Below are 144,179 nucleotides of genomic sequence, written 5' to 3'. Positions count from 1 at the left end.
TGGCAACAGAGAGCCAAAAGTATTGATAATGTCTTTCCTCGTCAATGCTTTGCAAAGGTTGGACAAGAGTCTTGTATTCTCCATCGTCCCCTCTTGTAGGTTTTCAGTTTTTTCTCCTCCTGAGTAATAAGAGCAGTTCAAGCTCTGGCTAGCTAGCTTTCATAAACAGGCATATGACACCAGGTCCCGAAGTTCAAATGTCGTTGCTAGCTAGAGTCAAAAAGAGTGCCTCGAGGGGCCTCCCGGGTGGCCCCTCGAGGCACTCTTTTTGTGGTTAAGGGCGCTGTACTGTAGTGCCAGCTGCGCCACCAGAGACTCTGGGTTCACGCCCAGGCTCTGTCGTATTGGCCGCGACCGGGAGGTCCGTGGGGGCGACGCACAATTGGCCTAGCGTCGTCCGGGTTAGGGAAGGTTTGGCCGGTGGTAGGGAAATCCTTGCCTCATCGCGCACCAGCGACTCCTGTGGGGGGCCTGGCGCAGTGCGTGCTAACCGAGGTTGCCAGGTGCATGGTGTTTCCTCCGACACATTGGTGCGGCTGGTTTCCGGGTTGGATGACGCTGTGTTAAGAAGCAGTGTGGCTTGGTTGGGTTGTGTATCGGAGGACGCATGACTTTCAACCTTCGTCTCTCTCCCGAGCCCGTACGGGAGTTGTAGCGATGAGACAAGATAGTAGCTACTAAAACAATTGGATATCACGAAATTGGGGAGAAAAAGGGGTAAAATTAAAAAATAAAAATATTTATTTTTATTTTTAAATGAGTGCCTCGGCCACTCTTGCTTGGTAAGCTACTCTGGCTTACCCCAAGCCCCCTAGTGGATATACACTACACAAGGCAGACTTCTTCTCTGGGTGTAACGCGGCAAAAATAGTCTACGCACGTAAACCATATAGCCTTTAGACTTCATTGCATCGCACACACTTCACACTGCACACAGGAAGAGGGGCCCCACCCTCCCTGCACACAGGAAGAGGGGCCCCACCCTCCCTCTCTCATCCCTCGCTTATTCACTCACTGCTCAGGAAAGGGCTTGATTTGAGAGTTGCAGCTGCACTCGCTTCACCCAAACACAGAAAGAGAGAGGGAGAGACCCTCAAACTCAGACACATGCATAATCACTAACAGGAACAAGTAAACAAGAAAGCAGGCCAGTAAGCAAGCAGAAACACACACATGCAATCACACGTCGCTCAATAAATTGCTACTGATTGCTTTGAGAGGCGAAGGCCCGAGGCCCAGCAGTTAATTAAGGAAATTGGGGAATAGGGGGGTAAATAAATGCCACTGAGATTTTGAAACTATCACTGAGGAAACAAATGAACAACAAACAAACAATAGAAACGCAGTGTAAATACAGATGATACATACTAATAGCAGACAGACAGATCACAGATCTTGCCATGAAATTATGGTGAGCCTTTGCAGGGAGGCTGAAAAGCGACTGATACCACAAAGAATGAAAAAAAGCCACACAAGATAACTTATCTACAGAAAGATAATACTCGAAACTCGCCTGATCTGATTATTTCTTTGTACAGTTCCCTTTTGAGCATTATACTCTTTGAGCATATTGGCTATGGTTGTCCCTGATGGGTAACGATATAGGCCACAAGCAGGGTTGGGTAGGTTACTTTTGTCATGCCTTGGTCTTAGTATTTTGTGTTTTCTTTATTATTTGTTCAGGCCAGGGTGTGACATGGGTTTATTGTGTTGTCGTATTGGGTTTTTTGTAGGCATTGGGATTGTGGCTGATTAGGGGTGTGTCTAGCATAGGCTTGGCTGCCTGAGGCGGTTCTCAATCAGAGTCAGGTGATTCTCGTTGTCTCTGATTGGGAACCATATTTAGGTAGCCTGGGTTTTACTGTGTATTTTGTGGGTGATTGTTCCTGTCTTAGTGTTTTGTATTTCACCAGATAGGCTGTTTCGGTTTTCATTATTTCATTTCGTTAGTTTTGTAGTTTCCGTACGTATAGGTTTTCCTTCATTAAAATATATCATGAATCATCATCACGCTGCATTTTGGTCCGATCCTTGTTCTACCTCTTCGTCAGAGGAGGAGATAGAAGAGAGCCGTTACAACTTTCTAAATGTAATCTGTTACAGTTACTAGTTACCTGCCCAAAATTGTAATCAGTAATGGAACTTTTTGATTACACAAGCTCAATAACTTAATCTTTCGTTCAGTTGCTTTTGGATTACCTAAAAGAAGACAAAAAAGGTTCCAACAAACACATTTGGTGTGTCATCATAGTTGTCTCTGGCTTGTGGTCAGACTCACTCAGGTAGAACAAACTTAAACTTGCACCTTTTTCCAATACAATATAGAATGTAATTGAGGAAAGAGAAAGGTGTCATAATGTATTTCTTCAAACATCCTTTCTGAAAAGTATCTGTAATCCAACTACAATATTTTCACTGGTAATGAAACTAATTACAGATACAGTTTTTGTTGTTGTTGTCAGATTACATGTAACTGATTACATGAAATCAATTACTCCCCAACCCTGGCCAGAAGATAGTTTAAAAAATGCTGTCATTTTGTAAAAAAAACAAATTCAGATAGCTGTGTGTGTCTGTGTGTGTCTGCGTGTGTGTGTGTGTGTGTCTGCGTGTCTGTGTGTGTCTGTGTGTGTGTGTGTGTGTGTGTGTGTGTGTGTGTGTGTGTGTGTGTGTGTGTGTGTGTGTGTGTGTGTGTGTGTGTGTGTGTGTGTGTGTGTGTGTGTGTGTGTGTGTGTGTGCAAGTGACTGAGAGGGCACTTGTTTTAGAGGGCGCAGTGCAGTGGCCACAGACCTATTCTGGTCTCTATTCCACAGAGCCTAGTGTCCACCGACACAATGAGTCTGGACTCTGAAGGTCAGCTGCTGTGAATGGCCGAGGTCATCAATGGCCCCTTAATGAAATAACAATAGCAGGAATGTCCAGAATGTCCCTGGAGAGCGTACGCCCAGCCAGCTCGTATAGTCTACTGAACATGCTATCTCTGAATGTTGCCAATGCTTTCTGTGATGCGTGGGTAGAGTAGCATCAAGGAAGCTTGGTCAAGACAATAGTTAGATGTCAGCCTATATGCTGGATTTCATGGTGTCTGAATTGATTTTCATGCTAACCTGAAAAGAATCAATTGCACAATTGCTGCTATACAAAACTATTGGTCAGAATAAGTGTTTGGTTAAATGTTTTTTTATTATGTGTTATAACCTGTAATACAACCCTGAAATACTTACGAGCAATAGACACTGATGTTTGTACAATGCCTTTGAAAATGATAAGTATAATTCCACAATAGCAGTCCATTGAGCATGTTAAGACCAGACAGATACATACGAGCTGAGTCATCCGAACACATGAGTTTGCTTTTAAAAGACAGGTCTGGACGTGCAAAATACCCATTTTGTCCTGATATTTGCTCTGGCTGCCCACCTCTGGAAGTGTTCCGGAACAATCAAGTGCAACGTGTCTCCTGTAATGTTTCCATTTTTATGTTGTGAGAGGATAGCCTAAATATCCTATAATTCACATTCTATACTATGTGTAAAACCGTGCAGGGGTGGGCAACTCCAGTCCTCGAGGGCCTGATAGGTGTCACACTTTTTCGCCATCCTTAGCCATTACAGCTGATTAATCAAATTGCATTCTAAACTGAAGATCATGATTAGGTGATTATTGAAGTTAGGTGTGTTAGCTGGGGCAGGGGCAAAACTGTGACACCAATCCGGCCCTCGAGGACTGCAATTGTCCACCCCTGTAAGAGCATATAGTCACAGGGCTCCATAATAACATTTTCAGTTGGTGACAGGGCTAGCTTTCAGTAGCACAGTGAGTTGGCAAGCTGGCCCAGTGGAATGCGGAAGTACCGCATGCATAGATGCTATCTGAAATACTCTAAGAAAATAGGAGATGCTAATCTGGTTAGCATCAGCTATAATGCCAATTAGAATGCTACGGGCCAATCTTTCCCAATTGAAAGCAGTTCAGCCAAGCCTGAATTAAAGCAATATTGATACAACATAGTTACATTTTGGGAGGTATTATAACTGTATTATAACTCCCTTCAAAATGTTGTGAATGATATATATTCATGTCATTACACTCAAAAGTGACTTCGTCTTCAACCTGTGAATACTAGCGATGCTAATAGCACAACCTGCACAGGAAATTTATATTTTTAAGGAGTATGCAGTAGCTTGGTAACGATACTGTTGTATCGGACATATCAAATAACATTCCCAGCTAATGAGAAAACAGTCATGGTATTTAGTTTGAGAGAATGAACAAGATTTAACAAGGCAACCATGGGGCTAATTTGAATGGTCTCCAATGCCATATTTTGAGGGATTTTTACATCCGTACACTAGTACAACCCATGTGACCACAGTGAAACGTCACTCCGTGATAAGGTATAGTTCCTCATGGAATAAAGTTTCACTGTGGCAGGGGAGGCTCCTCAGAGGAGGAAGGAGAAGATCATCCTCCTCAGTGAATTTCATGATAGAACATTTAAAACCTTAAAAAAGTTATCCTTTTTAGATAGAATTACACTAAATATAATCACGTCACCAAATTATTGATTAAAACACACTATTTTGCAAAGCCTCAACAGCATTCTGTAGGGTAGCACCATGGTGTAGCCGGAGGACAGCTAGCTTCCATCCTCCTCTGAGTATATTGACTTGAATACAAAACAAAAAAGAGCTCTGATAGGTTGGAGGACATCCTCCGGAAGTTGTCATAATTGCTGTGTAAGTCTATGAAGGGTGGTGAGAAACATGAGCCTCCTAGGTTTTGTATTGAAGTCAATGTACCCAGAGGAGGACAGACGCTAGCTGGCTACACCATGGTGCCACTCTACAGAGTGCTGCTGTGATATGAATATATTTAGTATAGTTTTATCTAAAAATAATAACTTCTTTAATGTTTCACTATTTATATTTTTATTAAATTCACAGAGGATGGTCCTCCCCTTCCTTCTCTGAGGAGCCTCCACTGGTGGATGGATGGCAACTTTGTTGTGAAACAGAAGGAGAGATGCTGCTTATAAACATAGCAAGGTGACTGGGGACAATTGTATGATTAAACAGTACAAATACGACCTACGCAGATCGGTCAAGATGGCGAAACAAGTATAGGGACAAAGTGGAGCAATTCAGCGGGTTGGACACGAGGCGTATGTGGCAGGGGCTTCTAACGATCATGGATTACAAAAAGAAACCAGTCATGTCGCAGACACCAATGCCGCCCTAGAGGACATGCTTATCACTTTTTTCTCATGCTCCGAGTATAACGACGACTCTGAGCTACCAAGGAGAGCCCTTGAGGACAACGAGGGTTACGTGCTTATGGTTTCCATGGAGAACGTATGTAAGTCCTTCAAACGTGTTAACCCTTGCCGGCCCAGACAGCAACCTAGCTGCAGACCAGCAGACATTTTCTCTCTCTAACTCAAGTCATTATCCCCACTTGCTTCAAGATGTCCACTATCATCCCCGTGCCCAAGAAAGGGAAAGTAACTGAACTGAAAGACTACCGACCTGTAGAACTAATTTCCGTCATCATGAAGTGTTTTGAGAGGCTAGTCAAAGACCACATAACTTCCTCCCTCCCAGACACACTCAACCCTCTCCAATTCGCTTACCACCTGACAGATCCACAGACGACGCAATCGCCATTGTACTGCTCACTGCCCACACTCACCTGGACAAAAGGAATGCAGATGTGAGGATGCTGTTCAGTGACTACAGCCCGGCCTTCCATACCATAGTGCCCTCTAAGCTCACCACAAAGCTCATGGCCCTGGGTCTGAACACCTCCCTATGCAACTGGGTCCTGGACTTCCTGACGGGCAGCCCCCAGGTGGTGAAGGTAGGGACCACTAAATCAAATGTATTTATATAGCCCTTCGTACATCAGCTGATATCTCAAAGTGCTGTACAGAAACCCAGCCTAAAACCCCAAACAGCAAGCAATGCAGGTGTAGAAACACGGTGGCTCCCTAGAAAGGCCAAAACCTAGGATGAAACCTAGAGAGGAATCAAGCTATGTGGGGTGGCCAGTCCTATTCTGGCTGTGCCACTACCTCCTCCACACTGAACCTCAACACGGGGGCCCCACAAGGGTGAGTTCTCAGTCCCCTTCTGTACTCCCTGTATACCAACGACTGCGTGGCCTCACACAGGTCCAACTCCATCATCAAGTTCGCTGACGACACGACAGTAGTAGGCCTGATTACCAACAATGACAAGACGCACTACAGAGAGGAGGTAGGCACTCTGACGGCATGGTGCTAGGTAAACAACCTCTCCCTCAACTTCAGCAAATCAAAGGAGCTGATTGCGGACTTCAGGAGTAACCAGACTGGGCATGCTACCATCTTCATCAACCGGGCCACCATTGAGACTGTCAAAAACGTCAAGTTCCTCGGCGTACACATCTCCAAGGAACAGAAATGGTCAAACCACACAGACACCGTTGTGAACAAGGCACGCCAGTGACACTTCAACGTCAGGAGGCGGAAGAAATTTGCCCTGACGCTGAGGGCCCTCAGTGTTCTACAGTAGCACCATCAAGAGCATACTGTAAGATTGCATCACAGCCTGGTACGGAAACTCCACCACTGCCGCCCGCAAGGTGCTACAGAAGATGGTACGCTCAGCCAAATGTACAGTACCATTGGGTGCACACTGCCTACCCGCCAGGACACCTATAACACCAGGTTTCGCAGGATGGCCAAGAGAATCATCAGGGACCTCATCCACCTGAGCCACTGCCTGTTCTCCTGGCCTCCATCACCCCTCCCCCACTCCCCCTGCTGCTCCCCCCATGGACATTTTATTTATTGTTTTTGTTTTTCTTATTCTAACTCCGCATCATTTGGAAGGGCTTGTAAAGCAAGCGTTTCACTGTAAGATCTACACTTGTTGTATTCAGTGCCTGTGACAAATAACATTTGATTTCACATTCAAACTTAATAAATAACCAGTCCTTAGCTAGCTAGTTGTTCCAAACTACATCTGTTCTGAAACTATGTCAAGATGACACATATGTTCCCAAAACACTGAAAGTGTCCAGTTGTGCAGAGGATTCTACAATGTTCATTTTAGTTTGCAAAAAAACATTCACCTGATGTTACAAGAACATTCTCAGAAAACATTTAGTCTGTTCTTTAAAGTTTCCCAGAACGTTTCTTTAGGTTATGGGAACATCGTGGGGACATGACAAGACATGTGCTGACATTCAAATTGTGTTTGTATCAGGGAGCAAAAGACATTCCTATGATGTTGCAAGAATGATGACAGAACAGCCTTACTAAGTTCTTTAAAAGTTCCCAAAACATTTAATTAGGTTGTGGTAGTTGTTCCCAAAACACAAAATATGCTCAGTTGTGATGACATTGATACAATGTTTAACATAGGTTGCACAGGACATTCCTAGAATATTGTTAGAATGTTGACAGAACACCAGGTCTAAGTTCTTTAAAGGTTCCCAGAACATTTCATTAAGTTATTGGAGTTGTCTGAGATGTTGCAAGAATATTCTTGTGATTTTCACATAGGTTGCACAGGACATTCCCTTTATGTTGTAAGAATGAAATAAGTTGTTCTTTTATGACATGTATAGCATATTTGTTTTAGGTTGAACATAATATTCCATTGATGTTCACGCAATATACATGTTACCTTGCAGTTACTCATTCACACACAACCATATTTTTTTTTACACTTCATACGTTGACAATCTGCACATGTGGGGTTAAACCTTCAATGTTTGGTTCCCAAGCAAGGTCTTTTACCTTAGCCAATGTTATGGGAATGTTCTCGGTTTACTGGGTTTCCTTTTATTGGAGAACTTGTTCGTTGCAGCCTCCCACAAGATCTTCACCCCCTCCCCCGGATGCAGACACATTACTTTATATGAAAAAATACAAGTATGAAATAACAGAAATCAGAATAGAGTATGTAATGAATCAGTAATTTAAAGAAAGATAACTGAAAGCCAACACTTCATTCAGTGCATTCGACAAACTCACCAAAGATGGCATCCATCCTAACATTGTCAAGCTGCGGTGCCGGTGGGAAGTCAACATTTGCATTTGACTGTGATGACTTTGACACAAGCCCAGATAGTGACGACCGTAGCTAACGTGGCCAATTGATTCCCTCCCACTTGATTTCATTTAGAGTAGGATAGCAGCCTTTCTTTTTTTTAACTTTCTACTGCAGGTCCTCAAATATCGCATATGTGATGACGCATTACGTAACTAAGTAGATCGGTATTATAATGCAGTTAAAAATATGCAATGAAGTCATTCTTTATAGCAGTGTGTTTGTCTAGAAGTTGAATGTGGTGGGCCGTAGCAAGCTATCTGCTTTAGATTTCGACATGATCGATCTCTGTCATGGGAAGAGGAGCTGGTTTTATATATTGTGTACATTTATTTCTTCTAAACACATTTCTGTTTTTTGGCAATGTCCGACAAACTGCTATCAGTTATTTGTAATCTAATTATTCAGTTATAGAAACGTGATACCATCAATGCAAGCTGTAAAATGACTCCCAACTTAGAACACAGCAACCTTAGCGATGTGCAGTGCCTTCAGAAATGTATTCACAACCCTTGAACTTTTCCACATTTTGTTGTATTACAGCCTGAATTTAAAATGGATAAAATTGCAACTTTGTGTGACTGGCCTACACACAATACTCCACAATGTCAAAATAGTTTATATATATATTTTTAAATGTGCTTAACAAGTCACATAATAAGTTGCATGGACTTATTAATAGTGTTCACCATGATTTTTGAATGACTACCTCATCTCTGTACCCCCACACATACAATTATCTGTAAGGTCTCTCAGTCGAGTAGTGAATTTCAAACACAGATTCAACCACGAAGACCAGAGAGGATTTCCAATGCCTCGCAAAGAAAGATATCTATTGGTAGATGGGTAAACATCAAAAAAGCAAACATTGAATATCCCTTTGAGCATGGTGAAGTTATTAATTACACTTTGGATGTTGTATCAATACACCCAGTCACTACAAAGACACCGCCGTCCTTCCTAACTCAGTTGCTGGAGAGGAAGAAAACCACTCAGGGATTTCACCATGAGGCCAATGGTGGCATTAAAACAACATTGTAGTTACTCCGCAATACTAACCCGAAAAGAAGGAAGCCAGTAGAGAATAAATATATTTCAAAACATGCATTCTGTTTGCAATAAGGCACCAAAGTAAAACTGCAAAAAATGTGGCAAAGAAATGAACTTCATGTTCTGAATACAAAGCATTATGTTTGGGGCAACACATCACAGAGTACCATTCTTCATATTTTCAAGCATGGTGGTGGTTGCATCATGTCATGATTGTTATCGGCAAGGACTATGGAGTTTTTTTAGGATAAAAAGAAACGGAATTGTCCCGGATCCCTCCGGAACTTTCATTGCGCACACCTGTCCCCTATTCCCACTGGTTAGTATTTGTATATATGTGCCCTTTGGATTCCATTGGGGGGGTCGATTATTGTTACAATGTCCATTGGTGCGTGTGAGTACCTGTGCTATGTGTTTTGGGCTTTCATGCCCTTGTGGATTGCGCAGATGATTATGGGTCTCGTCCCATGTGTTAATCATTCTGCGTGTGTGTAATTTATTCGAGGTACTCATCGCTCTTTTGCTTGGGTTTCAACCCTGTGTTTTTGTTACGTGTTTGTTTGGTCTTCGTCCCCTTTGCCTTTACATGGCACGCCATAATAAAAAACGATTACGCATTCCTGCGTCTGTCTCCCGATCCTTCATGCCAACGTAACAGGATAATCGACCATTAAGGGAGACAGCGAGAATGGTCCGTCCGACGATGCTGCGACTGGTCCGCAACTTCGGCAGCAGCAATGAGCCCGTCCGACGACGCAACTTCGGCAACTGCATCGGGTCTTGATCGACCAGCACTGTGTTCCTGTGATCGTCTTCGAGGCAGGCGTCGTCCCACTGCTGGGAGCACATTGTGGGGGGGGGTGGGGGGGTGATGGGGGGGGGGGGGGGATGTCACGGATCCCTCCGGTACTGTTTCTCATTCCGTGCACCAGTTTCAGGAGGTCTACATCACCGGCCTCTAGGAACTGAACTGTGTCATGATGCTCACCTGGTCCCCATATTCTCCCCTGATTAGTAACTGTATAAGTGTGGCCTTTGTTCACCGTTGTCTTGTTGATTATTGGTCCAATGTCTGTTGTGCCTGTGAGTACCTGTGCCTTGTTGTTTTGGCTTTCGTGCCACTTGTATTGCGCAGATGATTACGGGTCTCGTCCCATGTGGTATCATTGTGCGCTTGTGTATTTATTCAAGGTACTCCTCGCTATTTTGTTTGGGTCTCAACCCTGTGTTTTGTATATGTTTTGTATGTTTGGTCTTCGTCCCTGTGCCTTTACATGGCACGCTGTAATTTGGGTCAATAAAAAAAAACGGTTACGCATTCCTGCGCCTGTCTCCCGATCCCTTTATACCAACGGGACAGGAATACAACTATGCACAGGCAAACTACCTAAGGAAAACCTAGTTGCTCAGCTGCTGGGTCAATTTACCAACCCAATTTGCTGGGTTTATGTCACAACCCAACACACTGGGATTTTTTAACCCAGTAATATAGTCTAATTTCCCCAGCAGTTGGGTCAATCCCTCAACCCAAGGTGCTGGGTTGAATTAACCAAATTCTGTGTTTGTCCAATATTGACCCAGCGCCGGGTTGTCGAAATGACCCAAATTGGGTTATTTTTAACCGAGCATTTTTTAGAGTAACAAAATATATATATTTTTAATAATATGAATTGTTATATTAGGCATAACTCAATTTTGACCTTTTCAGTAATTCTTTTCAGTATCCTAATTTTGTTTTGTTTTGATTGTTTCAGTGCATGCGTTCAACAAGCTTTGGATGAAGGAATTGGCCGCCATCTTCGAAGTTCTCTCAAAAAGACAATAGTTCTGAAATGGGTTTGATTTAGTTTTTGTTGTTGAATCATTCATATTTTGTTAATTCTCTTTTAAACTTCCATTGGTTAATCTATTGCTCAATTATCACTTGGCACATGTAAATCATTCTGTTGTTGTCCCTTTAAACATCCTAAGGTCAACATCCCCATAGTGTTCACACTTCTCTCATGTAAATGTTGTAGTTACATTTACTTGTCTTTGCTATTTTCTTGATTATCATGCTAATGATTTCAAGTTGTATAAAATGTATGTTGTAGTAAATATATACAGTATATTTACTATATTTAGTATGTTAAGTTTTTAAAATTTTAAGTAAGTTAATTTAAAGTTATGTGATTCGGTTTATTTACATGTATTTCAATGTTATTTAACACGCAGTAACGAAAAACCTGATCTAATTTGCACATTCATACTGAGTTCGTAGGAAACAAAATGTTCGCCACAAGTTTCCCAAAATTGTTTGCCAGAAGTTCACAAGTTACCCCAACAGTTTGCAGCAAAACTAATTTGCATGTGAAAATATGAGTTTTCCGCAAATTTGTTTGCCAGAAGCCATTTGTTTTGGTAAGGGTGTACCGTACTAAGTAAAGCAGTACGTACGTGGGAAAAAAATTACACACAGTTCAGACTAATGTGACACAATGCGACGCCGAACGTGTTGTCTGTTGGGCAACAGGGTACAGGAGGTGAACACCAGACAACACGTGGTCCTGCATGCTCCACAACACGTGGTCCTGCATGGCTCCAAGCACTCAGTCCACCTTGCCTGTCCTCAGGGTCCCATGCCATAACCACTTTCTACCCCCTTCTTCCCTCCATCCTTCTTCTGCTTCAATGCACTCCATGTTTATATGACTGCATTGCTTCATTTCACCGGACCCCCTACCCCCCTTCACATGCACAACCCCCCTCAGCAGCAGGTTAAAGAGCCTCCCTCGGTGACTTCATTACCATGACAAACCAGAGAAAAAGAGAGAGAGAGAAAAAGGCAGAGAGAGGGAAAAGTAAATGAGAGAATGGCACCTCCTTCCTTTGACCTCTGGTCGCAGCTGAGTGTTTGGATTGTCCCTCCTCTCTTACTGTCCCTGATAGAGTATTCCTGAACCTCCATTGGTCAGCACATTTATGAATTGTTGTGCGTCAAGAAATGTAACTGCGTGTATTTAGATACGCTCTGAACAAATCATTTTATTGGAACGGGAGTATATCAGTGCTTTTCATCTACAAGGATGATCAAGAGAAGGACAGATTCATGTTAGGAAAGACAAAATGTTTTTTAAGGAATTGATGAATGTGCATCATTTTCATTAAAAAAGAACGAGACAAGGAAGCATGGTGCACTGGGTTTATAGACTGAGCTATTAGGTAGGAATGCTCACATTTGCTTTTCCGTCTGCGGCCAACTGTTGGGCTTAGGTCACTAAGCCCCCCAAAAATGTATTGATTAGATGTCATATGGGCGGACAACTGTCAAAGTGTCACACAGGCACAGCAGGTTGAGATAACTAAGGGGAAAGGTCAAAAGGTCAAGCCCCGGTGACTGTGACTCCCCATTTCCCATTGCCATCACACACACACACACACACACACAATGGGTACATTTGGACAGCTGGCAGATGAACACATTTTCAAATGGCAACGTCTGTCTGTAACAGCAATTCATTCTCTCTCATCACTGTCCATATATCATGCCATTGCCACCAACATGGTCATTAAAAAGTCCCATTCCCTGTTAACTGTCCGCCGCGAGACTCAGTCAACTAACTGAAATACGGGCCAAGGTCCCTCAACCATGGGAGTAATCACATTCTTATCATCGTAAAGGGAATGACGACACTGTAAGGAGTGAGCGCACACGCTGCCTGCCATATGCTCCCGCTACACAGTTATAGCGTACACACTCAGAAGATAAGAGTCTGTGCATGTGTGTGGAATATGGTGTCCGTATTAGGACCGCTTCTACCTTGGGATACGATCTCATTAGGAGTGAAAATCATGAGGATGATGTCCCTGACCTGGTGTGCACCACATACACACAAGATCTCAGTAGAAGCAATGTTAGTGATTTTGAAAATTGCCTGTTGTTTGCAGTATGATTTGGCAGATGAGTTGGTTATTTACCAGCTGTGCCCCCCAATATGACCCATGAGGGGTATGTACTGAAGTGGGTGCAGTCTTTCAAATACAGAGTACAGAATACTCTCCACTTTTATACTATTAGTCCAAACAGATGTTTACAAACAGTACACCAGAATTATCTATTTTAGGATAATCCCCCCCCGTGTTAGTCCCCAGTGGTTTAGACCGGACTCTTAAAGAGATCCCAATCCCCAATGCAATCCCTTTGTTAGAGATTCTCATTATTCGCCTATCAATGGATTAGCCCCACCTTCCAGCCAGCACTGCAGAGGGGGAGGATGAGGAGAGAAGAGGATTGGGGAGTGTTAAGAGCTATAGGTTATAAGCAATGGAAATAGAGCTAACCGTTGCCCTTACTTTACCTATAAACTCAGTACTGTCCTTGAACCTATTAATGGAATAAATACTGTATCAAATATGAGAGCAAGAAGAACGCTGTAAGCCTAGTATTCTGTTTTCAGTAGATACAGACAGTCAATTGGGCCTGTCCAACAACCACTGGTGCAGTGTTGGCTGCTAAAATTAGTTTACAGAATGTTCCGTCACTCAGAGTAAATAAAAACCTTTGAAAAGGCCCCACTATCAACCAACCATCTTAAATTCAATTTCCTATCCGCTTTTCTGTAAATTAGTTTTCTGTCCCACATCAGATTGGACACAATCATGTTACGCAGAGAAACTCAAGATAATTCCCATACAATCCTACAGGAATTACTTCTGACGACAACAAACCATGTTTTATCTCATTAGATGGACATGCTTAATACCACTGAGGTACAAAGCCTGCTACAGCAGCGACTCAAGGGCTTCTTCTAACTTTGCATTCAAGTGTCCTATGAGGAATGCCTTTGAGATGACAGCTGCAGTCCCCTAAAATGATAAGACATTATAAAGGGATTATTCATGCTTATACCAAGTCTTACACACACTATGAAAGGTTTTACTGAAATCAATATTGGAAAGTAGCAGACAAAGTTTGCCTGCTGACAACTTGGTCCAAGGACACAGCAGCGAACACCTGGCTTGATTTACTGTTTATTTTTATAAAAAAATATATCTGACCTTTATTTAACTAGGCAAGTCAGTTAAGAACAAATTCCTATTTTCAATGACGGCCTAGGAACAGTGGGTTAACTGCCTTGTTCAGGGGGAGATCGACAGATTTTTACCTTGTCAGCTCGGGGATTCGATCTTCCAACCTTTCAGTTACTAGTCCAACACTCAATGTACAGTATATCGCCACAGAGAGAGATCAGTGCTGATACTCACAAGTCTAGTGAGGTGTTCTGCTATCAGTTCAGGGCTCTGGTCATGGTAGAAAATACTCTCACGAATAAGGGCTGCTTGTTCTTCTCCTTCTCGGAAGAACAGGAGGCAGAATTCACCTCTTGTGCAGTCTGTGGTGTAATAGCAAGTTGAAAACAGAATATTGTCTGCCCTACATATACAAACAAACAGCATTAGGATATCTTAAAGAATTCTGGAAATATAGAACTGTATGCTCAGATACCATAGGAGGAAGTATCAACTATGAATATTTATGCTGAACTTTTTTGTTCAATACACAATTTTCCAAGTCAAATTTAATCTCATTCAGTGCTGTGTGGTCCTGCCTGACAAAAATACATAAAGTTACATGTTTTTTTTTTTAAATATTGTGGCTATTGTAATCGACTCGAAGGAAAACCAGTGGGCTCAGACATCAAAATTAATTTTTGGGGGGTCCAAGGTTCCGTGAAGGATTTTGTATCTTTAGCCCTTAGTCCTGCAATTAAGTCAGGGGAACCAACTAGATTTGACTCAAATCCAATATTGAGTCCAAATTCCAATATGGCCACCACATTACTATTAAATGGTGGTTTAATCACCTGTATATATACACACATTTTAAATTCAGAGACATTTCTCAGATTTGTGTACTGCACATATGTACTGTACGCAAGATTACTTTTGTGTAAAAAAGTATGGACATTAATATGGAGTTGGTCGTCCCTTTGCTGCTATAACAGCCTCCACTCTTCTCGGAAGCCCTCGCTTCATACTCCTCGCCAAACGCACTGGCTACAGGTTATCTACAAGTCTCTGCTAGGTAAAACCCTGCCTTATCTCAGCTCGCTGGTCACCATAGCAGCACCCATTCATAGCATGCACTCCAGCAGGTATATCTCACTGGTTACCCCCAAAGCCAATTCCTCCTTTGGTCGTCTTTCCTTCCAGTTCTCTGCTGCCAATGACTGGAACGAACTGCAAAAATCTCTGAAGCTGGAGACTCATATCTGCCTCACTAGCTTTAAGCACCAGCTGTCAGAGCAGCTCACAGATCACTGCACCTGTACATAGCCCATCTGTAAACAGCCCATCTATCTACCTACCTCATCCCCATACTGTATTTATTTATTTATCTTGCACCTTTGCACCCCAGTATCTCTACTTGCACATTCACCTTCTGCACATCTACCATTCCAGTGTTTAATTGCTATATTGTAATTACTTCACCACCATGGCCTATTTATTGCCTTAACTTACCTCATCTGCACACACTGTATATAGACTTTTTGTTTTCTTTTGTTCTACTGTATTATTGACTGTATGTTTTATTTATTTCATGTGTAACTCTTTGTTGATGTATGTGTCGAATTGGCTATGCTTTATCTTGGCCAGGTCACAGTTGCAAATGAGAATTTGTTCTCAACTAGCCTACCTGGTTACATAAAGGTTAAATAAATAAACAAAATAAATAGATGTTGGAGCATTGCTGCAGGGACTTGCTGCCATTCAGCCACAAGAGGTGGGGCACTGATGTTGGGCGATAAGGCCTGGCTCCCAGTAGATATTCCACTTCATCCCAAAGGTGCTCGATGGGGTTGAGGTCAGGGCTCTGTGCAGGCCAGTCAAATTCTTTCACACCGATCTCAACAAACCATTTCTGTATGGACCTCGCTTTGTATATGGGGCTGTCGTGACATGACCATAATTAATCTGATAACTGTTATTTATTTGATCAACTATGTTTAATTGTTACTTGATTCAATGAATCATATAACAATTAACTCATTGGGAATTTGGGGCACCACAAGAAAAGTTGTTTAACGAGTTACTATCTCCCGACTTAAACTCTAAAGATATATAGATATCTCTTACATCAATAACAGTCACTTGTTAATCATTAATACCTCAGTCTCATTCTGAACATTGCATATTCCTTGATACAGTGCCTTGCGAAAGTATTCAGCCCCCTTGAACTTTGCAACCTTTTGCCACATTTCAGGCTTCAAACATAAAGATATAAAACTGTATTTTTTTGTGAAGAATCAACAACAAGTGGGACACAATCATGAAGTGGAACGACATTTACTGGATATTTCAAACTTTTTAAACAAATCAAAAACTGAAAAATTGGGTGTGCAAAATTATTCAAATGCAATAACTTCAAAACAATCTACTTCTGTCTATTTGTGTTAGTTAGGAATAGAGAACACTTGAAGTAACCCAGAATTTAGGTTATTGAGTGCTGAACAGAGGAATGCTCTATCCTTTGTTAGGTCTGGTGATTGGGAAGAGGATGAAGATATTTTGGTATTTTATTAGGATCCCGATTAGCTATTGCAAAAGCAGCAGATACTCTTCCTGGGGTCCACACAAATCATGAAACATGACATATTAAAGAACATTAATAGACAAGAACAGCTCAAGGACAGAACTACATAAAAGATATTTTTTAAAGGCACACGTAGCCGACAAATCAACACACACACAAACTATCTAAATCAAATAGGGGAGAGGTGTGCCGTGAGGTTTTGAGCAATATGAGATGGAACTGAGTTCCATGCAATAATGGCTCTATATAATACTGTACACTTTCTTGAATTTGCTCTGGATTTGGGGACTGTGAAAAGTCCCCTGGTGGCATGTCTGGTAGGGTAAGTGTGTGTTTCAGAGCTGTGTTTAAGTTGACTATGCAAACAATTTGGGATGAATGTTTCTTATAAAAAGAAGACGTGATGCAGTCAGTCTCTCCTCAACTCTTAGCCAAGAGAGACTAGCATCCATAGTATTTATATTTGCCCTCTGATTACAATGAAGAGAAAGACGTGATACTCTATTCTGGGTCAGCTGCAGCTTAACTAGGTCTTTCCCTGCAGCACTCAACCACACGACTGGACAATAATCAAGATAAGACAAAATTAGAGGCTGCAGGACTTGCTTTTTGGAGTGTAGTGTCAAAAAAAGCAGAGCATCTCTTTATCACGTACAGACCTCTCCCCATCATCTCACATAAAACATCTCCAATCCAAAGTTAAATCTAGAATTGGCTTCCTATTTCGCAACAAAGCATCCTTCACTCATGCTGCCAAACATACCCTCGTAAAACTGACCATCTTACCGACCCTCGACTTCGGCGATGTCATTTATAAAATAGCCTCCAACACTCTACTCAACAAATTGGATGCAGTCTATCACAGTGCCATCTGTTTTGTCACCAAAGCCCCATATACTACCCACCACTGCAACCTGTACGCTCTCGTTGGCTGGCCCTCGCTTCATACTCGTCGCCAAACCCACTGGCTCCAGGTCATCTACAAGACCCTGCTAGGTAAAGTCCCGCCTTATCTCTGCTCGCTGGTCACCATAGCTGCACCCACCCGTAGCACGCGTTCCAGCAGGTATATCTCACTTGTCACCCACAAAGCCAATTCCTCCTTTGGCCTCCTCTCCTTCCAGTTCTCTGCTGCCAATGACTGGAACGAACTACAAAAATCTCTGAAACTGGAAACACTCATCTCCCTCACTAGCTTTAAGCACCAGCTGTCAGAGTAGCTCACAGATCACTGCACCTGTACATAGCCCATCTATAAATAGCCCAAACAACTACCTCTTCCCCTACTGTATTTATTTATTTAGCTCCTTTGCACCCCATTATTTCTACTTTGCACACTCATCTACTGTCAAATCTACCATTCCAGTGTTTTAATTGCTATATTGTATTTACTTCCCCACCATGGCCTATTTATTGCCTTTTACCTCCCTTATCTCACCTTATTTGCTCACATTGTATATAGACTTATTTTTCTACTGTATTATTGACTGTATTTGTTTTACTCCATGTGTAACTCTGTGTTGTTATATGTGTCGAACTGCTTTACTTTATCTTGGCCAGGTCGCAGTTGTAAATGAGAACTTGTTCTCAACTTGCCTACCTGGTTAAATAAAGGTGAAATAAAATAAAAACAAAATAAAATCTTTTCAACTATTGAATCTATATGTTTTGACCATGACAGTTTTCAATCTAAGGTAATGCCAAGTATTTTAGTCTCCTCAACTTGTTCATCAGCCATACCATTCATCACCAGATTCAGCTGAGGTCTAGAACTTAGGGAATGCAATGCTCTTAGTTTTAGAGATGTCCAGGACCAGTAATAAACTGGTCCTGAACATTACCCATTCCAAAACAGACTGCAACTCTTGGTGATGGAAAATCCTTCACATGGGAAACTGTCCAACATCATCAGGACATCTCGGACTTGGCTCCTCAAGCCTCTACTTAGAACTTGGCTCCCATTGAGGTACAATAGAACACTGGAAATTAAAGGGACACTATCTGTATAGAGAGCATAATTTATAACTCTTATATTGGTCATCATCAGTCATTGACTGAGAACACTTTGTTTACTCAAAAAATTATGTTGGTTTGTATTACTAAAATGGTTATTCACCTGACTCGAAACATGATGTAAACCCTAGCAACAAACCCTAGAGACACTATTGACCTGGACCTATCAGAGAACAGAGGCACACATTTTAATTGTGCAATAACTTCTCAAATATACTCTGTGCAGTCCTTATCTGCAGAACACTATTAGGTGACATTGTAAAAAAAAAAATCAGTGCTTATTGGGTTTGAGAATAGCCTAATTAGAATAGCCTCATTAGAAGTGTTTGCCGAAGGCAAGAACAAGTATTGGAATCCAACAGCGAGGACAGGAGTCCCTGCCCATCTTTCGAAAGCACCTAAAACCCTACCTCTTCAAAGAGAATCTTAAATAATAACCCTCCTCACCTCGACCCACCCCCCCCAAAAACGACTTCCTTCCTACACTTGAACTTGACTTCCCCCCTTTCTAGCTCTGACTTTGCTGATATTACTTAATTGAGGAAAGGTGTACTTACTATGCCTGTGATATATGGTTGTCTCATTTAGCATCATGTAAATGTATTTTTTTAAATTTGTAACTAATTTCTCTGGGTGTTTTTAATCATGTACCCATGTGCCCTTATGTGCTACATGCAATAGCAAAAGGGTAAAACACTCATAAAGAGAAGAATAGAAAGGAGAGGAAATAAACATTTATCTAAATAAAAAAGACAATACTGATATGCCTTTGTGGGTATTATTCATACATTAAAGTGAACCAAGCCCAATCCCTAAATGATTTTAATATCCCTTATGACTCAGTGTTTGAGTAGACGTATACTTCACTAGCCCTCTAATATTTCCATCACTTATTGTAGTTATGAAAATAATTGACTTCATTGTCCCATCTCACCAATTGCATATAGGACCAGAGAATAATTACACAACTAAATGAATGAAACACACACACACACACACACACACACACACAGTGTGTGTAGCCATATGGCCTGGGATAACAGGAAGGCCCAAACACTTGTCTCCAAGGTGATGTCAACAGTATAATAACAGATGGGGAAGCATGTGTGGAATTTTACAGTGTGGGCACCACTGATTCACTTCTTCCACCAGACTGTGTGTTTGGATCTCTCTCTATCTCTGTGTGTGTGTGTGTGTGTGTGTGTGTGTGTGTGTGTGTGTGTGTGTGTGTATATAAGATTGAGTGAGCAGGGGCGTGTGTACACTCATACATACACAAATATGATCCTCTTTCCTTCTATTGATCTTTCAGCTTATGACAGCATTTGGGTCTTTCTATAAACTAGGGTATCAGTGACTGTTTGGAGCTGTTACACAGTCAATAATACCCAGCTTTTTCTTCACGTGAATACATTAAGATATAAAACGGGGAACTTAAAATCAGTTGATAGTTGATTAGGTACACCACCCCGTTCACAAAAATAGTTTGCTCCTACAGACAGTGAGTAACGTGGCCATGGCTTGCTATATAAAGCGGGCAGATGGGCAGAGGCATTCAGTTACTGTTCGAACAAACGTTAGAATGGGCAAAACCAGTGACCTAAGAGACTGAGCGTGGTATGACCACCGGTGCCAGGTGAGCCGGTCCCAGTATCTCAGAAACACCCTGGCTCCTGGGGTCGTCCGGAGTCCATGGATCCATCCTGTCTGGTGCCAACGGTAACACATGAGCCAAGTCATAGAATATGGAAGTGATCACACATCACAGGAGCTACCTATCAATCTATACTGAACAAATATATAAAACGCATGTAAAGTGTTGGCCCCATGTTTCATGAGCTGAAATAAAAGATCCTAGTAATTGTCCATATGCACAAAAAGCTGATTTCTCTCAAATTCTGTGCACAAATTTGTTTACATCCCTGTTAGTGAGCAGTTCTTCTTTACCAAGATAATCCATCCACCTGAATGTGCAGTTTTGTCACACAACACAATGCTGACTGCAGGAATGTTCACCAGAGCTGTTGGGGTTTAATTGAATGTCCATTTCTCTACCATAAGCTGCCTCAAACATCATTTACGATCATTTGGAAGTACGTGTAACCGGCCTCTCAAATGCAGACCACGTGTAACGACGCCAGCCCAGGACCTCCACCACCTGCAGGATCATCTGAGACCAGCCAACCGAACAGCTGACGAGTCTGTGGGTTTGCACAACCCGAAGAAACCGTCTCAGGGAAGCTCATCTGCATGCTTGTCGTCTTCACCAGGATCTTGACCTGACTGCTGTTTGGTGTCGTAACCGACTTCAGTTGGCAAATGCTCACCTTTGATGGACACTGGCACGCTGGAGAAGTGTACTCTTCACGGATGAATCCCGGTTTGATGGCAGACAGCGTGTATAGCGTGTGGGCAAGTGGTTTGCTGATGTAAACATCGTGAACAGAGTGCCACATGGTGGCGGTGGGGTTATGGTACGGGCAGACATAAGCTACTGACAGGACAACGAACACAATTGCATTTTATGGATGGCAATTTGAATGCTCAGAGATACCGTGAGGAGATCCTGAGGCCCAATGTCGTACCATTCATCTGCCGCCATCACCATGTTTCAGCATAATAATGCACCGCCCCGTGTGGATAAGGGTCTGTACACAATTACTGGAAGCTGAAAATGTCTTTGTTCTTCTATGGCCTGCATACTCACCCATTGAGCAAGTTTGGGATGCTCGGGGTTGATGTTGACGACAGCATGTCCCAGTTCCCACCAATATCTAGCAACTTCACACAGCCATTGAAGAGTGGAACAACATTCCACAGGTCACAATCAACAGCCTGATCAACTCTATGCAAAAGAGATGTGTCGCGCTGCATGAGTCAAATGGTGGTCACACCAGATACTGACTGGTTTTCTGATCCACACCCCTACCTTTTTTTAAAAGTATCTGTGACCAACAGATACATACAGTATCTGTATTCCCAGTCATGTGAAATCCATAGATTAGGGCCTTATTCATTGATTTAAAATGGACAGAATCCCTTATATGAAATGTTCAGTATAATTCATGAGTAGAATCAAAACCTGTTTAAACCCTTTGTCATATTTGGAATTTTTCATAGATTTTACAAAAATTGTGATAAAACTACCTTTCTTTCCTTACATTTATAATACTGTTTGTTGTTATATCATATACTAAGCGTTTAAGAAATGAATTACACATTGAACTTGATTCTGTAAAATTCCTGGATATTGCTGTCGGACACTTTTTTTGTATGGGGGATCTCAGAAGTGCACTGTAACCTCGTAACATTTTGTACCTCCCTGTGTTAGTGTGAAAACAGCTTTGATGGGCACACACATGTCGAAAATAATGCATGCGATTGCAAAATCAAATGCATTTAACAGAAAGAGTAACTTTAACATCATTACAGAGCCACAAAAAAGTATGTGAACCCTTTGGAAGACCTGGACTTCTGCATAAATTGGTCATACAATTTGATCTGATCTTCATCTAGGTCACAACAATAGAGAAACAGTCTGCTTAAACTAACAACACAATTATACGTTCCCATATGTCTTTATTTAACACACCGCGCAAACATTCACAGTACAGGGCGGGGAAAGTATGTGAACCCTTGGATTTAATAACTGGTTGACCCTCCTTTGACAGCAATAACCTCAACCAAACGCTTCCTGTAGTTGCGGATCAGACCTGCACAACGGTCAGGAGGAAATTTAGAAAATTCCTCTTTACAAAACTGTTTCAGTTCAGCAATATTCTGGGGATGTCTGGTGTGAACTACTCTCGAGGTCATGCCACAGCATCTCAATCGGGCTGAGGTTAGGACTCTCCAGAAGGCGTATTTTCTTATTTTGAAGCCATTCTGTTGTTGATTTACTTCTCTGTTTTGGGTCAATGTCCTGCTGCATCACCCAACTTCTGTTGAGCTTCAATTGGCGGACAGATAGCCTTACATTCTCCTGCAAAATGTGTTAATAAACATGGGAATTAATTTTTCCGGCGATGATAGCAAGCTGCCCAGGCCCTGAGGCAGCAAAGCAGCCCCAAACCATGATGCTCCCTTCACCATACTTTACAGTTGGGATGAGGTTTTGATGTTGGTGTGCTGTGACTTTTTTTCTCCACACATAGGGTTGTGTGTTCCTTTCAAACAACACAACTTTAGTTTCATCTGTCCACAGAATATTTTGCCAGTAGCACTATGGAACATCCAGATGCTCTTTTGCGAACTTCAGATGTGCAGAATTTTTTTTTTTAAAGACAGCAGTGGCTTCTTCCGTGGTGTCCTCCTATGAACACCATTCTTGTTTAGGGTTTTACTTATTGTAGACTCATCAACAGATTTATGTAAGTCTTTAGCTGATACTCTAGGATTCTTCTTAACCTCATTGAGCATTCTCCTCTTGCAGTTATCTTTGCAGGATGGCCACTCATACGGAGAGTAGCAACAGTGCTCAACTTTCTCCATTTATAGACAATTTGTCTTACCGTGGACTGATGAACATCAAGGCTTTTAGAGATACTTTTGTAACCCTTTCCAGCTTTATGTAAGTCAACAATTCTTCATCTTGGGTCTTCTGAGATCTCTTTTGTTTGAGGCATGGTTCACATCAGGCAATGATTCTTGTGAATAGCAAACTCAAATTTTGTGAGTGTTTTTTAACAGGGCAGGGCAGCTCTAACCAACATCTCCAATCTTGTCTCAATGATTATACTCCAGGTTAGCTGACACCTGACTCCAATTAGCTTTTGGAGAAGTCATTATTTTTCCCCAACCTACACTGTGAATGTTTAAATGATGCATTCAATATAGAGAAGAAAAGTATAATAATTTGTGTGTTAGTTTAAGCAGCTTGTGATTGTCTGCTGTGACTTAGATGAAGCTCAGATCTAAATCCAGATAATTCCAAAGGGTTCACATATTTGTCTTCCCACTGTATGCAAAATAGTTGTTTGTGCATTTGATGTTTAGTGTGAGGGGGACATTATCGCGCTACATCATCCGATTCAGGATTTGTTTTGTTTAATGACAGTCAAGCGATAAAGAGCTCCTGTTATATCGCATGTGATTGAACAACAGCCAAAGTGCAGGAATTACTGTTGATCTCGAGCAGTGACAGAACATGTCTGTGTCCATGTTGTTACGGCGGTCAAGATAATTAGCCTACTCCGTGGACAACATTAAGTCAGGATTCCTGAGATAAGAATACAGTCCGTGTACGTTTTGATCGTTTGTTTTCCCCGAGTTAAAATGGAGCAATCGGGAATGTGAAAACGGTCAATTGTTTCGTTTTAAAATTGAAAAAACATTTCAAATGACTTTTGCGCCTCCCGAGTGGTGCAGTGGTCTAAGGCACTGCATCGCAGTAATAGCTGTGCCGCTAGAGATTCTGGGTTCAAGCCCAGGCTCTGTTGCAGCCGGCCGCGACCGGGAGACCAATGGGGCGGCGCACAATTGGCCCAGCGTCGTCTGGGTTAGAGGAGGGTTTGGCCGGCAGGGATGTCCTTGTCCCATCGCACACTAGCGACTCCTGTGGAGGGCCGGGCGCAGTGCACGCTGACAAGGTCACCAGGTGTACGGTGTTTCCTCCGAAACGTTGGTGCGGCTGGCTTCCGGGTTAAGCGGGCATTGTGTCAAGAAGCAGTGCGGCTTGGTTGGGTTTTGTTTCGGAGGACGCACGGCTCTCGACCTTAGCCTCTCCCGAGTCTGTACGGGAGTTGCAGCGATAAGACAATTGGATACCACGAAATCAGGAATTTTAAGCAGGGCTATACATTATAGAGAAGTTGACTAAAGCACAAACAGACCTGACTACTAGGCATGACAAAGAAACATGCAGTGTCCATGTTTCATGTGACATTTTGAATGACATGTAGATGTTTTGTTGTTGCTAGGTGGCGTTAGTAATTATGCCTACCAAGACTTTTATTCCTGTAACTACAAATGTGAAACAGAGAAAAATCATATTTAAACATATGACATTTTTAACATGAACATTGGCCCCTTTATTTATCGAAAGACCCATATACACCTATTACAGACACCACCAGTATGTGGTATACACCTATTACAGACACCACCAGTATGTGGTATACACCACTATTCCCACTTATTTAAATGACCAATCACCAGAACATATTCTCGCAAAAGTGTATATTTACCATCAATAACATAACTTTTCTTCAAGTCCTAGGCCCTGCGAAGAGCTCAGAAATGGTGTACATTAAAGAGGTACATTTTGTTTTATACTACACACCAAACTAACAAATGAATGTGAAGTATCATGGAGGCACGGAGTGTCTATTGAGGTAAAAATATGACAGCTGTTGGCCCTAAATATCCCCCCTCTTCCCTCTGAATATCAGGGAATTGTCAATGGTTTAGAACCCCATTTCAACCAATCAGATTGCAGATTTCTCCGAACCCGTTTTACAAGTACAGTTATTCACAATAAGAAATGACAGAAAAACATATCCTTTACTGTTCATCCATCTTTCTGTAACCATTTCAGTTTCAATATAACATCTTTGGGGAAATACTAAGGTAGGTCCCAATTTTTATGACATGATTATCTTGTTCTCAGAAAACTGTACATGCGCACACACACTGACACACACACACTAATTCCTGTATCTTAACTATGAGACAAATTCACAGACTCAGTAAATTTGTACCATGTTGTGTTTATAGGACCAGCCTATTAGTGGAACACGTAATGACCCATCAGAGAATGGTGTCCTCGTCCTCTTCAGAGTGTGTGCTGAGCTGAGATTTGAGCTGTGACTTCCTCTGTGTTGTGATGGCCGCCCAGACACGACACAGCATCCCTCCTCTGTGGAGAAACAGTAAAAGTAAAAAATACAACCATTACAGTACAGACCCTTTGTGTGTGTGGGTGGGTGTCACATCCATACACCCTCCTACTGCACAGAACCCTAGTCACACATTGACACATCTCAGCGATTCACAGTACTTTCACAGTCCTTTGAATAACGACATAACCATCCAAACAGAAAACAATGGGTTTTCCTCATTAGCGTAGATCAGTTTCCTGTTTCTGCTTTAAGGATGTGCGAACATGATTGGAGGAGGAAGTTCACCTTATGGCACAGTACATCAAGTCATCCCTGCAGGCCATGGTGAGGAGACAGTCCAAGGTGAACTCGTGAGAGAGTAACTACAAACAAAAGCACAGCGTGAATTCTACTTACCCAACATCAGTGAGAACAAGCCTCACGCAAACACGGACTGAAACCGAGCTACATTACTTCCTATTTTTTCAGATTTTTCGTGGTATAGACTTTTGTGATTTGTCATATTATTATAATGTGAATAAGGCTCTTTTCACCAATTAGATGGTTTATTCCATGCATGTAGTTACCCATAAATCAATAGCCACACCATATTTTGATAACCAATCCCACATCATTAAATCACAAAGTCGTTTTTGAAGTTCCTTACCTTGTCTATGGTGTCCTGATCTACTGGGATAGCCTTCAGCCAGCAAACCAAGGACTTGACTTCTGGGTTCAAACTTATCTGCAGGGACAACTCTGTATCTACAGGAGGATGAGAAGACAGTTTCTAATCATTATTATGACTGACACATCTGGTTCCAAGTCTCGAATCTCAGCGGCAATGAGCGACACGCCTTAAACTCAAACCAGTAGAGCAGAAATCCACTGTCTGAGGGTGAGGTGTGGAGAGAGATCTAGAAACACAGGGTGTGAATCACAAAGCCTACAAACTGTCTCAATGGCATTCCATCTCTCCATTTTTAGGAACATTAGAGTAGGCAGGCCGTAACTTGTGGGGCCACTGTCATACCACAAGCTTCAACCTCCAGTGTCTACATGTATACAAAAAACACACAGGATTTTAACGCCCGATATTCATTATTTATTAGGCAAAGAGTGCTCGGCCTTGCTACATACTAAGGTGTGGCAGAGTGACAGAATTTGGCTCACTAAGGTACTTCAACCAAACTTACAATGTTTACCAACACACTAGCCTTAAATGGGCTGACATTAGCAACAGTCAGACTGCTTTGGGACGGAGTGGGATCTGAAAACATTACCTGTGGGTTCTGATGTGTTCCTGGTAGTGTCGATCTGATCCTGTCTCCTCTGAACAGAGTTCCTCAGTAGCTCCTGGTATTCCCGCTCTTTCTCACTCAGCTGAGTCAGCAGTCTGAAACACACAATTAGTCATTATGGACCAGGCCTGAAGTAACAGTACATTTTCCTATTTACACACGTCACTTCACTGTCCATGTTGTAACTGGTTGCAATGTAATCCTTGGTTGTGTGCTGGCACTTTTCACTGAATCTGTAGGAATGACTATTTTCTTTACATTTTAAAGCCCATTATACTAAAGTTGAAATGAAAGGAAACCCCAGGTTAAAAGGTGGAATAAAGAATAACATGACAATACAAATGCATTTTTTTTGTCATGCAAATAAAGCAATGTAATATAAACAGCTAAGTAAATGGCACTGAACCTGCGAGTCTCTAGCCGTAGATCTGTCAGTTCCTGACTGAGGGGACAGTTAGTGTTGTACTGGAGGCCATTGGGTAAGCAGGGGCTTTCTGAAACCTCCTCTATGGTCTCGGTGTCGGCTGGCGCCGCCACCTGGTCATCTGAGAAGACTGCAGGCAAAAGCTTTACTAGCTCACTGGGCCGCTGCCCTCTCTCTGGGCTACTTTCCTCCGTCTCAAAGGAAGACTGCAGCTGGAGCTTGAGCTCTGAAAGACATTGAGGTGTGTGTGTGAGCAAGAGTGTGAGTGTGGGCGGGGATTTGGGAGGTGGTGAAGTCTTTGAATGGCGGGGATGGACTCAAATCCAAATCCCAGAGTCATATCATGAAATTGAACAGGAGTTCTATGAGGAATTTCTATGTCCAATACAATGGATAGAAGTTGAGATGGAATTAGGCCTGACTCTGCTGGTTCTTACCTGGTAATAGTACAGTGATGGCGTCCTGCACGGCCTGCCTCAGCAGGTTATCCAGAGCAAACATCCAGTGAGGTTTCACCTGCTGCTGCCTCAATACCCTTTTCACCTGCACACACACACACAGACACACACACAAGGGAGTGAGAAGAACGGATTAGCACAATACTATTGGGTGTGATGCATGGCCTGTGGTAAAACTCCTGGCTATTTACACATATACGACTCCCCCTGTTCAATCCCACGTCCACCCTGGCCTTGTGATTACTATCTGTCTAATACTTGAGGAACCGTGTGTGAAATCTATGGCCAATCCATGACAGTAAGCAATCTTTTACGTGCCAGGGAGAAATGGAAACTGGCAGGGCTACTGTCCTCAAGGACTGGCGATGCAACTCCTGGGTAATGTTCATTAAGTACCACTTGAAAAAGAACAGGGAGGGACTACTCCAATAAGATGTTTTGTAATATTTTCCGTTGCATACCCAAATGAACACAACGGTGACCTCCAGTGACCTACCGCATCCTGGAAGCTGAAGAGCACAGCTCGCAGGTTTTTGAGGGGTACTGCGGTAGCAAGCAGTGTGGAGCGCAACTTCACCAATCTGTTGGTCAGGTGCCTTCTGTCTGGAGAGCGGATGTTCTCCCGCAGGCAGCCAATCAGCTCAGAGATGTGCTCGGAGGTCACAGACCCAACGTCTGTTTGCTTAGAGGCAAGGAGAGAGGAAACATTCTAAAATAATTATAGGCAAAGAAACCTACAAGTGTAAAATGTAGACATAAACACTCATTCTTTCACACCTAACATGTACAGCAGACTCCTGATAAGGGTAAACTCAGATTAAGTGCCTTGTGGCCCTGTGTAGCTCAGTTGGTAGAGCATGGTGCTTGTAACACCAGGGTAGTGGGTTCACTTTCCCGGGACCAACCATACGTAAAATTCTGCTAAGTGACATTTATTATTATTATATTATTTCACCATACATTGTCTTTAATTGCTCTGGATATATTCATGTTCCGATCGGTTGAGTGCATGCCCTCATAACCATCCTAAGCCATTGCATTTATCAGGAGTTGACTGTATTAGGGATAGATCCTTCTCAAGGCCCATATAAAAAAAATGTCAAAGAGTAGAAGTACCGATCTAAGATCAGGTCCATCCGGTCTTATTCATTATGATCTAAAAGGTCAAACAGATCAGCACACCTACTCTGACACATACAGCCCAAGATCTTTCTCTCTCTCTCTCTACCTGAGGTAGTGTGTTCTGGATGTTGTGCACTACGTCGGTGATGTACTCAGTGAGGATCCTGTGCAGTGTGGCCCTCCTCTCGCTGTCCTTCCTCAGTAGGAACAGGCCCAGGTTCTCCCCTGACGTGGCTGGACTAGCCGTCGTGTCCACAGCACTGGGCTCCTCTGACACCCTGGCCACCACAAGGTGGAGACGAGATACACCAATGTCACATAGATAAAACAATCTGCCATACAAATATGGTCTTTGGCAATATTTAGCATGGGCTCCATCTCAATTGCTTGAAAATCTGACCTCTCCTCTACTCCTCCCCTCGGTCTGCAGCGATTGGAAAATAAGACAATATGGTGGAAGCTCATCATGGAGCAGTTGGATTTTTCAGACAATATAGAAAAAGACATGGTCTATCTTGACATGATCTATTGCATTAACAGTAAGGCAATGATCTACAATGAAGTTGTTTCACAAATCGGATGTAATCGAATGCGGAACCAGAGGGTATAGGATGTTTTGACCTACGGCAGGAAGCCTCTGGTGCTGGGTGGGCTCTTTTTAATGTCCATTCCTCTGAGGGGGGAGATGGTCCTCCGGAGGTCCCAGGAGCACGACAGGTCCATCGTGTCTGTATCTGTCACAGGTATAGACACTGGGACAGACATACTGCGCTGGTAGTTGTCACCTACAGGACACAAAGCAGGGCAGAGTCATTACCCCAGTAATGGTGACGGAATGGCGATGAGCATAGCCTTTCTCAATTAGGAAGACTATGCACAGACAAGGGCAATAATAATTAATATTTCAGACAATTATGAAAATAATGAGTGTGGTGATAGAAATTAGGATCACTTTTGTATTTTTGAAAGACAAGGAGAGCGAGATTGTATGTATGTATATATATATATATATATATATACATACATACATACACACACTGCTCAAAAAAATAAAGGGATCACTAAAATAATACATCCTAGATCTGAATGAATGAAATATTCTTATTAAATACTTTTTTCTTCACATAGTTGAATGTGCTGACAACAAAATCACACAAAAATTATCAATGGAAATCAAATGTATCAACCCATGGAGGGTCTGGATTTGGAGTCACACTCAAAATTAAAGTGGAAAACCACACTATAGGCTGATCCAACTTTGATGTAATGTCCTTAAAACAAGTCAAAATGAGGCTCAGTAGTGTGTGGCCTCCACGTGCCTGTATGACCTCCCTACAACGCCTGGGCATGCACCTGCTGAGGTGGCGGACGGTCTCCTGAGGGATCTCCTCCCAGACCTGGACTAAAGCATCTGCCAACTCCTGGACAGTCTGTGGTGCAACGTGGCGTTGGTGGATGGAGCGAGACATGATGTCCCAGATGTGCTCAATTGGATTCAGGTCTGGGGAACGGGCGGGCCAGTCCATAGCATCAATGCCTTCCTCTTGCAGGAACTGCTGACACACTCCAGCCACATGAGGTCTAGCATTGTCTTGCATTAGGAGGAACCCAGGGCCAACCGCACCAGCATATGGTCTCACAAGAGGTCTGAGGATCTCATCTCGGTACCTAATGGCAGTCAGGCTACCTCTGGCGAGCACACGGAGGGCTGTGCGGCCCCCCAACGAAATGCCACCCACACCATGACTGACCCACCGCCAAACCGGTCATGCTGGAGGATGTTGCAGGCAGCAGAACGTTCTCCACGGCGTCTCCAGACTGTCACATGTGCTCAGTGTGAACCTGCTTTCATCGGTGAAGAGCTCAGGGCGCCAGTAGCGAATTTGCCAATCTTGGTGTTCTCTGGCAAATGAAAAACGTCCTGCACGGTGTTGGGCTGTGAGCACAACCCCCACCTGTGGACGTCGGGCCCTCATACCACCCTCATGGAGTCTGTTTCTGACCGTTTGAGCAGACACATGCACATTTGTGGCCTGCTGGAGGTTATTTTGCAGGGCTCTGGCAGTGCTCCTCCTGCTCCTCCTTGCACAAAGGTGGAGGTAGCGGTCCTGCTGCTGGGTTGTTGCCCTCCTACGGCCTCCTCCACGTCGCCTGATCTACTGGCCTGTCTCCTGGTAGCGCCTCCCTGCTCTGGACACTACGCTGACAGACACAGCAAACCTTCTTGCCACAGCTCGCATTGATGTGCCATCCTGGATGAGCTGCACTACCTGAGCCACTTGTGTGAGTTGTAGACTCCATCTCATGCTACCACCAGAGCGAAAGCACCGCCAGCATTCAAAAGTGACCAAAACATCAGCCAGGAAGCATAGGAACTGAGAAGTGGTCTGTGGTCCCCACCTGCAGAACCACTCCTTTATTGGGGGTGTCTTGCTAATTGCCTATAATTTCCACCTGTTGTCTATTCCATTTGCACAACAGCATGTGAAATTTATTGTCAATCAGTGTTGCTTCTTAAGTGGACAGTTTGCTTTCACAGAAGTGTGATTGACTTGGAGTTACATTGTGTTGTTTAAGTGTTCCCTTTATTTTTGAGCAGTAATATATATATTATAATTATAATATATATATACACACATTATATATATATATATATATACATACATATATATACATATATATACACATACATACATACATACATACATACATATATATATACACATACATACATACACACACACACACACACACACACACACACACACACACACACACACACACACACACACACAGCTCAAAAAAATAAAGGGAATCGATAGATCGATAGGAGTCACAAGACCAGACTCTGGCACTGATGATGACTATAAAAATGATGACACTAACTATGACGATGAAAATAAAGCTACTTATGATTATGACGATAACAATGATGACGACTCACCAGCATCCGTAGGCAGTGTCTCAGGCTCTGGCTTGGCCTTCCTCCGGGAGGTGGTCTTGAGGAAGGAGTCCTTGAGCAGCTCAGAGGCCGTGGCCCTGTTGTCTGGGTCCGGTGTGAAGCAGCTCATGATGCAGACTTTGGCCTCACCTGACATACACTCCGGCACCTCCGGGTGGATCTTGAACATACCAACCTAGAGGGAGACGGGAACAGAGTACGTACTCTTCAGGGTTGTGTTCAGTAGGGCACGCAAGGTAAAACGTTTTGCAACGGAAACTGACAGTTTCTTATTGGACAAGTTCAGGTAGTCCCTCCCTGTTTTAGTATATCTTCAGTTAGATGCTTTCTGAACACAACCCTGGATACAGCTGGTAAAATTCTGTACTGTCCATTATTCACCAGGTACTAACAAGGTATAGTATCTTGAGTTTGTAATAACATACTCATTGTCAAACCTTTAGGTTTTGAAGAAAAAGAAACGCACACCTATTTAAGCGAGGCGCTGGCTAGCGGAGTAGAAAACTTGAAAATAAACGAGAGCCGCACACTCTAGGAGCTCAGGTGCAAATATTTAATTACCAACGTTTCGACAGCCAAGCTGTCTTCATCGGGGTGTAATCACAAACACTGCGGGATGACTCGTTTATAGTGTCAAAAGACACAGGTGTCTGTAATCATGGTCAAGAGTGGCCTAATATCATAGGTTAATTATCAAATATTAAAATAGCATACAAAGAACAGCATACAAACAACAAATGGATAGCATACGATCATAAATTCATTTTCGACTACACAAGCTGTTAATGATGATGGCATATTCAATGAACTGATGAAAACTAACCAAGCGCTCCAGGACAAGTTGTCTTACAGAAATAAAGGAACTTTAAAACAAGAAATTCAACCAAGACAAAAAAGACAGCGCCTCATCGGCTTCCAGTGGTAGATTTTTATTCAACGAGAGATTGGACGGACGTAAGGGCGGAGGTGGCCGCAGGCACGCGCATCGACGAGATGTCGCACCCGACGGGATAAGAAGAAACGACTATCAGAGGCAGAGGAGACCGTTCACACGGTGCCAGAACCCACGGGACTGAGTGTCTTTCATTTATCAAGCGAGATATTGAGCCCTGCCCATGTCTCTTTGCTTAATAAAGGGTTATCTTTTGTGCCTACAACGCAGTGCAACGATTTTGATGTTAAGGTAGACATGTTTAAGTCTTTTAGAAACATCTGTTTAAGGGAATACTTTAGCTCCCCTAATTCTGACACTTCTATTGAACCAGTAGGTTGCTTTCCTGCACATACTCCGACTCCTTTTAGAAGCAAGAGTTATCTTATACCTCCAGCCAATCGCAATCACTCTATCGAGACATATTGCAGACTTGTGGAAAAAGATGTTGGACATCTCCTTAAGAATAAAGGGGTCCAAATCTTTCCATAATTTCCCTAAGGATGAAAAACAAGCTTTGCTTGATTTACAATCCGATACGTCAGTCCTTATTCGTCCCGCTGATAAGGGTGGGTCGGTTGTACTCATGGATAGGACAGTTTATGTAAATGAGTGTCAGACAGCTGCTTGGCAACACCTTTTACAAGAAACTCAGAAGTGACCCCACTTCCCAATACTATCTTTACTTTCCTAGATGGGTATTTAAGTTCTGGTCAGATAACAAAAAAAGAACATGACTTCTTGGCTATTCAACACCCTAAAATTGCCACTTTCTACACTTTGCCGAAATTACACAAGAATGTTACAACCTCCAGGACGCCCTATTGTAGCAGGCATTGATGCAGTAACGGCCCCTCTATCTACTTCTGTTGACTTTTTTATTAGACCACTCGCAGAACAGCTCCCCTCATGTGTAAAGGACACCAGCAGTATGATCTCTATCATTGAATCTCTTGATCCTCTCCCTGAGAATACCTTGTTAGTTACTTTTGATGTTGAGTCATTATACACAAATATTCCACACGAGGGCGGTATTGAAGCCATGGAACATTTTCTTCTGCAACGTGACCCTAATGAACAACCTTCAAGTGCATGCATTATAACATTGGCTGAAATAGTACTCACACATAACTATTTCATGTTTCTAAATTATTTCTTTATTCAGACGAAGGGTACTGCTATGGGATCCCCCATGGCTCCTAACTATGCTAATTTGTATGTGGGTTACATGGAGAGTCTATTTTCAATCCTCTCAAAAATGTTTTCTTGCCTCACATCATTTGGAAACGGTATATTGCTGATATTTTTGTTCTATGGAGGGGTGATGCAAAACAGCTCCAGGCGTTCCATGCTTTTCTTAACCCCTGATCATTAGAAATTTACTATGCAATCTGATACACGTCAAATCAGTTTTCTTGATCTTCTGATCTTGTGTGAAGATAATGTTCTATACACTGATCTTTACTGGAAGCCTACTGATCGTAACAGTTTGTTGAGGGCTGATAGTTGTTACCCACTTCCCTTGAAAAATAGTTTGCCCTACAGCCAATTCTGTTGAATCCAAAGAATTTGCAAAATACAATCAGGTTTCGACAGAAATATGGCTGAGACGCAAAGAAAGTTCAAGGAGAGGGGCTACAAAAATGATCAGATTAATATTGCCATTGAGAAAATTAAAAAAAAATACATGACCTTTTTCAGGGTCAGTCTCGCAAAAAGACGTATTCTTGTGTTCTAACTACCCGCTATTCAAAGCGTTCTGAACAAATTAAGCTAATCGTTCAAACATTGGCACATTATAAAATCCGATGAAAGTCTCGGTAATGTGTTTTCGGACCTTCCCTTGGTCGTATTCTCGCGGGGCAGAAATCTCAGAGACCAATTGGTACACTCCGATTTACCACCACAAGATATTCCTGAACAACGTACATTTGCGCCCCTACTGGATGGAAATTACAAATGTAATGGCTGTATGCAATGGCACTTATAAATGTAGATCCTTCAAACACCCACAAACAGGGAAATCGATCCCAATCAAAGGTGTTATTACGTGCTCCACTAAGGCAGTTATTTATCTTAGAACTTGTCCTTTTGGTAAAAATTGTGGGTTAAACAAAGCGTGAATTAAAAGTACGTATCTCAGAGCATTGTAGCACCATTAGGTGCAAAAACTTGACTTACCCAGTTGCGGCCCACTTTTTGGAGGCAGGCCACTCGATATCGTCTCTGCGTTATATTGTCATCGAACATGTCACCCTCCCTAGGAGAGGGGGTGACCTGAACGAGAGGCTGCCTGGATCTTTAACTTAAAGACCCTTGCTCCCTTCGGTCTCAACGTAGACTTTGATCTGAAGCCGTGATTGTGACTTTGCCATTGTAATTGTTTGTAAGCTTGTGTAGTCTAAAATGAATCTATGATTGTATGCTCTCCATTTGTTTTTTGTATGCTGTTCTTTGTATGCCATTTTAATACTTGAGAATTAACCAATGATATTAGGCCACTCTTGGCCATGATTACAGACACCAGTGTGTCTTTTGACACTACATAAACGAGTCATCCCGCATTGTTTGTGATTACACCCTGATGAAGACAGCTTGGCTGTCGAAACGTTGGTAATTACATTTTTTGCATCTGAGCTCCTAGAGTGTGCGGCTCTCTTTTATTGTCTAAGAGAAAGATTACCTTGAACATGGCTGCCTGTGGGCTGCCCAGCTCGTGGAAGGGTGGTTTCCCCGTGGCCATCTCTATGATGGTACAGCCCAAGGACCAGATGTCTGCAGGCTTCCCATAACCCCGCGGGCCCTGGTCGATGATCTCTGGAGCCATGTACTGCAGGGTCCCTAAGAACACCACACAGAGACATTTAGACACCCGCCTACACAAACATGTAGACAACACATGTAAATAATATTCATACCAACAAAGTCAAATATAAATGTTAATATGCAAAAAGCATGGCCACATACCCAACCACACTCATACACAAGCATCAAACATACACCCACACACACCTGTAAAGGTCTCTGTGCAGGGGTTGATTCCCGCCAGTCGTTTCGAGGTGCCAAAGTCAGAGATCTTGAGAACACCACTGTAGGTGTTAATCAACACGTTGTCACCCTGTGAGAAAATGACTTGTTTCTTACACCAGATACTCTTTCCCCACAACACATTGTGACACATTAGTAGTTGAGTTAAGCAACATACACCAGGTTCATGCTCAGTAGGCCACAACGTAGCAAAGCGTTTTGAAAAGGAAAACAAAAAGGAGCGTTTCTTAAGTCCAGGAAATGCCTTCCTGTTTCACTCCATTTTCCGCCGTTTAGTACCGAATGAACACAACTATTAACTCTGACCGTGAGAATTTAAATCCACTGTGGCATTGGTACTTTAAAAAAAATAAAAAATAAAAAAATATTTTTATTTAGCAACAAACCTCACCTTGATGTCTCTGTGGACTATCTGGTTGTCATGGAGATACTTAAGCCCTTCCAGGATCTGCCTGGTGTAGAAAATGACAGTGGCCTCGTTGTCTTTCAGGGGTCCCCATTTGGAACGCAGGAGAGAGGACAAGCTTCCTACATGGGAGAGATGACATTGGAATGGGTTACGGTTAGATATGTAAGGGATTCTATTTAGGATTTGCAACACCTGTGGGCCTCGTTTCCCAGTTGCGATGTAACTTAAGCATTACGATGACGTACCAGATGCATCATTATATACACGAGCCAACTTGTTTCCCGAAGAACCACCCAGTGAGAACGTTCGCTTAGTGCCTTGTTATACCATGTGTCAACACTGTTAGGATCAGATATCTCCATTCAAATCTGAACATTAAAATGATTCCACAATACTGACCAAGGATCAGCCCATAGAGAGTTAATAGCCTATTTTCAGACATAGGTGGTACTGAGGCAGCTTTATTATGCTTACCCAATAACAATGCACTACATCACAGATTGGGCACATCGTTGACCACGTTGTCACACGTCATGAAAAACTTGGTCGAATAGCCTAGTCGAAAAATAGAACTCAATTGATGGAAATAGCCTACACAGACCCATGTAGGCTAAGCATCTTTTAATGCAGTCATCTTGGTTTTCATTCGAAGCATAATTGTATTCTTTACTTGTTTGTAACAATTTCAAACACTTTAGCAACTTTGTATTTGTAGTCAACTTAGTTCTGAAGGTAACGGTAGTCAAAGTCAGACAGAAAAAAAAATCAAGATGTTTATGCTGTTTAGCGAAAACCTGTGAATAAAGTGAGGCGAAAGGGCAAAAGAAATGCATATAATGATGCACTTTGGCTGCGCTATGAGTGGTCTGGATCACTAGATGTGCCACATTACCAACGAAGGAACTGGGAATCACCTCGGCTACTAAAGAAGGTTCTAACGATGATCTTAACGTTATGAACGCTCTGGGAAACAAGGCCCCGAATATTCACAATGATAAAATGTCAGAAGCTGAAATAAAACATTACTTTTTAAAGTATTTTCACTTTTTTTTTTAACACTGGTACATCAGTGACTTGATTGCATTGTGAAATCCATTTTTCTCAATCACTGTGATACTGGAAACACCCACACTTCCTGTGTCATATTCTGCCTGCATCTATAGCACTGAATTAGAAACACATGCACACATTCAGACACACACACACACCAAAAAGACCTCCAGACTTCCTGGAAACATTCTTGCACTGGCTCTATGCACACTCACTGGACTCTACCCCCACACTCAAGCATACTACACTGCCACGCCAACACACACACTATTCTGTTTATTATCTATCCTGATTGCCTAGTCACTTCTACCCTTACCTGCATGTACATATTACCTAAATTAACACAACTACCTCGTACCCCTGCACATTGACTCAGTACCGGTACTCCTTGTATATAGCCTCGTTATTTTATTGTGTTAACATTTCCCTTTTTTGCTATTTAGTTGTAATTTTTGTATTATTATTTTTTAACTCTGCATTGTTGGGAAAATGTTTCTAAGTCTACACCTATTGTATTCGGCCTGATTGAAACATGGTTTAAGCCTGATGAAATTACTGTGTTAAATGAGGCCTCACCTCCTGGTTACACTAGTAACCATATTCCCCGCGCATCCCGCAAAGGCGGAGGTGTTGCTAACATTTACGATAGCAAATTTCAATATACCAAAAAAAAAACGACTGCGTTTTCATCTTTTGAGCTTCTAGTCATGAAATCTATGCAGCCTACTCCATCATGTTTTATAGCTACTGTTTACAGTTCTCCTGGGCCATATACAGCATTCCTCACTGAGTTCCCTGAATTCTTATCGGACCTTATAGTCATGGCAGACAATATTTAAATTTTTGGTGACTTTAATATTCACGTGGAAAAGTCCACAGACCCATTCTAAAAGGCTTTCCATCATCGACTCAGTGGGATTTGTCCAACATGTCTCCGGACCTACTCACTACCATACTCATACTCTAGACCTAGTTTTGTCCCGTGGAATAAATGTTGTGGATCTTAATGTTTTTCCTCATAATCCTGGACTATCGGACCACCATTTTATTACGTTTGCAATTGCAACAAATAATCTGCTCAGACCTGAACCAAGGATCATCAAAAGCCGTGCTATAAATTCTCAGACAACCCAAAGATTCCTAGATGCCCTTCCAGACTCTATCCACCTACCCAAGGACGTCAGAGTACAGAAATCAGTTAACCACCTAACTGAGGAACTCAATTTAACTTTCTGTAATACCATAGATGCAGTCGCACCCCTAAAAACAAAAACATTTGTCATAAGAAACTAGCTCCCTGGTGTACAGAAAATACCCGAGCTCTGAATCAAGCTTCAAGAAGTTTGGAACGAAAATGACGTCACACCAAACTGGAAGTCTTCCGACTAGCTTGGAAAGACAGTACCGTGCAGTATCGAAGAGCCCTCACTGCTGCTCGTTCATCCTATTTTTCCAACTTAATTGAGGAAAATAAGAATAATCCTAAATGTATTTTTTGATACTGTCGCAAAGCTAACTGAAAAGCAGCATTCCCCAAGAGAGGATGGCTTTCACTTCAGCAGTCATAAATTCATGAACTTCTTTGATGAAAAGATCATGATCATTAGAAAGCAAATCACAGACTCCTCTTTAAATCTACGTATTTCTCCAAAGCTCAGTTGTACTGAGTCTGCACAACTCTGCCAGGACCTAGGATCAAGGGAGACACTCAAGTTTTTTAATACTATATCTCTTGACACATTGATGAAAATAATCATGGCCTCTAAACCTTCAAGCTGCGTACGGGACCCTATTCCAACTAAACTACTGAAAGAGCTGCATCCTGTGCTTGGCCCTCCTATGTTGAACATAATAAACAATGTGTACCAAACTCACTAAAAGTGGCAGTAATAAAGCCAGTCTTGAAAAGGCCAAACCTTGACCCAGAAAATATAAAAAAACTAATCGGCCTATATCGAATCTCCCATTCCTCTCTAAATTTTTGGAAAAGGCTGTTGCGAAGCAACTCACTGCCTTCCTGAAGACAAACAATGTAAACAAAACGCTTCAGTCTGGTTTTAGACCCCATCATAGCACCGAGACTGCACTTGTGAATGTGGTAATGGACCTATTAATGGCGTCAGACCGAGGCTCTGCATCTGTCCTCGTGCTCCAGGTCCTTAGTGCTGCTTTTGATACCATCGATCACCACATTCTTTTGGAGAGATTGGAAACCCAAATTGGTCTACACGGACAAGTTCTGGCCTGGTTTAGATCTTATCTGTCAGAAAGATATCAGTTTGTCTCTGAGGATGGTTTGTCCTCTGACAAATCAACTGTTAATGTTGGTGTTCCTCAAGGCTCCGTTTTAGGACCACTATTGTTTTCACTATATATTTTACCTCTGGGTGATGTCATTCAGAAACATAAAAGGTTAACTTTCACTGCTATGCGGACAACACACAGCTTAAGATTTTGATGAAACATGGTGAAGCCCCAAAATTGCCCTCACTGGAAGTCTGTGTTTCAGACATAAGGAAGTGGATGGTGGCAAATGTTATACTTTTAAACTCAGACAAAACAAAGATGGTAGTTCTATGTCCCAAGAAATAAAAAGATTTTCTGTTGAATCTGACAAGTAATATTGATGGTTGTACTGTCATCTCAAATAAAACTGTGAAGGTCCTCAGCGTTACTCTGGACCCTAATCGCTCTTTTTGACGAACATATCAAGACTGTTTCAAGGACATATTTTTTCCATCTACGTAACATTGCAAAAATCAGAAACTTAATTATTATTAATTATAAATTATGCAGAAAAATGAATCCATGCTTTTGTCACTCCTAGGTTAGACTACTGCAATACTTTCCGGCTACCCGGATAAAGCACTAAATAAACTTCAGTTAGTGCTAAACACGGTTGCTAGAATCTTGACTAGAACCCCAAAATGTTATCATATTACTCCAGTGCTAGCCTCTCTACACTGGCTTCCTGTTAAGGCAAGGGCTGATTTCAAGGTTTTACTGCTAACCGACAAAGCATGGGGCGGCAGGGTAGTGGTTAGAGCGTTGTACTAGTAACTGGAAGGTTGCAAGTTCAAACCCCCAAGCTGACAAGGTACAACTCTGTCGTTCTGCCCCTGAACAGGCAGTTAACCCACTGTTCCTAGGCCGTCATTGAAAATAAGAATTTGTTCTTAACCGACTTGCCTAGTTAAATAAAGGTAAAATAAAAATAAAAAATTACATGGGCTCGCTCCTACCCATCTTTACGATTTTGTCTTGCCATACATACCTACACGTACGCTACGGTCACAAGATGCAGGCCTCCTCACTGTCCCTAGAATTTCTAAGCAAACAGTTGGAGGCAGGTCTTTCTCCTATAGAGCTCAATTTTTATGGAATGGTCTACCTAACCATGCGAGAGATGCAGAATCGGTCTCAACCTTCAAGTCTTTATTGAAGACTCATCTCCTCAGTCGGTCCTATGTAGACTGGCCCAGGAGTGTGAAGGTGAACAGAAAGGCACTGGAGCAACGAACCACCCTTGCCGTCTCTGCCTGGCCGGTTCCCCTCTCTCCACCGGGATTCTCTGCCTCTAACCCTATTACAGGGGCTGAGTCACTGGCTTACTGGTGCTCTTCCATGCCGTCCCTAGGAGGGGTGTGTCACTTGAGTGGGTTGAGTCACTGATGTGATCTCCTGTACGGGTAGTAAGTTGGTGGTTGAAGATATCCCTCTAGTGATGTGGGGGCTGTGCTTTGGCAAACGTGGTTGGGGTTATAACCTTCCTGTTTGGCCCTGTCCGGGGGTATCGTCGGACGGGGCCACATTGTCTCCCGACCCCTCCTGTCTCAGCCTCCAGTATTTATGTTGCAATAGTTTGTGTCAGGGGGCTAGGGTCAGTCTGTTATATCGGGAGTATTTCTCCTGTCAAATCCGGTGTCTTGTGTGAATTAAAGTATGCTCCCTCTAATTCGCTCTCTCGCTGAAGACCTGAGCCCTAGGACCATGCCTTAGGACTACCTGGCCTGATGACACCTTGCTGGCCCCTGTCCACCTGGTCGTGCTGCTGCTCCAGTTTCAACTGTTTTACCTGCGGCAATGGAACCCTGACCTGTTCACCGGGCGTGCTACCTGTCCCAGACCTGCTGTTTTCAACTCTCTAGAGACAGCAGGAACGGTAGAGATACTCTGAATGATCGGCTATGAAAAGCCAACTGACATTTACTCCTGAGATGCTGACCTGTTGCACCCTCTACAACCACTGTGATTATTATTATTTGACCCTGCTGATCATTATGAACATTTGAACATCTTGGCCATGTTCTGTTATAATCTCCACCCGGCACAGCCAGAAGAAGACTGACCACTCCTCATAGCGTGGTTCCTCTAAGTTTCTTCCTAGGTTCTTGCCTTTCTGGGGAGTTTTTTCTAGCCACCGTGCTTCTACACCTGCATTGCTTGCTGTTTTAGGCTGGGTTTCTGTACAGCACTTTGTGACATCAGCTGATGTAAGAAGGCCTTTATAAATACATTTAATTGATTGATGTGACAGTTTCATAATTAGGGGAGCAGAGAAAGATGAGCAAGACTGGAAGTATTGATGAGAGAATGAGTGAATACAGTATCAGTGTGTGAGTGGTGGAGAGAGACTGAAAGAAGGAGAATGAGTAGAGAGGCACAACAACAACCGAGAAGTGAAGACTGAAACCATTAGCTGTATGGCAGTTTAAAAAGGTAAAGCAGGACAAGATTACCAAAACTTCCGTCAGTGAGAGAATGAATGAATACTGTACATACCAAGTGAAGGAATGATAGAAAGACTTGTCTAAAGACTACACATTTGTAGTAGAGAGGCGCAAAAGTTGAAATTAGAAACAGTGAATGAACGAACTGGTTCTTTGTGACCTGGTTTATGGGACCATAGAAACAGAATGAGATTTAATATAGAATGAAACAGATTCTATTTCTATGCACTGTACCTCCAGGAACCTCCTCCATAAAGATCTTGATGAAGCCGTCCTGACTCATAGAGCCCAGGTACTGAACGATGTTCCTGTGCTTCAGCCTCTTGTGCAGAGCCATCTCCTCATGCAGAGGCTGGGAGTAACTGAGATTCACACACAGATGGGGGGAGAACCAACAGTTAGCATTGGCACTAGATTAGCATAGCATTAGCAAATGGGACAGTGTTCATCTGCCGTTATAACAACATTGCTACAAAACATAAACAATGTTAGTGCTGGCTGTGCCGTCATTGAGAAACAACATAAAATTCACTCCAATATTGCAGTTGCGCTGACATGGTGTAGCTGTGACCTTCGCGTACTGTATGAATTTGATGAGAGATTTACAAGCATCCGTCATGTGCTGCTTTAACCTATGTGGCCATTAGTTCTGCAGAGGAACTAAGTACTAACATTTCTTGAACTATGGGGCTCAGCTCTTAGTCGAGGTCGAAGGCTCGTAAACAAGGAATGGGGAAATCTAAATAGACATCCCATCTCTTCAGGGAGTAGATTCCAGTGTAGCTATGGGGACACTGGGCAAACATGACATTTGGCATGCTGAGGAAAACATCTGCGCATTCATTATTCTCATCATTAATCGTGAACCGTTTCACTCACATTGTATAATATATTACACATATTAGGCTAAAATAATCATTCGGATTTATGGTATCATGTGCAAAGAAAAGCAGCCTGGTCCCAGATCTGTTTGTGCTGTCGTGTCAACAAGTATGGTCATTGTTTGACAATACAGCAAAACAGAACTGGGACCAGGCAAAAAAAAAGGGGAAATGTAGCCTGGTCCCAGAACTGTTTGTGTTGTTGTGCTGTCGTGTCAACAAGTATGGTCATTGTTTGACAATACAGCTAAAACAGATCTGGGACCAGGCGAAAAAAGAAAAAGGGGAAATGTGTTTTCCATACGTGCTGTCTTTCTCTGGGATCTCCTTGATGGCGATGCGGACTTGGTTGCTCAGGTCCCTCCCAGCATACACCACGCCATAGGTTCCTTTACCCAGAACCACCTTGTCTCTGTTTTCGCTGGTCTCATAGATAAACTGCAAGCCGTAAGGGAGGTTTAATTCAACAGGATGACGGGTGTGAAACTAAATGTGCGTGTGTGTGTGTGTTTCATAAAAAAATGTGTCTAAGAGAGTGTGTGGGTTAGAAATAGTGTAAAGAATTTCACAAGCAACCACACAAGAAAAGCTTGAGTGAGAGCACAAAGCAATGGAAAGGGATGTATATTTAGAAACCTTCTGCTGCTCTGAACTGCAGTGAACTGAAATACTATTTGAAATGATTTCAAATAGTATTTGAACCCAGGTTTGCTGGAGTGACATGCTGGACTGAATCCAATGTTCTGTGAATACCAGGAACTTAACACACACACAAATGAGGGGTCGGGAATACGGTAACCATAGCACTACTTGGGCGACGGTTAAGGGAAACTTTTCGCCTATTGACCCCATCATGACAGGGCTTGTTTGTGTACTGGTAGGTTAGAAGGGGGAGGGTGTCAAAAGAAAAGCAGCCTCGAGAGGGAGGATTCTACGGCCCTATCGCAAGTTGTGTCTCCACAACTCCTTTCTCCTCACCTCCTTTTCAACCGCATTTTAGGAGAAGATCCTATGTCTCACCCCTCGAACCCTTCTTTCCAATGCATTTGCAGGAGGAGGAAAGAGGAGAGGAAATATGATTTGAGAAAGAACCTAGCTGACCTCCAGTAATCCTCCAGTGAGCTCGCTGGAGTACTCCACTGGGGCTTCTGCCTGGGTTAGAAGAGAATTGACCATCTCACAGAACCTGATGGAGAAACAGCACACACAAGAAACTAAATCAAGTGGAAAAGACTGTTCAAATACATGTGAGCATGTCACATATCAGTCAGTCATATATTCATAGACCTCACAGGCAAATCATAGATAAGACCTGCAGAAACGTACACAAACAAATTCAGTACGTGGCACTGTTATCAATGTCATGAAGTATTAAAGGGGACCTTTCGATTGCCTGTTATTCACCTTTCACTGATTCCACAAACACTACTATGAAAACCACTTCCTACTTCCTTCCTTCTCAGAAAGTCTTGGATAACACCTGGGATTTACTGTATCCCAATACACAACACCTAGCTAATACTGTACTGTATAAGCACACAATGTAAAATGCACAACCCTATCAATTCACACCAAAAGGGGAGAGAGAAGCAGGCTCTATTTTCACTAGGCCAGAGTAAAATAAACATTAACAGTTGTCATGTCAACACAATCAAATCATGTGATAATGGTTGAAAGAACAGGCCCAATCTGTATGTAGGTTTTGTGTGGAGAATGTGGGGAATGAATCAATGGTTGATATGGTTGGTTGTTACACCCCTTTCTGCTAGACAGCTGGGCTAAAGGCTGCCTTTTGGTGTGCGTTTGTGCGTGCGTGCGTGCGTGCCTATGTACACGTGTGTTTGTACGTGTGTGGGACTCACCCCTTACAGTGCAGCTCGCTGGGAAAGCAGAGTTGGAAGTCATCCGAGTTCTCCAGGACATACAGGAAGCAGCTACGCTCGTCAAACTTGGAAACACTGTGCAGGTCAAAAGGTTAAAGAGGGACATTAAGAGCTACACAACACTTCAAAACAGCGGCGCCACAATGAAATAACAAGTATTCTCAAAATACCAACGCAGGCAAACAAAGGAATATGAATAAAGACAAGGAAAGCCAACAATGGCACATTCAATATGTGTCTCTCCAATTCAGAGAAGGACGGTTTCTTTCCATCTCGTATAGATTGAAATACTGATACGTCTGAAGCCACCAGGTGACAGTAGGGCTGGGCGATATATATCGTGTGACGATAGACGTTTTTTTATCATTTCATATTATGCTCTAGCGTTTACTTCGTTGTGTAGCAAATCACACAAGGCAATATTTTTCATCAAACGTGTCGTGTGGAAGGAAATTTGCAACACAAACAAACATGGAGGGGAGTGAACGTGACACAGAGCACGGAGACACGGAGTTCGTACCTAAAAGAGGGGCTACTTCGGTCGCATGGACGTAGTTTGGGTATGAAAAGTCTGGTACGGACTAGAAAACCGTCCTCTGCAAAATATGCCGCAGGCCGGTCCCGACGACAGGCTCAAACACCACTAACCTCTAACCACCTGCGTAAGAATCATGTGAAACAGTGCGGAAAGAGTCTACCGATGAGACCCAGAAAAGTACAGTCAAGTGCTCAAACAAACCCCCGACTCAGACATTGCAAGAGGCTTTTGCCTGCGGCACACCATATGGTAAAGAACCACGAAGATGGAAGGAGATAACAGCTGCCGTTACAACTTACATCTGCAAAGACACGGCCCAAATTTACACGGTCGAGAAACGGGGGTTTCGTGAGTTGGTGCTAACGCTCGACCCAAGGTACCAAATGCAAATTGATATGTGACACGTATTAATGCCAAAATTAACATGCAAAACGGGCAAGACCCTAAAAATATTTATTATATATTTTAGGCCTATATTTATTTTGTTTGCAACATCAGTTGAAGTGTTTTCTATTTACCTTTTTAGATTTTATACATTCATATTTTGTTACATGTTTAATTGCACAAAGGTTCTAAATAAAAGGAGAAATAATCAAACATGAGTAAGTACCTTTTATTTGTTGGGTATAATTCTAAATGTAATAAGAAATAGGCCTTTACATGTAGTCATTTTATATCAACTATTTATTCATTGAATTGACAGAAAATGTGCTATATCGTGATATGTATCGTTATCTGGATATGAAATGACCTATATCGGGATATGAGATTTTGGCCATAATCGCCCAGCCCTGGGTGACAGTGTTGCAAATATAAACTGAAAGAAAATAAATCTATCGCCCTGGAGGCAGTTCGGTAGGCAAAACAAGGGTAAAGTACACAGTGACCTCCACAGCCAAATAGACACGGACACAGACACACACACACATCCAGTCAAAGTCTTTGAAAACAACACAGACAAAAACACCCTGATGGCCAGTGGCCAAGTCCACCAGACAGATAGTGTTTAGACTCAGTAGACCGCAACCTGGCTTCAAATACTATTTGAAATCCTTTCAAATACTTTAGCTGGGCTTGATTGAGCTTGGAACCAACAGAGTAGTCGCAAACCTGCAAACTCCACCCATCTGGAACTCCCGGCAGGCTAAAGGAAACGCTGAAATAGTTCAAAAAGTATTTGAGCCTAGGTCTGGTAGACTAGCCCTGGTGATGTGTATGGGCTGCAGGCGTGAACATGTCACACCCACACATCACAGAGCCAGGAACTCAGCCCAGAAATATTAGCGCACTCTGTACTGTCTGTTACCGTACCTCACTCCCCGGATTTGCGAGGCTGGGAAAGTCCACTGGGCTTTCTGGCCTTTCTATGGAAGGGAAGACATGGCAAACTGTCAAAATGCTGACTCAACAGTCTAAACACACACACAAAGTGTGCACTCGCCTGCACACACACGCGGGTGGCACACATCCTCATTAGGCGATTATAGGCATGTCTTCTTTCCCGTCACTGACGTGGTGCCGTTTTGAAAACACTCCACGCCTATTCTGGTTAAACACACCATTCCTGACCTACCATTTTCTATGTCTTAACAGGTTGAAAACTGTAGACCTGTACAGTATAACTCAGTAGTTCAATATCTACAAGGCGGTAGAGGGGTCTGTTCACCTGGTCCCAGATCTGCTTGTCCTGTATAGCCAACTCTTACGGTCATGCCGAACATGGTCTGTACCTTCAGGGGTGTGATGTGGTTGAGACGAACCGTGCAGCTGTCATCCTCCTCACTCACACACACTATAGTGGGCTGGAGCACTTTGGTCTGCTCCAGGATCAGAACCTGAGGAACGGCAATGGTTAATGGCAATAACAGTTTTTGGCATTAAAAAGGTTACTTTTCCAAATACTTTTGCTACTGTACATTGTCAACATGACAAACTCTCCCAGCAGGGTGACACCAAGTGCCAACATCATTAGCAATTATCTGACCATGACCGTGCAGTTAAATGAATGTAAAAGCAAATATTTTTTACTGCACTGCATTTGAATGCCCAGAACTGTTATATACTAGGCAGAGAGAATCTATTGAGGTCTCACAAAGCAATGTGGGTTTGAGGAACTGGGAGTACTTGGAGCGGTAGTGTCTGACAGAGTGACATGGAAACATGCCGCTATGCTCTAACTAAATAAAGCTGAATGTACTGGGAGCTGTGGTGAGGACTTACTGGGCAGCGGTCAGTGGAAACAGTGGGCTTACAGGCTTGCAGCAACAGCTCCATCCAGAAGTCCACAGTCTCCTGTTTAGACGGTTTCACCTCCGGGGGCTTGGTGAACTGATGGTACAAGATGAACGTCTCCATGATCGAGCCCACATACCTCAAAAGAAAGATGCGAATAAGTATTTGAAAATCAAAATCAAAGTTCAAAACTTTGACCTTAAGAGGTCATACCAAACTTTTGCTTAGGAGAAAGGTGTCCCCTAAATGGCCAGGATCTTTAACATTAAAGGTCCAGCATCGTCAAAATCATGTTTTTCATCAAATGGATGATATTTAGATGAAACCAAATCAAAGTAGGAAAAATGACAGTTGCTGGTACATTGATCAAGTCTGATCATAAAGTTTACTGGTCCCCTCCCCCCGTGTCAAACACTTGAATTCAGGTGGCGGGATAATTTAGGGTTTCATGTGACATCACATAAAGCCCTCAATTTAATACACCAATGGTAACGTCTTATTCTCTTGCCTAATTTAAATAAGTACCGACTCGTAACCATCAGCATAGAAGGTGTGGTTTACATAGCTAGCTAGTCTACTGGTGATAAAATTAGACTGCAAGGTGACATCAAATTACAGGTTTCTCCTATTCATCTATGCAAAGATAATTTTAGGTTCCCCCTTTCATCTGTGTCTGGTGTTTGGTAGTTACTGGCTAGCTAGTTCTTCAGCCAGCATGGAACAAAAGGGGGGGGTTGTTCAAAACTCAGACGCAGTTGTCATGTCAACATTAGAGTGTTGGACTAGTAACCGGAAGGTTGCAAGATCGAATCCCCGAACTGACAAGGAAAAATCTGTTGTTCTGCCCCTGAACAAGGCAGTTAAGAACAAATGCGTATTTTGTGGGTTAACTGACTTGCCTAGTTAAATAAAGGTAAAATAAAAAAATCTGTCAGTTCTGCTGCAAAAAGCAACAGAAGACACATGCAAATGCCAAATGGGAGATCCTGACATCATTGATAGTCATGGTTTATGAATATGGTCTGGCAGTCAACATAAAAACACACACACACACACACACACACACACACATATATATATACATACACACATATATACACACACACACATATATACAAACACACACACACACACATACAGTTGAAGTCAGAAGTTTAAATGCACTTAGGTTGGAGTCATTAAAACTCATTTTCAAATACTCCACACATTTATTGTTAACAAACTATAGTTTTGCCAAGTCGGATAGGACATCTACTTTGTGCATGACAAGTAATTTTTCCAACAATTGTTTACAGACAGATTATTTAATTTATAACTCACTGTATCACAATTCCAGTGGGTCAGAAGTTTACATATACTAAGTTGACTGTTCCAGAAAATTAAGTCATGGCTTTAGAAGCTTCTGATAGGCTAATTGACATCATTTGAGTCAATTGGAGGTGTACCTGTGGATGTATTTCAAGGCCTACCTTCAAACTCAGTACCTCATTGCTTGACATGGAAAAATCAAAAGTCAGCCAAGACCTCAGAAAAAAAAATAGACTTCCACAAGTCCGGTTCATCCTTGGGAGCAATTTCCAAACGCCTGACGGTACCACGACCATCTGTACAAACAATAGTACGCAAGTATAAACACCATGGGACCACGCAGCCATCATACAGCTCAGGAAGAAGATACTGAAGGAAACAGGCACAAAAGTATCTATATCCACAGTAAAACGAGTCCTATATCGACATAACCTGAAAGGCCGCTCAGCAAGGAAGAAGCAACTGCTCCAAAACCGCCATATAAAAAGCCAGACTACGGTTTGCAACTGCACATGGGGACAAAGATTGTATTCTTTGGAGAAATGTCCTCTGGTCTGATGAAACAAAAATAGAACTGTTTGGCCATAATGACCATTGTTATGTTTGGAGGATAAAGGGGGAGGCTTGCAAGCTGAAGAACACCATCCCAAACGTGAAGCACAAGGGTGGCAGCATCATGTTGTGGGGGTGCTTTGCTGCAGGAGGGACTGGTGCACTTCACACAATAGATGGCATCATGAGGCTGGAAAATGATGTGGTTATATTGAAGCAACATCTCAAGACATCAGTCAGGAAGTTAAAGCTTGGTCACAAATGGGTCTTCCAAGTGGACAATGACCCCAAGTATACTTCCAAAGTTGTGGCAAAATGGCTTAAGGACAACAAAGTCAAGGTATTGGAGTGGCCATCACAAAACCCTGACCTCAATCCTATAGAAAATTTGTTGGCAGAACTGAAAAAGCATGTGTGGGCAAGGAGGCCTACAAACCTGACTCAGTTACACCAGCTCTGTCAGGAGGAATGGGCCAAAATTCACCCAACTTATTGTGGAAAGCTTGTGGAAGTCTATCCAAAACGTTTGACCCAAGTTAAATAATTTAAAGGCAATGCTACCAAATACTAATTTAGTGTATGTAAACTTCTGGCCCACTGGGAATGTGATAAAAGAAATAAAATAATAAATAAATAATTCTCTCTACTATTATTCTGACATTTCACATTCATAAAATAAAGTGGTGATCCTAACTGACCTAAAACAGGGATTTTTTTACTTATAAATTAATAAATGTCAGGAATTGTGAAAAACTGAGTTTAAATGTATTTGGCTAAGGTGTATGTAAACTTCCGACTTCAACTGAATATATTTTATGAGGCATACCCAGACCTCACCCTGTCCAGTTTCAACTGAAATTGTCCAAGATGAACTAGCTACAAGATGAACTAGCTAGCTAACTTCATGATCTCACTGCAACACTGCTCATTACATCCAAATTGCTTGTCATAAGTATTTCAAAGAACTGTCAGTCAAGGCGAGCTCCCCCCACTCAGCCTATTAACTCCCCGCCCACTCAGCCTGTCTTTTCAGTCTTTACTGATAGTTAGACATGAGAGAAGAAGTGCATTTCCTCAAATTTGGAGCATTTTTAAAATCGGGAAAATATATAAAGGCTATTTTCCATTTAATCCAGATGACTGTACTTGCCCTTTAACAGGATATTTTGAAATGTGGCCCCTCATCCTGGTTTCTAATCATCTCAATCTCAAAAAGCAGGTTCATAAAACATCAGTGTTATTGAGGAATCTGTTAGAATGATATGCTCATATATTTCACATCAAGAATGCCTGCCTGGTCCCAGATCTGTTTGTGCTGTCTTGAATGTTTGCAGTGACAATGACCATAGGATCTAACAAGATGAACTGTGACTCCTCTCACCACATGGGTGCATTGAGCCGGTAGAGTTTCTCTGAAGCCTCGATGACCTTCCTGTGTTCGTTGGCCAGGATGCTGGCTCCCAGGTAGAAGCCTACGTCCCAGTAGTCCTGCATCTTCTCCAAGCTGCCCTTCCTCCCCAGCAAGCTGCTCAGGGTCACGCCTGGAAACACACACAACAAACACACACGGGCGCAGACAGACACAGAGGTTGGATAGTGAGAATATTAAATTTTTTTCCCTCAGGCTAACAGTATGGCATCGAAATGTAACGAAAGAAGACATGACATGGCACAGAAGCCCAAAAAGAATAACAGTGATATGCATTAATAAATAATGTAGGGGTGTAATTATTTAGTGTCCTTATGCAGACTGTTAGTAATGATGATAGTGATTGGCAGGGAGTAGGACTGCACCAACAATTAGCCCACATTCACTGTGGTTGATTACCGGCATGGATAAAAAACATAACAAGGCAATTGTAGTTTACTTAAGCAATTATACAAAACAAAACATGAACACACTAGTTCACTTTGACAGGCTACTGATTCAGGGCAGTAGAGTGTCGGTGAGAACAATGTACCTATCTTGCGCAGCTCGATGGAGGTGTCAAATTCGTGGCCGGCAGCCATCAAGAGGACAACGTTGTTGATGCCAGAGTGAAGGGTTTGCTCTGTCTCGAAGGCTTTGCCGTACCTGGGGGAGAATCCGTGAAGGGAGATTCAAATGGATTAATTAATAAACATATATTGCTGCCTAGTCAATGAGCTGACCTAAGCAATGTTTTGCTTAATAACAGCGTATCATATAGGATCAGGTGTGTCAGATGTCATAAGCCTGACACAAGGCGTCATGACTGTTTATGCCATCTGCCATTTCTTAATTCTAACAGTGTTATGCAGCCTTTATGACAGAGGACTCAAGTAAAGTGTAACTGAAAAGGATGGAGGGAACTCAAAGGAATAACAGAACATAGACTGATGTCGAGCCCTAGTAAGGAGGACTTGACTGGAGTGAGTGAAGGGATGCTGTGTGTACGGGGTGGATATTAGGACGACCGACAAGTCCGAGTGGCTTTGATACCAACTCCAAGGCTGTACTAATATGGACACCGTAATGGAAGGTCTCACCAGTAGCAGGCCTGGTCTCGACTGCGATGGTCTTTAAAGCCTGAGCTCATGAACATGTCTTTGTAGATACGGCCACAGAGGCAGTGCACGTCCGACGCCACCCGGTCACCTGACTCCACAATGGGCAGAATCACCTCCAGGGCCTTGGCACGGTCACCTGGACGATTCCTCCTGAAGGTCGAGGATTAGGAAACATTATGACAGATGGAATCCTCAGAATGAACAGCCTGTGTCGTGCTGAAAGTTAGTGTCGGGTAAATTTTTGAAGAAAATCTGTGTGCTTGCTTCAGTCATCTAAAATAATAAAGATAGGGGAAAAACAGTACGGTGCTTTCAGCAAGCCCCCTAATTAAGTGTTAAAATGGGGGTTGGATCCAAACCCATTTAGTGTCGTATACACATTATTTCCTTTTATGATATCATGTGAAAGACTATCGTCAAACAGAATATGTGAGCAATACACAAGTGGAGGAACAATGGTACCTGTTTAAAGCAAATATGTAGTGAAAATTGATATTCTGCTGGGAAGCCACCAAGCACGTGGGTAAGTTGTTCAGGCTCTCTACCAGTTTGATAATGGCATCGTAGTCCTGAAGTCAGAAAGAGGACTGGATTAGAGCAAACCCTTTATCAACATTACAATGACACCTCTGATTTCAAAGCATTATAAATTAGGCATAGCTGCAGACACCTTTAATATTTTTAAATAGACATACAAAGTGAAGATCCTCCCTCAAATTGATTTACTTTAACCCCTGCAGTACTTGTTATACATGCATGTAGGGTTGGGGGATGTCAACCTTTGTTCAAACATGATTAAGAAGCCGTGACAAATGGTGATATAAAATGAATATGCCCCTTTATTTGCCAAGCCGAAAATATACACAGCACCAATCAAAAGTTTGGACACAACTATTCATTCAAGGGTTTTTCTTTATTTCTACATTGTAGAATAATATAAGACATCCACACTGTGAAATAAAACATATGGAATCATGTAGTAACCAAAAAGGTGTTAAACAAATCAAAATATATTTTAGATTCTTCAAAGTAGCCACCCTTTGCCTTGATGACAGCTTTGCACTCTTGGCATTCTCTCAACCAGCTTCACCTGGAATGCTTTTCCAAAAGTCTTGAAGGAGTTCCCACATATGCTGAGCACTTGTTGGCTGCTTTTCCTTCACTCTGCGATCCAACTCATCCCAAACCCTCTCAAATGGGTTGAGCTCGGGTGATTGTGGAGGCCAGGTCATCTAGCACTCCATCACTCTCCTTCTTGGTCAAATAGCCCTTAGAGTCTGGAGTTGTGTTGGGTCATTGTCCTGTAGAAAAACAAATGATGGTCCCACTAAGCGCAAAGCAGATGGGATGGCGCATCACTACAAAATGCTGTGGTAGCCATGCTGGTTAAGTGTGCCTTGAATTCTAAATAAATCACTGACAGTGTCACCAACAAAGCACCATCACACCTTCTCCTCCATTCTTCACTGTGGTAACCATACATGCAGAGATCATCCGTTCACCTACTCTTTGTCTCAAAGAACCAAAAATCTTAAATTCAACCTCATCAGACCAAAGGACAGATTTCCACCGGTCTAATGTCCATTGCTCGTGTTTCTTGGCCCAAGCAAGTCTATTCTTCTTATTGATGTCCTTTAGTTGTGGTTTCTTTGCAGCTTGAAGGCCTGATTCACACCGTCTCCACTGAACAGTTGATGTTGAGATGAGTCTGTTACTTGAACTCTGTGAAGCATTTATTTGGGCTGCAATTTCTGAGGCTGGTAACTTTAATGAACTTATCCTCTGCAGCAGAGTTAACTCTGGGTCTTCCTTTCCTGTGGCGGTCCTCATGAGAGTCAGTTTCATCATAGCGCTTGATGGTTTTTGAGACTGCACTTGAAGGAACTTTAAAAATTCTTGAAATTTTCCAGATTGACTGACATTAATGTCTTATTCTCTGTCAATTCTCTTTGCTTATTTGAACTGTTCTTGCCATAATATGGACTTGGTCTAGCCCCTATTTGGTGATATCTTCTGTATGCTAACCCTACCTTGTCACAACACAACTGATTGATGCAAACGCATTAAGGAGGAAAGAAATTCCACAAATGAACTTTTAACAAGGCACACCTGTTAATTGAAATGCATTCCAGATGACTACCTCATGAAGCTGGTTGAGAGAATGACAAGAGTGTACAAAGCTGTCATCAAGGCAAAGGAAGGCTACTTTGAAGAGTCTCAAATATAAAATATATTTTGATTTGTTTAACACTTTTTTGGTTACTACATGATTCCATATGTGTTTTGACAGGTACTGTATATTTGTTTACATTTAGAATAGTACATACAGTTAAAAAAATGGTAAAACATATTTTAGTAGGCTATTCCTCTCTGTTGGAGCTGTGGCATAAAATAAGTGTGTGTCTGTGTGTGCCAACATATATTATGGGTTGTAAATCATGAAGGGTCCAGCTGCAGAGCACGCAACTCTGCTGTCCCCAGAACTGGATAATTATTCAATGATTTGCATTTTTGCCTAATCTTCCTCTCTTATTAGGCCTAGGCTTCTTTCTATATGTTGAAGGTAGGTTCTGTACATTGCTAATAATAGGCCTATTTTATTTTTGTATTTTTATTTTACCTTTATTTAACTAGGCAAGTCAGTTAAGAACTAATTCTTATTTTCAATGATCAGTGGGTAGAAGGGGGGGCAGAATGAAAGACTTGTACCTTGTCAGCTCAGGGGTTTGAACTTGCAACCTTCCGGTTACTAGTCCAATGCTCTAACCACTAGGCTACCCTGCCTACTCCACACATGATTTCTTTCATAAGCTTTGCTCAGCTGTAAGTTTCCTTTTAACTTCTCATTAGAATTTTCACATCAAACTATTGTTTGCACAATTTCACTTCTTGTTGCCTGTAATATTTGCCATTCAAAATAAATGTTGTAGAAAATCACCTATAGATTCTGACTTTCACAATTGTTCCTATTTGAAAGCTGTAACTTTAGGACATTAAAACACTTTATTAGAACAGCCTACTTGGGAAATATCTTTTATAACTTTAACTGGTCTTAATGCTTTTGATAGGCTATTTTAATTAGTAGGATTTGGCTTTTGGCCGTTTGGTTCGCAACGGCAAGTAGGAGGGATGAATAACTTATTTTAGACTAAGGTTTGTTGAAACTACTAATTCTATTAGTCTATCTTGCTCTTGTATGAGCTACCTCTCATTGTTACCTTATGACTATCATGTTAAGTTATTAAAAAACAACTTGAAACTGTCTGTGAAGTCTGTTAAATAAATGTATTGTTTGATCAGGAAGTAGTACAGCGGGAGGAGGCGGGAGAAAGCCAACATGCATAAAAACAGATGTCATATTCAAGTCAAATGGAGCGAAAATACAACATTTGGATTTTAAAATAATTAGACACTGCATTGTCCCCTATAAAAAATAATGTATAGGCTTCGGCTATATGCTCATTGAGAAAGAAAAAATATATGTTTCTGAAAGGACATTCTGCGCTGCTTTGGTGAAAATCTACATTGTTCTTTTGCATTCTGTAACTTCTTTGTAACATATTTATTGAAATAGGTTATGCAGGCTATAGCAAAGAAATAGCCCACTCGGCATGGCCCTGCTGTGGGCTGCCCAGTCCGCTCTTTTCTGCGGAGCCAATCATGTTGAAACAGGCTATACATTGTCTGTCACAGCACGATGTCATCACCATCAGCGATAGCTGTCAATCGTCTTCGATATCCGATACTATCGTAATATCACCCAACCCTAAAAGTTCTTGCCTACAACTGAAACCCCTGATAAGATGACTTTATTTTTTACTTAGAATGAATGACCTTGGAGGGCTGCTATCTAATCATTGTTAGCATTCAATCCCCTTTAAATATTGGTATTTGTGTTCACAGAGAAAGAGCATTAATGTTTCAATGAAGGTAGTCAACCAAACACAGGCAACCATCATGCAGACTGTAGATCCGCCACACTAACACACAGGTTTTAAAGGTAGATTTGGCGATGCATGAAGTAAACTGCAGAGTTGGGCCAATTTCCACACCAACTAAAAGTATGATGCACGGCTCAGCTATTTTGGTACCGCAGCTATAACATTGCAGCAGTTACTCTGTGAGTGAACTGTCTTGCGTCCCGCTTATCTGCAATATGTGTGGTTCACTCTTCTGCTCGTGGTAACTTCATATCGCCGATTCTCTGTTTAAAACACCACAAAGGCATTCCACAGTCATAAAAGTGAGCCCATGCCAAAAATAATCTACTGCCCAAACACAACAGCCACCATAAAATAAACAAGGGCAGTCTTGACACTGGCAAACACAGAACCACTTAGGTCGTGTTCATTAGGCACCAAATGGTAGGGACTACCTGGACTTGTCCGATAAGAAGAGCTCGTTTTCATTTTCTATTACACAATGCTTTGCTACGGTGTAACCTAATGAACATGATTCAGGTCCCTGTCCCTCGCTCCCATAGCTAAGCCCACCTGGACATCCCGGTACGACAGCAGTAGGTTCATGATGATGTCTGGGCTGAGCAGCTCCACCGTGTCAAGGCGCTTCTGGATGCGACCCAGCTCCAGACTCAAGTCCTGGCCACTGAAGCGCTCCCGAGCCGTGCGGATCTCGTGCCGGATGGACTCCCGGAAGTACTCACTAATAAGAGAGTCAGTTTTACCCTTACGCAAGGAACTTAACCCCTGAAAATGCTTGTGATCCAGGGGCATATATTGTATATAGCACAAATGACTGATAATAGCTCATGTCTAACTGAAAGACATTTGCAGTTGGGCAGTCTAGACATTTCCAAGCTTAACCATGTACTTTATTTGCTGCTACTCTCCCACCCAACCAAGCTATCGAACCAAGCAGATGGGTTGAGCAAAAAAACGAAGTGAAAGACACAACGTGGGAGTCACAAGGGAATATTTAGACATGCAGAGTGGGAGGCATGACAGGCTGACCTGGCATGAACGTGCACATTGTCCAGCAGTTGGATGAGCCTCTCTACCAGTGGGGTAAGGAGGGGTTCCAGTTGGAAGCTTGGCTGCATCAGTTCTTTGATGCCGTTTACGAGGGCCGCGTCGCAGGCAAACACCTTGCCCTGTGGCAACACTACATACGGGATGAACGTGTAGCTCCCACACTGCTCCTGAGGGAAGACACACATATATGGGCATTAGCATACGAGCTCTCACTCACAAGCGTTACCTATATGCAACATACATAAACATTATGACCAAATCCCAGCACACGATTAGCAAACAGAAACATATACAATATTCACCTTGGAACCACTGTATTAACGTGTGTTAAAATATTAGGAAATGTTTTTTTGCTTAATCCCATCTCTGCAGAAGCTGTATAAATATAAATGAGGTGATGTTCCATTGTCATGTGCCTGCTTGAGGACTTATGACAATGGAGTACTCATCTTGCTACCTTATCCATTCCAGAGTGGTATCATGCTCTAACAGTGGTGCTGCTTTAAACACACATATCTACTAAACACACACATCCGCTTGATAGGCCTAAGGAAATCCATTGCCCTATAAACCTATAAAAGATTGCAATTCAACCTTTGTTCAACAATCCATAGAAAACAACCTTAGGATCAACCTAGATCAGGAAAATCAGGGCTATAAAAAGTCACAAATCCTTATTAAAAAAAAAAAAAAGTACAGCAGTAGATATTGGCAATATTATGCAACTGGTGGTGTGATTGTTGTGGCAATGGAAGGGACATCTTTATGGCACTGTAGCCTACTTCTTCCAAAATGTCACACCTTAAAATCTGTTTACAACCCAATTTCCCCCCAAAGTGAGCTGGCAAAAGGCTCACTTGGTCCCTTCGTCAATCATGTAATAATTGTAAACTCTCACGATGCCCTGCGTGTACCTTGAGTGCTTGCAGGTCACTGTCCTGCTTGTAACAATACAGGATGATGTTATTGGTCATGCTGAAGCTCTCTCTTACGCCCAGGTGATAGAACAGTGACTGCTGGCAGCAAGTGTCACTAATTTCCACCACTGCCACATCTGTCAAAAGAGAAGGGTCAAATTGGGTGTCGAAATTCGAAAACACCCGTGCAGCCCCGGTACACACTTAAAATACCTGTGTGTGCAGAACACACACTAACTTTTTGGCCAACAACAATTTAGAAGAATGAAGTAGTGTGGTGTGGCAAATGCCTTGCTGACAGTCGACATGACTATACTTGCCTGCATTGTAGAATATATCAAGAATGTCAGTCGTCCCAAGCGATATCCTCTCGAAAGGAATTGTTTTGAACACCGCGTGCGTGTCCGCGCAGGCTTCTTTCACAGACATCAGTGACAGGTTCCCTTCTGTCTGTGGCAGGGATGCATCCTCAACGACAATGTATACAACAGCAACAGCCCTAGTCCGGCTCCGGGGTGAAATAATGTGCTTATTCAAGGTGCTGAGATCAATAGCCAAAGGGTCCTGCCATAAACTTCCAGCTGATACCCAAACAGGATCCTTTCTCTTGACCTCGTGCAGGCTCATACGCCTGCGTTCGGTGGTATACATTTTCCCAAATATTCAAGGACGCATATTCCAGTGTGTCATAGACAGTGCAGCTCTGTTCCTGTAAATCCCCCAGGTGCGTCTCATCTCCAGTGACATTCCGCGAACAGTTCCCTACACGCTTTCAACCCCTCCCATATCCCCCGCTGCGAACTCGCCCAACGTCCACACGCAAACTTCAAACACATGACAAGTTACAATATGGAAATAAACAAACGTCTTTCTCATTGGTGTAGCAAGTGTTCATGTGCACCTGAACATCGCATCCACTTTGGTATTTTATTAGGATCCCCATTAGCTGTTGCAAAAGCAGCAGCTACTCTTCCTGGGGTCCACACAAAACATAATGCAGAACATCAATAGACAAGAACAGCTCAAGGACAGAACTACATAAAACATTTTTAAAAGGCATATATATATGTAGCCTACATATCAATGCATACACACAAACTATCTACCGGTAGGTCAAATTAACTGTTGGGTTTACAGAGGCTCCTCTATGACCTCTGCTGGCGTAGCCAGAAAATCGTTTGGTGGGCCTGCAGAAATGTTGCTATTGAGATACATTTGTCGTTTTATTGCTAATCTCATGCTATTCTACACATTTTGCTATGATGCTGATAGAAAATATTTATATTTTAAAGCTCATTTCCTTTTATTCTACACATTTTGCAGAGGGAGAAAGAAGTGTGTTTATTTCCATATTGTAATGTGTCGTGTTTTTTAGTTTGCGTGTCTCAGAGCTCCATGTCTTATCTGTCAAGTCCGTGCATAATGGGAGCACTGGCCACTCCATAAGTGATACTTTTGCCACCTTTAGGCCTGTAGAACTATTGTTATTAAACATCTATGGCCTGGTATACCCCAACCTGCTATAGCTGGTTTAGTAGGGTAGGACTGGTTAAGGCTTAAGTTTTCAATTTAGATTGAACTCTGTATTTTGAGAGTCTGTTCATTTTGTAAATGTGTAGATTATGTAAATATTAATTCATTGGATTCCATCATTCACTGGGAACCACCTTTCACTGTGAAAAAAAACGGGACACCATGTTGCACTTGATCCTGCTTCTTACTGCCTATAAGGCTGCTTCAACATTAAGTCTATGACAGCATCAGAGAAAATTCGGCATTTTTCAAGCTCATTTCCTGCAATTCTACACATTTTGGAATGGGGCAGAGACTTTTTGTTGTTGCAGCTTTAACGCTAATATCCTGCAATTCTACACATTTTGCCATGAGGCAGAAAACCAGAACTGTGTTATGTCCAAACACATTTCAAGGGGAATACAAGAAGTATTGATGGAGTACTATGGGAGCCTCCAAGACCCATGTTACCCAGGGTTAAGAACATACATTGTAGAAAAGGCGCTAGGCTTTGTTATATTTGTTCTTAATATCGACATTAATAGTAGAATGATAGTGTTTCGCTATATTCTTTCCCCAAAAATGTATCAGGTCCACACAAAATTGCATTCAAGGGTAGAGCTTTCTTATTGGTCAACAAAAGACGACCATATCGTGGTCAAATTGACTGAGTTTCCTTTTGCTTCAGTACAGGTTAGCTGACGTCACAAAAACGGTGCGCAAGCTTAAAGGGCAGCAGGCCGTGTGTTATGGTTCTGGATGGCCAGATAGCTAGCAACAATGACAAGAAACTGACATGTGGTGAATCCTTAATGGCTCGTTTCAGCTCAGTTGATCTTGTTCTTAATACCATGTCTTATTTGAAAGGTGTTTTGACTGATGTCACATCTATGATAATATGTCCCCCAAAAATGCTATCTAACCAACAACCTAAGGACGTATTTGAGAAAGAAACAAGTGCTCATTGTGCAACTTTGTGTTTTCAATAAACATTGGAGATGGACTATGTTGACAAATGCCGTCAAAAATCTATGCCAACCCCGTGTTTTGCCCCATAGTTGCGCACTTGTTGGTTTTGTTGCTAAACAATCAATCCCTTCTATATCCCCAAAGTAAGATTCCACAGCCACAAAGTCAAAATTGGCTACAAAAAATAAAATAAAAATAGGTTAGGGTTTTAATTTAAGGTTAGCATTGCGGTTGTTAGGGTTAAATTAAAATGTTAAGAGAAATTGTAGAAAAGGGTGGAGATTGTGACTTTGTGGTTATAGAAACGAGTGAGACCAATTGACTGGGGCCAGCAAATATTGTCAAATTGACTGAGGCCAGCAAATCTCGTCGTGAAATTGACTGGGGCTGTGCGATTTCTACATGTTTGACATTTGCTGGCCCCAGTCAATTTGACAAGAGACCATTTGTCTTTTGTTGACCAATAAGGCTGCACCATTAGAATTAAGTTGTGTGGGCCCCCAATAACATTTTTGGGAAAATGTATCACTATATATATTAAGGTTTCATGAAATTACAATGCAAAAATGTTACATCTAGTTAAAAAAATAAATATTACATTGTATTGCATTACACCCTCTAAACTTATTCGATAGATACCAGTCTTTGGCTAAAATATGTTCAATATGTTGTGGTTAGCAATATTCATGTATTTTTCATCTGGCAGTACCTCTGTGGCCCACACTTTGAGAACCGCCAGGGATATTCAACTCTTAACCTACGAGTCCGGAGCCCGCTGGTTGTTCTACCTGATAATTAAATTGCACACATTTGGTGTCCCAGGTCTAAATCAGTACCTGAAAAAAAAAACTGTAACTGGCTTTGAGGTCCAGAGTTAAGGTTGAGGGGTCTACGTGATACTATTACTGCTGATATGACAGAACGTTACACAAAGCAGAGGGGCATAGGACTGCAGGCGAGGCTAATAAACCTGAAATAACAGTGGTTATCAGAACTTTGGGTACAGTAGTCTGTAGAGCTTGCGAAATTTACCTCTGGTTTATAACTTGATGTGGCTTACCGTGTGGTTATGATGGTTTACTTGAACATACAACCATCAAAGTTATGGCGAACAAATATCAACAAAACTAAGAGTCTTTCACAACCTTTATGTACAATACAAAACATCTAAAATTGAACTACAATGGGGTTCAAAAAAGTAAAAAACAAAATTGTCTTTGTAGTGGGAATAGTCATGCTGTACGATCTTTCTCCAGAAACCTCCATAGCCTACAGTCAATTCGGTAGTAAAGATGGGTAAATGAGAATACACTGCGACACACACATTTTTTCCTACGTCACAAGCAGCACACATTTAAAGCAGATACATACACGCGTATGCTTTCTTCACTCCTTGTTGCAACGCTCAAACCCAAATACAGTACACTATATGATGAATCCAGCATTCACATTCAATACATCCAGTGTATTTACAGTTAAGGTCTGGACATAGGCTAGCCTTCAGCAATATACTCATTTGTATTCAATGTTCTATTCCAAAAATATAATAACAAAATAATTTTTTGTAAAGTAACTTCTGTCTGGCATTGAGCACTTGTGTTGAACGTAAGCAGTCAGATATATGGGGGGGGTAAAATCAACCACACTACTGATCTTAAGCTAATGTCCTGAGAATAGAGTACTGAGACCTGTTACTGCAGGTTAAAGCAGGTTTTTATGACCGCCAAAGAGACCACAGAGTTCTCCTACCCCTCTTTTTATTTGTTCCGTTAACCCTGAAAGCTGCTTAACCCAACACACCATCTATGCAGTTCATTGTTCCATCCGTGTTAAGGAGATGGCCAACAGGTGGTAGGCATCAGTGAACATTATTTTCCAACAATACACTTGACTGGATAATCCGTGGCCCTGTCAGAATAGTTGAAAGAACGCACATTTCCTTCCTTGTTTCCCTGAGGTAAGCACATATTTACTAAGCAAAATCCTACTATTTTCAACAATCCAACCAATTAAGCTCTGTAATTACTTCAAAAAGGAAAGTAGGACGGAAGCACGCATGTCACAACTATTTCGAAAAGGCTCAGAGGTCTTGCATTCACGCGTCCAGGCCCTCGTCATCTTCCTCCGCCCTGGCGTCCACCTCGGCTGTGTCGGAGAACTCATGTAGCAGGACGTACTCTCGGCTACTGAAGCCAAACTTGAGCACGTCCTTCTCCTTGAGCTCGTAGTACCGCTGCGCCTCGATGCGCTGGTTGTTCAGGTAGGTGCCATTGCCCGAACCTAGGTCAATGATGTAGGGCTTCACCCGCCGCCCACCAGTTCCATCCGAACGCGTGAACTCCACCAGCCTGGAAATCAGCAGCAGAAAGAACTACATTACCCAGAGGTTGAAAGTGTCCCGACCTAGAGATTGAAATCACATAAACTCAACAGAACTACATTAACCAGATGTCATGAGTGTCAGACCTCAACAAAATGTAGGGAAATTATGTAAGTGGGAAAATAGCATAATTTCAAAATAGAGACCATTTTCAAAGGATTAGCAGACTAATGTCATCCCGAGGGCCTGATTTGAACAAACAAGTGATTGTCAGATCTCACCTATACTGGAACACAGCGTGCTGTTTGGAGCAGGATGGGTGGTCGATGGGAATATCAGCAATCTTCCTCTGCCGCCCCATCAGGTATGCACTCTGCCTGTGGACGTACATGACAGGGAGCTGCTCATCGTTCTTGAAGGGGTACAGTCGCCACCTGCGCTTGGGGATGCGAGCCTCGGGGGGCTCGTTGTACTTGATCACTTCCCCCCTGAACGTGTTGGTATCTTCTGTGAGCGCACCGGAAAGTTCAAAGTTGGGCTTCTCTTTATCGCCTGGGGGGCTGTCTTTTCCCTCGCCACCCTCTTGGGTACCTTGTCCGAAAGCTTGTCCCCCGTCATCGTTCTCCTCAAACCGGTGCCGGTTGTCCCGTCGTTGATTGTCGTGCTGCTGTCTCTCTGCCTGCTGCTCCTGGAAGGAGCGGGATTCTCGCTCTCTGGGCCTGTCTCCACCTCCACCCCGCTCTCTCTCTCCTCGTTTTCTCTCCCTGGGTCTGTCAGACTCTCTGGGTCCGTCAGCCTGTTCCCACCTACTTCGCCGCACTGGTGGCTCCGAGGGCTCTGGCTTGTCGTTGCGGTCGCGCCTTCTATGGTCATCGGCACCTCGGTCAGCACCGCGGTGGTCACCCTGCTCCTGTTGGGGAGACAGTGAGACAGGAATATTAGCCTAATTCCAGAGTCAAGCACCGGGACAAAATTAGTTGGTAAAGTGTTTTTATTTAAAGAACATATTTGCTGCATTGAACGTTTTACATTAATGCATTTCCCCAATTGCTACATTTACTCATAAAGTAGTGACAGAATCACCCGCTTTATTTTCACATCGGCACCGCGGGGAGGGCTTCGGCTCCTGCCGGTGTTTTTGGGCGATCTGTCTCGTCTTCCCAACGCCCTTCTACCTGGCGAATGACCTTTTGCCCTGGGTGGCGATCTAGTCAATCAAATCAACAAGGAAAGGCTTTAAAAACCAATAGTTAATTTAACACCAAGGCTAGCTAGCTACAACGGACAGCTCCTATTGTATTCTTCTCTGAGCGACATCTGACAAATAATTTGGAATACGGGGTTCGACATATAGGATGGCCGCTGGTCTAGGGAGTCAATCATCCGTGTCAGTGGCCTGCTTGAGCCAGAGAAAAGTAAAGATTGTAATAATACAATTTTCAATCTGGAATATAGATTTGATGAAAAACAGAAATTCCCAAAGCTGTTACTTCTTTATGCACATTATTTACAACACGCACCGCACACATAGCCGTTGAGAAAAATATAATCTGTCGGGCAGCAAGAGGATGCATCTCTCAACTGGTTGTTGAATAGAGCAGCTCACAGAAGACATTTCAACTTATGCTAACTACCAGTAAAAGCTAAGGCAACAATGGGTATGCAAACCGGGTATTTAAAAAGTCTGGTCCGAAGTCATGGTTAAATCTTTGATGCGCAATTCAGTCATCAGGCTCTGTTTGAATGAACATTTCTAAATACTTTCCTAAAAAACCTTCCCAATTTGTTTTGCAAACTCTGGCATCATAATTAGGCTACATGGTACACTATAGAAACACCATTAGCCAAACTGTCTCTTGCTAGGTGCGCAAACATCACATTTTTTCCTGACCTCAAACGTGGTCTCCTGATGTGGTTTAAGCAGTTTGGGACTTAGAACATCACATTTATATCGTTTTCTATATATAAAAAGTGTGATTTTGAGGGTGAAACCCAGACAAAAATAGGAAAACCCAGAAACTGAGAAAATGGACTTTAGCAAAATATAACTGATTTTATAGGGTCTTTATAGAGTACTGCTGACTGTTAAAAATCACAAATAACACCCTTTGATATTACGTTAAGGTTTTATAAACAATCAATGTAAATATTATAATGTCAAGTTACGATGCAATTATTAGTGTGTGGAGGGTAAGTTATTATAGGTTACTTGCTCAGCCTGCAAAATATGTATACAAGCAACTGATATTTAAATTATGCGCGCATTATATTTTTCCTGTGAGATCTTGGCCCGGTACAGTGTATCATTTCTTCCATTTGGGCCAGTGGCTTTCAGTTGGCACTGGGCCGGTGTGTCACCGGCAAATTGACCATTTATAGCTAGTCTGATTAATCCGGCTGTAATATAGAATTGGTATATACAGCCTGACACTAATGACTGCAAAATCATGTAAATGTTCCTTAAAAAATGTCCTTAAAACGAACCATATACCTACCGGCTCTCTAAAAAGTTGGGTAAACAATACTTTCCTGTGGATATTTTCTCAAATTTGGAGAAGATGAAGGACAAACCACTCAGACAACCAGTAATGTTTAAATGTGATTTTATTCAACATTCTGGAGGCATGAGTTTCGGGCTGCGTCCCAATTATCGGTGTATTACTGTCTGATTAATCAGACTTAACACATACAAGGCCCTCCCTCATTCTCCGTTGGGCAAATCCAACCATGACTCCCTTCTCCTGCTTCCTGCTAACAAACCAAAGCTCAAAACAGGAAGTACCAGTGATGTGCTCAATGTGGAGGTGGTCGGAAGCAGACGCGAGGCTACAAGACTGTTTTGCTAGTACAGACACTCGTGATGTGGCAGGGCCTGCAGATGATACGGGATTAAAGGGAAACCCAGAGTTGCCCAGCGATGCAGAACTCCTAAACAAGCTAAATGCCTTTCATGCTCGCTTCAAGGAACACTGTGCCTTGCTTGAAAGCCCATTTTTTCAGACGACTGATATTCAATTTGCATACCGCCCCAACAGATAATGCAATTTCAATTGCACTTCACAATGCCCTCTCCCACTTGGAGTGTGCAAGAATGCTTTTCAGTGCAAGAATGCTTTTCAGACTACATCTCAGCGTTCAACACCATAGTCCCCTCCAAGATCATCACCAAGCTAGGGGACCCAGTGACTGAACCCCCCAACTCTGCAACTGGATCCTGGGTAGGCAACAACAACTGCCACGCTGACCATCAACACAGGTGCCACTCAGGGGTGTTCGCTTAGTCCCCTCCTGTACTCCCTGTTCACCTACGCAGCTGCACGACTGCAACACCATCAAGTTTGCTGACAACATGACACTCGTAGGCCTGATCACCGACACCGATGAGTAAGCCTACAGGGAGGTTGATAGAGTGACACACAGACAATACAAACTGCACACACTTTTACACTCATCATTTGCTGCTGCTCCTCTTTATTTTACTCATCTATCCTGATGCCTCGCGACTTCACCGTCTTCATGTGCATATCTACCTCAAATAACTCGTACCTATGCACATTGACCTGGTACTTGCTGTATATACTGTCAAATCAAATACAATGTTATGTCACATGTGCCGAATAATAGACCTTACCGTGAAATGCTTAATTACAAGCCCTTAACCAACAATGCAGTTAATAAAATATTTGTAAACTAAATATATAAAAAAATATTTTTATTAACAAAATCAAACGAGGCCTTATACAGGGGGTACTGGTACCGAGTCAATGTGCAGAGGTACAGGTTACGGTAGCGCCATTCTTGTGTAGTTTATTCCTCGTTACCATTTTATTTTTTAAACTCTGCATAATTGGGAAGGGCTCGTAAGCAAGCATTTCACGGTAAAGCCTCCAGTGTGTGACAATTATATTTTAATTCTAGCTAGCTATCACTGTTTCCAGTCAACTAACATTAAATGAGCTAGCTAATTGAGGGAAAACTGGCGGCATTCAGTCATTTACTTTGCCCACTACCACCTCATAAGAACTAGGTACAATCATGACACCGTGTTAACGTTTAGAAACGTCAATAAATCATCACTTCCATAAGTATTTCAAGACATAGGGAACTTATCAGCAAGAAATTCAAAAAAACCCACTCAATAACAGTTTTGCAGATCCATTCAGCTATGGTGGCCTCCACCAGATGAAACTATGCTTACACAGGTGTTGGGCTGGAGCATGCTAGCTAGATAGCCAATTAGCACAGGTGGTCGGTCGCTCCTAGCTAGATAGCCAATTAGCACAGGTGGTCGGTCGCCTCGTCTTCAGAAACAAGCGCTTTAACGTGGAGACATGTCAGTGTGGGAACACTGCGTGTATCAATTTATCCTTTTGTTTTTTGAAAAGTATTATTTATATGAAAAATATGCTTCCAGCGACGCGTGTTAATGTTCAGATTGAGCGTCGGTGCTCATAACAAAACTCCCCGTACAGAAGACGCCGTTGTTCAATGACTTGTGTAATGTAATGGAACAAGAGTCGTGACCAAGGGCTAATTGAGGGTTAACGTTACACGACTAAAGCATAACAATAACGCCTAGTAAGCTAACTAAATCGTTAGCTTAGTGGCTAGCTAGTTGCTATTATTGAAATTGTGTAACATCATAGCCTTGCAACCCTACGGTGTAATTTGTGTTCGCTAACTACAATACTATACACCCATGAAATCAGGCTACCTGCTCGTTCGTCTCCTCTGCGGCGGTGGGCTTGGGCTGCCGTTGGACCCCGAACTCGAGCGGCGTGATCTCTGGGGCCTAGCAGGGCTGAGTTTCTCTTGTTTGATTTTCGGTTTTGAGTCCCGCACCGGGGATTCCACTCTTTTATGCCGTCTCTCTTTATCCATTATGAAACTTAACCAATAGTTGTAAATCGACTAAATAAAGGTCATCGCGAATACATATGTATAAAAAGTGAACAACAAACTCCACTGCAAACGCTGAGAAAGTTCTCTATTGTGCGCAAGGAAACGCTTTTCCGCTTCCGGCAGAACGCTTTAAATATTTTTCACCGTGACTATGGACTAGTTCACTTTTGTTCCGTTGTAATATTGCAGACATATTCTATCATCTTTTCAATAAGGTCATACACCTACACAATGTTATACTTAAATGTATGTACTTAATTTTCCTTCCCCATTTCATAGCGTCAAAGGCTTGAAACAACTCTGAATCATGCCTTCGAGCAGCTCGGATAGGTTAGTGAGTAGCGCATGGAATTAAGTTGCCATGGTAAAAATAAACAATTAAACGTCTTCAATTCACATTTCAACAACACACATTCCTTGAGACATTACCTGCTACAACAAAACACTTTATGTGTAGTGTAATCAAAGTATCACAATGATTCCTCCGGCTGATTCTCTGCTGAAATATGACAACCCAGTCTTGGTGAGCAGAAACACAGAAAAGAAGTCTCCAAAGGTAGGATAACGTTATCAAAACACGTTTTTAATGCTGGCTGCTAACGTTAGTTACAGTAGCTAAATGTATCCATACAGTGGTATCTAACATACATTATGTCCACTGTCATTATTTTGAAATCAATGGCATGCCAATGTTCCTAGTGAGCTGTGAGAGATGTCAATCAATTACTTATTTTTTCAACAAATTGGCTGAAAATTGATGTTCTTCTAATCAAAATCGTGTACTGCAAATTCAGGCACGACCCCTGAAAGTGGCTCCACAACAGCCTGCCATGACTGGCCCTGTGCCACCTCCACCCAAACCCAAGACCCCCTCAGCCGATACCAGCAAACAGCAAACCGAGGAGATCCTCAATGCCATCCTACCACCCAGGTATGACATGACACGGACACATCTTTACTGATAACACCCTTCTCCCTATTTTTTACTCTTAGGGAAATTAACCAATATTCCCGGCTTCGCAAACCTGAAATTTGGCAACCCTGTGTTAATCTCAGCTCTACCACTGTTACAGGGAATGGATGGAGACCAACCAGCTGTGGGTGCAGCAGGTGTCCAGCACGCCGTGTACCCGCATGGACGTGGTGCACCTACAGGAGCAGCTGGATCTGAAGCTGCAGCAGAGACAGGCCAGGGAGACGGGCATCTGCCCAGTCCGCAGGGAGCTCTACTCCCAGTGCTTCGGTAAGGAGAGAGGGGGAAGCAAGATGAGATGCATGGATGGTAGTAATAGTAGAAAAGTGTGTTGGATACAAATCCTAAAAGCTGGGCCAGTTTCCAAGAGGACCAAGATTAGGCTAGACTCAAGCTGGTTCTGAACTAAAAAGCAATTTCACTGGGTTTATTCTGTGTCTGGGAAACTGGTCCTAAAGAATGTTGCACTGTGAGTTTGTGTTTAAAACTCTAAGCCATTGATTGCCTGTAGATGAGTTGATCAGACAGGTAACCATCAACTGTGCTGAGAGAGGACTGCTGTTGTTGCGTGTGCGAGACGAAATCCGCATGACCATTGCTGCTTACCAGACACTGTACGAGAGCAGTGTGGCCTTTGGCATGAGAAAAGCCCTGCAGGCTGAGCAGGGCAAGTCTGACATGGAGAAGAGGGTAAGGAAATGGGTCACACACAAACATTTTACACTTTTCTAAAAATAAATTAGCATTTTCCAACCTTTGCATCATTGTAGATTGACCTTTACATTTAGAATGCTTGACCTGTCTGCAGTGTCACTGGAAAACCTTTCAAGCAACCAAGCTAGTGTAGACCAGCAGAGGGAGCCATCTTCCTAGCCCTCATGGCTGCATTTACACAGGCAGCCCAATTCTGATCTTTTTCCCACTAATTGAGTCTTTTGATCAATCACAATCTTTTCACAGATCTTTTTCAGAGTTGATCTGATTGGTTTTAAAGATCAAATTATTGAAAATAAATATCAGAATTAGGCTGCCTGTCTAAACCCAGCCCCCCCCAAAAAAAAGACGTCAGAGAACGCTCCGCTTTTACCACAGATAAAGCTAAAGATAGTGAATGAGGAGAAACAATCCAAGTGAATGGACTGCTGCACCATTGAATGATTAAAAACCTTTATTACCCCAAAGTGAATTTGATTTGCATCTACTTGTGTAGATCTCCGATTTGGAGAACGAGAAGCGGGACCTGGAGAGACAGGTTAATGAGCAGAAGGCAAAGTGTGAGGCCATTGAGAAGAGAGAGACTGAGAGACGGCAGGTAGAGGAGAAGAAACACACAGAGGAGATTCAGTTCCTGAAGAGAACCAACCAGCAGCTCAAGGTAAAGGCGCTCAGTCATCATCATTGTGTGGTCTTGCCAACTCCTATGGGCATTGTCGCGCCAAATAAGGAAGGCAGGATTTTTCTAACTCATAGAAAGTCTTTGAAATGAAATCGATCAATTGATGTCAGTTGAAATATACTTCACAAAAATATACATGCATCATCAAATGTTGGTACCAGCTGAAATTATCCCAGAAACTTTCCACATGCACAAAAAGCTTATTTCTCTCAAATGTACACAAATTTGTTTACATCCCTGTTAGTGACCATTTCTTCTTTGCCAAGATAATCCATGCACCTGACAGGTGTGGCATATCAAGAAGCTGATTAAACAGCATGATCATTGCACAGGTGCACCTTGTGTTGGGGACAATAAAAGACCACACGCTCCCTCAACATTTTTGAGGGAGCATGCAATTGGCATGCTGACTGCAGAGCTGTTGCCAGAGAATTTAATGTATATTTCTCTACCATAAGCCACCTCCAACAATTTAGAGAATTTGGCAGTACGTCCAACCGGCCTCAACCGCAGACCATGTGTAACCACGCCAGCCCAGGACCTCCACATCCAGCTTCTTCACCTGCGGGATCTTCTGAATCCAGCAAACCGGACAGCTGATGAAACTGGGTTTGCACAACTTTAGAATTTCTGCAGTCAGCTTATCTGCGTGCTCGTTGTCTTCACCAGGGTCTTGACCTGACTGCAGTTCAGCGTCGTAACGAACTTCAGTGGGCAAATGCTCACCTTTGATGGCCCCTGGCACGCTGATGAAGGGTGCACTTCACAGATGAATCCCAGTTTCAAACTGTACCACAGGCATTGAAGAGTGGGACAACATTCCACAGGCCACAATCAACAGCCTGATCAACTCTACGCAAAGGAGAATTCGTGCTGCATTAAGGCCAATGGTGGTCACACCAGATACTGACTGGTTTTCTGATCCATGCCCCTACCTTTAAAAAAAATAATACCATATGTGACCAACTGATGCATATGTTATCCCAGTCATGTGAAATCCATAGATTAGGGCCTAATGAATTTATTTAAATTGACTGATTTCCTTATATGAACTATAACTCAGTAAATATTTGAAATGGTTGAATATTGCATTTATACTTTTGTTCAGTGTCTTCGGAAAGTATTCAGAACCCTTGACTTTTTCCACATTTTGTTAGGTTACAGCCTCATTCTAAAATCGTTTTTTTCCCCCTCAATCTACACACAATATCCCATAATGACAAAGCAAAAAAACAGGTTTTTAGAAATGTTTGCTAATTTATATTTTAAAAAAATGACATTTACTTAAGTATTCAGACCCTTTACGCAGTACATTGTTGAAGCACCTTTGGCAGCGATTACAGCCTAAAGTCTTCTTGGGTATGACGCTACAAGCTAGGCACATCGGTATTTGGGGAGTCTCTCCCATTCTTCTCTGCAGATTCTGTCAGGTTGGATGGGGAGCGTTGCTGCACATCTATTTTCAGGACTCCAGCGATGTTCGATCGGCTGGGCCACTCAATTGAGACTTGTTTGGCATTCGCCAAACCCAGGTTTGTCTGAAGTGTGATTCATCACTCCAGAGAACGCATTTCCACTGCTTGAGTCCAATGGCGGCGAGCTTTACACCACTCCAGCCGATGCTGCTCGGCCATGGAAAACCCATTTCATGAAGCTCCCGTTGAACAGTTTCTTGGTGCTGACGTTGCTTCCAGAGGCAATTTGGAACTCTGTAGGGAGTCAATTTGACAAATTGACTTCTTGGAAAGGTGGTATCCTATGACAGTGCCACGTTGAAAGTCACTGAGCTCTTCAGTAAGGACTTTCTACTGCCAATGTTTGTGTATTGCATGGCTGTGTACTCAAATGTATACACCTGCCAGCAACAGGTGTGGCTGAAATAGCCAAATACAAAAGTATATGGACATCCCGTCAAATTGGTGTATGTATATTTGAGATATTTTTAACATTTACATTTCTTATCCTTTACAGGCCCAGCTGGAGGGGATCATTGCCCCAAAAAAGTGACTCCTCCATTCCACAAGTGATCTATGTCCAGTAGATTTCAGATGGTCCAACACAGCATTATGTAATAGAAGTCTACTTCATAACCATAAAGCCTTGCTTTACTATAGCAGAATAAAATTTAAAAATGAAATAATTTGTTCACATTCTTTATTTTATGGTATGACATGTATATTTGGATAAACATTTTCACTTGATGTTTTTTTCCTCAAAGTGCAATACATAACCTGGATGCCAGTGTTTCTGCTCTCTAGCCAACTCCTTATGGAATTGTCATGCCAAATTTGACAGTTAGCAAAATAAAGAAAACAGACTGGCACCCAGGCTATGCAGTACAAGTGTACCTTTTAGGGGGGATGACAGACCCATCCTTTCACTTCTCAGTGAAGCTCCATATGAGTTTAAGTAATCGTTTGACGAAAGTGATCAGTCACTTCGCTGAAGGTCACTCAGGACCAGGTTAATGCATCAAGCGATTCACTTGATTAAGAGGTTCATCAAAACCTAATTCACTCAATGCCCCTTCCCCAAATCACTTTACATCAAGATACCAAGGGTAGGTACCAAGACACCTTAAAACAATTCATTACAATGACAGGGTCATTAAAATAAATATTTATTAGAAATGTCCCAGTTTGGTCTCTTGGACCCCAGACTAGCGCTTCAATCTCTTGGCTTTCTTGCCCTCGCTGGGCACCGTAGGCATCTTTCTGTTCTTGTTCTTGACGTTGTGTGTTTCGTAATAGCGCATTCCAACTTTCTTCACCTTCTGAGCACGATCCGCTGCTCTCCTCTGCAAGAGGGGAGGGGGGGGAGACAAATGAGGGAGATAAGCCTGAGGAAGAACAGTGCCTTTCTTCATTCCATTAACAATAGCGGTAGGGGAGCGGCCATCCATCGGAGGCGTCCAGTCTAGATAGATAGGCCTGTTTGATGTCAAACAGCTGGGTAAGTGAACACACAGTACCTGCTTGGATGTTAGATTTCTGTTTGGACGCGTGAGCTCTTCTGCCTCATCAGTTTTCCTCTTCTTGCCAACCTGTGTTACAGCTGAGGAACAAAAGGTTGGCCAGTAAGTGGATGACCCGTAGGCATGGAATTCCTAAAACACTTAATAGGACATTCCCATTCTATTTATATGGTTTGATTGCTTGTTTGGTTTCAGTTTGACAGTGGTCTTTGGCCAAATACCTACTCTAATTATACATTTTATCTGCTGCTATCCATGAAGACTTGTATAAAGTCTGTACTTTGTGTAAAGGAAAGTGCATATTTTGCTAGAAGGCCCTTGTATTCTTTGATGGAATACATTTGCCGGGTTAAAAGAAAATAAATCCCATGACTGAAACTTAAGTTGATCTCAGATCAAACGTCTGCGGAGGGAAGTGAACCTCCCCTTTCATGTTAAAAAATAAATAATAATCATGACCATTATACTTTTAGGGAAAGAGGATAATTTTGTACATGTATTAAACTGCAAGTTTGACCAATTCCAGTCCTTTTCAATTGGAAAAAGAATCCATATGACAGAAATCTGTGACAACTTTAACCCCTGCATTTGGGATGTCAGGTAAGCCCAGAAAGGAAAATCACTAATAAGTTGAAATGAAGTTGCTACCTTTAGGTTGAGGTTTATTCGCCGCCTGCTTCACTTTCATGTCTGTGAGCACTTTGTCAGATAGTGCCTTCGGAATCCTGAACAAAAAAAGAACAGTAGAAAGAGTCGTCACATATAACCTCATTACTCCCTGCACATCCAGACAGTTTAGTCCAGTTGGAATTCGCTGAGCCGACAATGGAAAGCAAATTGGCCGCAGACGACTCTTATTTGACGTTGTTGAGTGAGGGCGTGAGCTGAAGTTCACCAGCGAGAGAGACAGTTGGTGAGTCCGCGGAACATGACATAAATGGTGATGGAAAACCCCATCTATCAGACAGAACGGTATGAGCAGCTGCCAATCCCCAGGTGCCTGGACAGTGAAAAACGAGGCATGTTTCACCTCAAAGGACCTAGGCACCCTTCATCTCTCTATGGCTTCGTCCCAAATGGCATCCTATTTCCTACATGGAGCACTACTTTTGTAGTTCACTATATAGGGAATAGGGTGCCACTTGGGACAGAGCTATGCCGGTCTTTTGGACAAGAATTGGGGTTGATGTGGGTTTATTAGAAAATAATAAAGCACATCTTCAGAACAAGACTGAAATGATAAGTGGTGGCGAGAACGGAGAAGACAAACCGGATGGCGGAGAAGCGCTTGAGTCTGGCCCGGTCCAGGAACTGCTTGTACTTTGCAATCTTCCCATCCAGCTCGCAGATAGTCTCACGCAAACTCTTTTTTTTCCTCCACCTTGGCAGGCTGACCGGCTGGGGTGGTGGCGGCACACTCAGCATCTCCAGCTGCTGTCTCCCCATCCCCCTTCTCTTCATCTCCATTTTCCTCTTCCTCATCCACGTCCGAGCCAGACAGGTCCGAGAAAACGAGGTAGTCGGTCTGCACGGGTGCCAGGTCTTCATCGTTGAACTCGGGCGCCACATTGATCTTGCCGAAGTTCTGCCGGACGTTGGAGAGAATCTTCTGCACCTGCTCATGTTTGTGTTTCTGCTGCTGCTGGGCCTCCTGCTCGGCCGACACTGCAGCCACCACCTCCCCGCTCTGCTCCTCTGTTGCACCTTCTTCCTGTACACGCTCTGTAGCTTCTGGTGCCCCCTCCACTGGTAGTACATCCTTGCCCTGAAAACAACACACCAGTCAGTACAACTTTCATAATCATGGCTAGGTTCCGATTCTCCTGAAGTGTGCACTTGCACACTCATTCGACATGGATTTAAAAATGATGGAAACTCACTCCAGCCAATGCTTACACCAATCCAATGGGGAGAGTGCAAGTGCACACTTCAGGAGAAAGGTAGAGAATCGGGATGCATGCAGACCATGTGTACATTTCAGATTGAGTGGACAATATTGCCCACCTGCCATCTTGTTGCTCACCTGAGAGGACCACAACAGAAATAAGACATTGGGTTTTAGCCTCAATCATTTTAATGTATGCATTGTTGTCCCTGGCTGGAAGCAGCTTTATATATTTTTACATGTCAAATAAAGCAAATGTAAAAAAACAACTTGAGCAAAGAAAGTCAATGTGACCATGCTTGCACTCTTGTCCAATCTTGGCAAGGCCTGTGATGATATTTTACATTTAGCCAGAGGGTGGCAGACTATAACCAGAATATGTGCTAACATTGCTGTTGAGAATGTCTCTATATTTTCGTCTGCGAGGGAGAGGGTTTTACTCCAGCTGTTCGTCCACCCCTCACCTCATGCTCTCCCTCACAGCCAGGGGGTTTTACGAAGAAGGGGATGCGTCCTCTCTGCCAGTCATTCAGCACCATTTTGGAGACACAGGGAAGGTCTGGCTCACCCCCCTGCAACAGATCATGCATTAGGGAAACATGAGAAGAAAATAAAGTAGGAATAAATGGAGCGTCCTTACATAGACTTTATGTGCCACTTGGGATTGATGGGTTCCAAATAAGCTTAGTAAGCTTTAGGGTCAAGTGTAGAATTTCAGACGGATCAAAAAAAATGGCCCATACAAAAACAGAGTGTATGTTTGGGAAGATCATTTTTTACCACTGACCTACAGCTTGTCAAATACACAAAGGATAAATCCTAAATATAACACACCTTTCAGGACTAAAGTATATTGTGACATTCAAATTCCCTTAACCACAAAGAGTTATAAAGATAATTCAGACAGATGAAAGATGGTCAGAAATTAAGACAAGCAGCCCAGGCTATGTAGCCTGGTGGTCTCAGATCTGTGCCGTCTTGCCAATCCCTATGGTCATTAGCATGCCAAACAACAACCATAAGAGTTGGCTATGAAGCACAAACAGATCTGGGGCGACCAACAGCCTACAGACAATTACCATGTACTGTGACTTCAGCCCCCATTGATACACTCCAGGGTTATGTTAATTAACTACCAAACGAGACAACTGACTGCGACAGGGAGGGACTATCCGGTCGTGTCCAATAAGAAACACTTTTTGTTTTCAGTTCAAATGTTTTCCCTACAGTGTGCTTGAATTAATATGACACAAGCCCTGACCTTAAGGAGTTTGCCCATGCGCATCGCCAGTTTCTCCAGGAAGTCCTCTGGGGAGCGCCAGGTGGGGATGCGGTACGTCTTCTGGATGTACTCTGGTTTGGCCCGCTCTAGCACTGCCGGGATATGCTCCTCCGGGTTACGGATCTTCTCCACTTGCACCTGGGAAACAACACAGTGAAGCATACAATGATACAATTGTTAGGTTATAAATGCTACAGGTTTAGACATGGAAGTACATAAAAAAACTATCAGTGAGAAAGTTAAGACGCACAAATATTATACCCCCAAGACATGCTAACCTCTCACCATTACAATAACAGGGTAGGATAGCATTTTTGTGAGGGGGTGATATTTGTTCATCTAACTTTCTCACCCTTCATTATTCACTATTCATTCAGGACTTTCTGTAATCATGGTACCATCAATATTAATATACAAGTGTTTGGAAACATTCTATTCACCATGAAAATCACTCCAAAATGATACATTATTTACCTTTCATTTCTATTGGGCACAAAAGGATCTGAAACGCAACTAAAACAAACAGAAAATGCATCCAACAAGTTTGGCATCACAAGCTTGATGAAATCATTGCATGCTGGAAATATGGGACCCGTCGCCAGGTGCACAGCGTTTCCTCTGACACATTGGTGCAGCTGGCTTCCGGGTTGGATGCGCGCTGTGTTAAGAAGCAGTGTGGCTTGGTTGGGTTGTGTTTTGGAGGACGCATGGCTTTCGACCTTTGTCTCTCCCGAGCCCGTACAGGAGTTGTTGCGATGAGACAAGATAGTAACAACTGGATACCACGAAATTGGGGAGAAAAGGGGGTTAAAAAAATTATATTAAAAAAATTAAATAAAAAAGCTGACCATCTGCACTTAAACCATTTCAAATCCAAATTGCTTGAGTAAAGAGCCAAAACTATTTCCCACTGTCAAATAAAATAATACAAATGGAGAAAAATAATAACATACCACTCCTTTCAACACGATGTCGCTCTCGCTGTCTTCAGAGGGGTAAACTACACCAGGGCAGTCGATGAGGAAGATGCGTCGCATCAGGGTGATGTACTGCTACACCTGGAAGAAGAGACCGGGCCCAAGATCAGCTAAGTCACAGGGTCTAATGACTTTCTACTCAGAACCTATTCACAAGAACTCACCGGTTTGGGACAATTACATTTAATTTGATAATGTAGCAGAAATGAAGACCCTACTGCATAAACAAACAAAACAGATCTTAATCTACTATCCCCCATAGTACAAAAGTTGAACTATTGTATTCTGCCATTAGTGGGAAAATACCATTATCCAAAAGGGACCACAAATGAATTATGCATTTAATGCTTTTTTTTATAAAAGGTGCATTTTTAATGGTGAAAATTCCCTTCCTCAAACTTGAAACTTCGTTCCACAGCTGCACCATCGAGAGCATCCTGACTGGTTGCATCACCGCCTGGTATGGCAACTGCTTGGCATCTGATCGTAAGGCACTACAGAGGGTAGTGAGTACGGCCCAGTACATCACTGGGGCCAAGCTTCCTGCCATCCAGGACCTATTTAATAGGCGGTGAAGTAGAAAGCCCAAAATATTGTCAGAGACTCCAGTCACCCAAGTCATAGACTGTTTTCTCTGTTACCACACGGCAAGCGGTACCAGAGCGCCAAGTCTAGGACCAAAAGGCTCCTTAACAGCTTCTACCCCCAAGCCATAAGTCTGCTGAACAATTAATCAAATGGCTATCAGACTATTTACATTGACCCCCCATTTGTTTTGTACACTGCTGCTACTAGCTTTTTATTATCTATACATAGTCACTTCACCCCTTCCTACATATACAAATTACCTCGATTAACCTGTACCCCCACACACTGACTCAGTACCGGTACTGTTATTGTGTTACTTTATTTGATAAATATTTTCTTAACCAACAGTGCAGTTCAAGAAGAGTCAAGGACTTGTAAGGAAGCATTTCACAGTAAGGTCTACACTTGTATTTCGCGCATGTGACAAATAAAGTTTGATTTGAGTATGATTTAAAGTCGCAAAAAAAGGCATGCATTGTTTCTTGCCTTACACTGGGCATCATTCACAAGTGATGGGCTAATATTGTAACTCAAACCATTCTTGATTTAAATATTCTTTACATATACTAACTAAAATCTGAAATTTATTTTGATTTACAATGTACCATTACCACGCACCTGTCTCGAAACAGGGTGGGGGGGGGGGGAATGCATGTAATCTACGCTGAAATATCAAATGGAGGATGCTTTTCCAGTGGTTCATTTTCATGCCCACCAGATAGGCTGTACTCCTGTTGCAAAGACAAGCAATGTGCTTATTACTGGGAAAGTTGAGATATAAATATAGTAGACCTAGCCTTTAGAAAGCTGATGGCTTCTATTAAAAATAAGAGGATCCATCACTCTGTTTTCCCACACAATTGCATTGCCTATAGAAATGTTGCAGAACATGAGCTCTCATGAAGTGTTTCATTATATTTTTGATGACATTTGCACTGTCAGAGTGATTAAAAGGACAGAGTGCTGAGTACCTGGCAGTTAACGAGTTTGGTAGGCTACTAATGATCATCAGCCACATCAGAGCTTGGAGAAGCCTAATTAGCATGACTAAACGGTCACAAAGAATTTGACTACCTTCAAGGCTCGTGACCGCTGGTGTGGCGGTAACACGGTCACCGTAACAGCCCTAATCAGGTCTACCACCGTCGTGTCGTCGGCAAACTTAATGTGTTGAAGTCGTGCGTGGCTAGGCAGTTGTGTGTGATTTGGGAGTACGGGAGGGGACTAAGCACGCACCCAGAGGGGCCCCCATGTTGAGGGTCAGTGAGGCAGATGGGGCAGTTATTTCTTACATTGGTACCCCAGGTCCAGTCTCTTGACAACAAGGTTGATGAAATCCGAGCAAGGGTAGCATTCCAGAGGGACATCAGAGACTGTAACGTTCTTTGCTTCACGGAAACATGGCTCACTGGAGAGACGCTATCGGAGTTGGTGCAGCCAGCTGGTTTCTCCACGCATCGCGCCGACAGAAACAAACATCTTTCTGGTAAGAAGAGGGGCGGGGGCGTATGCTTCATGTTAACGAGACGTGGTGTGGCCACAACAACATACAGAAACTCAAGTCCTTCTGTTCACCTGATTTAGAATTCCTCACAATCAAATGTCGACCACATTATCTACCAAGGGAATTCTCTTTGATTATAATCACAGCCGTATATATTCCCCCCCAAGCAGACACACCGATGGCTCTGAACAAACTTTTTGACTCTTTGCAAACTGGAATCCATATATCCTGCTGCTGCATTCATTGTAGCTGGGGATTTTAACAAGGCTAATCTGAAAACAAGACTCCCTAAATTGTATCAGCATATCGATTGCGCAACCAGGGCTGGAAAAACCTTGGATCATTGCTATTCTAACTTCCGCAACGCATATAAGGCCTTGCCCCGCTTTCCTTTCGGAAAAGCTGACCACGACTCCATTTTGTTGATCCCTGCCTACAGACAGAAACTAAAACAAGAAGCTCCCGCGCTGAGGTCTGTTCAACGCTGGTCCGACCAATCTGATTCCACACTCCAAAACAACATTGACGAATACGCTGATTCGGTGAGCGAGTTCATTAGAACGTGCGTTGAAGATGTCGTTCCCATAGCAACGATTAAAACATTCCCAAACCAGAAACCGTGGATTGATGGCAGCATTCGCGTGAAACTGAAAGCGCGAACCACTGCTTTTAATCAGGGCAAGGTGACCGGAAACATGACCGAATACAAACAGTGTAGCTATTCCCTCCGCAAGGCAATCAAACAAGCTAAGCGTCAGTATAGAGACAAAGTAGAATCTCAATTCAACGGCTCAGACACAAGAGGTATGTGGCAGGGTCTACAGTCACGGATTACAAAAAGAAAACCAGCCCCGTCACGGACCAGGATGTCTTGCTCCCAGGCAGACTAAATAACTTTTTTGCCCGCTTTGAGGACAATACAGTGCCACTGACACGGCCCGCAACCAAAACAGGCGGATTCTCCTTCACTACAGCCGATGTGAGGAAAACATTTAAACGTGTCAACCCTCGCACGGCTGCAGGCCCAGACGACATCCCCAGCCGCGCCCTCAGAGCATGCGCAGACCAGCTGGCTGGTGTGTTTACAGACATATTCAATCAATCCCTATCCCGGTCTGTTGTTCCCACATGCTTCAAGAGGGCCACCTTTGTTCCTGTTCCCAAGAAAGCTAAGGTAACTGAGCTAAACGACTACCGCCCCGTAGCACTCACTTCCGTCATCATGAAGTGCTTTGAGAGACTAGTCATGGACCATATCACCTCCACCCTACCTGACACCCTAGACCCACTCCAATTTGCTTACCGTCCAAATAGGTCCACAGACGATGCAATCTCAACCACACTGCACACTGCCCTAACCCATCTGGACAAGAGGAATACCTATGTGAGAATGCTGTTCATCGACTACAGCTCAGCATTTAACACCATAGTGCCCTCCAAGCTCGTCATCAAGCTCGAGACCCTGGGTCTCGACCCCGCCCTGTGCAACTGGGTACTGGACTTCCTGACGGGCCGCCCCCAGGTGGTGAGGGTGGGCAACAACATATCCACCCCGCTGATCCTCAACACTGGGGCCCCACAAGGGTGCGTTCTGAGCCCTCTCCAGTACTCCCTGTTCACCCACGACTGCGTGGCCACGCACGCCTCCAACTCAATCATCAAGTTTGCGGACGACACAACAGTGGTAGGCTTGATTACCAACAACGACGAGACGGCCTACAGGGAGGAGGTGAGGGCCCTCGGAGTGTGGTGTCAGGAAAATAACCTCACACTCAACGTCAACAAAACTAAGGAGATGATTGTGGACTTCAGGAAACAGCAGAGGGAACACCCCCCTATCCACATCGATGGAACAGTAGTGGAGAGGGTAGTAAGTTTTAAGTTCCTCGGCATACACATCACAGACAAACTGAATTGGTCCACCCACACAGACAGCGTGGTGAAGAAGGCGCAGCAGCGCCTCTTCAACCTCAGGAGTCTGAAGAAATTCGGCTTTTCACCAAAAGCACTCAAACTTCTACAGATGCACAATCGAGAGCATCCTATCGGGCTGTATCACCGCCTGGTACGGCAACTGCTCCGCCCACAACCGTAAGGCTCTCCAGAGGGTAGTGAGGTCTGCACAACGCATCACCGGGGGAAAACTACCTGCCCTCCAGGACACCTACACCACCCGAGCCACTGCCTGTTCACCCCGCTATCATCCAGAAGGCGAGGTCAGTACAGGTGCATCAAAGTGGGGACTGAGAGACTGAAAAACAGCTTCTATCTCAAGGCCATCAGACTGTTAAACAGCCACCACTAACATTGAGTGGCTGCTGCAAACACACTGACTCAACTCCAGCCACTTTAATAATGGGAATTGATGGGAAATGTAATATATATCACTAGCCACTTTAAACAATGCTACCTAATATAATGTTTACATACCCTACATTATTCATCTCATATGTATATGTATATACTGTACTCTAGATCATCTACTGCATCTTTATGTAATACATGTATCACTAGCCACTTTAACTATGCCACTTTGTTTACATACTCATCTCATATGTATATACTGTACTCAATACCATCTACTGTATCTTGCCTATGCCGCTCTGTACCATCACTCATTCATATATCCTTATGTACATATTCTTTATCCCCTTACACTGTGTATAAGACAGTAGTTTTGGAATTGTTAGTTAGATTACTTGTTGGTTATTACTGCATTGTCGGAACTAGAAGCACAAGCATTTCGCTACACTCGCATTAACATCTGCTAACCATGTGTATGTGACAAATAAAATTTTATTTGATTTGATTTGATCAGGATATTATTTAGGTTGTTTATCTACTTGCCCAGAGTCAGACGAACTCATGATTACCATTTTTATATATCTCTGTGTGCAGTTGAGATTGAAGTTAGCTTAGCGCAATTGCTGGAAATCTTCCAGGACAGTAGCCAGCTCCTCTCAAAAGCAGGGGAATAAACCTAACTACACCAAAACTGGGTGGTTGGTCATTTATAGTCTTACAAATCTATACATAATCAATATTTTATACATTTGTTAATTTCAATGATCATCAATCAAACAAAACTAGATTCTATCCACTGCCTCATTCTCTGACCAGTTGTGCCATAGAGATTTAGAGATAGCAATGTTGTATCGGTCTCAATGGCTCTGCCCGTGTGCTTAGACACTATAAATAGGACAGATAAAACATTACTAGCTCTATAAATCTCTATGCAACAGGGAAATAATGAGGAAGTGAATAGAATCTCAGATCTTATGAATATCAGTTGAAATTAACTAGATTGGTTTATCAATGCTAGTTAAAACCTCTTGAAGCTAGGGGGCACTATTTTTATGTTTGGAAAAATAACGTTCCCAAAGTAAACGGCCTATTTCTCAGGACCAGATGCTAGAATATGCATATAATTGACAGATTAGGATAGAAAACTCTAAAGTTTCCAAAACTGCCAAATATTGTATGCGAGTATAACAGAACTGATATTGCAGGCGAGAAACCCTGAGGAAAATCCAATCAGGAAGTGCCTCTTATTTTGAAACCCTTCTGTTCTTATGCATCCCTATTTCCCATTTAAAGGGATATCAACCAGATTCCTTTTTCTATGGCTTCCCTAAGGTGTCAACAGCCTTTAGACATAGTTTCAGGCTTTTATTTTAAAGAATGAGCGTGAACGACCACATTGCGTAAGTGGATAGGTGGGGGCTCTCAGAGTGAGTTGTGCGCAAGAGACCATTGTTACTCCCGGTCCTAGTGAAAAGCCAACTGTCCCGGTTGATATATTATCGAATAGATATTTGAAAAACACCCTGAGGATTGATTATAAAAAAAAAACTTTTGACATGTTTCTGTTGACATTATGGATATAATTTGGAATTTTTGTCTGCATTGTCGTGACCGCTCTTTCCGGTGGATTCCTGGGCATAACGCACCAAACTAACGGAGGTATTTGGATATATATAAAAAAATATGGAACAAAAGGAACATTTGTTGTCTAACTGGGAGTCTCGTGAGTGAAAACATCTGAAGATCAAAGGTAAACGATTCATTTGATTGCTTTTCTGATTTTCGTGACCGAGCTACTTGATGCCTAGTGTACATAATGTTATGCTATGGATAAACTTACACAAACGCTTGTATTGCTTTCGCTGTGAAGCATAATTTCAAAATCTGAGACGACAGGTGGATTAACAAAAGGCTAAGCTGTGTTTTGCAATATTGCACTTGTGATTTCATGAATATGAATATTTTCTAGTAATATTATTTGACTGTGGCGCTATGCTATTCAGAGTTGCTGATGACAATTATACCGGATCCAGGATGGGTGGTTTAGAGAGGTTAAGGATACTTTAGTTATCACGTTTCACATTGAATTTATAAAAACTACAAAATGGTAAGACCTGTTTTTAATTTTAAAAATTGGTGCCACTGCACACAAGCTTGTTAGCTAGCTCTGGTCTAGCTTTCAAAATCCAGGCGGCATTATCTGTAATATACTAGAAACAGTGTCATGACTAAGGGCTGACTCTGGTCAAACTTTAGTTAAGCCAAATCTCTGAAATTCAAAGACATTAAAGTAGGTATAATTCTGTAGGCCTAATTCAGATAATGCATGTCATAAGAACAAGATGCCCAGTGCTCTCGTCACCCACAACATTTCAGACCCTACACTACACTTATTAGGCAAGTGAGTATTCTGATCTTAGCATTATTTCTATGCACATTTTCCAACTCCAAACCATATAAACTTGAATGCTAATTGGATTTAAAATCATTTTCAGGTGATGTGTGTGTAATGGGTGTGGTGAATAACACATATCAAGGTGTGCATAATTATTAGGCAGCTTCATTTACCTCAGGTAAAATGGGCCAAAAAATAGATTTAACTGACAATGAAAAGTCAAACATTTTAAAATTCCTTTCAGACGGATGCAACACTCTTGAAATAGCTAAACTATTGAAGGGTGACCACCGGACAATCAAACGTTTTGTTGCGAATAGTCAAAACGCACGGAGAAGAAAAGACGCAAATGAACTGCAAAACACTTGAGAAGAATTGAACGTCAAGCTACCAGGAACCCATTATCCTCCAGTGCCACCATATTCCAGAACTGAGATGAATTAAACGTCAAGCTACCAGGAACCCATTATCCTCCAGTGCCACCATATTCCAGAACTGAGATGAATTAAACGTCAAGCTACCAGGAACCCATTATCCTCCAGTGCCACCATATTCCAGAACTGAGATGAATTAAACGTCAAGCTACCAGGAACCCATTTATCCTCCAGTGCCACCATATTCCAGAACTGAGATTAATTAAACGTCAAGCTACCAGGAACCCATTATCCTCCAGTGCCACCATATTCCAGAACTGAGATTAAATTAAACGTCAAGCTACCAGGAACCCATTATCCTCCAGTGCCACCATATTCCAGAACTGAGAAGAATTAAACGTCAAGCTACCAGGAACCCATTATCCTCCAGTGCCACCATATTCCAGAACTGAGATTAATTAAACGTCAAGCTACCAGGAACCCATTATCCTCCAGTGCCACCATATTCCAGAACTGAGATTAATTAAACGTCAAGCTACCAGGAACCCATTATCCTCCAGTGCCACCATATTCCAGAACTGAGAAGAATTAAACGTCAAGCTACCAGGAACCCATTATCCTCCAGTGCCACCATATTCCAGAACTGAGATTAATTAAACGTCAAGCTACCAGGAACCCATTATCCTCCAGTGCCACCATATTCCAGAACTGAGATTAATTAAACGTCAAGCTACCAGGAACCCATTATCCTCCAGTGCCACCATATTCCAGAACTGAGAAGAATTAAACGTCAAGCTACCAGGAACCTATTATCCTCCAGTGCCACCATATTCCAGAACTGCAACCTACCTGGAGTGTCCAGAAGTACATGGTGTCAAGTGCTCAGACACATGGCCAAGAAGGCTGAAACACCACCACCACTGAATAAGATTCACAAGTTCAAGCGTCAAGATTGAAAAATCTGTCTTATGGTATTTTTATTTTTTTTGCCCAAAGGTTTTATGGACAGATGAAATGAGAGTGACTCTTGATGGACCAGATGGATGGGCCCGATGGGCCCATTACTGGATCAGTAATGGACACAGGGCACCACTTTGAGTCAGGCGCCAGCAAGGTGGAGGAGGTGTACTGGTATAGGCTGCTATCATTAAGGATGAGGTAGTTGGACCTTTTCAGGTTGAAGATGGACTGAAACTCAACTCCCAAACCTACTGCCAGTTTCTGGAAGATTCTTTCTTCAAGCAGTGGTACAGGAAGAAGTCCTCAGCATTCAAGAAGGCCATGATCTTCATGTAGGACAATGCTCCATCACATGCATCACAAGTACTCCACTGCTTGGCTAGCCAGCAAGGGCCTCAAAGATGCCCGAATAATGACCTGGCCCCCGTCCTCACCTGACTTAAATCCTATTGAGAATTTCTGGGCCCTTCTCAAACCCGAGGGAAGACAATACACCTCTTTGAACAGCATTTGGGAGACTGTGGTTGCTGCTTCAGCAAAAGTTGATTGTGAACAGACAGACTATGGCTGGAAGGCTCATAGCAGTTCTTGAATATTTTTTGAAGGCCAACATTTTTATTTAATTGTCATTTTGTGTTACTTATCTGTTACACTTACTCTAAAAATGTAGTATAAACAAGTGAGTTGGGGAAAATTATTTTTGTAATATAGTTGCCTAATAATTGTGCACACATATTCCCCTAAGAAAGACAAAACTCACTTTTCCTTTGTTAAACACTCAGGTAAATTACAGTTGATTGACTGAAACCATTGTTTGATCAACAATAAAATGAATCCTGAGGAATACAATGCCTAATAATTGTGCACGCAGTGTACACTTACTTGTCTGTCCAATGCATGTACATAGCTTGCCCTCTCCATAGCAAGCGGCTCTACCCATTGGTGAAGTAATTTAACGTTGAGGTAAATTTTTAAAAGTATTGATATCAGAGGTTTCAAAAGGAACACAAAATAACGGACGAAACTGGAAAATGATTTCAGTTCCAACCCCTGGTAAGACGGTCTCCTGCTTTTGAGAGGAGCTGGCTACTGTACTGAGAATCACATTGCTTTTCTCTTCTGCCTGAAAACCAATACTCATATCCCCATTTGGACGAAGGAAGGAAACATTTAACAAGCTTTTTTATATATATATTTTTTTAACACAGAAACAAATGCATTGCACATCCATTCAAACAACCAGGGCGTGAGAGAGTTAGAGACAGGAGGGCCAGCCTAATGCTGAACAACCTTGTTTGGCCAAAGACAGGCAGACAGACGCGAGCAGCCTCTGGCGAGAGCCACCTTGCATTGGGCGATAAACTCTCGCTGGTTACGCGCCGATCTGATAGATCCCAAAGAGGAGGGAAAAAAACAAACTTGGATCTCGTTTGCACGCTCACAGCTCTGGCAACAGACGGCCAACTCCGATAGTATCATCCTCAGTGGGGTTTCCAGACCTCCAGATCCACCGTTTGGTTCCAAACAGGATGAACAGGTCCAGCGAGAGGAAATGAAGGATGAGGGTTATTGTTTCTTGTTTTTTTGGCCACGTCTCTGCCAGGTATCAGACGTGTATAATCGAGGCGGAGGGTTTAAATACATATACTTCAGCGCATCGTTGGGAAGTTACTTAGGATATGAGTTGCACACTGATACAGAAAATGTAGCCTGCAACATTCTATTCTGTGCTCTCTTAGCAATCAAGGGAATTGCGTGAGATCGTCCCCGTCCCCCCGTCACCCCCCCCGCATTGGCCATTATTGAGATTACATGGACGTATGTACATAGCTCATCATGACACCCCAGGTATCAATATGGGCTTATGTTCAAGTGTTTTTATTTAAAAAAAGGTATTTTTGAGGGGAACGATACCGTACCTTGGTCTCACCGGCGATGGGTGCCACGTTGCAGACCTTCTTGGAGCGTAGCGTGTTGATGACAGAGCTCTTTCCCACGTTGGGGTAGCCGATGAACCCAACGCTGATCTGCTTCTTGTCTGTGTGGAGCTGAAGAGGCAAAACAAGTTAAAATAGCAGTTTCCTGAAAACCAGTCTATACTTAACCTGTCTTCAATTCCGGACAGCAACAACTCCAGACCACACTTTGATGTAGGCCAAAACCAATAAAACATGTGACCATGTAATCTAAAAAAGCTTGTTTTCACCAGCAAAAAATAGCTACTGGAAGCAGATAAGTCTACACCATGGATCAAAAATCTGTCAAAACCAAGAGGTAGGTATAAATATTAGTCTCCTCTGAGCATCCAAGGCCCTGTTTTATGGCCCGTGCGTACCAAAAATAGCTCGGCAGCAGATGTGAGGACCCCGTGCGGAGCCGTATGCTCATAAGGGTGGTTAGAGTCGGGTGCCATAACAAAAGCTGGCCATTTGTACCAACTTCTGCTCCTTAGGGACCTACTTTTGACCAAATGGGGAGTGTAGTTCGGTCCGTGTGGAGTTGGGAACTCGTGTGTGTGTGTGTGTGTGTGTGTGTGTGTGTGTGTGTGTGTGTGAGAAGGTGGTGCGCCTACCTTGCCAAACTGCCTGAGGAGTTGGATGAGGGAGCCCTTGCCGAACGAGTTGGTGAGGCTGGCATGAAAGGCCAGGGTGGGGTACTCGGCGGAGAGCACGGCTACCCAGCGTTTCTGGTTCGAAGACAACAAAACAGACAGACCTATGTTAGACAGACATGGACATACATTTACTCTATGTGAAATGTTAGTTTGCACAGCACGTGTGTCAGTATGAAAGGAAAGTAAGTCGATAGTAGTCTACAAAGCAGGTGAATATCAAACATCCTGCAAGTATGCACAATTCAGTTGGCCATTGAACAATTCAATTTATGTCTAGAAATGTATAATTTACTCTAGGGGTTGGGCAGCATCTTCTCCAATGCTGATGGAGTAAATAATATACTTTTGAGCGGGAATGAGGTGCGGTTACACAAGATTAGCACTGGAGAATAACCCATTTAACACAAGGCACAAACCATGTGTCATTTCAATGTAAGGCTGACATTCCTTCATAATGTGTGCTGAACAGTGCATCTCTAGTGTATTCCACTGGCACGACAGCAAAATCCTGCAGCACATCATGAAAACAGTTGGCGCGGACACCATCCTTCCTGCTTTGGTGACCGCCGAATCCACACACACACACACGTTATTTGAGGTCACAAGCTATCCTACGTCAAGGTAGAGCAAGCATGATACGGGATTGTGAAAAAAAGAAAAGTTGTGGATAACTACTTCCATAAAACTGCTGAGAACATCAACTCACTCCAGAAAACAATTGACATGGAAGGCATTGCCAGTCTTGATCATATATTAGTCTTTTGATCAAACACTACTGAGCCAAACCAAACTGAGCTGGTTTATTTTCCATCCGCCATAGTTGCTGCAACCGTGTTGAAAAAGACAATGTGAAAAGAAACAGACAGCTCAGTACAGTTTGGGTCGGGAATATAGCGTGAACGGGGTACATGTGTCGGCTTGGCCAGAGGTGTGGACTCGAGTCACATGACTTGGACTCGAGACGGACCCAAATCACAATGATGACTTGAGACGCGACTTGATAGAAACTAAAACATGAGACTTGGGAGCCCTAAGACTCTGGACTCAATTTAGACTTGGAAATTATCTGGACAGGTTGTCACTACTCACCATGCAGCATCGCACTTGAAATAAAACTGATTGGCTAGTGAAACGCACACTCGGCCCTCTGATTGGACCAACAAGCTGACAATCAACACAGGTCGGGTGGGGGCGGAGCATCAAGCAACAATTACTAGCATAGCTGGTCTTACGGTATGTCAAAATTGCTTGGAATTGATAAGAGTTACGAACCTTGCATTAGGAATTTGTTGCTAAATGAATTATTACATAATCAAAATAATGAAAAGGGCTGTCAATATCTTGCCAAGGTATCTCTGCGCATTCAAATTGCCATCAATAAAATGCAATGGTGTTCGTTGTTCGTAGGGTTGCAAAGGGTCAAAAACTTTCTGGGAAATTTCTGGAATTTTTCCATGGGAAGTTAAGTTGGGGAATTTTGCTTAAATTCATCAACAACAAAAAAGTTACAGTGAACATTTTTTTTGTGGGATACACAAGGCAATTATAGGTCTTGTGGTATATTTTGGTTAAACTATCCCCAATTCAATGGAATTACAACCCTCTGCATGCACAGTGAATTCTTCCATCATAGTTGCAGTGCACTCTTCCATCACATATACAGCTGATTCTCAAGATCTTGCACACTAATGAGATGCTATTGAGCCCACACTACTACACTGTCTGAGCCAAGGACAATATGCTTTCTGGTAAGTTTTGATTACAATACTGGGTGGGGTGAATATATTTTATGACATAGATGATTTTTTTGCTAAGTAGTAGATTGTAACCTATAGCAAGGTGTGTTTAATTTCTAACTTGTTTACAATTTCTGCTAGATAGTTTTTTCTAGAAGACAAAGAAACGCACACGTATTTAGGCGGTGCTGGCTAGCGGAGTAGAACTTGAAAATAAAGGAGAGCCGCACACTCTAGGAGCTCAGATGCAAAAATGTCATATCCACTGTTTCGACAGCCAAGCTGTCTTCATCAGGGTATAATCATAAACACTGCGGGATGACTTGTTTATATAGTGTCAAAAGACACAGGTGTCTGTAATCATGGCCAAGAGTGGCCTAATATCATTGGTTAATTCTCAAATATTAAAATGGCATACAAAGAACAGCATACAAAAAAACAAATGGAGAGCATACGATCATAGATTCATTTTAGACTACACAAGCTTACAAACAATTACAATGGCAAAGTCACAATCACGGCTTCAGATCAAAGTCTACGTTGAGACCGAAGGGAGCAAGGGTCTTTAAGTTAAAGATCCAGGCAGCCTCTCGTTCAGGTCACCCCCTCTCCTAGGGAGGGTGACATGTTCGATGACAATATAACGCAGAGACGATATCGAGTGGCCTGCCTCCAAAAAGTGGGCCGCAACTGGGTAAGTCAAGTTTTTGCACCTAATGGTGCTACAATGCTCTGAGATACGTACTTTTAATTCACGCTTTGTTTAACCCACAATTTTTACCAAAAGGACAAGTTCTAAGATAAATAACTGCCTTAGTGGAGCACGTAATAACACCTTTGATTGGGATCGATTTCCCTGTTTGTGGGTGTTTGAAGGATCTACATTTATAAGTGCCATTGCATTGAGCACAGCCATTACACTTGTAATTTCCATCCAGTAGGGGCGCAAATGGACGTTGTTCAGGAATATCTTGTGGTGGTAAATCAGAGTGTAACAATTGGTTTCTGCCCCGCGAGAATACGACCAAGGGAAGGTCCGAAAACACATTACCAAGACTATCATCAGATTTTAGAATGTGCCAATGTTTATGAACGATTCCCTTAATTTGTTCAGAGCGCTTTGAATAGCGGGTTATTTCAGCTCATGAAACATGGGACCAACACTTTACATGTTGCATTGTTATTTTTGTCAGTGTAATACGCATACACGATAATGATTACCCCCCCCCTACACGTGCATTTGTCTCAGGATAGAGTAAAGGGATCTCTTACCGTGACCCAGGTAGGGATAAGGTCACACTTATTGAGCACGAAGATCAGATGCTTCCACGGCATCTCCTTCCTCATGTAGGTCTCGATGCTCTGCGAGCGCGTACCCATGGGGTCGCGGGCATCCAGCACCTGTATGATGACGTCTGACGAGTCTATCACCTGTGGGTTAAGGAGTGATATTGAGAGAGGAAGGCAGAGTCAGGGTTTGGGCATAACCAGGAGTGAGAGAGTTCGTAGCTGAGCTAAACTCATCTCGAATCACTATATTTCAGAAAAAAAAATTCAGTGAAGTAAAAGCGCAAGCATGACTGTCACTGTGGTCCATTTTTCCTCTATGGCAGTGACTGAGGCTGCATGACTGCAAAGCCTAGTCAGACTGGCCTGCTTGCTCACGTATCCAACCCCATCACTGCCTGCACACCCCAGCTCGCCATCACGACTAAATAACATTTTAAAACTGATAGAGGTGCACAGAAAGAATGGAGAGAGAAAAGCAGCTGTGTAGACTAATGGCTTGTTAGGGATGCGGAGAGCTGCTCACAGCCGTCACACGTGATATTATTGGATGACGCATTCTGCTATGACATATCGGACATCACGTTCTGACCTTTGATATTCTATTTGTAGGAAGCGTAGGGATGCATTCTGTAATTCATTTCGATATGAGAAACATAGCGGCAAGTTTGCATCCCTGATACCTGCACCGTATGCAGTTTCTATTAGGAAATATCAAGGTGAACTAAAATAAACATTCCTAGATCAGATAGAAAGATGCTGTACCTTGTAGAGTTCTCCCCAAATCCTCTTCGACTGGCCCTTCTTGAAGATCTCCTCACGAGCCTCCCTCTCTGTGTGTAGATAACATACAGTGCAACAGGTGCCACACCCAAACAATAACCACAGACTGGAACTGCTCATGTGGTCCAACATACAGTCTAAAGCTAGGCTATATTATCAAAACAAAGAAAATGGAGTATCAATCATGGAATTGGGGTAGTAGTAAATAGAAAACGGATAGTAGTTATTGGTATACCTGAAAAAGCCCAGTACGTTTGGAAGGCATTGTCACTGTCAGTCAAAGTGACATCAGTGACAGTAGCCAGTGACAGAATTAACACGCGCAAACTGCACTCACCTGACCCCATCGTCCTCTGTGACCAAGTCGCGGTCCTTCTCAGTCCTGTAGGTCTGTACCGAGACCTCAGCCGGTTCTGCCAGGTCCTTCATGTCTCCCACCATCAGGTTGGGTCGTTTACGCTGCGCCTTGGGCCCGAACGTGGTCTCAAAGCCCTCGGTGTCCAGGATGTGTACCTTAGAGTTCTGCAGAAGATGGTGGCCAAGGGGAGGAGACGGGGAGAGATAATTTAGACAAAATTGTTTGACAGACTGCACTGGTTAGATAACAGGAGGAGAAACAGGGGCTTTTGCAATCTATTTGAGAGGCCATTCTATCACAGCTGCTTCCTGAGAGAAGCAGCAGGAGGGACACATTAGGAAGACAGACAGGGGGAAGACTTGACGATAGATGTGAAAGATGGATGTGGAAATGTGGGACGATAGATGCGATTATGTCTGTGCTGTACTCTCTTATTATGGTCCTCAAATGGGTGTCTGAGCTCTATAACCATAAGCGTCCTCAAAATGTCTGCAAGTTGTTCAGCTGCCTTACAGACAAACCACAACCCAGGGGGGCTGGAGAAGAGCAGTTCTGTGCTCGCCCAACAGATTTACGGCCGCCTGCGTTGTATCACAGAGTGTGGCTTTGTAATGCCGCATACAATGCAAAATAAATGCATCCGGTAAAGCAACAGTTGCTCTCTCTCCCTCGTGTGAAGAAACAAGCAGAATAAAAACCCAACGGCTTGGAGGGGGTTACAGTTGGAACACAACTCTTGGGTGGAACAGTAGTGGAGAGAAAGCACAGTGATGTAGAATTCCGTGTGAGGTATAGGTTAGGTTGTAATTAGTTGGAGCAAACTGCAAAGCTTTATGCGACGGAGCTGGTGGCCATGTTCCAGGGGTTCCACCAATAAACAACGGCGGAGAACAAACACAGCACCTCAAGTATGCAGTGAAACTGTCAATAAACTGCATTGTCTGAGCCAGATCTGATTAGGAGTTAAATTATCCTCCGAAACAGCCGTAAAAGGTAGCCGTAGTCCCATTGCAACACGGAGAGAGAGAGAAAACAAACAAACAGTTTATGGATCTCGTCAAAAGCAACGATGTTTAAGATTTCAGCTTCACCTTGACCATCCGCCAGGATGTTTTGGAGGTTGTTCTTTCTAAAACGACGTGTCCATCACCTCCAGTTTCATTCTTCCACCCCTTCTGGTCTTGTTTTGACATATTCTAATGCTAAGCCTGGCTTTTTAAATTAAAATCTAACAGTAAATGACAACAAAAAAAATCCTTGGGGGGGGGGGAAGCAAAAAACTCCAAATACGTGCTACCGACTGAAGACCGAAACTATGGTGAAAACATCACCATAAAATAGAATAAGAGACCTGACAAAGACCTTGGCGAGAATACTCAGCCAACAAACGGTGAAGATCAGGAACAGATCAGAAGACAGAGAACCAGAATTGACATCAAATTAAAAATTATTTATGCAACGTATCTGGACTTGCTCACATTCCTTTGGCATGGGGCTCAATTCCCTAAATGGCGTAAGACATAAAATGGCAAGAGGAAGGAGGAGTGGGGAAAGGAGGGAGAGTAAAAAAAAAAGGAAAAGGCCATTCATTTCAAACAGCTTTGAGCGTCTTGAAAGGTCTCGCACGCATATGGAGCTATTTAGAGGGAAAAGAACACAGAAAAACTCACTCAACAACAATGTTCAGAGAGAACATGAAGAACTGGACAGAAGTATTGTTTGTAGTCTTTTGGGGCGTTTTTTTTTTTATAGCTAGGCGAAAATGGACAATAAGTCATACTGTGATAAATTTGACCATGTTGCTCAATAACAAATACAAGAACATTCACTGCACATTAGTGGCAGTCGATGATTAAAAAAGCTATTATTTCATGCAGCATATACAGGGAATGCATGACTAATATTTTGATATGAAACCTGTCAAAATAAGATCCAGAATTATCTGATTTATTTTTGGCTCTTCAGAGAATTTGATGACATCTTTGTTCATATTGGCCTATAAGCTATATTATTCACATCCTGAGGAAGTGCAAAACATTTAGCTAGATTGATAACTCAAATTACTTTTGTGTTTATATATAGCCATGTAGGATCATTTATTAATCCATCAGTTAAATGTAGGCTAATGTCCTACAACAAAACTTTCCAGCGCCAGGCGTAGCCTACTTGATGTAACTGAAAGAGTAATAGCTTTAAAAAAAAAAAGTAATTTGCCTGCAGTAGCACTTTCATCAATGGTCATATGGTTGTGCTTCTCAGAATGCATCTCTCCCTCCACCATGCGCATATCTCACACAGCAGCCGGCCGCGAAACAGGGACAGGCAGATACTTTCATAGCAGGAATCAACATAATGCATTGGCTATTACGGTTGAGAAAATAATGGTTTTAGAGCAATCTACAGGAACATTGTGTAGCAAAATCACCCGGGGGCACAAAGTTGGCCATCTACATCGAACTCTCTCTTGCAAAGCACAACTCGATACAGGCAGGTTGGATCATTGTGAAGCGGAGCAAAACGAGCGGAATAGGCCAGTTGGAGAGGAAGATCCCACCTGACCTGGCAACCCGTGCATTTTTCACCTCACAAATACAGCCTGGTTAAACCGGAATGAACGCTCAGTCAGGTGTAACCAGGCTCTAAGAAATAGGCTGCCTGAGGAAAACAGTGTAATGATTTTACAATAAGTTAACTGACTTTCAGCATAAAAAAGGGCACTCAACTTGCACTGCACTGACTCAGATGACTGGTTCAAATAAAATAATAAGATGATAGTTGGAGTTGCATTGTTAGATTTCAGTGAAGCCTTTAATTTTATTGATCATAAATTGTTATTGAAAAAAACTCACTTGCTATGGCTTTACATCACATGGTTGCAGAGTTATTTATCCAACAGAACCTAGTGTTCTAACGTCAGATACAGTATATATACAAAAGTATGTGGACACCCCTTGAAATTAGTGGATTTGGCTATTTCAGCCTCACCATTGCTGACAGGTGTATAAAATACGAGCACACCGCTATGCAATCTCCATAGACAAACACACGGCCCTACTGAAGAGCTCAATGACTTTCAATGTGGCACCGCCATAGGGAAATCTTAATGCTACAGCATAAAATGACATTCTAGACGATTCTGGGCTTCGAACTTTGTGGCAACAGTTTGGAGAAGGCCCTTTCCTGCTTCAGCATGACAATGCCCCGGTGCGCAAAGCCAGGTCTTTACAGAACTGGTTTGTTGAGATCAGTGTGGAAGAACTTGACTGGCCTGTACAGAGCCCTGACCTCAACACCATCGAACACCTTTGGAATGAAATGGAACGCCGACTGCGAGCCAGGCCTAATCAGCCAACATTAGTGCCCAATCTCACTAAATGCTCAAAGCTGAAAGTCCTTGCAGCAATGTTCCAACATCTAAGTGGAAAGCCTTCCCAGAAGAGTGGAAAATGTTATAGCAGCAAAGCGGAGACCATATTAATGCCCATGATTTTGGAATGAGCTGTTCGACGAGCAGGTGTCCACATACTGTTGGTCATTATGCATCTATTTTTCTTTTACAAATGATTTGCCAAAAAGCTATAATGACTGTATGTAGATGAGTCCACACGCTACATTTCAGCAACCAAAGCCAGAGGGCTCACTGAAATTCTAAATAAGGAGTAGTCAGTATCAGAACGGGTGATTCATAATAAACTTGTCTTTACTATATTAAAACAAAAAGCATTGTATTTGGTTCAAAACATTCCCGAAGACCTAAACTGGAGTTGTACATAAAGGTGTGACCATAGAGCAAGTTGAGGAAGCTAAAATCCTAGGTATTACATTGGATGGTCAAGTGATACCGACAAAGTCGTGGTGAAGATGGGGAGGGTTATGTCTGTTATAAAAAATGTTCTGCGTTTGACACAAATCAACTGTACTAGTTGTTCAGGCTCTGCTCCCATCTTGATAACTGTCCGGTAATAGGGTCAAGTGCAGGAGAGAAAGACCTAGCAAAGCTGCAGCTGGCTCAAAACAGAGCAGCACGCCTTGCCCTTAACTGTACACACAGAACTAAAAATCGACAACATGCATGCCAGTCTTTCTTGGTTGAGGGTTGATGAGCGATTAACTGCTTCTGATCTACTTTTTATAAGAAATATTACTGACGAAAGGTCGACTTATTCTGATATTTCAACGGCGATTATTCAAGGACCAAAAAAAGCCAATACGATTCAAATTGTACGATTAATATTCATTTATATATACAGTTGAAGTCGGATTTTACATACACAGCCAGGTGGCCCAAACTGCTGCATATACCCTGGCTCTGACTCTGCTTGCACTGAACGTAAGAGAAGCGACAATTTCCCTAGTTAATATTGCCTGTTAACAGTTAGTCATTAAAACTCATTCTTCAACCACTCCACAAATTTCTTGTTAACAAACTAGTTTTGGCAAGTCTGTTAGGGCATCTACTGTGTGTATGACAAGTAATTTTTCCAACAATTGTTTACAGACATATTATCACAATTCCAGTGGATCAGAAGTTTACGTACACTAAGTTAACTGTGCCTTAAACAGCTTGTAAAATTCCAATAAATTATGTCATACCTTTAGAAGCTTCTGATAGGCTAATTCACACCATTTGAGTCAATTGGAGGTGTACCTGTGGATGTATTTCAAGGCTTACTTTCAAACTCAGTGCCTCTTTGCTTGACTTCATGGGAAAATCAAAAGAAATCAGCCAAGGCCTCAGAAAAAAAACTGTAGGCCTCCACAAGTCCGGTTCATCCTTGTGAGCAATTTCCAAATGCCTGAAGGCACCACGTTCATCTGTACAAACAATGGTATGCAAGTATAAACACCATGGGACCACGCAGCCATCATACCGCTCAGGAAGGAGATGCGTTCGGTCTCCTAAAGATGAATGTACTTTGGTGCGAAAAGTGCAAATCAATCCCAGAACAGCAGCAAAGGACCTTGTGAAGATACTGGAGGAAACAGGTACAAATGTATCTATATCCACAGTAAAACGAGTCCTATAGCGACATAACCTGAAAGGCCGCTCAGCAAGGAAGAAGCCACTGCTCCAAAACCACCATAAAAAAAGCCAGACTACGATTTGCAACTGCACATCAGGGCAAAGATTGTACTTTTTGGAGAAATGTTCTAATGTCTGATGAAACAAAAATAGAAATGTTTGGCCATAATGACCATCATTATGTTTGGAGGAAAAAGGAGGAGGCTTGCAAGCCGATGAACACCATCCCAACTGTGAAGCACAGGGGTGGCAGCATCATGTTGTGGTGGTGCTTTGCTGCAGGAGGTACTGGTGCACTTCACAAAATAGATGGCATCATGAGGCTGGAAAATTATGTGGATATATTGAAGCAACATCTCTAAACATCAGTCAGGAAGTTCAAGCTTAATCACAAATGGGTCTTGATCACAATGATCCCAAGCATACTTTCAAAGTTGTGGCAAAATGGCTTGAGGACAACAAAGTCAAGGTATTGGAGTAGCCATCACAAAGCCCTCACCTCAATCCTATGGAAAAATTAAAAAGTGTGTGTGAGCAAAGAGGCCTACAAACCTGACTCAGTTACACCAGCCCTGTCAGGAGGAATGGCCCACAATTCACTCAACTTATTATGGGAAGCTTATGGAAGGCTACCCAAAACAGTTGACCCAGGTTAAACAAACAATGTAAAGGCAATGCTACCAAATACTAATTGAGTGTATGTAAACTTCTGACCCACTGGGAATGTGATGAAAGAAATTAAAGCTGTAATAAATCATTCGCTTTACTATTATTCTGACATTTCACATTCTTAAAATAAAAAGTGGTGATTCTAACTGACCTAAGACAGGGAATTTTTACTAGGATATAAATGTCAGGAATTGTGGAAAAACTGAGTTTAAATGTATTTGGCTAAGATGTATGCAAACTTCGACTTCAACTGCATGTATTTGTAATAATGACAATTACAACATTTTTTACTTCATATAATACATCAATAAATTCAATTTAATCTCAAATAAATAATTAAACATGTTCAATTTGGTTTAAATAATGCAAAAAAAGTGTTGGAGAAGAAAGTAAAAGTGCAATATGTGCCATGTAAAAAAGCTAACGTTGAAGTTCCTTGCTCAGAACATGAGAACATATGAAAGCCGGTAGTTCCTTTTAACATGAGTCGTCAATATTCCCAGTTAATAAGTTTTAAGTTGTAGTTATAGGAATTATGACACGTTGACTATTTATCTCTATACCATTTGTATTTCATATACCATTGACTATTGGATGTTCTTATAGGCACTTTCGTATTGCCATCACCCGCTTGAAGTCATAAAGAGCTCTGTGAATCAAGTAATTGCTAAGAGCTGCTGGCAAACGCAGTAAAGTGCTGTTTGAATTAAGCCTGCTGCTGCCTACCACCGCTCAGTCAGACTGCTCTATCAAATCATAGATTTATTGATAATAAACACACAGAAATACAATCCTTGGTCATTAATATGGTCATATCCGGAAACGATCATTTTGAAAACAAAACGTTTATTCTTTCAGTGAAATACGGAACCGTTCCGTATTTTATCAAAGGGATGGCAACACTACGTCGAAATATTGCTGTTACATTGAAGGTTGTGCAATGTTATGTCATAAATAAGTAAAAATCTGGCAAATTAATTCTGGTCCTTGTTGGAAAGAAATGGTCTTCCCACAGTTCACAACGAACCAGGTGGCCCAAACTGCTGCATATACCCTGACTCTGCTTGCACTGAACACAAGAGAAGCGACAATTTCCCTAGTTAATATTGCCTGCTAACATGAATGTCCTTAACTAAATATGCAGGTAAAAAAAAAAAAATCGAAACTACTTGCGTATTGATTTTCAAAAGGCATTATGAATGGGTACATTTGTGCAACGAATGTGCTTTTTTCGCGATTGCGCTTTTGTTAAATCGTCATCCGTTTGGCAAAGTTGAAGTAGGCTGTGATTCGTTGATAAATTAACAGGTAACGCATTGATTATATGCAATGCAGGACAAGCTAATTAACCTAGTAATATCAACCATGTGTAGTTAACTAGCGATTTTGTGAAGATTGATTGTTTTTTATAAGATACGTTTTTTATTTAAAATTTTACCTTTATTTAACTAGGCACGTCAGTTAAGAACAAATTCTTATTTTCAATGACGGCCTAGGAACTGTGTTCAGGGGCAGAACAACAGATTTGTACCTTGTCAGCACGGGGGTTTGAACTTGCAACCTTACAGTTACTAGCCCAATGCTCTAACCACTAGGCTACCCTTCCGCCCCTAATGCTAGCTAGTAACTTACCTTGGCTCCTTGCAGCCACAACGTCATTTTGATGCTGCACTTGCGTAACAGGTGGTCAGCCTGTCATGCAGTCACCTCGTGGATTGCGATGTAAATCGGCATCCAAAAAGGCAGATTACCGATTGTTATGAATAATTGGCATAGCCGATTCAAGTTATCAGTCGACCTCTAGTCTATATAATCAAATAACATTCAGCTCAGATACCCATACATACCCCACAAAACATGCCAACAGGGGTTTCTTTCAAAAACAAATTCACTGCAACGCACAGTTTTATTCAAACAAAACTACCTAAAAACAGATTAAAAAGCAACTCATGGAACAGCGGGGACAGTGAGGAGCCACTTTAAAAAAAATGTATTGTTTGTATAATGTTGTATTTAAAATGTGTGTGACTTGTCTATCAGTGTTTTGAGTTTGTGGACCCCAGGAAGAATAGCCGCTGCTTCTGTAAAAGCTAATAGGGATCCAAATAAATAAAAATTCATGTTCATATCACACAAGAGACAGACAGACCGCTACAGCTTTGCCAGATGGGACAATATTGAATAACATTGCGTGAGATCGAACACAATTGACACTCCCCGTAGTCAAAAACATCACCACCACAAATATGAAAGCACACAGTGTGGAGAGTGCCGTCTGCTCAGCATCAAGTAGCCAACTCCACCCCAGTATTGAGTCACTTGGTGTCCTAATTTGACCGGGGTCATATTCATTAGGCACCAAACAGAAGACTAATAGTCCTGAACCACTTGCTGCAGTGGGCTAATGTAGCACGGTCTACCGAAATGTTGGTACTTTTCGATACTAAAAACATGAAAAACGGTTTGATACTAGAATTTGTTACTTTCGGCACTTGTGTCAAATGTGTCTCAATTGAGAGGAGCTAGTCTGTCTAGTAATTTGTCTGAATCTTTTCAAGGGGGACAGTAGTAAGATAGCTAGGCTACTTGCGCATGCAGCAGACACAGCGCAAGCCACATTTGAGAAGCAAGCAGGAGAGAGAAAATGCCAACAACATAGCTTCTTCAAACTAAAACATAACTCCACGCCCCCATGTTGTTGACGAAACGGTCTCCAGAAGTGAACTATGGGAATACTTTGCGTACAGAGCAGATGAGGGCCAGCCAACAGAAACAACTAAGCACAAGGTGCTACAAAGCAGTGCAAGGAAGGTTTATTCCAAAACGACCAACAATTTTTTAGTGTGGAGAAAAAGTATGTGAACCCTTTAGAATTACCTGGATTTCTGCATAAATTGGTCATAAAACGTGATCTGATCTTCATCTAAGTCACAACAATAGACAAACAGTCTGCTTAAGCTAAAAACACAAACAATTATAATTTGTCATGTCTTTATTGAACACACAGTGTAAACATTCACAGTGTAGGTTGGAAAAAGTATGTGAAACCTTGGATTTAATAACAGGTTGACCCTTCTTTGGCAGAAGTAAACTCAACCAAACGTTTTCCGTAGTTGCGGAACAGACCTGCACAACGGTCAGGAGGAACTTTAAACCATTCCGTTTTACAAAACTGTTTCAGTTCAGCAATATTCTTAGGATGTCTGGCGTGAACCACTCGAGGTCATGCCACAGCATCTCAATTGGGTTGAGGTCAGAACTGACTGGGCCACTCCAGGAGGCATATTGACGATCTGTTGTTGATTTACTTCTGTCGAGCTTCAATTAGAGGACAGATTGTCCTGCAAAATGTCTTAATAAAATTGGAAATTATTTTTTCCGGTCGATAATAGCAAGCTGTCCAGGATCTGAGGCATCAAAGCAGCCTCAAACCATGATGGTCCCTCCACCATACTTTACAGTTGGGATGAGGTTTTGATGTTGGTGTGTTGTGCCTTTTTTTCCTCCACACAGTGTAGTGTGTTCCTTCCAAACAACACAACTTCAGTTTAATCTGTCCACAGAATTGTTCCAGTAGCGCTGTGGAACATCCAGGTGCTCTTTTCCGAACTTCAGACGTGCAGCAATGTTTATTTTGAACAGCAGTGACTTCTTCCATGGTGTCCTCCCATGAAAACCATTCTTGTTTAGTGTTTTACGTACTGTAGACTCATCAACAGAGATGTTAGCATTTCTGTAAGTCTTTAGCTGACACTCTAGGATTCTTCCTAACCTCATTGAGCCTTCTGCGCGGTGCTCTTGCAATCATCTTTGCAGGACAGCCACTCCTAGGAAGAGTAGCAACAGTGCTGAAATTTGTCCATTTACAGACAAATTGTCTTACCGTGGACATTCTTTCAGAGATACTTTTGTAACCCTTTCCATCTTTATGGAAGGCAACCATTCTTAATCTTAGGTCTTCGGAGTTCTTTTGTCCGAGGTTCACATCAGGCAATACTTCTCGTGAATAGCACACTCAAATTTTGTGAGGTTTTTTTAATGGGGCAGGGCAACTCTAACTAAAATCTCCAATCTCGTCTCATTGATTCGACTCCAGGTTCATTGACTCCAATTAGCTTTTGGAGAAGTCATTAGCCTAGGGGTTCACATTTTTCCCAACCTACACTATGAATGTTTAAATTATGTATTCGATATAGACCAGACAAATACAATTTGTGTGTTATTAGTTTAAGGGACAATGAGTTTGTCTATTGTGACTTTGATGAAGATCAGATCAAATTTGATGTCAAATTTATGCAGAAACCCAGGTAATTCCAAAAGGTTCATACTTTTTCTTGCCACCGTACACGGAACATTTGCATTGTAATGTTATTCTACCAGCAACTAAATTTGAATGACTTGAGTGAGAATGACGAACATACAGTACCAGTCAAAAGTTGACACACCTACTCATTCAAGTGTTTTTCTATATTTTTACCATTTTCTACATCAAAACTATGAAATAACATATGGAATCATTTAGTAACCAAAATATATTTTATATTTCAGATTCTTCAAAGTAGTCACCCTTTGCCTTGATGACAGCTTTGCACACTCATTCACTGGCATTTGCACACTGGCATTCTCTCAAATAGCTCCATGAGGTAGTCACCTGAAATGCATTTCAATTAACAGGTGTGTCTTCTTAAAAGTTCATTTGTGGAATTTCTTTCCTCCTTAATGCATTTGAGGGGGTATAAAGAAGATGGCCCTATTTGGTAAAAGACCAAGTCCATATTATGGCAAGAACAGCTCAAATAAGCAAAAAGAAACGGCAGTCCATCATTACTTTGAGACATGAAGGTCAGTCAATGCGGAAAATATCAAGAACTTTGAAAGTGTCTTCAAGTGCAGTCTCAAAAATCATCAGGCGCTATGATGAAACTGGCTCTCATGAGGACCACCATGACTGCTGCAGAGGTTAAGGTCATTAGAGTTACCAGCCTCAGAAATTGCAGACCAAATAAATGCTTATTGAGTTCAAGTAACATCAACTGTTCACTGGCTAATTGACCAAGAAGGAGTGATGAAGTGCTGCATCAGATGACCTGGCCTTCACAATCACCCAACCTGATCCCAATTGAGATGGTTTGGGATGAGTTGGACCACAAAGTGACAGAAAAGCAGTGCTCAGCATATGTGACAACTCCTTCAAGACTGTTGGAAAAGCATTCCTCATGAAGCTGATTGAGAAAATGCCAAGAGTGTGCAAAGCTGTCATCAAGGCAAAAGGTGGCTACTTTGAAGAATCTAAAATATATTTAGATTTGTTTAACACTTTTTTGGTTACTACATGATTCCATGTGTTATTTCATAGTTTTGATGTCTTCACTATTTTTCTACAGTGTAGAAAGTACAAAATAACTCTTGGGGGTAATTAATATGGCGTTTTATTTTTTGAAAGAAATTGAATATATTATTTTAGATGTTGTACTAAATATGGGTTAAATAAAAAATAAAAACTAGCTATCAACATATTGTTCAATGCTAAAAATAAATAAAGGCCAGTGGTTATTCTGTGACATTTTTTGCAAATGTATTGTTTCAGTGTCCTGATACTAAACCTGGTATCGATGTCAAAATGCTGGTATCGTGACAACACCAGTGTGCTCAAATGAATGCGCCCCTGCTTGGTACTCACGTGTGCCTTGACTCTGTCGTGCAGGAGGGACATGGGCAGCCTGCTCTGTTTCATTACCACGCAGTATGGGTCCTTCTTCACCGCACCCATCTCATCCTGAAACTTCTGTAGGGATGACTGCTTGATGACCCGAGTGTTTGCTGAGACAGTGGAGACCAGAGGGGAAGAATTAACCAGTGTGTGTGTGTGAGAAAGTTGAGGCTGCCATCTTATCTCTCCATACAGTTATTTAAATAAGGCATAAAACAGATTTATTCTTACAAATCAAGAGTTTGCTAGACATTATTGACAAGAACTCCACCATTCTGTATACAGTTTCAACTTGCTTCAACTAGCCAATCAATTGTTAGACAAAATTACCATTATACCTGTCAAATCAACAATAAAAACAGAGCCAAGAGAATTTGTGGATTAACTTGAGACAGTGTGGCAATTGCAGTTAACAGCACTACTCACTAAACCATTTGATGTTGGGCTCCACTCTGGCCTGTGTCCCATCAGCCACAGTGGACTGGTACGACAAACGCTTGATCACCTGCCCTCTGTTGTTGCTAATGGCAGAGGAAATAGTCAGTGGCCACAAAAGCAGGTGCATAGAAATTATATTACAGTCAAATATATTAAAACACAATCTTTATTTATTTTTTAAATGAAGAGGAGCTACATATAGAATACCAGGAACTGGTGTGGTTGATCTGGGTAAAGTGTCAACTGCTGACCTGAGAGTTACACTAGCATTAAAGGAAAGAGTTCAAATGGAAGTGTCACATGTTGTTTTCTCTCCACCATTTACCATCTCTGCTTTTGTCTGTACATATTCAGACGCCTGACAGTTGCCCGGTCCCTCATGCTGTTGCCTGAACCTGCAGGAGTCTTTGTTCGGTCTGTAAAAGGTAGAGTCGTAAGGTTATGGTGATATATGCCACACAGTGTTAGAGATTATAGGTGTGTGGTGGTATTTTGGGTTAAATAATTGTCAGTGTCAGAACGATATTGGAAATCCATATAAGAAGTGTAGTTCTCAATTGTGTTATGGAAGTTACGTTGTGTTTTTGGCAAAAGGTATAACAGAATGTGTAGCTAAATTAGCTAGTTACTGAACTAATTATGTCAGTGCCAAACATATTGTATACGTTTCCATTTCTACCTTACACGAATGTCACATATGGACCAAATGTGTCTGTTGTTAGACGAAACAGACAGATCTATCAGAGAGAAAGTCTATCGCGTTAGCTAGCTAACATTAGCTGTAAACAGTAACGTTACATAGAGCATGGACTGTAAACATACCAGGATTACTGCTGGCCGCCGATGTGTTTATCGTGCTTTTCCCCTTGAACCGTGGCTTCACCATCTTGACAGGTTATTTGACACACGTAGAAAACACTCAAAATGTCAAGTTATAGCTTCAACTTCTTCTATGTGTCCTAAACCAGTCCCGCAGATTCCGGAAGGACGTCATCAGAGAGCGACAATACATGTGTTCTTTATTATTTTTTTTATGTTTATTTTTTAGTGTGTGTGTGTATATACAAACAGGCAATGATATGCTAAGGGTAAAACAAATTACAGATTATACAAAGACCTTAAAATATACACACATATTGATTGTTTTAACAGCTTTCTTATTAGAATAATTTAGAATGGTCTTAATGTACTGTTCAAATTCCGGAAGAACACGGAAGAGTGTTTTTTTATTAGTGAATTTACATTTATGAATATGACATTTTGCCATTAGCACAATTAGATTTATGAGGTAAAATTGTGAATGTCTTTTTTGAGTTTCTTCAGGTAATGATTTGCAGGGTAATACTTATTGATCATTCTGAAAGAGACCTCTTTGACCTTGTTAATAACAAGCAGGTATTTGTGTGGTAGTAACCAGACTTTTCCCCAACAAATATTTTAGACAGAATTATTTCAGTAAGTTGTGACATAAGGAATGAATACAATATCCCTTTGAAATAAAGCATGTATAGATCTGTTCTGAGGGAACAAGGAGAAACACATTTTTTCCTACTGAAGAGTCAACTGGATTAAGCGAGGGTAGGTCAAGAAGGTGAGGTCTGGTTACACCTCTAAATAACATGAGAGAGTTCCAAATGGAATAGCATCAAAGACTATGGCAAACTCTCTAGCTGTAACAGGGATATTGTAATGAGATATAAATTCCTCATAATTGAGTAACAATCCTTCTGCATTAAAAAGTTTACTCACCAGCAGGATATGATTTTGATTAAATAAATACTTTTTTCTATACAAAATATCCTTCCAAATGAAATACCTATGCAGGAAAAAAAATTGTTTATATATTAACGACCACGCTAAGAATACTTGTCTATGAAAAGCAGATAATTTTGTAGGAATCTTATCAATGTTATCCAGGCTGCATCACATCCGGCCGTGATTGGGAGTCCCATAGGGCGGTTAAATAAAGGTTAAATAAAAAATTTAAAAACAATAATTGCAAGTAACATAAAATTGAATCACCAAAACGGGAGAAGATATAATGAGGGATGAAATTCCAAATTGAAGTTGGATTCTATAAGAAATGTTTAGCCCAATTTATCTTAAAATATTATTCAAAGTAGGAAAATCCCAAAAATTGAGACCACCATATTCATATGTGTTCATAACGACAGATTTCCTAATATAATGTGTATGATTTTTCCAGATGAAGTTGAAAAGCATCTGGCTGACCACTTTACCTATTTTGTTGTCAAGCTGGAGGGACTGGGCTGCATATGTAAGTCTGGAGATACATTCAGCTTCAGAAAGCAATGCTCAACCTTTCAAGGATAAATCACTTTGCTACCAATGGTTAAAAAAATGGTTCAATGGTTAAAAAAAACGTTGTTTTTTTCAATAATATGAAATGTAATGAGCATCTTTCCTGTTAATCCTTAGATATGGTAATCCCAAGGTATGTTACTTTTTCCTTGACTGGAATATTGCATATAGAGGGTATCACACTTTAGCAGCAAACAATTCACACTTATTAAGGTATAGGCAAAGAGCAGATGCTTTGGAAAAAAATATTTATCGGCTGCTCTAGGAATCTGGTCAGCATCTTTCAAAAAGTGGGTGGTGTCATCTGCAAGCTGACTTATGATAATATCTCTGTCAGCAATAGAGATCCCTTTTATATCGCTGGATTTAACAAAACTTGTAAGAAGTTGGGTTGCAAGCAGGAAGAGGTAAGGCAACATTGGGCAACCTTGCCTAATTCCTCTTTTCAAATCAAATCTAGGAGAGATGCCATGCTTTAATTTAATGGAACTGTTCCCATTCATATAAAGAGTTTTAATAGTACTACAAAATAATTCCACAAAGCCAAATTTCTCAAGGGAGAGATATAGAAACTCATGTTCCACTGTATCAAAGGCTATATAAAAGTCTAAGAAGACAATAAAACTCTCTTTGAAGATTAGATCAGAATAGTCAATAAGGTGTAACACAAGTCGGATATTATTAGATATACAGTGGGGCAAAAAAGTATTTAGTCAGCCACCAATTGTGCAAGTTCTCCCACTTAAAAAGATGAGAGAGGCCTGTAATTTTCATCATAGATACACTTCAACTATGACAGACAAAATGAGAAAGAAAATCCAGAAAATCACATTGTAGGATTTTTAATGAATTTATTTGCAAATTATGGTGGCCCTCATACCACCCTCATGGAGTCTGTTTCTGACCGTTTGAACAGACACATGCACATTTGTGGCCTGCTGGAGGTCATTTTGCAGGGCTCTGGCAGTGCTCCTCCTTGCACAAAGGCGGAGGTAGCGGTCCTGCTGCTGGGTTGTTGCCCTCCTACAGCCTCCTCCACGTCACCTGATGTACTGGCCTGTCTCCTGGTAGCACCTCCATGCCCTGGACACTACGCTGACAGACACAGCAAACCTTCTTGCCACAGCTCGCATTGATGTGCCATCCTGGATGAGCTGCACTACCTGAGCCACTTGTGTGGGTTGTAGACTCCGTCTCATGCTACCACTAGAGTGAAAGCACCGCCAGCATTCAAAAGTGACCAAAACATCAGCCAGGAAGCATAGGAACTGAGAAGTGGTCTGTGGTCACCACCTACAGAACCACTCCTTTATTGGGGGTGTCCTTTATTGGGGGTGTCTTGTTGTCTATTCCATTTGCACAACAGCATGTGAAATGTATTGTCAATCAGTGTTGCTTCCTAAGTGGACAGTTTGATTTCACAGAAGTGTGATTGACTTGGAGTTACATTGTGTTGTTTAAGTGTTCCCTTTATTTTTTTGAGTAGTGTATATATATATTTGTTTTTTTCTTCCCAGAGTTCCCAGTTGTCTTGAACACACTGAAGTCGGAAGTCTGAGATTTCCGAGTTCCCAGTTGTTTTGAACGGTACATGAAATCTCTCACTTCACCTCTTCCTCTCTGACCATGTGATGCTCAAGTAATGGTCAGTGCTATCCGGGATCATTAGGACTTCTCCACCCTCACCTTAAACATAACCCTTAACCCATAGCCATATAGTTTCACTAATAAAGGACTATTAAAAGCGCAGTGCACTAAATCATATTTTTTAATTCAGATTTCTCAGGGGATGCTGTAGCGCCCTCCCGCAGCTATGCCCTAGCCCATCTACAGGGTTATGGTCACTGTTCCCACACAGCCATGCATCCATGTCACAGCATGTATTTACAGAAGACAGAGGGACCACCTGTGCTAATTGGTTATCTAGCATGCTAATGGATTAAGGCTGCCTGAAACATGTCAGTGACCATGTTTACATGCACACCAATATCATGTTCTTTTTCAGGATCCTCAAGTATTCTGTTTTTGAGTTGACACATACTGTATAAACCTCATCTCATTTACAATAACCCCCCAAAAAAACATGTATCCTGGTGTTAAAAACCCCGGATAAGATGCCTGGGATATGCTGATCTAAAACAGGATACTGTTGCATGTAAATATCTTATCCTGTCTACTGTTGTATTGCGGTCTGTGCAGGCTCAGTTTCACATACCATGGATGTTGTGTGATGATGTTTTAATCTGATTGTCAAACAAATCACGTTACCTGCGCAGTTCAATCCAACATAATAATTTAGCCTACTATAATTCATTTACTACTGGCTACCTTCACCCCTAATTTAGACAACTTTCTGCTTATAATTTCCAACATTTGTTAGGCCATAATATAATTTCCGACATTTGGGAGGCCATTTGTTTATCAACTATAGTTTGATACTGTAACAGTTTTCGTTGGTGGAAGGAGAGGAGGACCAAAATGCAGCGTGGTAGGTGCTCGTCATGTTTTAATAGAACAAACTGAACACTAAACAAAAATTACAACGAAGAGAAAATGAAACAGTTCTGCCAGGTGAACAGACACGAAACAGAAATTAACTACCCACAAAACCCATGTGGGCAAGAGCTACCTAAGTATGGTTCTCAATCAGAGACAATGACAAACAGCTGTCCCCGATTGAGAACCATACCCATCCAAAAACAAAATACAAAAACATAGAACATAGAACGCCCACCCTAGTCACACCCTGGCCTAACCAAAATAGAGAATAAAAAGCCTCTCTATGGCCAGGGCGTGACAGATACATGCAGCTTCTCTTCTATCAATACGTGTTCCCCCAGAAGACTAAATAATGTAGTGCTCACCAGAATAATGTCTTACAGCGATAGAATTTAATGCATCAGTAATCTATACTGAAGAAAAATATAAACGCAACAATTTCAAAGATTTTACTGAGTAACTGTTCATATAAGGAAACCAGTCAATTGAAAAAAAAACTTATTAGGTCCTAATCTATGGATTCCACATGACTGGGCAGGGGTGCAGCCATGGGTACCTTGGAGGGCATAGGCCCACCCACTTGTCAGCCAGGGCCCACCCACTGGCGAGCCAGGCCCAACCAAGAATGAATCCCCCCCCCAGACCATCCCGCAGGTGAAGAAGCCGGATGTGGAGGTCCTGGGCTGGCGTTGTCACATGTGGTCTGTGGTTGTGAGGCCGGTTGGACGTACTGCCAATTGCTCTAAAATTATGTTGGAGGCAGATTATGGTAGAGAAATTAACATTAAATTATCTGGCAACAGCTCTGGTTAACATTCCTGCCGTCAGCATGCCAATTGCACACTCCCTCAAAACTTACGAGATACAGTATGTGGCATTTTATTGTCCTCGGCACAAACTGCACCTGTGTAATGATCACACTCTTTAATCATCTTCTTGATATGCCACAACTGTCAGCTGGATGGATTATCTTGGCAAATGAGAAATGCTCACTAACAGGGATGTAAACAAATTTGTGCACAAAATTTGAGAGAAATAAGCTTTTTGTGCGCATGGAACATTTCTGGGATCTTTTCTTTCAGCTCATGAAACATGGGACCAACACTTTACATGTTTCGTTCAGTGTATATTACACTACATGTGAGAGGTTATAGGCCTACAGTCAGAGTTCATATTTCAGTTACTATTCCATTTAACCCATATATTTAAATGAGGTCAATTCTGTTGATTCATAGATACAGGGATACTCATGAGCGGGATATCAAAGGTGCATGTAAACAGCTTATCCCGAATAACACCTTAAGCGGGATATGAGCTACTATCATGAATACTGTCTGCTGCAACTGTGATGAAGCCAGTTAAAACACTCTATAGTAAGTGTATATTTTTGCATTTGTGAAATCATTTTGATGTGACATGAAAGTAAAGGGCTTTATGTTTCGAGAACCGTATAGCAATTGAGAATCAATTCACATTTAGATGGAGCTTTTGGCTGATTTTGCTGGCAGAGCCAGTTACCTATGAAAATAACATATAACATCCTTGTACCTTAAGGAGTAGCGGTAGGCTCCTTAAGAGTAGACCTACATCCTGGGCTATGTCCTATGCAGTTTTGTCCAAAAATCATTTAGCTGGTGTTCTAAGGTCTTCTGCTTATTTTACATTCCCAAACAAATTCCCAAACGGGTGCTGTTTAGCCAAGCGAAACACTAACAATGCAAACCACGTCCCAAAACGACCAATAAAATACATGTTCTGTGTTTTTCGAGGTGACCTCCCCCGCCCCAAACTAAATGTTCCACTCTATACCCCCCAAACTAAATGTTACACTCTTTCACCTTTTTGTAGAATTTGTAATTTTTTTTATCACCACCTGAGAAAGCAGTTTTTTATGTAGACCCTATTTATATAGTAGCTTGTACTGGTGATACTAGCTACTAAATGCTATAATTCTGCACATTGCTGCTTTTTCCAGAAGAGGGTGCAATACAGTTGTATTGGTTTGCTTGCCTGGGTCATAGAGGATTGTGCACAAAAGTGTACAGTAAGCCTTTTACTGTCAATCCTATACATCTATTCCTATTGCAACTGTTCTTCAGGTTATAAATTGGGATTATAAATAGCCTTCCCATTTTAGTTTTACAGTTGCACTTTATTTAACCACACAACAATTTATTTTATACCCTACCCATTTGTGCAGTTTATAGGCCTACACATCTATTTATATAGGCCTAACTACCAACTTTGGACTGTTTGTCATCCATCCTACCTGTCTTTTTGCTGTTGTTTCCATTCAGCATTCTTAACTGAAAACACTGTCATTCTGATTACTTATCCACTCTTTTATTAAAAAGTTAGCCTAAATGCATCAGTTTCAGCTCAAATGCAAATGTTGGTTAGATTACATTGTTATTCTGCAACAATCTGTGCTCATAGTAGATACGTTTATGAAAATGTGGTCTTCAAGGTATTCTTGTGTGTGACGGTACAGCCCTGACAAATATAATAAATGTGTTTTGCCTACAGTCTATTAGCCTACAGGCTAATACACTTGAAACCTGTGCAGATACCATGTGGAATGCGTAGATAATGGGGTCAAAGGCCTTGCACGTTGCCAATAAGAAACAGGCATACCCAGCTTAATAATGGTCCTCTGTATCCATTTTATATGACGTTTAAAGGAATTTAAAAGTGTTTTACCTTGACTGTGTGTTTAGAGGTGTTTTACCCTGTCGGAAGAGACTTGTAAGGTTCCACTTTATTAACAGCCTACTGAGTATTTTTTACTTTCGTCATCAAGATACACTACCGATAAAAAGTTTAAGAACACCTACTCATTCAAGGGTTTTTATTTAAAAAAAATCTAATTTCTACATTGTAGAATAATAGTGAAGACATCGAAACTATGAAATAACACATATGGAATCATGTAGTAACCAAAAAAAGTGTTAAACAAATCAAAATCTATTTTATATTTGAGATTCTTCAAATAGCCACCCTTTGCCTTGATGACAGCTTTGCACACTCTTGGCAAAGATAAGATTGTGGCTACTGTGGTGGTACTACACTATATGGCACAGTGCCATGCCGTAGCGTTCATTTTCACTGCCTCTGAAGGTGTCTCTGCCAGTGTTCAACTCCAGTAAGCTCGCAACAGCAGCATGAGAAAAGTTCTGACCAAACCAAGTAATGTTCTCTGCTAATTTTCATGCAGATGAAATTGGAACAGTCGGCATTAGCAAAGCACTGCAAATAAATCAATAAAACACCCTCAGATCACAAAGCTGCATTTTCCCTTCAAAATGTATTGAAATCTCAAGCAAAGGCTGGGTTCTTGTCAGGACAAACAAAGAGAGAACAGACAAATGCTCCTGAATTACTTTCAGCTTTTACACCTTTTATGCCCTAACCGTTAAGTTTAGAGTGGGAGTGCAATTTAGGGTAATTTCTGAGTATTACTCCGGTCATATCATACGTCACAGATAATAGCCTAGTCCTGTTTTATCTTTGTTAACATTTTGTTCTTTGAGCAATAAAGTGTTGTAAATGAATGTTGCAAAGTGTAACCAGTCATTTACTACCATGTGGAACCAGCCATCTACAACATACGGAAAACATTTTGACTAAGACATTTGTTTTCATTGTAGTTGGTAGGAGACACTATACTGCCTAACAGAAGCAGAACAGTTCAATCGAGTACAGGCTAAACTGAATAGACAAAAGACAGAATGCAATATATGCTGATGACAGGTAGCCCTATGCTAGGCAGCTGGCATCAAAAACCCCTCGCTGGGGGAAAGGAGTTCCAATGACAGGCCTTGAGGTTATTATGCTGGTGGTGGTGAGGGGGGAGGTGGATGGTTGTCAACAACTGCTGCTGAAAAACAGCAAGTGAGAGAACATGAGAGTAAGTTGACAAAAATACCTCCCAAGATTTATACCCCTTGGTTGAGAGAGATGGTGATAATTGCGAGAGTGAGCCCATAGGTTGAACAGCAAGCATGAGGAATGTACATTACCGTGCCTATAGGCTATGTGTAACGACAGATTTCCTCTTCTGAAGGGGTGTAGCAATGATCGGACCAAAACACAGTGTGGTAAGTGTCCATGTTTTAATAGTATAAACTGACCATGACACAATACATAATAACAAAGTGAATATAAACGAAACAGTCCCGTGTGGCACAAACACTGACACAGGAAACAAACACCCACAAACCAACAGTGAAACCCAGGCTACCTAAGTATGATTCTCAATCAGAGACAACTAATGACACCTGTCTCTGATTGAGAACCATACTAGGCCCGAAACAGAAACCCAAACATAGAAACACAAAACATAGACTGCCCACCCCAACTCACACCCTGACCATACTAAATAAAGACAAAACAAAGGAAAATAAAGGTCAGAACATGACACTATTAGGTAAATAGGTGAATGACATTCCGCAAAGGAAAGAGGAGAAGAAGCAAGACGCAATGCTAATGATGATATGTTTGCATTCATTCCCACTAGGCCCATTTAATAGGAAACACAGTAAATTATGTTCTGCATACTTGATGAATTTAATAAGCGTTCAGACCGAAAGTTTACTTTCGTAAACTATATACTATGTCACTTTGTATCATAGGGGTTTTGCAAAGTATTTTACATTTTCAGTAGGTTGAATTTAAACAGACAAAGGGTACGTCCCAAATGAAACCCTGTTGCCTATTTAGTGCTCCGCTTTTAACCAGGCCCCATAGGGCTCTGGTCAAAATGAGTGCACTATTTAGGGAGTAGGGTGCCATTTGGGACGCATCCAAAGGGATCCTGTTGATGTTTGCCATATGAGATGGGTCTATATTCTCCTCCACTTGTGTGGTAAGGTTATTTATACCCTACTCTTCAGGCAGGTTTACAAAAGCATGTATCAGTGCTCCCAGACTCTGGAGCGTCTAAGCCGTGTCTTGGAGGGAGAGTGAGGTCACAGTGCTCTCGTGCAGACAGAGCAAGCGGCGGCAGACACAGCTAAATTACACCACTGCAATAAATTGCAGATTTAGCAAGCAATCTTGTATTAAATTACAGGATTCTGCGTGTATTAGTTTTTATAGAACTATATAACAAAGTGGGCTAGCAAGTAGGGGAGCCCCATGTGCTCTGGCCACTCATCCAGGAGCCAGTGTGAGAAATATTTGACAGATGACTTGCAGAGTGCTTCTCTTCCCTTTCTTCTTCTTGGGTCCTCTTCTGGAGCCTCATGGGAAGGAGAACTTGTTTATTTCGTCTCTGCCTCTGCCCAGGGCCAACGAGCGAGGTCATGGCACCCCTCTTGCGGGTTCGTATTGACTCAATCAAGTTCTTGGATGGATGCGGACCTCCTCCGTGGAGCGTGTTCGTGACTGACGTCACAGAAGTAGGACGTGGGATCCAGACAACACCGTTTCCCAGCAGAGCTATCAGAGCTGATCATATGTTTTATAATAAACACAACACTGGACCTGGTACTGTGCTAAGAGTCAAGGCGTCTCATAGTAAACTGTATTGTTGGGTAACACTTTACGTTAAGTTGCTCTTACACCTGTGGATACTGTAAACGTTGTCGTTAGGCCATCATTGCTTTGCTTTGAGATGATTCAGTTATGTCTCAAGTAACACTGCAGGGCTAATGGTGTATTCACCTCTGATGTTGCTTCACTTAGGCTACCATATAGAACAAGGTTCAGAGACTGCAGAGGTGGTGTCTTCCAGCTAACCTAAGTATATGAGGTTTCAGAAAGGCTGGTGCAGTTTAATGAATGAGAACCAATTCCCCTTGATGGCTTACCTGTCCCTGGCAACATAGATGATATAAGACAGAGAAACCTGAGCTGCTCTATTGCTGTTCTATGGCTGTTGATGGAATGCAGGTCAAACTTAGGTCAGTGTGGTGTTCATCACAGGAACATGTAGTGTGTGGCCTCGGTCTTTATTTTGTCAGAGCAAAACAAATCACATAACTTCTTCAGAATCTGTAACTGAGGACAGATTTTGGCCTACAGGAAAATGTAATTCCAAAACACAAAGGCAGGCGTTAAAAGCCCCCCCCTTCTGTACAGCGAAGCCCTGAAAAATCTCAAAAGGCCACAGCAGCATCAAATTAAAGCTGGTATAAAACCGCAGTGCCCGAAAAGCACAATGATTCGTCATAAGCAATGCAATTAGGCAATTCCTCCCTCGCTATTGTTTGGCTGGGCACTAATACGCTGTGGCGGGAATTATAAACATTTTCTTTTCGTTGAAAACATTTGTTCTCTCTATGCACTAGCTAGACAAATGCCAGATGCAGAGGATACAACGAGGCTAAAAGGTACAGTTGCCTTTTTAAAATCGACAGCATGCTGCGAGAGGGGATGATCAAAACAGGCTGGGCCTAGTGAGTTATTCCACTTCGGCTCGCCGTGGCGTCGCATTGAAGTAAGCTCCTAATTGACTGTGTATGTACATTTGTAGATAATATCTCAGTGTGGTTAATTAGAAGGGTCTCGAAGCAGCTCTGCTTTGAGTCAAAATGGGATACGTGGCCCTGGTGAGGGAGTACAGCCTTCGACCGGCCTGACTAAACAAAAAGAGATTAATTGCTGATGGTCTAAGCTCTCTCTCGCACTCTGAGCGCTGTGCTGTGCTGTGGAGATCCTGCTGTAGAATACCTGCTCTCAGGACAAGGGGGTTTCAGAGCTGGACTGAAGTGCTTCCGAAGTGCTGACGGAGCCACTGCTGCTTTGAGCCATTTCATCAAAATAACCCAGAGATTTGCCATCACATTCGAATGGGATCACCCATCGACGGAGAGAAGGTGTAGATGCAGTTGTGAGTTGGAAACGTAGAGAAACGAGATTCCGTCTTCTTTGGGTGGTAGCATGTTCAGCAGAGCTAAACCCAATTGTTAAGGCGGTTCCAACATCCCCACTTTGTGTCATTATATAGCATCTGAAGATCCTCTTGAGGGCTTGTGGTTTTTGCTATGAGGCAGCGGCTATCTCAGCTCCTCAATCTCCATCTATCCACACTCGGCTAACAGGCCAAAGCAGCTACTCAGCAGCACTGTCTGCAGATCACTCATACCCACCTACACCTCATTAAATATGTGGACAGACTATTGCCAGTTTAATGTGGGATTAGACCGGTTTGGAATTCACGGTAGGGGATCGAACGAGAGAAAGACGGGAACAAACGGTGAATCACTAAAACTAATCAAAACAATGTTGGAAAAACCCAGCTGGAATGGAATTACGGCACTTCTTGTATTTTCTTCTTTAAGGAGATATGTTTTACTAATGTGTTTTATCCTCTGTTTATTTTTGCCCCACTTCCCCAAAACCTTCCACTTGTTTAGTTCTCTAGCTTGCTGTGGCCACAATTTTCACACCACATAAATCATGGCATTATCTGCTGGCAGGGGCTTTGGGAGGCGTTCTCTGCGCCCACTCTTTTAATGAATGGTGTTTATGGGGCCTAATCTACGGCATATAAACTACTGTTTGGGCTATATGTCTCCGTCAATAGGGTTAGGCCGAGTGTATGTAGTACACTAGCTGAACCTTTGCCTAGATTGTTGGTAGGATCCAATCTGCTAACCTGGCTAGAATCCAAACTGATATACTCTGTTTCACCATTGTTTGACTTCATCGGTTAATTCCATGCTACCAATTTACAGTCAGTCATTCAGTGATTTTTCCTCTGCACTGGAATCATACTGGGAGCAACGCACTGGGCAAAAACTGGATGAATCAACTTTGTTTCCACGTCATATCAACAAAAACATTTAATGTGACGACGCTGAATAAATGGGGAAAACTGATTGGATTTGAAAAAAGTAATCAACACAAGGGAATTCCGTATTTTTTTCCCCACCCAACTTTTAACCTAAATCCAGTTAAAGGGTGACAGTTCGTTGAACTGACGTCTGTGCCCAATGGGAAGAGATGTAGGCCTCACAGTAGTGAGGAATACCCGCCATCATACTGACTCATAATGGGCGCTAATTCGCCACCTACATAGTCTCTCTTTGCCACAAATCACAAGTGAGCATCACAGTTAGTGTAAATTTGTGCATGACCACTTTCGTCGCATTGAGCCTGTGATTGAATGTGTTTTATAGCGAGTCAGGGGTTTTACAAGTCATTTTCTACATTGAAAGGCATTTATTAGTTAGCCTGAAAATAGTTTTCCACTTTTGTTTAGTGTTTTATCTGATCAGATACCGATCTCCAATGAATCATGTGGGAGCAATTACGAGCAAAGCCCAAAAAGTCTAAATAACGATACTTTCAAGAGTCTTTCGATGGAGCAATATCAAGGACTACAAAATCTGTAAAACAGGGTGCATGACTGAACTAACAGAGAGAGACTTGTGTCTTGGAACGACCAAGGCAACAGGACATCAAGGAAACTGCTCTCCCACAGCCCTTTAGGATCGAAAAGGTTCAAAGCTTGTTTCTTTATGTGACTGAAAACACACTCATCTGTTTCTTACGGGTAGGATTTCAAATTAAACACAATAAGTTAGGCAAGTATGCAAACTATCCCAGAGTGTTTAAAGTAACAATAAAAGAATGACCTTCTGATAAGAAAAATATGTGCAGCCGAGGGTTTCTCGGAAATCCGACGCTAATCTGAAGTGAAACGCGAAAACGATTCCCCGCCCGCAATCTCAGTTTCGCGAGCCATTTGCATTCTGCCAGAGCACTTGCTCAGAGAAGCTGGCAGATGTAGGTCTGTCTATAGTCGGTCCAAAACAAACACGCTCGGACGCTCCTCACTCTCCAAAGTCCAACGATGAGCTCTCATGGACTTCAGGCCTCTCCTTCGCACCACGTCTGTGCATCTGGGGTGTTCGTGCAAATGTAAAGAGCTTGGACTGCAGGCTATAGTTTGAATGTCAGTAACTGGATTGCGGTCATGCTGTGGTGTAAAACTGGAGGGGAAGGCTAAAAATATGTTTTGCACGGTAATTTTAAAGAGGGCATTAAGCCATGCTTGCTCCCTGCCAATACTTCTCTCCAGTTGAATTGAAACAGTGCTGTGTTCCCCAGTGGGCACCTCCACTCTCTCCTACTCCTCTTGTTTTTCTGTGGTGGGTACTACCCACTGTGCTACCTTGTCTCCACTGTTTATCTGGTGCACTCTGCATTAGATAGAAACAACAGAGAAGACCATTGTGCCCGAGATTCGTGACACCCTGAAACTTTGAGGGGGTACCACTGAGGTCATGCAGTGAGATGTATCTACAGCACAGATGATTACAACAACTCTCTGCCCTCTCCAACGAGTCATGGTCCGGTGTGGATCAAAGAAAACCAAGAAACCACTTCCCACTTTTCTTGCCAGGAGAGAGGGCCTGGGGAGGAAGGGAAAGGGTCTGGGGCTCTGGGCAGAGGGACTATGGCACCATAACTCACATTTCCATCTTGAACTTTGTGAGAAAAGTGAAACGCCTGTGATACTAAAAACCACAAGATGGGGTCTCTTTATCTTTTATCTTGTGCCTTTTACCCAGTAAAACAAATGGTTGGCTGATAACCTCAATCTATGAGGTAAAATATTAAGTGAGACCAATGGGTAAAGTAATACCTCTCCTGCTCAAGCACATTTGCAGAACTTTCTATGCGATACAGAGACCTTTCAGTAACTACTTACTGGGTACAAGCTGCGTAAATCAATGTTGTTTTAACATAATTTGTCAATGTATTGTGTTGTGGAATCTATGTAGAAAATACATTGGATTTGAAAAAGTCAGAGACTTTTGTTTTGAGGGTAAAATTGAAACCACAAGATTATGTCATCATGATAACAAATGTTCTATGGGATAATGATAACGGAAGCCCATGAGTTTGTATTTTGAATTTCGTGGTCACACATTGAGATTCGTGGTTGCAAATACAATTCACAAATATGTCATTTCATTTCGCAAGCTTGTATCATGATGTGTGAAAAATGTAACAATGGTCGCAAACTTGTAACTTGACATTTAAATACATTCAATAGGATTTTTTGTCCATTTACGACTATAAATATTCTGCTGAATCTGTGCACGCTCAGAGTTCTATCACTTTACTAAAAGATTTGTAAGCTTGTTGAATGTTTTTTAAGTTTGTAGAAAGAGATTTGCAAGTAAAATCGAGGTTTGAGCAGCTATAGGGGTAGGACCTTTTGCTCCTGACCATTCAACCAAAAACCCAGCTGCCTATTACTGCAACTATTGCTAGATTGATCCATCAATCAAATTTCAGGAAGTATCTTGAAGAGGAGAACATAAGTAATTTCTACAAAGTAATGCTATGAATGTTACTCCTCAGCCTGAAGTGCTAGAATAAAATGATACTTGATATTAAAATTCTCTTTTATATGTGTACATAGATTTTTGGTGAAAAGGCATGACAGTAGTTTGTTGATCATGTGAAATATAATGGTACATTTCAGATGAACTCCATTGACAGCAGCTAACGTTAGCTAGCTACTGTAGCTGGCTTCTGACATTCATCGTAGCTTTACTATCAACTGGCTAGCTTAATCAGCCAGGTTTAGTTGCGGGTGGAAAACATATATAATATTTGCTTGTTAACCGTCTGATTGATGAAGTCGATGTGAATGCCATTTTTTGTATTTGGATCCCCATGAGCTTTTGCAGAAGCAGCAGCTACTCTTCCTCGGGTCTACAAAAAAACACAATACAAGTAACACAAAACAAGTAACAAACCACTGATCAAATATGATATACAAATAATGCAACAGATAATAATAGAAACAATACAAAGTTGTTGTTTAATCTGTTTTTAAAGGTCATTTTGCTGGAGATGGAAGGTTCCATGTGATCGGGGCTCTGTATAATACTGTGCATTGCCATACATTTGTTTAGGACTTGGGGACTGTGAAGAGACCCCTGGTGGCATGTCTTTTAGGGTATGTACGAGTGTCTGAGGTAAATGTTATTTGATAATGCAGACAATCTGGATTTTTCATCACAGTAATATTTCTCGAAGAGAAGCAGTTAATCTCTTGTCAACACTCAACCAGGAAAGACTGGCATTCATGTTGTCGATGTTAGTTCTGTATGTGTAATTAAGGGCAAGGTGTGCTGCTCTGTGTTGAGCCAGCTGCAACTTTGCTAGGTCTCTCTTTGCTGCACTTGACCATATTATCAGGCAGTAATCAAAATGGGACAAGACCAGAGCATGAACAACCACTGCAGTTTTTTTTAACATAAATACCCCTCCCCATCTTCACAACAACAATATGACTTGACCATGATAATTGACCATCCAATGTTATACCTAGAGTTTAGCTTCCTCAACTTGCTCAAATGTCACACTCTTTATACATAACTCCTATTGAGGTTTAGGTCTTACAGAATGGTTTGAACCAAATACAATGCTTTTAGTTTTAGATGTATAAAACTAAAATGTAAACGCAACATGTAACGTGTTGGTCCCATGTTTCATGAGCTGAAATAAAAGATCCCCAAAATTTTCCATACACATAAAAATAGTATTTCTCTGAAATATTCTGCTTAAATTAGCTTAGATCCCTGTTAGTGAGCATTTCTCCATTGGCAAGATAATCCATCCACCTGAAAGGTGTGGCATATCAGGAAGCTGATTTAAACAGTATGATCATTTCACAGGTGCACCTTATGCTGGGGACAATAAAAGGCCACTCGAAAATGTGCGGTTTTGTCACACAATTCAGCAGATGTCTCAAATTTTGAGGGAGTGGGAAATTGGCATGCTGACTGCAGGAATGTCCACCAGTGCTGTTACCAGAAAATGCTATGTTCATTTCTCTACCATAAGCCGCATCCAACGTTGTTTTAGAGAATGTGGCAGTACGTCCAATCAACCCAACAACTGCAGACCACGCTTAACTATGGCAGCCCAGGACCTCCACATCCGGCTTCTTCACCTGCGGGATCGTCTGAGGCCAGCCACCCAGACATCTGAGGAAACTGTGCGTTTGCACAACCAAATCATTTCTGCACAAACTGTCACAAACCGTCTCAGGGAGCTCATCGTCCTCACCAAGGTCTTGACCTGACTGCAGTTCAGCGTCGTAACCGACTTCAGTGGGCAACAGCTGTTGTTTAAATTCAGCCCAGGATTCAACTAAATATACACAATACATATACAGTAGGGGGGCGTTGCTGAGAGGTGACCAAGAATCCGATGATCACTGACAGTGCTGCAGAGTTCCATTGTGGAGATATTTGTCCTTCTGGGATGTTCTTCCATCTCTGCAGCACTTCACCAATCAGGCCTTTATAGTAGAGTGGCCAGACGGAAGACACTCCTCAGTAAAAAGCACATGACAGCCCGCTTGGAGTTTACCAAAAGGATTTTCAGACCATGAGAAATAAGATTCTCTGGTCTGTTGAAACCAATATTTAAATCTTTGGCCTGAATGCCAAGCGTCATGTCTGGAGGAAACCTGGCACCATCTCTACGGTGAAGAATGGTGGCAGCATCATGCTGTTGGCATGTTTTTCAGCAGCAGGGACTGGGAGACTAGTCACAATCGAGGGAAAGATAACAGAGCAAATTACAGAGAGATTCTTGATGAAAACCTGCTCCAGAGCACTTAGGACCTCAGACTGGGGCGAAGGTTCACTTTCCAACAGGACAACGACACTAAGCATGCAACCAAGAGAATGCAGGAGTGGCTTCGGGACATGTCTCTGAATGTTCTGGAGAGGCCCAGCCAGAGCCCAGACTTTAACACAATCTAACATCTCTGGAGAGACAGTATAATAGCTGTGCAGTGACGCTCCCCATCTAACCAAACAGAGCTTGAGAGGATCTGCAGAGTAGAATGGGAGAAACTCCCCAAATACAGGTGTACCTAGCTTGTAGTGCCATACCCAAGAACACTCAAGGCTGTAATCGTTGCCTAAGGTGCTTCAACAAAGTACTGAGTATAGGGTCTGAATACTTATGTAAATGTGATATTCCATTAAAAAAATATTTAAAAAATGTCTAACAACCTGTTTTTGCTTTGTCATTATGCGGTATTGTGCGTAGATTGATGACTATTTGATGAGTATTATTTTATTTATCAATTTTTAGAATAAGACTGTAATGTAACAATGTGGAAAAAGTGAAGGGATCTGAATAGTTTCCCGATGCACTGTACATGTCCTTTAAATGTTGATATGTGGTTGCAGTGTTCAATATTACTTTTGTAAGACAAGAAATCGTGTAATGTTAAGGCTATCTTATAAACGAATGTAACAGTATTTATTCAAATTAGTAACACATCCACGGCCAGATGTTGAGGTTACTGTATATAATATATGTATTCTTATGTAATCATAGAAAGCATGTTTCGGTTCACAGGTTTGTGGAAATCTTCACAATTGCTATAATAATCTGCACTGAATCTCAAACGGCACTGATCACTTGCACCATGCACTTTATTGTAAACTCAACTGCAATCCAGGTCATTTGGTTGTGCTATTTGATGAAGCATGGTGATAACACATTGTATTCCCATTTGAACTGTGTTGTGCTTTTTCAAATGGCTGAAAGCATAGTGATAACACATTGGGAATTCAACAAACTTCAAATCAAATTGGTCACATGCACCGAATACAATAGATGTAGACCTTACAGTGAAATGCTTACTTACAAGCCCTTTCACCAACAATGCAATTTTAAGAAAAATAAGTGTTAAGTAAAAAATAAAAGGAACAAATAATTCAAGAGCAGCAGTAAAACAACAATGGTACGTGTGGGGGCGGCGGTTAGTTGAGGTAATTGAGGTAATATGTACAGTACATGTAGGGAGAGTTAAAGTGACTATGCATAGATAATAAACAGATAGTAGCAGCAGCGTAAAAGAAGGGGGGGGGACAATGCAAATAGTCTGGGTAGCAATTTGATTAGGTGTTCAGGAGTCTTATGGCTTGGGGGTAGAAGTTGTTAAGAAGCGTTTTGGACCTAGACTTGGTGCTCCGGTACCTCTTGCCGTGTGGTAGCAGAGAGAACAGTCTATGACTAGGGAGGCTGGGCCTTCCTCTGACACCGCCTGGTATAGAGGTCCTGGATGACAGGAAGCTTGGCCCCAGTGATGTACTGGGCCGTAGTCACAACCTTCTGTAGTGTCTTGTGGTCGGAGGCCGAGCAGCTGCCATACCAGGCAGTGATGCAACCACTCTCGATGGTGCAACTGTAGAACGTTTTGAGGATCTGAGGACCCATGCCAAATCTTTTCACTCCTGAGGGGGGAGTAGGCTTTGTTGTGTCCTCTTCACAACTGTCCGGGGTTTGAACTTGCAACCTTCTGGTTACGAGTCCAACACTCTAACCACTAGGCTACCGCTAGGCTGCCGCTGGGTCCTTAGCTTAGTGATGAGCTATGGTGTTGAATGTTGAGCTGTAGTCAATTAATAACATTATCACATCTGTGTTCCTTTTGTCCAGGTGGGAAAGGGCAGTGTGGACTGCAATAGAGATTGCATCATCCAGACAACTTTTGGCTGTCTTTTTGAGTGGGTGAAAATAGGTTGGAATCTCATTGATCAACGTATCTACCAAATATTACCCAATTCTCCACATTGAAATGACATGGGACTGGGACTGGGACTGTAACAACGTGGGAGAGGATGTCAGGTGAAGAGGGGAAGCGCAGAAGGAAACAATCTCTTGTCCGACTCCCAGCATGCCTCTGCTGTTTGTCCTGACCCTCCCTGTGTAAAGCTGTCTGTCTGACAGGGCCAGTCACAGCAAGGGCACCAGTCAGACACCACACAGAGAACAACTCCCATGGAGACACAGACACTTACCTTTCCTTTATATTCTTCCGAGGCAGTCGTTTAAACGGTTGGTGTAATAGTAACATGGTTCAATACATTTTGAAATGCACTCTTAGAAAAAAGGGTTCTAAAGGGGTTATTCGACTGTCCCAATAGGAGAACCCATTTTGGTTCGAGGTAAAACCCATTTCGGTTCCATGTAGAACCCTCTGTGGAACTGGTTCTACATGGAAACAAAAAGGGTTCTACCTGGAACCAAAAGGGTTCTACCTGGAATCAAAAAGGGTTCCTCAAAGGGTTCTCGTATGGGGACAGCTGAATAACCCTTTTTGGTTCTAGGTAGCACCTTTTTTTTCTAAAAGAGGAGATGCAGAAGTGAAGCTTAAAAAACCCAATTAGATATCGCAATTAGAGTTGACGTAGAGATAAATAATTATGCTTTAACAATGATATAAAAAAAGTTCTGTGAATGTAATATCATTCCATTCTAACAGTATCATGGTTCCTCATACTTTGCATGGTTAAAGTGCCTGAGTGTATAAAAACGCAATGAAAAGGGGGAAGAATTGACAAATGCTGAAAATCGTGAAGCGGTCCGAAACCGTTTTGCTCCTGAATTCCTATCTGTGGTCCGGTAATTGTATGTGGTTTGGCAAAAAAAGAACAGGATATATATACATATATATATATATACATTCACAGAACTTTTTTTATATCATTGTTAAAGCATACATATATATATATATATATATATATATAGAAAGAGAGAGAGAGAGAGAGAGAGAGAGAAATTCTCTACATATGTACTCCATACGTGACCACAGGGGTCGTATCAAACCTGCATGTGTATCATATTGGTAAATTTAAAATGTGGGTTGCTGTTTCACTTCAATATAATGGAGAATGGCTTGAGTTTTGCATCCTTTTGACCTGAGCTCCAATTCAACCAGAATTGCTAGAAGGGCCCCATGAGAGGTCTCACAGTAGAATTGCTGATACAGGATCAATTTAGCCTTTTTCGGTCAGCACTCCCACTCTGAAATGCTTTTTAAATTCGGCTAGAGGACAATGCCGGATAGAAACCTTTTAGAGATCACAGTAAATACGGAAATTTGATTGGACAATTCTGCAACAGGCCTGTAATGACTCAAGCGAGATCAGTCTGGGAAGATTGCGGGCACACATCCAGGAAATGTTCATTAAACACAAATCTCATCAGACTGTTCTGACCTCCTGCGTTCGTTAGCTTCTGTTTTCATCAAGCTCATGAGACTATGTTGGTGTTCATCCAGACCACTTATGACGACCTCCTAGGTGGCTAGGTGAAGCTATCGTATCCGTCTCACTTTAAATGTTTGCGGAAGTGAACGCTTACAGCGCCTGTAAGTGGATCTCTGGAAGGGGACAAATGGAAGAAATCATTTTCCTTCTAGGTATCGTGATACAACCTTTTGGGTGCTTACAGGATGGGGACCGTCACAACTATGTGTCCCGGGTGAGCAACAACAGATTATCACTAGGGTGCAAGTGTTACCTTTAAAGGACAGAGATAGAGACAGTGACACCCCTGGCATCCGTGTGTGTTTCTTTGTGTCTGTGTGTTTCCACCCAACCTCTTCCAGACACTGGTCTCCACATCTAACCTGCAACGACCTCCGCCAGAGAACATTAAAAAACAGCTCTGGTTTAACGGCGCCCTTCTATTTTGCTTCAAGACATGTTTACCTAAGGTCTGTCACGGTCCCCGCAGACCACAATGCTTCTGGCTTCTTTTAATGACCCCGGCAATGGTGGTTATAAAATGGGTGAAAATCATCCCCTTGTCCTGCTCTACTATGTGGAGTGCATTTCCTTTTTTCTTCTCTAATGCTACTGGGGTGCCTCTTTTCCCCTCTTCCTCCAGCTGATCAAATAACAAGATTTATAGCAGAAGTTGTTATTCCCCTCCCCACACAAACACACTTTGACCTCCCTATGTCTATTTTCTCCCTTTTCGCTTTGGCCAGATGTGTATAATGTGGAATGAGCACGGATTGCTTTGTCAGGGAAAGGCTGGAAGACCAAATACAGCACGGAACTGTGGAATGGCAGTCTATCAATAACCAGTATTCGGTGTGCACATACTGGATTGTGAAGACTAAGGACACACACAGACACCGGTTGTGGAATGTTAATCTCTGTTGAAACATCTTGCTGTCACATAGAGAGAAACAGAGCTTTTAAGGAGCTTTATTTACGTAAAATGCTGACTGAGGCAATGCTGACAAAGTAGTCTAGGGGGAAATGCGAGGGAATAGAGGTGTGGGCTGCTGCTGCTTTCCAGGCCTGATGGGGATCTCTCGCTCTCTCTGTGTATGTGCAATGAAACAGAAGCATCGCTGTAAATTAAGTGTCACTTTGCCAAGATGGAATTCACATCACCCCTGTCTAGCACTAGCTGTGGAATGGCTGCTAAAGCTTGATGCTGTCCGGCCTAGAGTCCGGGATGCCACAGCTACTCCCCAGCCTCCTCTCTTCTTTACAGACCATGATGGGAGCGGGAGGGGGGGACTTGTAATATAAAACAATCGCTCCGCATGCTTCAGTTAGTGCTCCAAGTATGTCCACAAATATGCAAAAACAATGAGTTATATGATTTACATACCTTTGAATTGGATCCAGGATCAAAAAAAATATTTCTGGCAGAGTGACAGAGGTTGGGAGGGCTGTAACAAGACAGAGTAGTATGATTGACCTGCCATGACACATGTTACTGTGTGTGCCTATGTGACATTTTGCACTCCATAGAGAGAGATTATGGACTAAAATGAATCAGTAGTCAAAGACTAATCAAATGGATTTTCTGTAACAATTCCTGAAGCTGTGTAACTATTACAGTGATGCAGAGTCTGACCTTGATGCTTAAAAAGCTATTACAAAGAGGCATGACGAGTATGAGTCAGAGGTTTTTCCCTCTGGCCTCCAACCTTGTGCTATATGGACCTGGTGAAAGATCAGAGATATTGGCTTCTACGGGGGAGTGGGAAAAAGACCCAACATGGGTGCCGTTTCCCAGAGGAACTAAACCTGGGTTGTGAAGAATGTGCAGGACCAGGGAGAGCCCCCATGGTGCGGATCAGAACCTTCATGCCTGGGGAACATTGTGTAGGGATTATTAGTTCCTAGATGATTAGTTCCCATGTAGTCCGTCTGCACTCCTCCTTCTCTCTTCTCTCCCTTTTCTCTTTCTGTCTCATGCTGTCTCTCCTCTTGTCTTTGTATCCCATTGTCTGCTCGCTTGACTTCCCCGAGATGGGAAATTATTCAGTGTTCAAGAAAAGCCACATCATATAGCCACATGACTCAGCACCTATAGGTTTAGTGACTGGGAGCTTGCTAATGTCAGAGACATAGAGTTCTATATATTTTCCATTTCTTTGTGTCAGCAACTTTCAGAGTTGAGTTTTTCCTATTCAATCTTTTTCTGAGGGCAGAAACAAATGTGATTGGTGAAGTTTAGGGAAGACTGGTTAAAGACGTCCTCCAGCAATATGTTTTACTTTTACTGCTGAAAAGCGACATCCCGAGTATAAATACAGTAAAGTACACACAGTAAAAGGTAAAAAATCAATTTAAAAAAACTGTTTTGCAAACATCAAGGAGTTCAAAAGGGCATTCAAGGAGTTGGTCTGATGGGTACCCGTGATGTCATCGGCCTCCCCCTGTGCTTGAGGAACATTAGAAGAGCAATAGAGAACAATAGAGAACTTGTGCTATGTTATGACTAACCTGAACCACCTATTGAGATGTGCCTTTTGTTCCGTAAATCAGCTGTTAAATGAGGTGAAAAGGAGACTGGAGTGCCACATTAAATTTAGGGAAGTAATCCTAATTGTTTAAGGTTAGGGATTGGGCTAAATTTAGGCAAGACGTGATTGGTTAAGTTCAGGGTAAGGTGTTGGGGGTGGGATTCGAATCAGCGACCTTGGGTATGGCAACCTGCTTGTTACCGTTATACACAATACATAACACATTCATATTCTGTAGTCATATATATGAAGTCCCACCAAATCATCTTGTCTAAACTGCACAATCCTCATTTTATGACTTTCATTACCACGTTTCTAGTCCATAAAAAGAAACGGGTAACATTTTACTAAAAGTCTTCGGGTATAATGCTTTATAAACTTCTTATAAGCATGTAATGTATATGCCTTTATGACAACCCTTTGCCCGTTTCCTTTAATGGTTTCTCTCTGACCTGACTGACTCAAGGACTAGGTCTGGAGCAGTAGCACTGGCATCCCTGGGCAACCACAACCCTCCCTTCGTGGTGGACCCGAGGACCTGTAAATTAGAACCAAGGTTCCCCCAAGCTCCCTTTTAATAAATGGGTTGCGGCGGCTAACGGTGTTTTTCAACCGGGCAGTGCAGAGCGTTTGGCATCACCACGACTGTCTCGCTGTGCTGGACCCCATTAATTTAGCTTCGCAAAGGCATTTTGGTGTTACTGTGGTCGTTCAGCCCTGGTTCTCTCCCTGTCTGTCTGGAGATGAAGAGAGAGAACGGGAAAGAGGGAAGAGAAGAGAGGCAGAGGGGCGCCTGAGTTGTGTTTATCAGACCTGGGTTCAAGTACTATTTGTAATCTTTAAAAAAGCGTTTGCTTTGGTCTGCAAGGAGTGCCAGGTGGGCGTGGTCTGCACCTTGGGGACAGGCAAGCAGGCAAACAGGCAAGCACAATCAAGCACAGTTGAAGTATTTGAAAATATTTCAAATAGTATTTCAACCCAGGTCTGGTGCTTATTTTACAGAACGTTGTGACAGAGTCATATTGCGTTGAACTTCACCCAAGCCCAGGGCCTGGTAGCCTATTCATGGGCTCTTTCATGCCTCACCTACTTTCTCAAACATTCCATCATTGTTGCACCATTAACTTGGTGGTGGTGGAGGTGGACACGAGCTCCCTTAGAACACTCTTTCCAGTCGCTCAATCTTGGACACCATTTTGACACGTTTAAACGTTTCTGCTTCCCTGTCATGTGATTGTAGAGTAAAAAGCAAGATCAGCAAGATATGGTAGATGATGTCGATTTGGAGGTACATTTCGATATCAGGACATACAGTGCATTCGGAAAGTAGTCAGACCCCTTGACTTTTTACACATTTTGTTACGGTACAGCCTTATTCTAAAATGGATAAAATATTTTTTTTCCCTCATCAATCTACACACAATACCGCATAATGACAAAGTGAAAACAAGTTTTTAGAAATTTTGCAAAATAAATCTAGATAAAATAAATATACCTTATTCAAATAAGTATTCAGACTTTGCCACGAGACTCGGAATTGAGCTCAGGTGCATCCTGTTCCATTGATAATCCTTGAGATGTTTCTACAAGTTGAATGGAGTCCACCTGTGGTAAATTCAATTGACTAGACATGATTTGGAAAGGCACACACCTCTCTATATAAGGTATGTCACACCCTGATCTGTTTCACCTGTCCTTGTGTTGTCTCCACCCCCCCTCCAGGTTTTGCCCATCTTCCCCATTATCCCCTGTATATTTATACCTGTGTTTTCTCTGTCTGTGCCAGTTCGTCTTGTTTGCCAAGTCAACCAGCATTTTTATCCTAGCTCCTGTTTTTTTTCCCAGTCTCTGTTTTTCTCGTCCTCCTGGTTCTGACCCTTGCCTGTCCTGACTCTGAGCTCGCCTGCCTGACCCTTCTGCCTGCCCTTGACCTCGAGCCTGCCTGTTGCCCTGTACCGTTTTGGACTCTGACCTGGTTATGAACTCATGCCTGTCCCCGACCTGCCTTTTGCTTACCCCTTTGATTATAATAAATATCAGAGCTTTCCATGTTTGCATCTGGGTCACGCCTTGTGTCGTTATAGTACGAACTGACCACGACTGACCCAGCAGACTTGGACCAGCTCTGTCACGCTGTCTCCCTGCATGGAGCTACCATTAAGATACAGGAGGAGCTACTTCGGAACCTGATGGAGGGGTTCTGATCTCTGGCGGAACACCACAACCAGGCGATCAAGGAGGTAATGGAGCAATTCTGTGAATTAGCTTGCAGACAGCACGCCACATCTGAGACCTTTCAGCCACTCAATAACTTCCCTACTAGTGGTGGGTTTGTTCAGCCTACCCTGGCTCCCTGAGAACCCCGCTTACCTCCTCCAGAGCGATATGCTGGCAATCCTAGAACCTGCGGGGTGTAGTTTCCCAGTACTCCCTCATTTTTGAGCTTCAGCCATCTTCATTCCCTTCATCTCAATCAAAGATAGTTTATCTAATTACACTAATGTCCGGAAGGGCGCTCTCCTGGGTGACGGCTGTTTGGGAGCTATAATCCGCCGTTTGCCATAACCTGGAAGATTTCATGGCGGAGGTGAGGAAGGTATTCAATTCTCCGATGCCCGGGAGAGAGACGGCCCGAAAACGACTGAAGGGACGTCAGAACTCTCGTAGTGTGGCAGACTATGCTGTAGATTTTTGCACATTGGCCGACGAGAGTGCCTGGAATCCGGAGCCTCTGTTCGATACCTTCCTTCAAGGACTATCAGAGGAAATAAAAGACGAGTTCGCAGCTCAGGAGTTACCATTGGAGCTCGATTCGCTCATCGCCCTTACGATTAGGATTGATGGAGATCTACGAGAAAGCAGGAGAAGAGAGGTCGGGTCTCGGGAACATTCGTCCATCCGCTGCTGTTTGCTCACCTCCGAAGGAATCCGGAAATCCCTGAAGTGTTCATTTCTGTGAAAAACTGAAGCCACCCAAGTTCCCTCGAGAATCATTGGCGACAGGTGAGTCGGATACTCCTGAGCCTTTGCAACTGGGCAGAGCTAGATGACCCTATTGGGAACGTTCATGTAGGGTGAGCTCCAACTGTTGTCTGTACTGGACATTATATAGCAACCTGCCCTGTTAAGAGACCTATTTCTTTAGTAGGTACAAGTACTCTGGTGAGCCAGACTGGGAATCCTCTATTTCCCATCACCCGCATACTGCTGTGGGGAGACTCGTCTAAGTCTAAGTCTCTCTGGGTGCTCATTGATTCTGGGGCAGATTAAAGTTTTATGGATGCTACTCTAGTTTCTGAATGAGGTATCCCCACTCAACTCCTCTCTGTTCCAATGGACACTAGAGAACTGGACGGCCGCTCCATTGGAAGAGTTACCCACAGCACTGTTTCGATTCATCTGTGGGTTTCAGGAAATCACAGTGAGTCAATACAGCTTCTCCTCATTGATTCCCCCCATGATCCTGTTGTTTTGAGATTTCTTAGCGCCAAAAACACAACACCGTTATTGACTGGACTACAAGTTCCATCCTGTGTTGGAGCCCGTTCTGTCATTCCCATTGCCATAAAGCGGCGCAGCCTTCCTCGAGACATCCTCCTCTGGGCTTAAGTAAAGCTTCGGATTTCTCTGAGGTTCCCGCAGAGTACCATGACCTCCTGGAGGTCTTCAGCAAGGCATGGGCTACTTCTCTCCCCTACGATTGTGCCATTGACTTTCTCCCAGGCGCCACACCGTCTTTGTGGTCGGCTATATTCTCTATCCGGCCCGGAGACCAAGGCCATGGAGGAGTATATTGAGGACTCTCTGGCTGCTGGAAGCATCCGTCCTTCTGCATCCCCTGCCGGCGCAGGGTTTTTCTTTGTGGAAAAGAAGGACAAGACCCTGCGTCCGTGCATTGACTACCGAGGTCTTAATGACATCATGATCAAGATTTTCTATCCACTACCACTCCTCTCCTCTGATTTTAAACCTCTCCAGGGGGCTACCATCGTTTCCAAGCTAGACCTACGGAATGCCTACCAACTGGTTAGGGTATGTGAAGGAGATGAGTGGAAGACCGCTTTCAACACTGGCAGTGGACATTATGAGTACTTGGTCATGCCGTTTGGTCTCACCAATGCCCCCGCTGTCTTCCAGGCCCTGTTATCCTCTCTAGGGTATGTGGGACGCATAATAGAGATAAAAAGAGATAGAGATAGAGATTCAATAAATGTTCCTTTTGTTCGATAAAGTCTCTCTTTATATCCGAAAACCTCTGTTTTGTTTGCGCATTTTCTTCAGTAATCCACAGGTTCAAACGCAGTCACAACAGGCAGACAAAAAATCCTAATTGTATCCGTAAAGTTCATGGAAACATGTCAAATGATGTTTATATTCAATCGCCAGGTTGTTTTTAGCCTAAAGAATTTATAATATTTAAGCCGGACAATAACGTTGTCAATACAAAAGGTAAACAAGAAAGGCACTCTCTCTGTCACGAGCATGAAAAAGCTCTGTGACACGGCAGGGTCCACTCATTCCAGCTTCTCTTACTCCCTCATTTTTCAGAATACAAGCCTGAAACAATTTCTAAAGACTGTTGACATCTAGTGGAAGGCATAGGAACTTCAATTTTAGTCAATGGATACTGTAATTGCATTGAATAGAAAACTACAACAACAAAAAAATCCTACTTCCTGAATGGATTTTTCTCAGGTTTTCGCCTGCCAAATCAGTTATGTTATACTCACAGAAACTAGTTTAACAGTTTTGGAAACTTTAGAGTATTTTCTATCCAAATCTACCAATTATATGCATATCCTATCTTCTGGGCCTGAGTAGAAGGCAGTTTAATTTGGGCATGCTTTTCATCCAAAATTCCAAATGCTGCCCCCTACCCTAGAGAAGTTAAACGATGTGCTCCGGGACATGTTAAATTGTTTAGTGTTCGACAAGTCCTCAACGATATCCAGTTTATTTCCCGTTCTAACCAAGAACACGTCCTCCATGTTCGACAAGTCCTTCAGCACCTCCTGGAGAACCAGCTATTTGTGAAAGCGGAGAATTGAGATTCCACCGTTCTACAATCTCCTTTCTGAGATATGTCACCACTGAAGGAAATGTCCAGATGGACCCTGAAAATGTGAAAGCAGTAGTGGATTGGCCCCAACCTATATCCAGGGTGCAGCTACAACGTTTCTTGGGGTTTACCAATTTCTACCGCTGTTTCATTCGAGGCTACAGCACCCTGGCGGCCCCCCTCTCTGCACTCAACTCTCCCAAGGTACAGTTCATCTGGTCCCCAGCTGATGACAGAGACTTTGTTGACCTGAAGCATCGGTTCACTGCAGCCCCCATCCTCGTCCATCCGGACCAGTCCCGTCAGTTTGTGGTTGAGGTTGATATTTCTGACGTTAGAGTGAGGGCTATCCTGTCCCAGCAGTCTTCCCAGGACCAAAAAGTTCCATCCCTGTGTCTTCCTGTCCCGTCGTCTCAATTCTGCAGTAGGAAACTACGGCGTAGACTACCGTTCAAAAGTTTGGGGTCACTTAGAAATGTCCTTGTTTTTGAAAGAAAAGCACATTTTTTGTCCATTAAAATAACATCAAATTGATCATAAATACAGTGTAGACATTGTTAATGATGTAAATGATTATTGTAGCTGGAAACGGCAGATTTCTTATTGAATATATACATAGGCATACAGAGGCCCATTATCAGCAACTATCACTCCTGTGTTCCAACGGCATGTTGTGTTAGCTAATCCAAGTTGATCATTTTAAAAGACTAATTGATCATTAGAAAACCCTTTTGCAATTATGTTAGCACAGCTGAAAACTGTTGTTCTGATTAAAGAAGCAATAAAACTGGCCATCATTAGATTCATTGAGTATCTGGAGCATCAGCATTTGTGGGTTCGATTACAGGCTCAAAATGGCCAGAAACAAATAACTTTTTCTGAAACTCGTCAGTCTATTCTTGTTCTGAGAAATTAAGGCTATTCCATGCTAGAAATTGCCAAGAAACTGAAGATCTCGTACAACGTTGTGTACTACTCCCTTCACAGAACAGTGCAAACTGGCTTTAACCAGAATAGAAAGAGGTGTGGGAGGCCCCGGTGCACCACTGAGCAAGAGGTCAAGTACATTAGAGTGTCTAGTTTGAGAAACAGATGTCTCACAAGTCCTCAACTGGCAGCTTCATTAAATAGTACCCGCAAAACACCAGTCTCAACGTCAAAATGGCCGCCCAATGAAAACAACTCTAGATTTATTTGAAGCCCATGAGTGTTTAGCTGCTGTGTAGCTGCTTGTTCTCAACTTCTTACCATACCCTCTACACAAATAGGGCCCCTCGGAAGACCATTTGGAATAAATGTTTTTCTAACTCTGTTCTGGATTAGCCTTGTCTTTTTTTGATTGGTCCAGATATGGCATGTCTGCATTTGTCCTGACAGTGATTGGCCCAACAGTCTGCGGTCAATTGCTTGATGTAAGAAGCATTTTCTTATTTCCATTTTGTGCTTTTTAATCAAGTTTATCTACGACTCCCACAAAATTACGAGGAAAACATTTGACATCAACAAAGCGATCTACCCACAGCAAAATAACATCTCAATTCAAATTCTTGAGTTGTTTTTTTCCATTTCCCACAACCATGCAATGTTTTCTTGTAATGCCTGTTATCCATTGGAAATACTTATGACAGTTACCTGACTCAACATAAAACAAGTTCAATTACAGCAGAAAAAAAGAGAAAAGAAAAGGTCAGATGAAGCCTGTGAGCTTTTGTTTTGTTGGTGTGCGTGTGTGTGTTTAAATTATAGTGATTAAATGATACAGAGAGAAAGAGAAAGAGAGACACAGAAGGAGAGAGAGAAAGAGAGACAGAGAGAGAGAGACACTCACCTCACAGATGAACCACATCTGGAATGGATCATCTGGGAGGGCTGAAGACTGCAAAAAATTAAGAAGCACTTTAAACACAGCAAAATATTTAAATTGAGCAGGCAGATAGGATGTGTGAACTACACCTCCTTGAACTACAAGAATGCAGCATTGGAGAGTGTCTGGAATATACCTTCCCCATTTCTCCCTTTCTGTCTTCCTCCTCTTCCTTGATGGCTTGGTTTATGTGTCTTGCTATGTAGGCTGCTGGGTGTCCCATATATTTTCTATAGGTTTCACTGTTCATCTTCCAATACAGCTTAACCCTGTGAAAATCAATTTCTCTTCAATTGGCCAACATATTAAGGAAAACTATCAATCAACAGATCAAATATATTTGTAATAAATTCCATAACAGTGAAGGTCGATATAAGTTCACAATTTGATCAGAAGACTACGGCGATCCAGACCAGGGCTTATGATACTCAGCAGGAATAGGTAAACGAGCAAGCTTTCTTCCCATGATTATTTTAAAACATGTCATGCACACGCGCACACACACAAAAACACATACACACACACATACAGATCAGTGGTGGTTGGTGCCGTTTTTTTTATGAGCACAACCTTAATTCTATTAAAGCATAATGGATGACTGTCATTCATATTCCATTAACTCAGCTCAATGTAACATTGCTAGGTTCAAGGTGATACTCAAATTTTCCCTATACCCATCATCAGTGAAACATTCAATACCGTCTTGGACACTCTGCATCTAGCTGATCTATGATGTAATCATTAGTCCAATAGTTGCAAACTAGAATTTCTATTGGACAAAATCAGATATGTTTATCCCCATCTCATTCCATTTGCTTCCGTTTATGAAACATTTTTCTACGGAATCGGCAGAATGAATACACTCCTGATCACACGCAAATACTGTTCACTTTCATTGCAGCCACATACAAACAGCATGATCACTTTGCTCGTTGCATAATCTCTTCTCGCATCTACGCGCTCTCCTCCTCTCACCTTTTCCCTTCACTTGTGGACGGCAGTGCACAACAAATCAGCTGTCTATAATCAGGTGAAAACCCCGCTCCGCTTGAGGCTCCCCCCACTTCGGTGGCGCCTCTGGTGCAGGGATTGTCGCCGGGACCTCCGGACCGTAGATCGTCGCTGGGGTCTTCGGACTGGGGACCGTCGCTGCAGGCTCCGGACTGGGGACCGTCGCTGGAGGCTCTGGACCGTCGCTGGAGGCTCCTTTCCCTGGATCTTCAATGCAGGCTCTGCGCCATGTATCCTGTAGCCTGGTGCGTGGAGCTGCCACAGGGCTTACCAGGCTCGGGAGACACACTGGAGGCCTGGTACGTGGAGCCAGAACCGGTCTCACCGGACTGGGGAGATGCACTGGAAGCCTGGCGCGTGGAGCAGACACCGGATACACTGGGCCGTGAAGGCGCACTGGAGGTCTCGAGTGTAGAGCTGGCACAACCCTTCCTGGCTGGATGCTTACTTTCACCCGGCAAATGCAGGGCGCTGGCACAGGAGGCACTGGGCTGTGAAGGTGCACCGGGGACACAGTGCGCAGAGCCGGCGCAGGATATCCTGGGCCGAAGAGACACACCGGAGACCAGGAGCGCTGAGCCGGCATAATCCGTCCTGGCTGAATGCTCCCTCTAGCCCGGCAAATGCAGGGAGCTGGAACAGAGCGCACCGGGCTGTGAATGCGCACTGGAGACAGTGCGCATCACCGCATAACACGGTGCCTGACCGGTCACACGCTCCCCACGGTAAGCACGGGGAGATGGCTCAGGTGTAAACCCTGACTCCGCCAATCTCCCCGTGTGCCCCCCCAACAAATGTTTTTTGAGCTGTCTCGGGCTTCCGTCGTTTTCTTAACTCCTTGCATCATCGCCGTTCCTCTCTTGCTGCCCCCGCCTGATTCCATGGCAGGGTCTTGTCCCCTGCCATTACCTCCTCCCAGGTCCAGGATGTCCTCCACTCCATTTTCTCCCAGGCCCAGGATCCCTGCTCCTCCTGGCCACTCTGCTTGGTCCTTTGGTGGTGGGATCTTCTGTAACGGCTCTCGTCGAAAGGAGTGGACCAAAGCGCAGTGTGGAAGGAGTTCATGATTTTTATTTTCAAAAAACACCCAAACAAAATAACCAAAGTGAAAACGAACGCGCACAGTTCTGTCAGGTACAGACACTAAACAGAAAACAAGATCCCACAAAACCCAAAAGGAAAATGACAACATATATATGACCCCCAATCAGAGACAACGATAGACAGCTGCCTCTGATTGGGAACCACATACGGCCAAAAACAAAGAAATGGAAAACATAGACTTTCCCACCCGAGTCACACCCTGACCTAACCAAACAAGGTCAGGGCGTGTCAAAAATGTTGCATTTGTTCATTTCCATTAACAAAAAGAGTGATCAAATTAAGATCCTACATCTGTACGGGCTAAACTGTCTCAATTCTCTCCACCTCATATCTCTCACACACTCAACCGTGCACACACACACAAATACACATACAGCCCTATCACTTTACTTGTTTCCCGACTAGGAATTTAGGGGTCCTCTAAAAACCATATAATAGCCATCTATAGGAATAATGCATAATAAATCTCACTTTATACCTGTCAATTAGTTTATAGGTCCAAAGAGGAAGGGCCTTTGACTTAGTCAAAGTTAAGGAGTTTACAAACATGACCCCAGCCAGACCACCCAACAGATACCATCATTTAGATGCAACAGAAAACACAGAGCCAACACTTTCTTAATGTAAGAATGCATTTGCTGTCTATCAAAATCATATAACAGTGGATTAAATATCATCGTCTTTCGAAACAAAACATTGCTGTAATTGAGACAGCTGGGATGAATTTGGAGGAGAGGGGGCAAGATCACAGCCTTATTTGCTGTTCTTCCTTTGTGTGCAGATCTTGTTTTTTCTGGAACATGGCTGTTGCTGGTTACCAGTCTTCTTCATTTACTGCATTGGGTTCAAATGCTATTTGAAATCATTTTGAATACTTTATTTGTGCCTAGTTGAGATTGCCTGGCATAATGGAGCCAATGGAATAGTCCCAAAATGGCATGCCCCTCCCATCTGGCCCTTCATGCAGACGAAAGCAAATGCTCAAAGTATTTGAAAGATTCAAATAGTATTTGAAGCCATGTCTACTATATTGGCTAATTGGCTGGATGGAGATTGTCTTCTCCCCTCCATGACACAGAGTGAATTCAAATGCTCATCTATAGTCCTCAGATGCAAATCAAAGGCATTTATTTGTGCATGAGAATTGTAATCTCTGGGAAAATACGCCCTCTCCAGCGGAAACTTTTCGGGGGATTTTATTTGATGCAAAACTTTCCATTCTGGACTGCATTTTCAACCGCCATAGTTTGGCTGTACTGCTTTGCTTGCATTGCTGAACTCTTCTTGACTTGGTATGGATGGGTTTATTCTGTAGGCTTACATTGGGGTTGTAATGATCACATTTAAATGTTCACATTTAAGTTCATACTCAATGTCTACTGAATCTATTGTGATTTTATTACAGAAGTAATATCCTACACACCGTTGGTGGATGTCAGTATGATGTCAGGATAATGTGGGGGAAAAGAGCTTATAGCAACTTTTGATCCCCTTTTGATCTGTTGGTAAGATCCAGTAACTGACAAAAAAATGACGAGAAAGTCGAAATGTCAGAATAAGACGAAAAAACGGCAACATAAAGTTTAGAGAAACTGCTCTTTGCTCTGAGTTTTGATTGGGGCAAGTCATTGACATCATCACTGTCTTTTCGAAGACTTTCCTCTTATTAAATATTTAACCTCAACAGAGACGGTCTCCCACTGGAGCACTCTGAGATGAACTCAATGTTTGGGCTGTGAGCAACATGCCAGGAGCTCAACTGACATTTACACTCCCAGTGGTAATTTACTTTGGTGTGTGTGTGATTGTGTGTGTGTGTGTGTGTGTGTGTGTGTGTGTGTGTGTGTGTGTGTGTGTGTGTGTGTGTGAGTGGGCGCATGTGCACACAGACTACATATGACCATCAGTATGTACATGAGTAATGGAAGAGGGTTAAAGGCTTCAACATTATCAAACCCTCTTGATGAGTACTGTGTTATCACGTTTGTTGTTCTAACAGTGTCATCCAAAACACCAGTTGTAGTATTTTACTGCATAACAAAAACAATCAATGGCCCAAATACAACTTCTGTGCTCTATGTCCCATTGAACTCCAATCAGATGGAGAGTTTGAGTCGCTGTATATTGATACAGGCCTGCCTTTAGTTTCAACAAGAAGTGTATGACATATGTGTACATCACCCTTGCCTGGAGTGTGTACATCAACATTTGTGATCACTACTGATTTTTTAGATGGCAAGAAGCCATTTTTCTTGTCGCCTACTGAGCAGAACTACTGGGGCTGGGAAGCTCGACTTGACTCATGATGTTTATCACACAGTGACAGACTAATCACGAGCACATTCACGTTTCCAATACATGGTCTCTCTCGTGTTTGATTGCTGCAGATGTGATACTTCGCTCGTAATCCGCAGCCTCCACCAAAGGACACACATGTATGCTCAAAGGGTTTGTGTTTGCAACATGGGTGATTTACTCTATTTTAGAACACACACACTTGTGCGCAGGTATGCAACCAATGCAAGCACACACCTACTGCATGTATTTAAACACATGCACTCACGAACGCACGCACACAACTATGCATTCAAATACACGAATGCACACACACACATCACACAAACACACACAAACAAACCTGAAGATACATAGTAAAAAAGGATAGCATGCAAAGGAGGGAAATTCCATCATTCATGTTTCTCTTTGTTGGCAACATTTCGCATGAAAAAAATTAACGACCCAGTTACCAGATACACAACAATCTTGCAAACTACTTTTCTTTAATCTGTAGTTGTCTAGTTTATATTTCATTGCGGTAGAGCTTAAATGACTCTAGCATAACATTAATAACTGCTCTCACTCTTGACATGTTGATTGAACTTCCCTGATCTACGGTCTGAATGTGCAATGTCACACTGGTTGGAAAGGGAATGACATGTGAATGTGTGCCTAATGTAAATAGTTTAAAGCCACTGGTCGCCAAACATTCATTTTAAACCACAAATAGAGTTAGGATTAGCATTTGTCTGTTTGACGCCTCTGTTTGACACCTACATGACGGAGAGGGTGCGAGACCGTGAGCGAAAAACTCCACATAGTGAGATATGATGCAAATAAAAGAGAGAAGACCTCACTTCTTGTAAAAACTCTTCTATCAGTGAGGAAACACAGCCCCAGCCCTGGGTACACTCTCTTTGTTGAACTGCTGGTGAGGAAATACCTCCTCTGGATGCCACCTTGGCCATCAGGGCCCCATGGCATGGATCTTTGTGTGGAGAAGTGGATCTGCGTTAATAATGTGGGACAAAAATAGGGCCAACTATGTAAATGGGATTTGTGGCAATACAAAAAATAAATATTGTGAAATCAAGTGAATACAACTGTTGACTGTGAAACCTTTATGGAATTATAAAATACTTATGGCAAACATACTTACCCTCTCCCTCAGATTCAGGGCCTGTTTTCACAAAGTGTCTCAAAGTTGGAGTGCTGATATAGGATCAGGTCCCTTGTCTATTCTAAAAGGCTGGTCTTAGATCGGCACTCCTACTCTGAGACACTTTGTGAATATAGACCCTGATCTCAGTAGCCTACCTGTGACTCAGCCCCATGACAGCGCTGCTCTGTAACAGGTTACATTGGAGAACCTGTTTCTTCTTCTTCACCTTTTCCTGTTTAACTAACACTAAACGTGTTGAAATATATATTTATTGAAGTTAGACTGTGAGAGTTGATTCAGATGGTTTCAATTCATCAGCCAGATCGGACATCTGTTCCTGGCTCTCAGACGAGAGAGAGGGAGAAAAAAAGAGGCTTAACTTGCAACAAAAAAAAGTGTTTATTTTGGATAACTTTTTCAATGGCTTCTCCAAGCCTAACAAGTTGTCAAGTATGTCCAACAGGCAGGTAGGTAGTCTACATTATATAGGGCTGCCTGTGACATCACCATTTACTATAAAATTTAATTAAATGATAAAATGATTTTTGCATTTCAAATCGTTTCAGATTGTGGAGAAGTGATTAGAGAATATACGCCTTGGTTTTATATAAAAGTTTGTTTAATATAAAAAATATAACGTTTTTTTCGATCTGGGTTTCGATCTGACCAGGTTGTCTGCATGATTACTTAGGCATTAGCTGGTGAAGGCATTAGCTGGTGAAGGCATTAGCTGGTGAAGGCATTAGCTGGTGAAGGCATTAGCTTGTGAAGGCATTGGCTTGTGAAGCGAACACAGTTCTTCAGGTTACATTTGTAGTTTGTTGAACCATCTCTGTTACACTTTGTCTGCCATTGAACTTGACTATTCCGCTGTCAGGACCATTAATGCATCACATGCAGTGGTGTAGAGGAGGGTAACTGCACGTAAACGCCATTCACCTACTTTATTCACCGCGAATGGAGATCAGCGCTTACTCACCTATTTTGTTCACCACTAATTACATGAGTATAGTTCACCGAACCAAACCACCTTATTGATGTGCTACAAAGGTCTTTAATTCATTTGAATCACATAATGATCATATCTTAGGGTGACTGAAAGACAGATGTATTGCTTTTGTCATTACCAGACAAGAAAGAAAACCTGGGCACAATTTGGCTTTTGCTAAAGCACCAATTTTCTGCTTGTCCAGAGCTGAAAACTGTTGTTCCGTGCAATAATTGACAGCCCTTTTAAAATTCCCCTATTATTCATTCCTGAACCCGCCATTAGTGACCAGGGGAGTATGGGGGAAGTTATTTCAATGATTAACGGCTTAGTTTACAAATGAATAAAAATGGTCTGGTTCCCTTTTCCCCAAAAACCCTGTTCCAATTTTCCTTGAAGCCTGAAATATAAATGAAAATTCATCCAAATGAACATTTTCCAAAAGGTAAAAGGTGTTATGGATATTACACTTAATAGAAATGTCAAGTAAACAGTGACACATTTTGATTGATCGGGATGCATCCCATATTCCATTTTTGAAATCCCATATTATTTCTTGAGCAGACAAATGATTGAATCTGTGGCACAGGATTGGGGATATAGTGCACTGGATGTGAGAAACAGCAAACAGTTGTAAATTCTCATCATCATGGGTGAGCCTTCACTGCGCTTTAATGAACCTTGTCTGAAGAGACAATATGTCTGGGGCTGCATTCTCTCATATTGGACGAGTTTTAGCTTTTATTGTTTTTGGTTCAGATTTAGAAATTAGGATCATAAATGCCCTACGAATTGGAGGCAGACATCTCAAACAGTATGTATATTATTTGACCACCATGGTATCTGATTTCAGAATCGATTCATGGTGCAGACTCTGCTCTTAAGAAAATGATGACAATTAAAACTTTTGACAACATGTTTTTGACACCTGGGTGTTGAAAGGTGAACTTCAAGAAACTGTTTGGTGAGAAACATTTTAGCTTCGAAGATCACCAAAATCATCCTCTTTAAAGGGGTACTCTGATGGTATTCCTGCCAAAACCAAAATAAGCCCAAGGCCCCTGCCATGGTTGATTTTCTATTACAATGCACAACAAGCTAAGTACTACAGCTTAAGAGGGCTCCAGTCCCCTTCTGTAGTTACTTACTGTGTGGGATGCAAACAAAATGTGGGACATTTGGTACATTTCTGTGTACCCAGACTATTTTCTTAGGGTCATACTTGAGAAAGGGGGTCGCTTAAGGATAGATCTCAGTGGGGAAGTCATGAAGTTCAGAATCTCCTATTGGCTCTGAATTACTGCACTCCTTTGACATCCCTAGAGCAGGAAAGCAGTCCAAGTTTTCTTCCTCAATGTGGTGCGTACTGGGGTGATTCTACCCATGAGTTTTCCCTAGCAGAGGCAGTTCTAAATGCAGTCAGTATCAAATAGAACCTCAAGAAAATCCAACTTTATCCTTCATTTGGACCCCAATAGCTGACGCCGTAGTGACCACTAGTCTTCATGGAGTCTTCCAACTCCTGTTCTCTATCAGATGTCACAGACATGAAGACAGTTACATTATATGCCATTTGAGAGGCAGGATTACTGTTAGGCAGGATTGCGATTATGGTGAACAATCTTTAATTGAGACTGCGGATATATTTATAAGGTATTTTATCTGAAATGTTTGGATATAGGCAACGGTGTTCCCTGACCTAAGCATTCTCAAGACTTTCTTACGCTGGTCAGTTAAGGACAAATCGTCATTTGAGATCTGCGTGCCTAACTCAAATTGTTGTGAAAATATCACATTTTGAATCTGACCTTCATTCTGAGCATTGCAGAATAACAGAATGAGCGATAGTCATTGAAATCTGTTTGGTTGAGATCTTACCCAAATTGACACTCCGGGTAATATCGTCATAGTTTCACAAGTTCGTTCAATGACTAGCAGAACTGTGTCTTTTGGGGAAACACATTTTGTAGCCAGCTGTCCAGCTTTTGAAGACGTGCATTTTCTCATTTTACATTGTGTGATCTATCAGGAATGGATAGCTTCTGATTGAGTCTCGGAGCAGGTGTTGTCATTTGATGGCTTTTGATATCTGGCTAAGATATTGCCATTGTGTGATTGTGCAGACATCAGGGCTTTGATAGTGAATGGCCACATTCTATCCTTATGTGAATGAGCTACTGATGAGTTATTGAGTGTCAACAGCTTTTTAAGGATTTGATGATAAGTGTAAATGTGCGAAACATGCTCCGCAGCTGACTTCAAAGCACTGCATGCCTTCAGAGTTCATCGCTGAGAACAATAAACAACGTTAATAGCTGTGAAATAACACAGCTCATTGTCCGCGTGCTACAAAATTGTAAACTCTGGCTGGACCCTCTCTGGACTGCAATTAGTCAACATCTGGTGAAGTTATGCCACCATTTAACACAGAACAAACAAGTGTCACACTCTTCTTTGAAACTGCTGAAATATTGCAGAACATTTGAGGAATCACATGTGATGATATTACTGTCAACACAACAGTCTGCTCAGATAGACCAGCTTTTTCACATTCAGAGACCAGCATAGCAACACGTGTACTGTATAATGCGTTGTATTGTGAGTTTAAATAGATAGTTCACCAAAATTACTAAATGGCAGTCTATGGCAGCCAATTCAATCAGTATACCTGTAAGGGATTTCTTCCATTGATGGAGAGGCGGACCAAAGTGCAGCGTGGTTATTTTGATTCATGTTTTAATAAATCACTTCACATGAACAAACTAACAAAAACAAGAACCGTGATGCCCTATCTGGTGCAAAACACAGAGACAGGAACAATCACCCACAAACACACAGTGAAACCCAGGCTACCTAAGTATGATTCTCAATCAGAGACAACTAATGACACCTGCCTCTGATTGAGAACCATACTAGGCCAAAACATAGAAATACCCAAATCATAGAAAAACAAACATAGACTGCCCACCCCAACTCACGCCCTGACCATACTAAATAATGACAAAACAAAGGAAATAAAGGTCAGAACGTGACAATACCAAGTGGATTCTCACATTTCTTCAAACACCTGGTAAGGCACGTTAACTTTCAAAAATATAAATAAATTGTATGATTGTTATCAAGTCAGAAGGATCAAAGAAACAAAATATGGTGACGTTATCTTGGAGTACGCCCAGATTCTTCAAATGTCAAAATATTTAGAAACGTCGGTATTACTTAGACACTCTTGAACATACTCATGGAGAGACAACCAAACAACGACCATAAATGGAAGAAAAGCTGATTTTAATAAAATTTCCTTCGTAATATGGTGTTTTGATTTCATAACGGGATGTCTCCTTTCATGTCGGTCACAGTCAAAGATCACGTTTGAATCCAGCGTTTCTCGTCTAAAGCGTTGGCAGCTGAGGGTGTCTTCTCACAAATCAGAAACCAAATCTGACATCTGAGTTCTGGCCTCAATGTTTCCAAACTCACGGTTCAAACCCAATCAGAACATCTCTCCCAGAAATGCCTCCCCAAAAACCCATGGAGAGCTTCAAACCTGTGGCTTTTGTTTGCCATTCAAGCTAAAAGACAGCTTG

General features: G+C 42.3%; 3 protein-coding genes and 1 pseudogene across 3 annotated transcripts; 1 reads left to right on the top strand and 3 right to left on the bottom strand.

The window, feature by feature from the left end:
- Nucleotides 1-24,736: 24,736 nt before the first annotated feature.
- On the bottom strand, nt 24,737-58,622 carry LOC112246634 (mitogen-activated protein kinase kinase kinase 5-like). The gene is made up of 28 exons (XM_024415103.2): nt 58,141-58,622; nt 57,818-57,957; nt 56,883-57,070; nt 56,406-56,574; nt 52,375-52,481; nt 51,892-52,062; nt 51,345-51,457; nt 50,765-50,924; nt 47,512-47,662; nt 47,022-47,126; nt 46,603-46,655; nt 44,733-44,828; nt 43,972-44,056; nt 43,175-43,308; nt 42,224-42,351; nt 36,192-36,328; nt 35,765-35,870; nt 35,436-35,593; nt 31,804-31,996; nt 29,485-29,644; nt 28,966-29,137; nt 28,234-28,419; nt 27,717-27,822; nt 27,262-27,505; nt 26,838-26,950; nt 26,222-26,319; nt 25,861-25,937; nt 24,737-25,592 (listed from the first exon to the last, which is right to left on the bottom strand). Exons 1-28 carry the CDS (start codon nt 58,469-58,471, stop codon nt 25,484-25,486), a joined length of 3,990 nt encoding a protein of 1,329 aa, XP_024270871.1. The 5' UTR covers nt 58,472-58,622; the 3' UTR covers nt 24,737-25,483.
- Nucleotides 58,623-61,429: 2,807 nt separating this feature from the next.
- On the bottom strand, nt 61,430-67,502 carry snip1 (Smad nuclear interacting protein). The gene is made up of 4 exons (XM_024401755.2): nt 67,336-67,502; nt 63,705-63,828; nt 62,903-63,531; nt 61,430-62,649 (listed from the first exon to the last, which is right to left on the bottom strand). Exons 1-4 carry the CDS (start codon nt 67,500-67,502, stop codon nt 62,397-62,399), a joined length of 1,173 nt encoding a protein of 390 aa, XP_024257523.1. The 3' UTR covers nt 61,430-62,396.
- Nucleotides 67,503-67,732: 230 nt separating this feature from the next.
- dnali1 (dynein, axonemal, light intermediate chain 1) lies at nt 67,733-72,029 on the top strand. The gene is made up of 6 exons (XM_024401764.2): nt 67,733-68,079; nt 68,318-68,454; nt 68,597-68,766; nt 69,008-69,186; nt 69,707-69,871; nt 71,864-72,029. Exons 1-6 carry the CDS (start codon nt 67,999-68,001, stop codon nt 71,897-71,899), a joined length of 768 nt encoding a protein of 255 aa, XP_024257532.1. The 5' UTR covers nt 67,733-67,998; the 3' UTR covers nt 71,900-72,029.
- Nucleotides 72,030-104,737, bottom strand: LOC112246619 (annotated as a pseudogene).
- Nucleotides 104,738-144,179: the final 39,442 nt, after the last annotated feature.

The sequence above is a fragment of the Oncorhynchus tshawytscha genome, linkage group LG03 (assembly GCF_018296145.1).
Source record: "Oncorhynchus tshawytscha isolate Ot180627B linkage group LG03, Otsh_v2.0, whole genome shotgun sequence".
Classification (NCBI taxonomy): domain Eukaryota; kingdom Metazoa; phylum Chordata; class Actinopteri; order Salmoniformes; family Salmonidae; genus Oncorhynchus; species Oncorhynchus tshawytscha.
This window is presented reverse-complemented; position numbering and strand designations above follow the sequence as displayed.

Bases quoted from the DNA above. Each gene is read 5' to 3' on its own strand.
- LOC112246634 (XM_024415103.2), bottom strand. From the start codon at position 58,471: ATGTATACCACCGAACGCAGGCGTATGAGCCTGCACGAGGTCAAGAGA. The intron at 47,127-47,511 runs GTAAGTCCTCAC...GCCGTTCCTCAG, and splicing joins TTTCCACTGACCGCTGCCCA to GTTCTGATCCTGGAGCAGAC. The intron at 35,871-36,191 runs GTGAGGTTTGTT...ATTTTCTCACAG, and splicing joins TAGTCCACAGAGACATCAAG to GGTGACAACGTGTTGATTAA.
- snip1 (XM_024401755.2), bottom strand. From the start codon at position 67,502: ATGGATAAAGAGAGACGGCATAAAAGAGTGGAATCCCCGGTGCGGGAC. The intron at 63,532-63,704 runs GTGATTCTGTCA...TCTCCCCAACAG, and splicing joins CCGATGTGAAAATAAAGCGG to GAGCAGGGTGACCACCGCGG. The intron at 62,650-62,902 runs GTGAGATCTGAC...GCTGATTTCCAG, and splicing joins CACGCTGTGTTCCAGTATAG to GCTGGTGGAGTTCACGCGTT.
- dnali1 (XM_024401764.2), top strand. From the start codon at position 67,999: ATGATTCCTCCGGCTGATTCTCTGCTGAAATATGACAACCCAGTCTTG. The intron at 68,767-69,007 runs GTAAGGAGAGAG...GATTGCCTGTAG, and splicing joins GCTCTACTCCCAGTGCTTCG to ATGAGTTGATCAGACAGGTA. The intron at 69,872-71,863 runs GTAAAGGCGCTC...TATCCTTTACAG, and splicing joins GAACCAACCAGCAGCTCAAG to GCCCAGCTGGAGGGGATCAT.